The sequence below is a fragment of the Cibotium barometz genome, chromosome 49 (assembly GCF_041138505.1).
Source record: "Cibotium barometz isolate CiBa-2024 chromosome 49, ASM4113850v1, whole genome shotgun sequence".
NCBI classification, from domain to species: domain Eukaryota; kingdom Viridiplantae; phylum Streptophyta; class Polypodiopsida; order Cyatheales; family Cibotiaceae; genus Cibotium; species Cibotium barometz.
In genome coordinates, this window is record NC_141094.1 from 13198899 (window position 1) to 13343077 (window position 144179).

The window sequence follows — 144179 nt, forward strand, 5'->3', positions numbered from 1 at the left end:
GTGATGGCGTATGTGATGTATGGTGAATACATGTGAGCTTGGTGTTCAATTCACAATACAAGAGTGTTGTTAGAGCTTAATAAGCATTTGGAATTCATATGTATTGTTGTTTTGAAGAGGGAACACAACCACATAGTAAGCACCTTTGCCCAAATTGAATGTATGGTTGCTCATGTGTTAGCATTGATTTTGTAAATGCCATTGGTGGTTGTAGTATTATTTTAGCACTTGGAAGAATATTTTAGGCATGATTTGAAAAGTTCATTTTATTGTGGAAAATCACTAAGGTGAGTTCAAGAGAAGCGGTCTTGTGTTGACTACTCATTGTTGGTGTTCTACATAATGTTGTGAGAAACCATGACAGAGTCAAGTCTATCTCAAATAACATGTGAGAAACTTGACAAAAATAACTTCCATGCACAAAAATTATATCTATAGAGCTTTCTAATGGGAAAAAGCATACATGTGAGGCTTTTTTTGTTACAAGTAATGAGAAAGAGCTGAGAGAGAAGGCTCACGTGGATGAGTACAAGGCATGGGAAGAAAGAGCATACATGTGAGGCTTTTTTTGTTACAAGTAATGAGAAAGAGATGAGAGAGAAGGCTCACGTGGATGAGTACAAGGCATGGGAAGAAAAGAGCACACTAGGTGCTACATTGGGTATCTGTTGAGTATTTAGTGACCATATTGTTGTGTATATACATGCTGTACGTACTCCAAAAGAAGCATAATTGTGTATGTATGGAGTCTAAAATAAGCATGATTGTGTATTTATGGACTCTAAAAGAAGCTTGAGACATTCTTATGGGTCTCTATGAGATAAACACAAAAGCCAAGAAGATGCAACTCAAGGAGTTGCTAGCATGAAGAAGGGTACCATGTCTATCTCATAGTATGTGCAAAAGGTGAAAGGTGTTTATAGATGCATTGGGTACTATTTTTTCACTCATTAATGATGATGATCCTGTTGCAACCATATTAAATGGTCTTGGAAATGATTATAAGCCATTTGAGACTTACATTAGTGTTTGTGAGACTATCTAGGTTTTGCTAAGCTGGTACCTCTTCTTGTAAGTGGGGAGGTAGAGTACGAGGACCTATTAGTCATGCAAGTGGAGGTGAACATGTATTCTACACTAATAAAGGTAGAGGAATCAAGGGGGAGGATCCTCTTATATATGTGGTATAGGTACAAGTAGAGGTTGAGGCTAATGGCAAGGCCAATCACACAACAACAACAACCCCAATAGCAGCATGACAACAACAAAACAACAGTCTTCATGAGGTGGTAGAGATGGCAGAAGTGGATATGGATTTAGAGGTAGGGGTATCTCTAGAGGAAGAATTTCTTGGAATAACCAACCAAGAAATCAAAATTCTTGATGCTTTTATTATGTGGGAAGAAGCAAGGCCACATGTAGAAGCAAGAGGATGCCGAAAATGGCAAAGTGCAAGGTAGCAATACATCTAACTAGCAAGGATGATGAATGTGAACATTTGTCTATAAAGCATAGCATGGGCTCGACCATTATTGATGAGGCACATGACGATGTATGATATGTGGCCTATGGTGCTTCAAACCATATGATTGGGCATGGTGAATGGTTTTATGAGATGAAACTTACGACTATTAGAGGCTTTGTATCTATACTAGTGATGACACTCCTCACTCAATTATGCATGTTAGGAAAATAACCTTGAAGTTGCAGGATGGAAAGGTGCATTTGAGTGATATGCTTCATGTTCCTACTGTTACAAAACATCTTATGTTAGAGGGACAAAGTTGACCAAGGGTTGCGGGTGTGATTTAATGAGAATGGATGTTTTGTGGAAGATTTTAGAAACAAGTGCAGGCTTATCAAAAAAGGTGAGAAGAATGGTTTGTTTACATTGGATGTTAGTATGCCAGAATTAAAAGCTACTTTATTTATAGATGGCACAAAAGGATTGGCCATGTGAACATTAAGAGTCTGAAGATCATGCAAGCAAAAGGCATAAGGGTTGCACAAAAGGATTGGTCATTTCTAACATGGAGATGTGGCGCAAAAGGATTGGTCATGTGAACATTAAGAGGATAAAGACCATGCAAGCAAAAGGCACAGTGAAAGGGTTGCACAAGTTTACAATTGATGGTACACATGGTGTACATTGTGGGGCTTGCTAAGTAAGGAACAAAAATCAAGGTTAGTTGCATAAGGGTTTGCACAAAATTATGGGATTTGACTATGAAGAATCATTTAGTCCTATTACAAAGATAGCAATAGTGAGATGTGTGATTGCTTTAGTGGAATCTAGAGGGTGGACATTACACCAAATGAATGTCAAGAATATGTTCTTGAATGGTGAATTTTAAGAAAAAGTGTATATGGTAACCCAAACACCAAGATTATGTTTACAAGTTGAAAAAACCTTTATATGGGTTAAAGAAGACACCACATGCATGGACATACATGATTAGCCACTATCTTGTCTCTATTAGGTTAAAGCAGACACCACATGCATGGACATACATGATTAGTCATTATCTTGTCTCTATTGGGTTTAGTATTCCCAATGTGGACCATTCTTTATTGTGAGAAAGATAGATTTTGGACTCACAAAATCACCCTGATTTATGTGGATGATGGAGACAATGGTGATGAGGTTGCACATGTAAAGCAACAATTAATGGGAAAGTTTAAAATGAAAGATTTGGGAGAGTTGAGATATTTCTTTGGATTGAAGTCTTTAAGACTAAGACAAATATTCTTACAAGGATTCTAGACATCCTGCAATGTTTTGGGAGTAAGTTATTCCTTGTGTTGGGCCACTTCTCATTTTATCTTCTTTGCCTCTTCTTGTAAAGGATTCCTTTTATTTTCACACATGCTGCAATGCTTTATTGCTCTAGCAGTAGGTTGTTTCCTTCTCTCTTAGGTTGGATTACAGACTTTGGATCTCTCTTGGTCCTTCTATCATGCACTTTTGTTAATAGGTTATTGCTTCTTGGGCCCAGTCCATGTCAATGGTGTCTAGGAAATCTTGCTACCCCTTGGATTGTTAGGTTTGGGATGGGTGTCAATGGTATGGGATGTGGTAGTGGAAGTTATACTTGTCCCTCTAGCTTCATACCTCCACTCCATACCTACACTTGGCTTTATGCCTCTAGTTACGAGCATCCTAGCACCATCATTGATTCCTCTCTTTGTTTCTCCAAACTCAAAGCTTCTTTTCTTCCCTTGTTGGAGTTGGCAGAGAGAATGCTCGTTCAAGAATCTTCTTAGGCCAAAGGGACAAAGGTAGCACAGCCACTACCTTGGCCATTTTTTTCTCTTCCTATTCTTTTATGCTTTGCATTTTCTATTGGCCTCTTATGTAGGCTCCTCCTTGAAATAATGCCTTTAAGGGTTAATTTATTTAGCGAGCATTTTTTTGGCGAGCTTCAGTTCCATGGGTTTTTCTTATGTGGACTACCTTGATGATGTGGCACTTTAGGTACCCATTGATCTTGTCTTGTTGTTGGGCTTGGATAGTTTGATTATGTTTTCCTTAAGGTTGTAGTATAAGATCCTTTCCCATGTAATCTTTGTACCCGCTTCTTCAGTATCGGGTACCATACTATAATATTTCCTTGACATGTAGTATGGTTTGTGGGTCAGCAGATTTATCATTTCTATTGTAAACTTCGTCTGTTTTTTTTCAAGACAAGGTTTCCAATGATCTCCTGTTTCCTTTGACTTTCCCTCTAGAGGAGCAAACTAGATGATGATGTCTTCTTCATCCAATTTGATTTATGCTTCTCCTTCTGTGGGTTGCTTGAACACTGGAGCTCTTCAAGTGCTCCAACTGCTCTTCTACTATGAAATTATGTTGTTTGAAGCTCATCCCATAGGACTTCTATAAACTTCTTAAGCTTGACTTTGCTGAGCCACTCTGTGTGCTTCCTTGTGGAGGGTCGAGGTGAGGTACTCAAACTCCACCATCCTACTTGAAGCTAGAGTTAGGTGAGAGAGATCATGAAATGCAAGAGAGTTGTATGTAAAAGATAAGAGATTTAGAAGAAACATGTTGTTTCACATATTGGAGCTTACCAATACACCCAAACCATTCATATTTTTAACACGTGCATGTTTTCGGGTGGTACGGCCATGTGAATTCTCAACCTCTCCATGATTTTGAGAAATCATGGAGAGGTTGACTTAGCTCCTTAGCTTTGAAAGCACACATCAGGAGAGAGATAATGATGGCCTAGGGGTATGAAAAGATAGTCATGACCCTTTTTCCCTTGCCCGCCTAGGGGTTGCTATTTTTAGTTTAGATGGTACTAGGGTCCTAATGCTAGATGGCTTTTCTTTTGCCTTGCATGCTCACACCATGCACATACACACTTTTCTAGAACCCTTTGTTCTTCATCATTTTCTAGAACCAACTCATGTGTTTGGTCATTCTACATCCTATATAGGATTCTACTATATATGGCTTCAGGCACCGCATCTGCTTCTTGAACTTTGAGTTCCTATCCACCTAAAGCTTCCTTCTCTTTTGAACCACTTTAGATGTCCATGCACTCTGACAACCCTCCTTTCATTCAGCTTCAAGAGATGTTCTATCCTATGCTTCTCAGATCTTCTAGAGTTGGCCTTTCTACTACCACAATCTTGAGACTTGGCACTAGAAATTCTATGGGCACTATTGGTTCCAACCCAAAGACCATACTAAAGGGTGTCATTCCTATGATGTTCTTGTAGGCACTATGCCCAAGAAATACAACAGCTCACCCAAATCCTTCATCTCAAACTTCTACTTGAAAAGCCTCCTGACATCATGTATGTCAGCATCACTATCACCACATTGATAATTAAGTCCTCCACATAGATGACTAATAGCATGATCCCTCTATCTCTCTTTCACATAAACTGAAAAACCTACATTGGATATCTGAAATCCAATGGTAACAAGATACTCCCCAATCTTGTTTGACCATGCTCAGGGTACCTACTTCAAGCCATACAAGGCTTTGCATAACCTGCACACAAAATTTGGGTGTGCATCACTCTCATAACCTGGTGGCTGCATCATGTATACTTCTTCTTGCAAATCATCTTACAAGAAGGAATTTTTTACATCTATTTAATGTTAAGACCAACCCTTTGTTGCAACCATAGTAATGACAACACTCACAATTGCCATTCTTGCAACCAAGCTGAATGTCTCCTCATAGTCAATGCTATAAGTCTGCGCATAGCCCTTTGCCAACAACCAATCTTGCCTTATACATGCTCACTGAACCTTCAACATTATGCTTGACTTTATGCACCCACTTACATCCAATTGCCTTCTTTTCCCTAGGCAAAGGCACTAACTCCCATGTTGCATTTGCATTTGCATCCACCAATGTTGTCATCTCCTCATTCATAACATCTTCCCATTTCTTATTTCCAAGTTCTTGCTTAAAATAAGTGGGCTCCAACTCCTGTATTGCTTTAACCATGTAAGCATATCTCAACCTATCCAACAAGGTACCTAACCCTTGTAGACTTGCGTATACTTGAATCACCGCCAAGTGTCCTCAAAACAACCCCCGGTTCTCCTTACACCAAGAGTAACCATAGAAGGAATGACAATCTCCTCATCAAGGCTCTGCACAAAGCCGCTAGCTAGAATCACCATCCACATATGAGTGACTTGTTGATAGATCACACACAAAAGGTTGATCTACCTTTTCCTCCCCTTTGCATCTTCCCTTTGCATCATACATGTGTACCTACATTTGTCCTCAACATGTCTGACCATGGACTAACATTCGATCCACTGCTAGAGTACTCTCCAAGTCCACTAATCACATGTGATTGCTGCTCTATATGTGGTACCCCCGCTGGTGCATACCAGCTACTCATCTTGTCAAAGATAACATCTCTGCTTACTTGCATCTCACGTCGAGTGGTAGGGTTATAACATCTATAACCTTTTTACTCCATAGAATAACCAATACAGATGCATTTATCTGCCTTTGGATCCAACTTTGTTCTTACTTCATCATGAACATGCACATATGCAATATACCCAAACACTTTCAAGTGAGACACATTCGGTCTTATGCACGTAAACTTCTATTCAGGCATCATACCATGAACAGTTGTAGTGGGTGTCTTGTTCATAATGTACAGAGCAATTGCCACTTCTTCTATCTAGAAATAATGTGGCATATTCTTTTTAGCCACATCAAGGCATGTTCCACTTCTACAATGTGTCTATTTTTTCTTTCTACAACACCACTCTGTTGCGGAGTGTACATGTATGTAAACTATCTCTTGATTCCCTGTTTTCTCAAGAAATCACTAAACTCATTGGAGAAATATTCTCCCCCACCATCTAATCTCATGCATTTTATTTGCATGCCTTTTTCCTTCTCAACCAAGGCTTTAAATCTTTGAAAGTGAGCAAACATCTCACTTTTCTCTTTCATGAAGTAAACCCACACTTTCCTAGTGTGGTCATCAATGAATGTAACATAATACATGCAACTTGCAATAGTTATAATCTTGGTCGGTCCCCATACACCTGAATGTATAACATCTAATGGCCTTGCACTAACATGCTTTTCATGTGAGAAAGCATGTTTGGCATGCTTACCAAGCTAGCATGCTTCACATAATTTATACATACCATCAACCTTAAACTTTGGCAAACCTGCGACAATAATTTGGGCTTGTATAGACTTCATTCATTGTATGTTCACACGGCCAATGTGCTAGTGCCTATGTCAATATCTACGATGATACATGTTCCATGCGCAAACATGGATGCCTTTACCTCAGGCATGTTCACATCCAAAGTAAACATCCTGCCATTTCTGATACCCTTTGTAACCAAGCGACACTAATTTTGGAAGTCTTCCACAAAACATCCTTCAGGATTAAACCTCACTTGCAGGCCCTGCTCAACCATCTGTCCAGGTTCTTTGTAATATTTGGAACATGAAGTACATCTTCCAAATACTTCATTTTACCATTCTGCATAGATAATGACACTCTTTCAACATGCACAATGGGATGTGCAGTATCATCACATGTTTCTACATAACTCGGGTTTTCCATTTTCTACATGTCTCTAAAGCACTCACCATGGTTGGTCATGTGGTTAGAGGCGCCAGAATCCACATACCATATATCTTGAGATCTTGACACATCTTCTACTATGGAACTAAGCATGTGCTGCATCATAAACAACTGTTCACTTATGTCATCACCACCCTATTTACTAGATGATGCATGGTTGCCTTACTGTAACTTTTCACTTTTAATCACAAACAACTGCTCACTTCTATCATCACCACCCTATTTACTAGATGATGCATGGTTGCCTTACTGTAACTTTCCACTTTTAATCACAAACAACTGCTCACTTCTATCATCACCACCCTATTTACTAGATGATGCATAGTTGCCTTATTGCAACTTTCCACTTTTAATGTCATTCTACTTTTTATAGCAGTCCTTTGCCATGTGTCCTGGTTTGCCACAATAATAGCACTCTACGCTATTTGCAATCTGATTTCTTTGCCAACCATCTATGAGGATGCTCTTACCCATGTACCACTTCCTTGCTTGCTTTTTCTTGCCTCTTGCTTGCATCCTTAGCTCTTACACGAACCATAGCTCTAATACCATAAAGAGAATGCAAGGGAGAGGGAGAGCTTGAGTTCCTTGCAACACACACACAAGAGAGAGACATATGGCTGATTTTTCTTCTATCTTCTTCTCTTCTCGACAATCATATACTGAAAGATAAGAGTAAATACATAAAGGAAAAGTACTCTCCTACAATAACATATAATGGTCGGTCCATAGTGTGAATCCGACTATATGAGCTGGCACTATAACTATGCCATAACTCTAGTACTCCAAAGTGGTTGTCACACTGCCTGTCATCCACATCAACCACCATAATCTCACCAACTATGCTAGTGGCATAAGTGTGGAAGCTATTACCTAGGTAGGACATCAATGTCTGCCGCCCCATAGCAATAGTTGAGCTTGATATCTCAACACTTTGGACACCACACAGATAGTCTAGATCCATTCTGTAAAGACCATACATGATATACATAGTTATACTTTGGACACCACATAGATAGTCTAGATCCATTCAATAAAGACCACAATACATTCTTATAATACTTATCTCTTATTAAATTATTGGCAACATGCCTAATGCTCAGTACATTAATCTCTCTCTAATTTCTCTCGACCCTGTAATGTCAATCTCTCTTCTAACTCTCATAAACTAGAGTAAAAAGCCCATTCTTCTATCCTATGAACTACCTCTTTATTGTACTCTACTCATCCAGGTACCATTGCAATAGGTTGTTACAATGAAAGATTGTCGACTCATGATGCATCCATTAGGTGAGGCCACTATGGATCCATTGGTAATGAACTATGAGGTTGTTCAACCTTCCTAACAACTAGTTTAAATTATTTTCTAATTCCTCTATTGAGAAGTTTTCTCATCCACCACCAGTCTAGTGCTAGCTTTAATGTAGCATTTTTTTAAAAAGTTAGCTTGACAATGTAATCAAGGGGCTACTTTAAGTCTAGGACTAACCACTTTAAGCCAAGATTGTTGTAACCTACTTGGCGATCATGAATCCAAACCAATTCTTACCTCACCCCCTTGAGTATCAAGAGGATGTCTAAATGGATTGGAGCTTCCCAAAGAAATTATGAGAGTAAGGCTAAAACTATTCCAAGTCCAAGTCACATGAGTTCCCACTATTGAAGAGGTATCTTCGAAATGAATCAACTTTTAGACCATCTACATTTTTGAATTCTGATGGGAAATGCATCAAATGATTTTGGCTAAACACTAAAGAAACAAAATAAAGAAGAGAGTCATGGATAGGGGGTCCCTTTACAAATCAAGATATTTCTAGGTAAGGTTTGTTACTACCAAAATCTATATCATGAATCGAAAGAAGCAAATAAGGAAGAAGACACATACAACTGTATAGGGCCATAGGGAGGGTAATTTACATGATTTTTATGAAAGATACAAATATTTTTGGAGTAAAACATTAGGACTCACAATAACCCTTGCTCATTTTTTTGCCCTAGCAAAATAATCCTCATAATAACCCTCACAAATTGTGAGGGTAAGGCATATTATTAGAATTATAGCAAGGCTTATTTCGATGAAAATAGTGAGGCCTTGCAACTATGTGGATTACAAGGCTTTTTCTAAAGAGTTAAATGTTAATGTTTCTTGTTTTATTTGATGCTATATATCTATTTAAGATGAAGAAATTCCTTTTTTTTTTCATTATTCATACCTAATACTTATGAAAATATTAATATTTAAAATATAAATGACTAATAAATGAAGAGAATATATTAAAGTGCAAAAGATGTTTATTTTATATATCATGATAACATAACAAATTAAATGAGAAAATGCTATCTTCATGGTAGATCATCCATGGATCAACATCAACATCTTGCACTAGATCTCGGGAGCTCATAATATCTATATGTAGATCTATAGTTATAAATAGACCTATAATGGACATACGAGACCCCCTGTTGGTAAGTCATCATATAAATGATTCTCAATATCATTTTCATAGTCCTCATTCTAATACAAATTGCTCGTTATCAAGGTCTTTCATGGATTCATCTTGCTTTCCCTCAATATCATTTTCATAGTCCTCTTTCCAATGCAAATTTCTTGTCATCAAGGTCTTTCATGGCTTCATCTTGCTTTTCATGTTCATGTCAATGGAACATAGATGATTCATTATATAAACGATCATCAATATCATTTTCATAGTCCTCTTTCTAATGCAAATTGCTCATCATCAAAGTCTTGCATGCCTTAATCTTGCTTTTTATGTTCCATGTCAATGGAACATAGATGATTGGTGTTGACTTGATCGATGTTAACATCTTCATTGTCCATAGCCACCGATTTCCCCATATGACATACTCCTCAACTTCTAATTGTTGGAATATTTGTTTACTCCTTGGAGTAGTATAAATAACATACCACCATCTTGGATATTTGTAATCAAACAACCTAGCACACACACAATACAAATACCATATGCAACAAATTAGTACACACACAATACAAACACTCAAAGTTTATAAATTGATATTAGTATAAGGATCCATTATGTACGTACTCATATTGTTTTAGATTAACATATGTCACTTGGTGTCCACATCCTCATAGAGTCAACTACAAAAAACCCTTTTGTGTCATTTCTAATAGCGCCTATAGTGCCTGTGCATTGTACATTGAGCCAGCTATAACATAAAATAACAATACAATAAACTCTCAAAATTTCACCTCAATGATATCTTATATTGTTCCGTTAGTTAAGTATTATAAGATTGGGATCTCTAGTGTGCTAGTGCTTAAATCTTGTAGAAAAGAGGCCATGACACCATAAAAGCTTGTTTTTGCACATATATATTTGCTTTGCATAAAAATCGCCCTTGAGGAGTATTTTTTGAAAAACAAAACAAGTAATACGTATAAATATAAGATGATTTAATAACGTAAATATGAGCTAATCATGCAAGAGGATTGTTGCTTACATGAAAATGAAACCTTTTTGTACTTCCACTCCCTATTTTGTTGTTGATATCCCTTCCTTTTGTCTCTATTTGTGAGAGCATTTGCTAACCACTACATTGTCATATTTTTTGGTAGTGGGAAATTCTTGGTTTCCATGCCTTCTCTTGCAATCCTTGATCTTTGTCTTACAAATCCTTTAAGGGTTTTCATGAACCTCTTAAAATAAAACATCCATCTTGAATAAACCATTCTAGCTAGAACCACTTCATCAATCAAGTGCACGATAAGGCGCACTTGAGTGCTTACAGTACTACAGGGGGCTCAAAAATACACACTACTTTAATGAAGTTAATATTTGTTTTCTCAATGGAAGCTTGCATAATATCCTTGAAAGAAATCTATCTACATGTCCATTGCAACATTTACATGGATTAAAATAGTCTCTTAGCACTCATTTTATAGTTTATGAGTGTAAAGAATGATTGGTTGAATGATAAAAAAGATAAGAGATATTGTCACCATACTAAAATATCATCTTATAGTTTATGAGTGTAAAGAATGATTGGTTGAATGATAACAAGGATAAGAAGATATCGTTACCTTACTAAAATATTCATCTTATAGATAGCTCCTCTAATCTCCTTGGTCAAGCAATAATTAATGTTAATAGGACGTACTATATGTGTCATTCGTGATCATGAAATGAAAGGAAGAAAGTGTAAGAATTAATATGAATGGTTTTAGAAATAATAATACATTATCCACCTTTGAGGGGTTGGAACAAAGGTAGGATCCTCTTTGGAAGAGATACTTGGAAAGGTTCTTCTTGGGTAAGGGATTGGACATTATTTCCACCGGTTGTGGAACTCGAGGGATCCTTTTCCTTGATTTCCTAACTCTGCCCATCATCAAGGGTGACTGCCACACCACTTTGACTAGTTCCACCAAGTTGGTACTTATCTCGAGCTTTGGATTGCCTTCCTTTGATGCTTCCACCATCGATGTTGAAGCACTATGATAATCCTTAGCTGTATGACCTTCTCCTTTGCATCTTCCATATAAAGGGCTTATACCCTTACACAGACCACTGCCAACAATTTGTACAAGGGTGCACATCCACCATAGTCAACGAGGGACCTCTATGATAGCACTCATCCTCTTCTACCAACTAAACTATTGCCATGGTTGTGAAGTTTTCCTAGCCTCTTTCTTGTGCACATGCCCTTGCATTGAGTTTGACATAGTAAGAGATTAGGGTTTTTTAATCTCTATTATGTTTTGGGTTTCTTTTTGGTATTAGAGTAAACAAGCTTCCTTTCAAGCACACAAGCAAAGATGGTAAGTTTTCATGGTGTACAACTCAGGAAGAAAAATATTTTACACTCACCTTTGTCTTCCTTCTTTTTCCATAGCTCCTTCTTTCTATTGTTGATAGCTTCTTATTTCTATTGTTGTTTAGGAAATAACCTTATCTTTTCTCTTTTTGTTTATTATGCTCGCCCCGCTCTGACTACATAATCAAAAGTGGTCAATGAATGCAACGATCATTATTACTATACTATTCTAATACCAAGGTTTGAGCCCGAAGGATTATCTTAATGATGATTTTGGATTGGCAATTATATCAACTTATCCACTATTTAGGTAGCTAGATTAGTCAAGTACCATAGACCAATGAAAATTAATTCTACCAATCTTTGAGTTTATATCAACCTTTGCATATGAGGCTTAGTAGTACTAGGTTATAAATCTTGGAGATGCTTTATGCATCTCAATTGTAGACTTCTTGGCGGGCTCTTAGTAGAACTAGGCTATAAATCTTAGAGATGCTTTATGCATTGGACCTTCTTGGTGGGCTAGATTAGTCAAATAAGATAGACCAATGAAAATTAATTCTACCAATCTTTGAGTTTATATCAACCTTTGAGTTTATACCAATCTTTGAGTTTATATCAACCTTTGCAAGGAGGCGTAGAAGTTATAAATCTTGGATCTTAACACATTGTACCTTCTGGTGGGCTAGATGCTTTATGCACATGAGGCTTAAATCTTGGTAGTACTAGGTTATAAATCTTGGAGATGCTTTATGCATCTCAATGCACATTCTTGGCAGGCTAGATTAATTCTACCGATCTTTGAGTTTATATCTTTGCATAGGAGGCTTATAAATTAGTAGTACTAGGTTATAAATCTTGGAGATGCTTTTTGTGTACCTTATCAATTTTGCAAAGACTACAATTTAAAGGCGTACCTTCTCAATTTCGCAAACGCCTTCTTGGCAGGCTCTTAGGGCCTTTTACGCTTGTGTGGTGGAACCATGTTTTTAAAGGGAAAAGTGCATGGAATCCCTAAAATTGGGGGAGCTCTTACCCACCCATGTTTTAAAGGGAAAAGTGCATAGAATCCCTAAAATTGGGGGAGATCTTACCTGCCCATGCTTGCGAGCCTCCCAAGGAGTCTCCTTCGTCCATCTCCCCACCCACCTATTTTTCCCACTGCTTTAAATGGAAAAGTGCATGGAATCCCTAAAATAGGGGAAAATCTTACCCGCCCATGTTCATAAGGAGTCTCGACGGCTAGAGGGGGCCCACCAAATAAGGTTTCAAAAAAAGGCTTGGCGGGCTCTCCCCCCTTACACACTGCTAAGTTGAATACTAGACTTCAATCTTAGTTAGCTGCCACCTTTGCCTAACTTTTTCAAAATCGTGTGGACAGCCACTTGAGGCTGTCCAACCAATCAAAACTTTCCCTTTTGTTTTTTTTGTGAAACAACACTTTTTCATGGGCAGGTATGAGTGTGTAACATGGGTGCCCATGTGTATTTTTGCATGCCCATGCTTTAGGCACTCCACTCGGGTGCCCCTCGAGTGTGTAACGGGCCTCCCTTGTCCATCTCCCCGCCCACCTGTTTTTCCCACTGCAAGCCGGCCCTGATGCCCAGGCAGTCAGCAGGCTACGGGTGGGACGTTGTGCACAGGTTCACACGTGACATTCACACGTTTTAGTACAAAACTGTTCGGTTCCAAGTTCCCCAACTTCCAAGAATCCAAGGGGATCCATGGGCGCTACACACAGCCGGGACGATGTTCTAGAAGATTCGGAAGAAGAAGACGAGGAGGAGGAAAAGGGAGCACAGGAACAAGAATTCCATTCGCCCACTTCTTTATCGAAATCCGGTGCAAGCTCAAGCTCCAAAGATGCATCCGAAGCCCTCGATTCCAAGCTGGGCTCTCTGTCCCTGCGCAGCAAAAGAGGAGCTCAAGGGCCTCAGAAGGCCAAATTCTATCGCCATCTTGGAGGTAACTCTACAAAATCCCAATGGATTGTTGCTGATAAAAATGTTTCTTGGGAGTTTGTCAGAGAGGGGGATGATGCCTCTGATGGTGAAGAGAGCGATAGTGAAGATGATAAGGGCTGGAAAGCCTGGTTTCTGCTTGTGGGCACCAAAATCCGGGCCCCTGTTGGTGACAAGCTGCAGATGAAGCTCTTCCAGGAGCAGCTCCGTGTTGATTTTGTGCATCTTGGCGTCTGGGCGCTCAAATTCCCATCCATCTCTGTGTACACAGACTTCAACACAGAGTTTCGGAACTGCTTGTTTGAAAATACTTACATGCTTGAAGCCACCGAAGAAAACAAAATTAAAGTGTTTGGTAAAGATTTCATGGGTTGGGCCAATCCGGAAGTGGCAGATGAATCCATATGGGAAGATGCTGAAGATAGCTTCAAGCCTCTGTTAGCGCCTAAGCATAGCTTAAAAGAAGATTATGTTGAACCCATCCCAGGGGGCATACAGAGCCTCACCATGGGTGCATTAGACCATAGCTTTCTTGTCAGTGTTAAAGGCATAGAAGCAGTCCGAAACCTGCCATCTGGCATACACGGAAAGGGTGTCTCTGTCACGTTTGGCAAGGAATTCGGCGTGGTGCAAGATGACTCATCATCCTTGACTACCCCCAAAAAGGCCATGCTTATAAAAGGTGAAAGCAGTTTGATGGTCATGAGCCCATCTAGCTACAATAAGGGCACACCTCATGCCACAGGTGTGCATCAGCTTGATGTCAGCACTGGCAAAGTTGTCACACAGTGGAAATTTGAGAAGGATGGAACCCCCATAACCATGAGAGATGTCACAAATGAAGGCAAAGGTGCCCAGCTTGACTCTACAGGGTCCACTTTTCTCGGGCTGGATGATAACAGGCTGTGCCGGTGGGACATGCGGGATCGCCATGGCATTGTACAGCAGTTGTCGAGTCCCGTGCTTGACTGGGCAGAAGGTCATCAGTTCTCCCGGGGGACAAATTTTCAGTGCTTTGCAACCACTGGAGATGGGTGTATTGCTGTGGGTTCAAAAGATGGTAAAATACGCCTCTATGGAACCACCTCCATGAGAGTGGCTAAGACTGCCTTCCCAGGTTTGGGATCTCCTATCACACATGTTGATGTCACCTATGATGGGAAATGGATTTTGGGAACCAGTGATTCCTACTTGATTCTCATCAGCACAATCTTTAAAGACAAGGATGGACGGACAAAGACGGGCTTTACTGGCCGAATGGGCAACCAGATTGCTGCTCCAAGGCTATTGAAATTGAGTCCACTTGATGCACATCTTGCAGGAAAGAACTACAAGTTTCATGGCGGGCAGTTTTCTTGGGTAAGTGTGGAACTTCAGAATGCCATCATTGACTGGAAGTATTGATTTTTTGTTATTGAGGATTTCATCATATCTGGCATTCTGTTCCATTTGGGGGATGTACTGGCTGCAAGCTTGGATTAAATGGCATATTATGAATTTGTATGCAATATAAACAATGAGCTTCTCGGTCAAAGCATTATTTTGGATCCTAAGAGGTGATGGAGGTTGATGCAGGTAACTGAGAGTGGTAAACAGGAGCGTAATCTGGTAGCAACGGTGGGCAACTTCACAGTTGTATGGAATTTTGGGAGAGTGAAGGATAGCACTCATGAGTGCTATGGCAACACGCAGGGATTGAAAAGCTGCTATTGCTACAGAGTCATTCCAAAAGAAGAGTCCATAGTGGACAGCAAGTTTATGCACGATAACTACTCTTTAAACTCACCAGATGCACCTCTGGTTGTTGCTACACCTCAAAATGTCAGCTCCTTCAATGTGGCAAGAGAGTAGATTTGTGGCACCCCTTTATGACAGGTTGTTATCATCTCTTTGTACTTTATTTGACATTTATGCTCTTATTTCGTTTAATGTTGCGTATTGGCACTTTGTTTGTATAGCCAACAGATGTTGAGGATATAAATAGAAATTAGTGTCATGGATGTGTGTGTATGCATGGAACAAGGCTGGCCAATTAGCAAGCAGGTAAGGACAGAGAGAACATAGTCACAAGGGACGGGGACGGGATGGGGGACGGCCATAAGTAGGGAACGGGGACGGGGGAGGGAACGGCACTCAAAAAATACTTTTTTTAAAAGTTTTTCTACTCTACACTTATTCTACTTTAGAAGTACATCAAAATGAGCACAAATTTACACTAAAATGGTAAGCTTTTGAGTCATATTAACAAAATATGCTGATCAAAGAGTGAAGGCATTGACGGTTGATTGTATTAATAATTAAGTAGATACAAAATGAGTCATGACTCAAGAGTTAGGACTAAGCCTTAAGGAGGCACAATACATGGAAGGACTCAAATGAATCAATGACAAAAAGTGCTAAAGCCTAGAGGCTAGAGCTAAGTAGTAAGGTCCATGAATCATGATCCATGAATGATCATCCATGTGAAGTGCTCGCCTCATGGTTATGGGTAGCTTGTGTCAAAGGAGCATCAAGCTCATCCTTACTCTCATCTTCATTGGCATGCTGCTACTGCACCTCATCCTCTTGTTGCTCTTCTTGTTGACTCATCTCCCACTCGGTGAAGGGATCTGCCTTCTTAGTCACGCTCTTGCAAAGCATTCACAAGTTCGCGTTGACGAAGACAAGGTCATTGGCACGCTGTACCCCGAGTCGGTTCCTCTTCCTAGAGGCAATGTGGCTGTAGGTGCTCCAAAGTTGCTCCAAGTAAGAGGAGCTGACGCCTTGGCTAAGTATGCAGATGGCCAGCTGTTGTAGCTCCGGTTCATCCGAACCAAAGTCCTCCCACCATAGAGCAACACCAACTTTGGAGTGGTTGATTTGTGCATCATGACAACCATAGGAGCCATGAAATGACCTGTACATGGAAAGGTGGTCCCTAGTCTTGCGCCTAACCGATGCATCAGGCACAAGACGGTGACGGTCCAAGGTGATCCTCCATCCAGCGCTCACCTCCCGGTCGCTCTCTTGCTTGTTGCCTTGGAATTCTGGGTCCACCACATAAGCTGCTGCATGCAATGGAGAGTAGTAGGAATTTCACCTTCCTAGACACAAGGCATGGATCTCCTCGTATTTGTCTTCGTCAGGCACAAAGTCTTTCAACTTCTCTATCATGCGATCCATGGCCTTGTAGACCTTGCCTATGCATGGTTGCATAGCGTCTACAATCCTCAATAGGTGGACTATGGGCCTCACCATAGCATCCGTGGTCTTCACACTCTCCCACCAAGAGGCGTCATCCGTCCGTAACCTACACTCTTGGCCGGTGTTTGTACGGGACTCTTGCATGTTGACAAACTTGTCGCTAAGGAAAAGCCTCCTCAAAGCACCGCTACAATCCATTAACCGACCCAACATGAGGAAGTTGTAGGCAAACCGGGTGTTGGAATATTTGAGGGGAGAGAGAGAGGACCTCTTGTTGAACTCATGCCGAAGTCTTTGGTGGTTGAGGACAAAGGAGACCATGGTGTTGGCCTCCTCAATGATGGGGCTGATCCATGGCAAGGCCCCTATGTTCTTGAGGAGGTTGTTTAGGCAATGAGCCATACAAAAGGACACCGTGACATGTCCATACATACCTTGGAGGATAGCTCCCGTTGCCCTATTGGAAGGCTCTCCATCCGCAACAGAGTTGTCACGTAGGCTGTAACGCCTGTGACCGACGGCAGACCGGATGGCCAGACGGGGCTTTAGCGTCAACGCCTCGGCCGAAGCGCCGAGGACGTGGCCATCCTGGGTTCAGTGGGAGAGGACGCCCATGCGGAGTCATGGGCGCTAGTGTGGACGGGAGGCCACACACTATATAGCCTAGGGGATGAGAGGCAATCCTCATTCTTCCTCTGTGGCTGGGTGGTGAGCCAGAGGCCGTCCCCTCCTGTGGTAGCGTCCCTAGTGGTGCTACGGTGATCTAACATTGGTATCAGAGCTTGGCGTCGGGATCGCGAGTGGCGTGCGAAGCGGACCGAGCCGTTTAATGATTGGCTCTCAATCAAATTTGGGGGGATAACCTTATCCCAAAGGTCCTACAGCAAGAAGTCGTGGAGGAGAAGAGGTTGGCCATAGCTGGAAGGAAGGTTCCCTCTATTCTCTCTCTCTCTCTCTCTCTCTCTCTCTCTCTCTCTCTCTCTCTCCGTCGCACACACCCAAGCGGAAAATTGCAGTTAAGCAATTTCTGTTTTTTGCTTTGGAGCTTGTTAATTTGTGTTTAATTCTCTGTAAGAGAAGTCGATTGTGTGTGTCTGGAGCTGTGGGGAGTTGAGGGTCGACTGTGTGTGTCTGGTGCTGTCGACTCTATGGAGCGAACCTTGTAAAGGAACTGGCGGCCTGCCCAGCGGGCGGCCTGCCTGGTGCTGCTGGCGGCTAGCCAGGCCAGCGCCGGCGGTGGCCAGCACACAGGCGGCCAGCTAGCCCACAGGCAGCCAGCCAGGCCAACGCCGGCGGCCAGCCCATAGGCTGCCAGCCATGCCAACGCAACCGGCGGCCAGCCAAACTAGTGCCGGCGGCCAGCCCACAGGCGGCCAGCCAGGAATTTTTATTTTTATTTATTTATTTTTGGTAAAAAAATAAAAAAATAATAAAAAAATCAAACGAACACCTCTCTCCCGGCAGTGGAGGGATAATCCCAAAAGTAAAGGGATACTCCAGGGTGGTTCAAGCACAGGTTCTCGCGGGGAATAATTTTTTTATGAGTTGCAGGAACCTTTCTCTCGGATCGGAGCATCCCGGAGTAGAGACACTTGTAGAGGCTCGCAGCGCAACACTAATCGGTAGTCGACGATAGTCGTCGGCGACCGTAAGGGGGGTGACTATTCTCTCTTCACTGCTCATTTTATTAGCGTTTTTTTTTGTAATTTCCGAGTTCTGGTATTTTTATTTGTGTAAGAATTAAAATATGTCTGCTAGGCGTAGTGTTTCCCCACCGCCTTCTACTTCTCTAGGGTTTTCAAGTCTCTTGTCCTCACTCGCGGGTTTGATCCCGACCGAATTGTCAGGCCGTATACGCCCGACCATTGTCCGGTCCAGAGTGCGCTCGTCGATCACGCGTGATCCGCCAGCGCCCTCCTCATTTGTTGACCCCACCTTAGGACCCAGCGAGCCCGCAGCGGCCGTAGTAGCAAATGATCCCTTTCTGGCCGATGAGCCAAATGACATGAACACCGACGTCGTCGAGGGGACCGAGGAGGACCTCTTGGAATATGACGACGACGATTATGACCTATTGGACCCTGCCGACGTTTTGACAGAGACGGAGCTCTCTAGTGGACTTTTTAAATATCTTAATGCAAAACTGAACAATATGGGTAAAGTCCAGGCTGACTTAGTCACGATACTACAGAGCATCTCCACACGGTTAGACGCACTGACAGCCGCCTCGGCTAGTACTCCGACTCCTCGTGATAGACGAGCTCCCCTGGCACGGGTGAGCGTAGCCTCGCCAGTGGTTGCAGGAGTACAGGCCGATGCGCCTGTGGAGCTGTCCGTAGAGACAGCTTCGTTGTTATTGAAAGACTTGAAGCCGCCTAGTTTTGGTGGCGAGGAGAAGGAGAGAAACAAGGACTCGGTCAACATGTTTCTAGCGAAGTGGTCAGACTTGCACGCGCTGCGATAGCAGCCTAGCCGGGTGTAGCCCGTAGAGGCTAGCCTCTCATTAACCGGCAAAGCGTACAAGTGGTGGATGAGTTTGACAACTCGTCCTGCCACTTGGACGGAGTTTGAAACAATGTTTCGAAAAGAGTTTTTGCCTGTTAATGAGGTGAAGAGAAGCTGGGAGTTATGGGACAAGTGCTCGATGGAGAATAAATCCCTGACTCAGTACATCTTAGATTATAGGGAGATAGTACTCAAGCTAAAGGGGATCGATGAATTCCAGACATTGCGAGGCTTTTAAAGAGGCCTCAAAGATGATTACCTTGAGTACGTAGAGCCCTTACAGCCTAAAGACTTAGCAGAGGCAATTAAGTATGCGCAGATATTCGATGACATCAAGCGCCGTAGTGCGCGTGGTGGTTCGAGCAGGGCCGAGGGTAGTGAGAAAAGGAGGTCAGGCCTTAAAAGAAAAGGGTTCCGCAACGATAAGCAGGGGGATAGGATGGACCAGGGAGGACAGGGTGGTCATTGGTCTAAAAAACCGCGACCATCCAGGAAGAAAAGAGACAGTGAATTCCAAAAAAAAGAGGAGTATATTAAAGCGCGAAAGAAAAATCGCTGCTTTAATTGCAACGATGTAGGGCACACGAAGGCTGAGTGTCCAAAGCTTAAAGCCAGCACGAGCGGCAACGAGCCCAAAAGAGATGGTAAATCCTCTAGGCAGTTGCATACAGTGCAGAGACTCCCTCTGAGTTCCGCAGAGTTCAGAGAGGTGACAGTGTGTCATTGTGATGAGCATCATGCTTGTTTGGTGACACCAGCGATGTGGCAGCCTATTGTAGGTCCGCATGACATGGTGCGCATGTATGGCACCATAGGTGGCCGTAGAGTCACAGTTTTTATCGATGATGGAGCTAGCCACAACTTCTTGAACTACTCATTAGTCAAGAAGTTGGGGTTGACTGAGACCCAGAGCGATCATGAGTATACTGTTGGCCTAGCCAACGGGTATGACAAAACGGTATGGAATACCGTAATATTGGGGGTCCCATTATCTATGCAGGACTCTGAGACTCCGCTTGACTTTCAGGTCATGCACTTAGCCAGAGCAGACGTATATCTAGGTAGGGAGTGGTTGTATGGCTTGGGCCCTAGTCTAGCTCGGAGTTACCTACATATTATGCTACGTTTTGAGTATGGAGGTAGAGTCATTACCCTGCAGGGCGACGGTACAGTCCCCGCCACACCACTTATTTTCTCCATGGAGCTGTGCACAGCGGTCCGCAGAGACCAGATAGCAGAGGTATATGCTTGTTACCCTCTTTTAAATTCTGTTTCCGTAGATGAAACTGTAGATGATGTTTGCGTAGACAAACAAGGTAAACAAAATAGCCTTGGACGAGACCCACTGTTTGAAAACCCTGTTTGGCATGCATGCGATTCAAACAAGAAAAAATCCAAGGCAAAAGAGACACTAAAGAAAAAGTACATAGATACTTTTTTGAATTTATTAGAGGAATTTCAGGATGTTTTTCCTGATGATTTGCCAGATGGCTTACCACCATCTAGAGAAGTAGACCATGGCATCGAAGTTATGCCAGGATCAAAACCTATAAGCAAACCTGCTTATAGATTAAGCCACTCTGAGGCACAGGCGGTGGAAAAACAATTGACGGAATATTTGAACAAAGGCTTCATTCGGCCTAGTTCAAGTCCGTGGGCATCGCCTATTCTTCTGGTAAAGAAGAAAGACGGATCTATGCGGATGTGCATAGACTATAGGGCTCTTAATCAGGTAACGATTAAGAACAAGTATCCGATGCCACACATGGATGAGTTGTTTGATCAACTCTATGGATCGAGATACTTTACAAAAGTAGACCTGAGATCAGAGTATCATCAGGTTAAAATTAAAGTAGAAGATGTTGCGAAGACAGCATTTAGGATCCGTTTCGGGCATTTTGAGTTTTTGGTTATGCCATTTGGGCTAACCAATGCTCCAGCGACATTTATGATGCTGATGGACAGCATTTTACGTCCATATATGGGAAAATTCGTAGTAGTTTTCCTAGATGACATTCTTGTGTACAGTAAGACACAAAAAGAACACATAGAGCATTTGCGTCTAGTGTTCGAGTTGTTGCGAGAGCACAAACTATTTGCAAAGAAGAGCAAATGTGAATTTTTTGAAATAGAAATTCACTACCTTGGTCATATTATATCCGCTGATGGTACGCGGATGGAGCCAGAAAAAGTAGAGGCTATTCTTAAATTGCCAGCACCGAAGAATCTCGAGGAACTGTAGATTTTTCTTGGCATGTCGGGGTTCTACCGACAGTATGTGAAGGACTACGCGAAGATCGCAGTCCCGTTGACTAACCAGTTATTACGGTCAAAAACTAAAAACATTAGTTGGGGGGAAGCCCAACAAAAGAGCTTTGATAAGCTCAAGGTGACTGTAGCAGCTGCACCTGTTTTGACTATCGTCGATCCAAATGAGCCGTTTGTCTTGGAAACAGACGCTAGTAATGAGGCCATTGGGGCCGTACTTGTGCAAAGGGGACGCCCAATTGCATTTGAGAGTAAAAAGTTAGATCGTGCGCAGCGTAACTACTCGGCTTACGAGCGAGAGTTACTAGCGATAGTTCATGCATTGAAAAAGTGGAGACACTATTTATATGGTGCTTCTTTTGAGGTCCGGACGGACCATGAAAGTCTGAAATGGCTTTCAAGTCAAAGTGAACTGAAGGGTAGAAAAGCTTGGTGGACGGAGATTCTACAGGAGTTTGACCTTCAGATACGTTACCAGAAAGGTAAGTATAACGTGCTGGCAGATGCACTTAGTCGCATGCCACAGATTAATGAACTTAGTTTCACAGTCTTCCAGAATGATTTCTTGGAGTCACTACGTGGTTTATGTGAGCACGATCCATCTTTTACAGAGGTCTGGTGCGCTGTACGCGTACGCACTTCTTCACAGACGCGACCACCTCCCTCGTTTTGGCACGGATTGCTAGTTCGGAGAGACTGGCTGAAGGTGCAACGGGAAGGGAAGCGAGAGTTAGTCCGGAGAGACTAGCCGAGGGAATGACTCGGTGTGGGTGGTAGTGGACAGGTTAACTAAAATGGCAAAGTTTATCGCCACGAAGAAAACTGTTAAAACGCCAGAGTTGGCAAAACTCTTTATTGAACATCTCTACAAGCTATATGGCGTGCCCGCAGATATAGTGTCGGATAGAGATAGAAAGTTCAACAGTCATTTTTGGAGGGAAGTCTTCAAAAAATTGGATACTACTCTGAGTATGAGTACGACAGATCATCCGGAGTCTGATGGTCAAACTGAAAGAGTTAACCAAATTCTAGAGGATACGTTGCGTTCTTATGTTGGTAAGAAGCAATCTAATTGGGAAGAGTACTTGCCCTTATTGGAGTTTGCGTATAACAGCTCCAAACACTCAGCGACGACTGGATTTACACCATTCATGTTAATGTATGGATTCCAGCCGAGATCTCCGATGGCTGTAGGCCTAGAAAAGGAGAAGATTCAATGTGTCAAGGATTTCCTTGAAGATATGAATGATATGCTCAGAGCCGTACGTGAGAGCATTCGTAGCGCTCAGGATCGCGCTAAAATTTATGCGGATAAAGGACGTAGAAAGGTGACCTTTGCAGAAGGTGACTTTGTATTCCTCAAGGTTCCTGCGCAGTCAGAAACCATGAAAACGGGAAAGTGTGATAAACTTTCTCCGAGATATTGTGGTCCTTTTAAAATCCTTAAGAAGATTGGGGACGTAGCATATAAACTTGAGTTACCGGAGAGTTCTCAAGTCCATCCTGTCTTCCATGTCTGTAAACTGAAGAAATCAGTTCACGGGTTAGAGAACGCAGTTTCTCTAGAGATTTTGGTGGACTTGATAGAGCCACCAAAGATACCACATGAACCTGAAAAGATTCTAGGGTATCGTGATAGACAAACCCGACATAAAGTGTACCAGGAGGTACTTGTTAAATGGACAGACAGGGATGAGGAGGCCGCTACTTGGGAACGCCGTAGTGCAATCTCCAAGAGGTTCCCCAGTTTGTTTTCGAGGACGAAAACTCTTCTTAAGGGGGGAGTAATGTCACGTAGGCTGTAACGCCTGTGACCGATGGTAGACCGGATGGCCAGACGGGGCTTTAGTGTCAACGCCTCGGCCGAAGCACCGAGGATGTGGCCATCCGGGGTTCAGTGGGAGAGGACGCCCATGCGGAGTCATGGGCGGCCAGGCGGAGTCATGGGAGAGGACGCCCATGCGGAGTCATGGGCGGCCAGGCTAGTGTGGACGGCAGGCCCCACACTATATAGCATGGGGGATGAGGGGCAATCCTCATTCTTCCTCTGTGGCTGGGTGGTGAGCCAGAGGCTGTCCCCTCCTGTGGTAGCGTCTGTAGTGGTGCTACAGTGATCTAACAAGAGTCCACTACATGCTCGGGGCCAATGATCTCCATGGTGGTAGCCCACTCTGTTGCAAGCACATCCATGCTCTTCCCGGTGCCGGATGCATCATGAGATGAGATGAAGTACATCTATCCGCGGGAATATGCAACCACGCCATGAATACTCCTCTTGTGGGTGTCGCTCCATCCAGAAGGTGTGTGTGCACTTGTTCTTATATAGATAGGCAAGAGAGAGAGGCAAGGGCCAAGCCTCAAAGGCCAAGGCAAGAGGGCCAAGGCAAGTGCCAAGGCCCAAGAGGAGAAGGTGTCCCCAAACGGTCACGTAAACAGTCGAAAAACGGCTAGAAAACAGACCGTTGTGCAGGGCGCAACAGCTCTCTGCCGCCCCCCCATAGGGCTTCCCCCCACAATGTCCCCGGCCAGTAACCGTCCCCATCCCCCATCCCTTGTGAGGGACGCCTCCAGGGGGACATCCGTCCGTCCCCTTTCGTCCCCGTTTGCTGCCGCGTCCCGGGAGGGCGTCTCCCCGTCCCCTGTGACTATGAGAGAGAAGCATAGACAGTTGTGCACACAATGATGATGAAGCTACCTCAATGAGCCAGCTAGCAGTGCGCTGCCTTAACAAACATGCAACTCGTTTTAAGCAACAATGGGCATGTAGTAGTGTTAACCACTCCGTTGGTTACCACCCGACCTGCCGTAAGGTGCTTTGTTATCTTACTCGCTCAAATGGGCACTTATTTTTTATAAGACGGTGCTCGAACATATAAAGCGGCCTTAACTTGACCTTAATGTCAAACAAGGAAAGTCTAAGGACTTCGTGTACATACTTGCTTAAGACTAGTAATTGAGGCTGGACCATTTCCGGCCTAGTGTGAAAACTAAGCATTTTTGACACTAAGCAGCAATACACAATCTTTCCCTTGCAATAGAATATTTGGAACTCCCCTTCTTCTCTATTCTTGCTTGTATGTATGCTATTGAATCTTGTTTGCTTGATGCACGCATGCTAGATAGGTGTATTTATAGGTTTCTCTCTTGCATTAGCTTCTTCTTTTTCCCTCACCTTTTTGTTACAGATAACCATCGTGGAGACTACTATTTTTGCCTCTCTCTAGGCATAGAGAGCTCCACCTTTACCCCATTGGCAAAAGAGCATTCTAGTGTGACAACAGAGTGAGGATTGGAGTAAAAGTGTCTTGCCCCCAATCGGGAATAGGCTCATACTGACAGAACCACTGAATTCCTAAGATCATGTCACACCCCAACAGAGGTGAGACGATGAAATCTCGTTGAAACGAGGCCTTCTGAACTTCAAAGGCAAATTGCTGTGCCTTCTGGGAAATATGGGTGCGAAGACCAAGTGTAAATCTGTCCACAATCCTTCTTACCATGCCCTATAATATGATAGAAAAAATATCTATTTTGTGACTGGTACTTCCTTTGCTCCTCAGGAGGAAGATAACCTCCAATAATGCCTGCTTTAGCCTTTTCATCAGGGGTTTTCTTAGGTTTATTATCTTTCTTACCCCCTGAACTGGAGCTATTATTGCCGTCCTTCTTAGCATCTTTAGAAGAAGCATTACCTTTCCCTGTTTGTGCAGCTGATTGCTGCTGTTGGGGTTTGGTACTGGACGGAGATGACTGCTTGGGCTTGCCCCCGTTCAGCTTCATTTCTTCATTCTGAGCGAGAGTCAGAGCCCGGTCATATGTACTTGGTTCAAAGTTACGAACTGTGAACCGAATGTTAGAGTCCAATCCACGAATGAATTGCTCCATCTTAGCCTATGCAGATAGCCCTAATTGTTGTGCTAAAGTAATAACCTTTCCGGAAAACTGAAGCACTGGGGATCCGTTCTGTCTGAGTCCATAGAACTCATCTTTCAGACCGGTCATGTACTGGGGTGGGAGAAATTTGGTCTTCAGGTCATGGACAAAGATGTCCCAATCAAAGGCTGTGACACCTGTGGCCTGGTCTGTATGAATACTAGACCAATGCTGCCACCAAGTGACTGCCTCACCAGTGCGATGGGGAGCCGCTAAGTGGACTTTATCTTGGGGGTCTGTGATCCCAGCTAATGGAAAATGAGCATTAAACTGATGAATAAATTGATTAACTGATGAATAATCACACTTACCATCATACTTATTGAAGTTTGGTTGACTGCGAATGATGGTGGTTGATGCTGCTGCGGACTGCTGGCTGGTGACACCTATGACTAGGGAGATTGAGGAGAGCTGTTGATACCTCAAGTGATGGCCTCCTTTTCTCGTTGATGCTCGAGTAACATATGTTCTCGATCAAGCTCAGGTTGGTGTTCTCGAGTGGCGAGTTCAGCCTGACGCCGGTCTTCATCGATCCTACGTTGGGCTTCCTCATAGTCCCGTCTTTCTGCTTTTTCTTCTTTCCTTCGGGCCTCATCCTCTCGCCTTTGTTGTTCCATCTGAAAGAAGAGGGAGATGTAGTCAGGTGCTGCTGGAGGCGGAGAAGGACGTGCTGTTGCTGCCTCCAAGAGTTGGAGACGCTCCATGAGCAGCTGGTTTTGAGCTCTTAGAAGAGCTATGGTGTCTGCTATAGGCAGAAGAACATGGTCTCCTTCGGGGGAGACGTCTTCCGGCTGATGAGTACTCTCTTCTGTAGACATGATGCTGAAGTCGGTGGTCGCGCCGGAACGCAATCTAACCATCCAAGGATGCCCCCACGCTAGGATACGGTGTGTGTGGACAATCTAAATCTGATACCAATGTAATATGCAGCGGAAGTCTTTGTATTGGAAGATCCTATCACACAAATGCTCACACCGTCTTCTGTATCCTGAGTTTCGTGAGTTTAGCAATCCACTTTAATACTTCAAACTTTAAAGAGATGAGAGAGAGATATATGAGAACTGTACACCAGATTGGGTCCCAAATTACCCACTGAAGGGCCCCCTATCCCAATAACGAGATAGTATTTGCTTTATTACTTTAGAGAGAATGACTGTGGACTGTAGATAAGCCAAACGCAAGATCTCGGAGGATCGGAAGCCTGGCTGAACTGTACACGGCTGTAGAAACACCTCAATGAACTGATCTCGAGCCTATGCACTCTTCCCAAGGACATGAGGAAGGGCTGCACACTTGAGGCTGAGAAAGGACTGCGGTGGACTGTTCTAAGCTATGTAACTATGCTGAAAATGCTTATGAATGATATGTTACCTTCACCAGATGGCTGGAGCATGTGTGGATGATGCATAGAAGGATGTAGACTGCTGTAGGACTGAAAATGCAGACCTGGACTGCTGTAGGACTGAAAACGCAGAGCTGTAGTGAACTGTACACAGGCCGGCTGTGATATATGCTGCGTTGGAGAACCAGGGTTGGCTGAAGCAAAACGCAAGTACTCCAAGGGCTAGATGAAAGTATGGCTGCAGGCGGGGATGCTCCTAGGGCTGAGGATATGAGGCGCCTGGATTCCGAGGGCTGAGTGCTCTTCTAAGCACTGAGCAAGCCTATTTATACTAGTTAGGGATTGGTGAAGTTGGCTGGTCATAACTTTAATAAACTTTATGTTTATAAATGACATTAAAATATGGAAAAAATACCAAATAAATCCTAGTAAATTCCCTAAGGCTTCTGGGATGTTCTAAATGATGCACAGGCATATGAATGCATATTATGCAAAATGCAGAGTGCTTTCTGATGCAAACCCTAAGGCTTCTACTGACTCTACATGCATGAATGATTCTCTCCAAGTGGGTTAAGGGGCTTGACTGACTGACTGACCCGCTAAGGCTGAGGAATGACCTACGTAGCTCGTGCTTGACTTATCCTGGACTGAGGATGTACAATGGGGTCACGGCATACGACAAATATCATTCTATTGGGTTCTAATAATGTACAAATATTGCACTGTTGATGAGCCAGTTTGTCACCATACTGTCACCATGCACTGAGTGCAAAGTGCATGTGACAAGAAGTATTAGCAGGGTTTCCATAGGTAGGTGGGGGAAAAGAAGAAGAAGAATCACGGTATGGCTGAAAATTTGGGTAGATGGGAGCCGAATGTTGAGGCTTAGCTTTCTTCTCATACTCCTGCTTCCGTGGTTTAGAATCAGCTTTGAAGTTTTGTGGAAAACGTGAATCCTTTGCGAGTTCCATTAATCCCTCCATCAAGCTCTGCATCTTTGCTTCATAGGTGGCATCATCATCTTCAAATTTTGGCATTTCGGGAGGTATTTCTTGCTCGCTTTCCTCATCTTCTTCAAAGTAGTCGTCCTCTTCTGAAGATAAATCCTTCATCTTCGCACTAGTTCTAGCCATAGTATTAAATGTGTCGACCACAGGCTCGCCCTCATGAAAAAGTTGACGATGGATCCCGACAATGGAACCTTGAAACCGGCCTTCAGAAACTTTACGGGCGGTGAGCACACTTAATCACACTTAAAACTCTTTATGAACTGGAATAATGAACTTGGAAGAAGAAGAAAAAGAAGTGGAGCTAGAGTGCTCTTGCACAAAAGACCAATTGGCCCCAAAGCATGGCGCCCCCGTAGGTATTTATTTATCACTTGAAGTCGGCGTAGCCCTTGTACAGTTCCCAAGAAGAAGTCCCCTTTCTCCACGTAGAGGAGATCTCCTTGAAGCTTTCACCCAATTTGTGTTGTGGGATACAAGAGCCTTGGCCCCTTTTTTATACAAGTTTGGGGGTGAAAAGCATAGCTTTTCCCCCTAAGAAAATAAACTACTACAAGTGCTTTTATCCTTAAAAAAAAAAGACTCTTCAAAAGCTTTTCTCTTTCTTCTTTTAAAAAATAAAAATAAAATAAAATAACACGGCGTAGTGTTTTTCGAATTCCACACTGCTTTCTTCTTCGCGTTTTTGGCTGCCCGAGGTTTCTCTTGCACTTTTGTTGCCCGACACCTTTTCCTTGCGTTTAGCTATTGCCCGGCGTTTCTCTTCAGTGCTTTTTCTTGCGCTGAGTGCGCCTGCTGGACTGCTAGCCAGCGTCTGCTTCTGACACGTGGCAGCACCTGTGCCACGTCAGCTGACTGTGTAGTCAGCCGCCACATCACCTACAGTCTAGCCACACGTGCGCTTGTGCCCTGTCATCGCCTGCAGCCCAGCCTGCAGTCTGCCACATTAGCGCCTGCATCAGTCGTGTGTGCCACGTGTCAGCTGCCTGTGCCACGTCACCTGCTGTTGACTAGCTGCGCTTGCAGGACTGCCCCATAGGTTGCCTCAGCTGCTACTCCTGCAACAAGGTAAGAGAAATACCCAAAAACACATATACATGCACATGAACAAACATATGAGCATGCACACACATGTACACACACACACATGAACAAACATATGAGCATGCACACACATGTACACACACACACACACACACCAAACATGTATCTGCATCCACACACGTGTATAAACTTACACATGCACATACAAAATAAAACATGATCAGTGAATGCTAAACATGTATAAACATAATCATAATGCTTAAGAAAAGAGGTAAAATACTCAGTCCTGTAACACGTAAAGGGATTGGAAGCTGCAGGAGCTGATAAAAATTTCGAACCTATGTTTGCAATTAGGTATCTTTGACAAGGACAAGAAAGGGCAATTCCTTTATGGCCTTGACATGCAAATCTAGTGGAAATGCATATGTTTCGGCCAGCCACCTTCAAGGATGCACTCTCGCTTGCGCAAAGTGCAGAAATGAAGTACAATGGTAGAAAGCCCAAGACTTCCCAACCTTCCACTCCCAAGCACTCGCCTCGAGGGGAAAAGGCCAAAACTAGATGGGGTCTTCACTAGGACAGAGTACGGGAGTCTCTGGCTCCAAGAACTCAACCAATGCGCCTAAGCTTACTCCAAATCAGAAAGCAAAGATTCAAACAAAAATACAAAAATATATATATATTTTTAATATATAATGTACAATAGTACAAGAAATAAATGTTTAGGTCTTACTACTTAGCCTATTTATTTCAGCAGCCAGAATACTTGAAAAATGTGACTCATAAGAAAACACATTGGATTCATTATTATTCAATGTAAACAATGATTCAATGCTAGAAAACAACACCCATATTCATCTCTCTACAATCCACATTCCATACATGGTACTCGGCAGCCAAGAGTCTTGTACTTCACATAACACAATGATAAAAAACATCATAATAAAGATAAATCATGATGACTCCCAAGAGTCATGACAATCACACAATGTCTCACGGTCCACCAAATCCAAAAAAAGTACATAGATAAATGACTCAAGGCTCATCCTCTTGCCCATCATCCTCATCATCCTCTCCATCACGCTTATCCTCACTCTCACTACTAATACCACTAGCTGAGTCCTCCTCAAATGCCTCATCCTCATGATCTGCTGGTGTCGCACTGGTAATAGCAACTGCTTGGGATCGTGTACCATGAGATGTAGATGTAATCTCCTCATACAACATGGAATAGATATCTCTGTCCTCCTGAGGGATGTCGGGGATCTCCTTGCACTGTGATATCAAGCTTGTCAGGATTGACTTGGCGAGGCTCGATGGGGTTCCCTTTCTGCTCTATCAATAGCAGGTTGCAAATGACAGAACACAAGCCTCTCCAATTGTGCAGGTGAGAGCCTATTTCTCTTCTTGGTGTGGAAAAGTGCCCATGTACTCCAGTTTCTCTCACAAGGTCCTGAACTATAATCTTGTGAGAGAACTCTCATGGCAATGCGTCTCTGCAAATAAAAATCAACAATTCTTAGACAAGCTATACTTAGTAACTTGTTACTTACCAAATCTGGAGTATCAATGTCATATTTCTTCCACCAAGACGCAGGCTCCAACTGTGTGTCCCTCAGTTGTGCTGTTGGCCGTCCAAACATATGGCTACTGTTCCGATTTCTGAGAAGCTCATCCTCCAGCTTTCTCATAAGGTGCACGTCACCACCCACTAGCCTGGAAATGTAAGAGCTCCATCGTGCCTCTAGCTCTTCACTCAAGTACTGCTCCTCACTTCTCCAAAGAGGATGCAAGATGTGTGCAACTGCGTGGATTGGCCTATGAAACCAATCCCAGTGTTGGTTCCATATCTCCCTAATATCTTGAACTTTGCATATGAGTTCAAAGTTGCAAGTGGAAAAACAAAAAGTAAGCAATGAGCATATGCTTCAATCTTCTAAGTTCTATGATCTATCTAACTTCAAGAGAAAGAATAAGAGTGATACCTCTCAGGAGACAATAAAACGACCCCACGAGCGTTGGAGGCGTTCAAGAACCTCAAGGTGGCTTTGTCAGAATCTCCTTGTCTAGTGCTTATCTCGTGGGATGAGCCGTTTCAAGTGATCACTGATGCGAGTAACATTGCGATTGGAGCTGTGTTACAACAGAATGGCCATCTAGTAGCTTACATGTCTCGTAAGTTACTGTCCGCAGAAAAGAATTACTCGGTCTACGATCGAGGGTCGCACTGACCATCAGGCATTGCACTGGATTCAGACAATGTGAAGTGCACAGTGGAGTGACCATCAGCACCGTTGGAACTAAATTTTTCAGCAATATCGAATACCTTCTAGATAAGGCCAACCTAGTGGCCGATGTTGAGTAGAAAGGGAACAATGACCCTGATTCAGAACTCTAGACTCGACCTTGTTGGTACGGGATGAGATGACATGAAGCACACGTACGCGGATTCCGAGGAATTTGGTACACAGTGGGAGCAGGCATTGGATGCCATAGAACCATGCCACTTTTTGATATGAGATGGTTCGCTTTTCTATAAAGGCCGACTTTGTGTCATGAAGTGGTTCAGGATAGCTTTTCTTCATGACGCCCATGTCGCCATTACTGGTGGTCACATGGGTATAAATTCGACTGTGGAGAAGTTAGAAAGGTAATATTATTGGCCAAGAGATGTGTTCACTCATGTGTAACACTATGACGTTTGTCAGAAAGTGAAAGCTTCTCGTGGGCAGAAGATAGGGTTGTTACAACCTTTACCCATTCCCGAAGGACCTTTCCAAGATATATCGCTGGATTTTGTCACAAATCTATCTCCCAATTGGGTAAGCGTAATATGCAGTGCTTGACTATTGTTGATAGATTTAGCAAATTTGTTATGCTTATTCCATGCAGGGTCAATGTGACCGCCGAAGATGTTGCCCATTTGTTCATTCGGCATTGATTGGTATTCGATTAGCGGGATTCCTTGGATCATAGTGTCAAACCGAAATGCCAAGTTTACCAGTCATTTTTGGAGGGCATTGTTTGATAATTTTGGTTCTAAACTCAAATTTTCCAGTGTGTTTCACCCACAGACTGATGGCTAGACAGAAATCTACAACTAGTTGGCCTTTGATGTGCTGAAGTGTTATGTCCACGATCGGCAAGGTAAGTGGGAATCATATTTGCCTTTAGCTCAAGCAGTTTTGAATGATTCATTTTCTTCAGCTATTGGCAGGACTCCTTATGAAGCAGTGTTTGGAAGACCATTCTAAATGCTATTGACTAGAGCCTCGTCTTCAGTACCTGAAGCGAACAGATTGACGGAGTCTTACCAAGAGATTTTGGAATCAGTTAAAGACAGGTTGGCTAAAGCGCAGGAGGCCTACACTCAATAGACCAATAAAGACCCAAGCGATGTGATGTTGCATGCGCGGAAGCCTTGCTGTATTGATCCACAGCCCTAAGCATACTTAAGAACATGATGCTTGTGATGCTTCTGATGATGATGAGGATGCTTATCCTATTGCTGCACTAATCAGGGATTTAGATAGTTCATGCCGAAGATTAGCCATGGCACGGGCGTGCACGTGACATTCCCATCTGCTAAACTTGATGACGGGGTGGAGACTTTGTCATTCTTCCTCCCTGGACTTCTACTGAACTGCTATTGCTTACTGACTTTGACCTCTATTGACTTTGACTTTAATTGACTGATGTTTTTGGTCTGAACACCTTCACTCCTGACTTTGACCTCACGGGCGTGCACGTGACATTCCCATCTGCTAAACTTGATGACGGGGTGGAGACTGTCATTCTTCCTCCCTGGACTTCTACTGAACTGCTATTGCTTATTGACTTTGACCTCTATTGACTTTGACTTTAATTGATTGATGTTTTTGGATTGAACACCTTCACTCCTGATCTCCACTTTCCAAGTCTTTGATGAAGAACTGAGCATTTGTTCAGTGTTGTCCCCATGCCTACTTTCCCTTAACCTTGACACAGCAGTGGGTCACCTGCCGGAACTGATCATGCCTGTTGCTAGGCCTTTGGAAATGATATGAGGGCTTACTAAGGTACTGGGTTTGCGCACCTACCCTCAGGGATTGCTTCCTCTAGCTTCGCCTGTTGCAGGCCACTCCATCTGCTACCCTGCTACACCCTTCCTGCTGGAACTGTGCACCTTCCTTGGGACATAGCTTAGTGGGCTGAGCCTGAATGCTCTGATACCAATGTTGCATGCTCGGAAGCCTTGCTATACTGATTCACAACCCTAAGCATACTTAAGAACATTGATGCTAATTAACTTAGATTAAGATGGGGATAGAAGAAGAGAGAGATTAGGTGTCTGGTTTTCTGTATTACTATGGTACAAAAAGGTAATTGATGAGAAAGGGGACGAAACTGGATGCGCTGCTGAAGTGACGTGAACCTGCGTTGCTGCCCCTGCCTGCCCTCTGTTGCCTCCACCTGCTTCTTTGCTGCTCCCGCCTGCCTCTGCTGCCTTCGCCTGCCCAACTGCTGCCTTCGCAACCCCCCTTCGCCTGCCCAACTTCTGCCCTTCGCTAGCCTTTCAGCCCCCGCCTGCCCTTCAGCTGCCCCCGCCTGCCCCTCTGCTGCCCCCCGCCTGCCTTCGCCTGCCCCTTTTGCTGCCCCCGCCAGCCCCCCTGTTGCTGCCCCGCCTGCCCTTCAGCTGCCCCCGTCAGCCCCTCTGCTGCCCCCCACCTGCCTCCGCCTGCCCCCTTTTGCTGCCCCTGCCAGCCCCCCTTTTGCTGCCCCGCCTGCCCCTCTGCTGCCCCCGCCTGCCCCTTTGCCCTTGCTTCCCCAGCTGCTCCCCGCCTTTGCCCCCCTTCCTCTGCTCCCGTTTTCCCAGCAGCTATTTTATCTGGATTCAAGTTGGCCTCCCACTTTTCTTGATTTGTCTTGTGGCTTTTTCTACTGCAGCCAATCTCTCATTACTCCCATTGGCCGGGAGAATCATCAATTTTTCACAAGACGAGCTCACCTCTCTTCAGCACGACATTGACCTTGAGGTCTAGACTACCCTTGTTGCGAGAGTTTATGGTTCCCACCCCTCTCGTTCACAGGCCCGTTTACTTGGTCGAGGCTTCTTCTTGGTGGACTTTCATTCTTCAGAAGCTACTTCTCAGGCTATGGCTAGCAGCCCCTTTCCTCTTGGTCCTAAGAAGATTTTCTTCTTTCAGTACCTGGTGGGCTTTGATCCAGTGGTGGAGGATCAGCGCCTTACCTCAGTCTCACTACGGTTCCCTGCTCTTCCTTGGTCCTATTGGAAGCTTTTAGCTTCCGTAGGGGCATCCTTTGGCCAGGTTCTAGAGGTACCAATCCTCCCGAGCTCTCCCGGCTCAGCTTCCGCAGCCGTTACCGCCACTTTTGATGGTGTACCCTGGGTCCTTGTGCTTGTTCCTGATCCATCGATTATTGATGATCATGTTATGCTTCAGAGACCTGACGGATCTCATTTCCGCCAGAGGATGGAGATTGCAAGCAGACCTGACCAGTGTCGGATTTGTCGTCAACGACAGGGTCACATTGCGAGAGATTGCCCCAGATCGAGGGGCCATGCCAGGAGGCGGCGTGGTCCTGCCCATCAGAGGCCTTCTGCAGATGCTGAGACTCCAGCTGCTCCTTTGCCACAGTAGACCACACAACGTTGGGTTGTGGTTAGGATGGCAGGCACCCTCGGACCCCCGTACCTGCCCCTTCACCCACACCCCCTGTGGAGCACCCTAACCCCTATGCAGCTCTTGCCTCACAGGATGTTGATCCTTTTTTGGAGGATGAGGCCTTGCAGGCACATGATCTGGATCCCTCACAGGAGGATGTTGCATTACAGTTACAGGATGATTGCACCCTTGAGGATGATGTGCACATTCGCATTGTCATGGTACCTCTCCAGTTCGGAGGACTAGCCCTGGCTTTTCCCCGGAGTGGGAGAGAGAGGTAAGGTTTACATCGTCAGATTTTCCCTCCCTTACCTATGCGAGACGTACTTCCGCCTCTAAAGGGGGTCCTTCGTCGACCACGAGAGCTGGTCGTTCCTACTCTGAGTCTTTATGAGGATTGTCTCTTACATTCAGGGTCTTGGGGGTTTTTTTCCGTGTCGACGGAAACAAAGTGTAAAAACCTAGCTTCATTGTGCACTCACAGGTGGACCTATGGATATATTGCTCTTGCAAGAGGATAAACTGGATGCTAGTCAGTGTGGGAGATCAGGCAAGCTTCTCTCGGGACACACCTTTTGGTCACCTGCTGCTAGTACCAAGGGTGGTGTTTGTATCTCTGTTTCAGCTTTGATCTTGCCTTGCATCATTGGACATGGTGTCATTTTGCTTGCAAGAGCGCAGTGGATCCTTCTTATGCAGGGTACTACACGCATTGGTATTCTCAACCTCTATGCTCCTAACCATAGAGGTGAGAGGATTGCCTTTTGGAAATCTCTCACTACATTGATGCCTCTTGCCGACCATTGGATTATTGGTGGGGATTTTAACATGGTTGAGATGCCAACGGATAAAAGAGGTGGACATGAGGGCTTGGTGCATCCTCTTGAAAGAGCGTCTTGGGAGAGGTTCATACTCTCCATTCATGGTAGAGATTGTTGGCATGAGAATGACATTTTGAGAAGTCCATCCACTCTTCTTTATTCATGGTCTAACAGGAGAAGAGATATAGGATGTATCTATGCACGGTTAGACAGATTTTATGTGGATGATTGGGTGCTTGACAGAGGTGGACATACTTTGATTGCTACTGGCACCTCCAAATTGGATCATTGCCCAGTGGTTTTATGCATTAGAGATCCAAATTGCCATGGATCAGCACCCCATGTACGCATCCCTGATCATTTGTTTTCAGATGCAGAACTATCGCGTCGTATGCTTGATATTTGGAGATCTCATGACTTCTTACAGGCCTCTCAAAGCCTGGTCTCTGCTCTCTGTGATATTAGTGACTTTTATCACACACGTGCCCTGTTTAAGAGGCAGGAGGCCTTGGACTTAGAAAGGGCTATTAGACGTAGATTGGCTGCCTTGCAGAAAGAGCACGAGAAACATCCTCATGCTCGATGGGTTGCAAATTCTTTATGTACTGTTAGAGAAAAACTTCGTCACTCTCTTGAGCAGCGCGCGGAGTACCGTTTCCATGCCCAGGAATCCTTTTGGACATAGATGGGTGGCAGATGTAACACATTTCTTTGCTTCTCACGGCCCATCTCACGCTAGAGATAGTGTCAGGCAGTTGCAGGATTCACATGGCACTCTTCACTTAGAGATCCTCTTATGGTTAGATAGATTGCCACCGATTTCTATTGCTAGCTTCTTAGTGCTGAGCCGAATTCTGATTTGAGACATAGGGCACAGAGGAAGGTTTGGAATGCATTGCCACATTTGATCACCGAGGAGATGTGTGCCGCTCTGGATGCCCCTTTTTCTATGCAGGAGTTTAGTCATGCTCTTCATGCCTTACCTCATGGTAAGTGTCCAGGGGAGGATGGTATCTCCCCTGTTTTTTTCACTTCTTTTTGGGATGAGATTGGGGCTGAGATAACATCGGCTTTGCAGGAGATGTGGGACACAGGTTCTATGCCTTCTTCTCTTACTGAGGGGCTTATTTATCTTATTCCTAAGAGCGGGGAAAAGACATTGATTGGCTAGTGGAGACCTATCACCTTACTTGGGACTGTCTATAAGATTCTTGCTAAGGCAGTGAGCATCAGGTTGCAGCCAATTTTGGAGGATGTTATTCATGATACCCAGAATGGATTCTTACACGGCAGGAGCATCTTTGATAACATTTTCTCGCCTAGCATGGTTTATTGCAGGATGTTTCTCACTCTGATTATACACCCCCTAGACAGAGGATTGACACCAGTTGGGAGATTATTGCCAGTATTACAACATGGCAGATCTGGAGAGCTAGATGCACGGAGGCTATTGAGGGTGTCCAGATTTTTGGGTCTCAGTGCATTAGTACTATATAGGGTGATATCATCCACACTCTTATGGCTACTTGGGCTCGCATTCAAGGGTCCTCTCGTTCTGCGCAGGCGAAGCGTGTGATATTTATGTGGGAATGGGACCATGGCATCTTCTTTTCCTCTAGTACCACAGGTCTTACATGGCATCATGATGCTCCTATGTGGTTGAAATCACCTTACATATTGGGGTGATTCTATTCTCTTCCGGCTTATAGCTGTGATTGTTGTATGTTTTTCTCATACTTAATAGAAGTCTCTTTCTGAAAAAAAAAAAAGGTAATTGATTTGCTTGTACATGAATTAGGGCTTTGGTCAGCCCCAAGGGGTTGACCCCGGCCCTTCTACATATCTTCTACGGAATGCTATGAATGATATAATGATTATGAACTGATCTGTCCTGAATATTGAATGGTGCTTATATATGAGCTTGAGGATGCAGTTGGCCAGTAATACTGCTATTGGCCTATTTTGGGTGGACAAACAAATGTTGCTTTTCCTCTTTTATTGCTGCGCTTCACTGTTGCTGTCCACACCCTGTGCCTTGCTAATGGTCCTTTTGCTGCCTGTAATTGCTGTGGCTGCCGACAGGCCCCTCATGCTCCTTGATAACTTATGTGCTGCTACTGAAGCTGCTGATGTTGATGATGATGGTGCTGATGCTGATGCTGATGCTCCTAATGATGCTTCTGATGATGATGAGGATGTTTATCCTATTGCTACACTAATCAGGGATTTAGACAGTTCATGCTGAAGATTAGCCATGGCACGGGCGTGCACGTGACATGTGAAGTTCTCGGAAGGAGATCTGGTTATCTTCAGATTATGATGTTGCTGTCCACACCCCATGCCTTGCTAATGGCCCTTTTGCTCCTGTAACCTGGATAGCATTGCTGGCTGCCGACAGCGTGCCCTAGGCCCCTCATGCCCCTTGATAACTTATGTGCTGCTGCTGATGTTGACGATGATGGTGTGGGTGATGGTGCTGATGCTGATGCTCATGATGCTACTGATGATGATGAGGATGCTTATCCTATTGTTGCACTAATCAGCGATTCAGACAGTTCATGCCATAGATTAGCCATGGCACGGGCGTGTACGTGACATGTGAAGGTCTCAGAAGGAGATTGGGTTATCTTCAGATTATGAAGCAAAGATGGAAACAGGTGGGCAAGCGATGCCAAGGTTATCATTCAGGAGCTTCGGACCTTTTCCTATCTGGAGAAAGATCAACGATGTGACATGTGGGGGATTGATCGTAGTAAAACAACCTTAGGCTAAACTAAACTTCACTTAATTATACTTAAGAGATAGACAATGGTGTCAATGCAATGCAATGTAGCTATATTAAATGGATGAGTTACAATGGAGTTCTATAAATAGATCTATGCTGTTCCTTGATGAGTACCTATCTTGGTAAGAGAGAGATAAACTGAATGCTGAGGATGAATGACTGTAGGAGGTAGGAGATGATGACTGATTGCTGAATATGCTGAATATGCTGAACTGTTGAATTGTGGTCTCCCCTTGCTCCCTAGGAAGGAAACGCTGAGAAGAGGCCAGATGTTGAGATCATAGACTGATTGAATAACGCTGACATGATGCGATTCTATTTGTATGATTGCTATGCTGCTGGTCGGGTACTATATACAGCAGTTGGCTAGATGCCTGGGCCTTCACGACTGCATTAAATGCCCAAATACTATTGTTGGCTGGTAATAACAGGTTCCGACCTGATGTTTACATGCCCTAAATGCTCATGAATGTCTTATCTACTTGTTGTTGGTGCTATAAATGCTCCCAAACACATGCTCATCCTGTGATATATGCTATAAATGTCGTGGATAATATTTGATGATCATGAATGCTATTTGATAAATGCTTATATATGCCATGTCACTTGTACACCTTCTGGGTGTGCACGTGACATTGCCCTCTGCTAGACTGTTGCTGGGTGGTGCACCTGGCAACCTTTTGTTCCTCTGCTGATCCTCCTCCATTGAAACCATTGCCCTCTTCTAACTGCTTCTGTTGGGATTGAGGTCGACTGCAGGAGTTGAATCCTTTGAGCCAAAGACGACTTCACTGCGGGAACTGAATGGCAAATGCTGCTAAATCTTCTTGGAAATACTTGAGTCACCACTGACCTGTCTGTGGAATCCTCTCACACACCATCTTCGTCGTTCGTGAACCTCTGAACGTCCTGAGGTGATGTTGGAGCAAACTTCCGTCTTCTTATGTGGAAGAGAACCCCCTGTTGCCAGTTGAAGCCCAAAACTCCATTTACTCCTTTGATGATGGATGTCATTCTTCCCCAGAAAACTCATGGGTAAAACCTGTATGCCTTGTTGAAGCAAGATGCTAGACTGACTGCTAGGATGACTACTATGCTGATGCAAGCCATGTGCAACCCTATATGCTTTGCAAGAATGGAGATGGATGGGTTACTGATGGCCTGCAAGATCTTGAGAACTGGATTTAATGAGCGGAAGCAACTAACATATTGGTTTATTGAATCACTTGAGGAATGAACATGAACTGAGGCTCTTACCCTGTAAAGCTTTGATACCAATGTGACATGTAGGGGATTGATCGTAGTAAAACAACCTTACGCTAAACTTCACTTCACTTAATTATACTTAAGAGATAGACAATGGTGTCAATGCAATGCAATGCAGCTATATTAAATGGATGAGTTACAATGGAGATCTATAAATAGATCTATGCTGTTTCTAGATGAGTATCTATCTCGGAAAGAGAGAGAAACTGAATGCTGAGGATGAATGACTGTTCCCTTCTCCAATGTTGAGGTCCACCCTTGGAATGCTGGTTTTCCTCTATGTAGGAGGTAGGAGATGATGATTGAATACTGAATATGCTGAATTCTTGAAATGTGGTCTCCCCTTGCTCCCTAGGAAGGAAACACTGAGAAGAGGCCAGATGCTAAGATCATAGACTGACTGAATAATGCTGAAACGATGCAATTCTATTTATATGATTGCTATGCTGCTGGTCGGGTACTGAACAGCAGCAGTCGGCCAGATGCCTGGGCCTTCACGATTGCATTAAATGCCCAAATACTACTGTTGGCTGCTGATAGATGCTGTCGGCTGGTAATAACAGGTCCCGACTTGATGTTTACATGCCCTAAATGCTCATGAATGTCTTATCTACCTGATGGTGTTGTGTGGAGTGCGTGTGTGTGTGTGTGGAGTGCATGTGTGAGCGTATCTTGATACCGAGTTCTACACCCACTATTGGGCATTGATGACGTTAGTGGGGATGTTGTAGTATCTAGTCCATACTATGCATAATGGAGTTGATAGGTATATAGTCTTGTGGGTTGACTACCATGAGTATATAACATGCACGTTCCTAAAAGGTGAATTTGGGCATGTTCTTGGATTCATCTAGGTATATATATATGTTTTTTTTTCCGAGAAAAGATCCTTTCATTAGTTATATAAAAAACGCCCGTAGGGCTACAAAAAATATCTCCTGCTCATAAGAGAAAAGGAGCAGGGAATACAGCATGGCAGCTCGGGAGACTCTCCCTAGGTGCTGCAAAATACAAGCATTAGCACAATGGACTGAGAGGCTAAATCATACAATAGGGGGGGGGAAGAGCCAAACAGGTGGCCTGTAGTGCCAACGGGGGGATCCCGTGTGTAAGGTGTAGAAGGGGCCACAACGCCAAGTGGTGTGAAAAGCCTGGCGCCGCAAGATCGCCTCATCCGAGTCTCCCCGGATGCGGTCGTACTGTCCTCGCAGGGTGTGGATCAACTCCTGCCAAATCCCCCGTACAGTCTCTGCTGGTGGCTCCAATCTCCCCTCAAAGGCCGTGAAGCACCGGGCCCTCCAGGTGAACCAGATGGTGAGGCTGCTGAGGAGCTCCCATCGTAAATCCCTCTCCTGTGTCCAGCTGGCGGACGAGAAATCCGGTGCCGGAACCAGGCGAGGCTGGCCCCTAATAAATCTGATGGCCTGACTGCCCTGCTCCGTCTCATAGCGCATCGCAAGCCCTGACGAGGTCGACCAAGCAGCGGCACCCCACCTAAACATACCCTCTGGAGAGAGGGGAGCCAGAATACGCAGCATCCGCAGCCAAATCTGCTGCGCCTGAGGGCAATCCCAAAGGCAATGTCTCTGTGTCTCCATAGGGTGGCCGCATCGGACGCAGGCCGCCGGAAGACCGCTGTAAACAAGCCAAGTGCCAACTGCTGAGCCCCTATGGGCGACTAGCCACTGAAAAGTCGAGATCCTGCGGGCCTGTCGACTAGCCCAGAGCCGAGCCCAAAAATCCTCCAGGAACTCCTGTGAGAGTCCCTGCAGCCGCCAATGCCCCGCTGCCGCTGGAGAGACCGTCCTCCTCGCCGTCAAAATATGCCGCCCCAGCCGAACTGTATACTGGAAAAAGGTAATCTCTGTGGCCTCAAGGGATGCATAAGGATCATGCCACTCGTACTCCCCGGGGTCCCACTGTAGCTGGGCCAAAGGGCGCGCTGCATATGCCCATATGCACCAATCCGGGAGCACATCTGTAGGGTCGGGGTCAATATGCCACTTCCGAGAAGCGGCGGCCACTACCCGAATCCTCTGAAAGGTGCACTCTGCAACCAAAGGCGACTCCCTCTCCACTCTCTGGAGTCTGCCCTCATCCTGAATCTCATAGTAGAGGCAACCGCCATCCTCAGTGCAAGCTCTGACTGCAATCAGGATCTCCAACTGTGTAAAGGCTCCCATCCACCGTGGGGCCACTGGCTCAAGAGGCGTGAACCACTCCTCTGTGAGTGCCTCCTGAATATCATCCCTCATAATCAATCCCCCTCTGAAGTGACTCAGCCTCTCCACCTGGATCTCCTCTGGGAGACTGCAGAAGGTCTGCCAGTCTCCAAAACTACGAGCTGGGCCTGCCGCTAGAGGTCCCCAGGCTAGACGAGGCCGAGAACCCAGCATATGACCTTGCTCCGTGCGAACCGCTGGGTTCCAGATGAGCGGCTGTTTGGCCCGCTCCTCAACACAAGAAGGAGGACGCTGAGAGAGCCCAGGTCTCAGCAGCTCCCAAGCTCTCAGGATACTCAAAGCAAATTTGTCCTCCCATCCTCTACTGAGGCCTGTCCTCCTCATCTCTATGAAGATCCAGCGAATCTCTGGTGCCCAAGTACCCCCTGCTGGGGGCGCCCGAGCCTGCAGCCGCTGCAAGAGGAGCTCTTTCCAAGGCTCAGCGCCTGGAAGCAGCCCCCGAACAATAAGCTTCCCCAATAAGGCTCTACTCTGATCGACTGGATCTATAATGCCCAAACCTCCCTGAGCCAACGGAAGTGTAATAACTGCCCATGCAACCTTTGCTCGAGCTGGCTGACCGTCCCGCCCAGACCACAGAAAGTTCCTGATCAGCCTCTGTACTTGGCTGATGCAAGAGCTCGAGAAAATCCAGCAAGACGTAATGTACCACATGGTCGCTAACAGCACCTGATTTGCCACCACCACCCTTTCGGCCAAGGATAGTCGAGCTGTACTCCAATACAAAAGCTTCTTCCGAATGCTCAAAAGAAGCGGGGCAATTTGCTGCTCAGGTGACAAATCTAGGCCAATCTGGCATCCCAAATACCGCACTGCTGTGCCTGGAGGAATCCATCTAAAACCGGGGTCCGGGCTCCATGCCGGAGTGGGAGCACTACTGATCCAAAAGGCCACTGTCTTGCGCCAATTGATCAATGCTCCCGAAGCTGCACTAAAAACCTGGAGCGACTTCTCTGCCCGAAGAAGATTGGCCTCTTGGCCATGCAAAAATAAGCCCGTGTCATCTGCAAACTCAGCATCAAGCAGGTCCTCCCCCCGGACTGGGAGCTGCAGTCCTCTCAAACCAACCTCCTCTGCTGTCAAATACATGCCCATAGCCTCCGCAAAGAAGAGAAAAAGGAAAGGAGCAAGGGGACACCCCTGACGGACTGATCTGGTCAGCTCAAAACTCGGCCCCCGTCCTCCTGCAATCAGCACCTGGCTGCGAGCTGTGGAATATAGAGCCGCCACCCCTCTGATCCATCCTGGCTCAAAGCCCAGGCGAAGCATAGTGCCCTCTAAGAAACCCCAATCAACTCTATCATATGCCTTCTCAAAATCGAGAAGCATCACGACCAAGTCCTCGCCAAGAAATCTAGCTCGGGCCGTCGCCTCCCAGAAAGTAAAGATGTTGTCAAGGATACTGCGCTCCTTGACAAATCCTGTCTGAGTAGCATGAATCAACTCCCCCAGGAAGGGCTGGATCCTCAAACTCAAGGCCTTTGCCAAGACCTTGTAGACAGTATTGAGGATCGTAATAGGCCTCCAATGCCGAATATCATCTGATACTCCCTCCCCCTTGGGGATAAGATAGATCAAGCCCTCTGAAAAGCTCTGCGGCATCACCCCAGTGTCCAAAACATGCTGAAAGCCCCTGCGGAGGCCTGGCCCCAAAAGGTCCCAATAGCGCATAAAAAAGGCCGGCGTCAGTCCGTCCTCCCCTGGGCAACTATGTCGCGGCAGGACCCTCAAGGCCTCGGCAAGCTCAATCTCTGACAGAGGCGCACCTAGAACTGTACGCATCCGGTCTGTGACCCTCCTCTGCACATGGACCCACACAGTCTGTCTGCATACATCTCGATCCTCAGTGGCTGGCTCTGCTGAAAGCAGGTCTCTATAAAATGCAGTGGCAATGGCTCTAATCTCCCCAAGCTCAGTAGCTACCGATCCATCCGGTCTACCAAGCTGGCGGATTCCTGCTCGCGCATGACGGGGTCCAGTGATCTCAAAAAACTCTCTAGTCACTCTATCACCAAGCTGCGTCCACTGAGAGGCCTGACGACGATAGTAAAAATCGTGTCTCTGCTCCTCTACCTCTCTAACCTCCTGGCGTGCCTGGCGCAGCTGGGACGCCACCCACTCACATGCAGGCTGCTGCTCCTGAAGGCGCTGTAGCCAAGCTAGGCTGCGTCTCAGCCGATGCTCCCGCTCGCGAATCTCTCCCAGCCGTGTCAAAGCTGCAGCGTGAAGAAAAGAGCTAAGATCGGTGAGTCCTTGAGCACACTGGCCCGCTGCATCCTGGTCAGAGCACTGACTATCATGCCAGATCCTCTCAATGTCCTCAGCGAGACTGGGATCTGTAAGTATCCTCTCTGGGATCCTCAACTGCAAGCTGGGCTCCCGTGTCCCCTCCTCCAATGTCAATATAACTGGCGCATGATCTGAAAATGAGGTGCTAGCTAGAATGCCGACGGAGCCCCCACGCTCCCCTAACCAGTCGCCCACATAAAAGCGATCAATCCGTGATAAATTAGTGCCTCCCTGCCGGCGATCCGACCGAGAGAAACTAAGACTGTCCTGAGACCGGGAGAAAGCCCCATGCTGCCATGCATCAGTGATCCTCAGTGACATGCATAACCGATCCCAAGCTGCAAGCTCCGTGCCGTGCACTGTAACATGAGGTATATATATATGTTGTAAATGTCTTGGATAATATTTGATGATCATGAATGCTATCTGATAAATGCTTATGGATGCCATGTCACTTGTACACCTTCTGGGCGTGCACATGACAAACGAGGTGTCAATGAAGTTGAAGCTACAACCAAGGTGGGCTCTGCACAATGTGTTCCATGTTAGTTGGCTGAAACCATATGCAGGTCCAATCCCTTCAGAAGTTAAAGACAAAGTGGAACTAGACATAGTTGATGAAGCTGAAGTGATGGTTCCGAACAGATCGTTTGCACGGCTTCAAGCATGGCTTAAGCCGGAGACAACGACAGTTCCTCACGAAGTTTCAAGACCGAGGGACTCATGAAGCGGTTTGGCTTGACAAAGACTTCTCCGAAGACTATCCACATTTGTTGACGGACTATTTGGAGGCTATGTAGCTTCCGTCAAGTTAAGCAGAAGAAAATGTGACGTGTAGCCCACACTTGGATGCCATGTGGATATATCTGAACAAGGAGGTGGAGGACTTGGAGTGGAAACTGGTCCCATGTGAGCCCAATCCGGGACGAGTCAGCCAGGGTTCCACTCTAAGCGTCCAAGGTTAGGTGTGCATTGTTCTGCACATGAAGCAGTGTTGGTACGTATTGCGAGTCTCCCTTTGAAATGATGCTAGATGACCCGAGTGTGTGGTTTGCAATCAGAGCTAGGCATGTGTAGGAAGCATGTAGTTTTGCATGTAGGATGGGCCTAGCCCTTAGGGCTACCCTAGAATGGGATGCTGCACCCCTTGAATGGGCAAGGGGTAGGCCTTGTGTCACCCCAAGGGCATTGAGAGCTCTATGCGTGCTCTATACATGCATATGGACCAAGTCGTGGAGAAAAATAGAAACAGGCCAACTGATAAATCAGCCAGCCGACCATCATAATCAAGACCTATAAATAGGTAAGGCATAGATCCAGTCTAGCATCTCATAATTCATAACGGGTTGCTGAATTCCAAGGGCTACGATAGCCAAGAGGAACTCTCAGCCAAGGTGGAGTGCAGGTCAAGAACCAGATTTTATTTGTAGATTTGCATCATTCTAATAAATCAAATAAACCATTCGTGGTGGGTGCCCTACAAAGGGTATTCCGTAAAACCAAGGTAATGGTCTTCAATACCTCTCGCCGGTCACATCCAGACTGAGCTTCACATATAGAGGGGATCTTGTGGAGATTGTCTTATCCTATGTCTACCTTGGTGTCACTTTCAGTGGCCCACGCTTTACCATGCTTCCCGCAGCACATGCCAGAGTGACCCGAGGATATGCAGCCTTGAGCTTACTTGAGTGGTAGTGCTTTTCCAGGAGCCCAGGACGAAGGGTTGGCTTTTTGACACCCTCGTCACACCAGTCTTGATGTATGGAGCAGCTTTTCTGGGGCGAGATTTATCCGATGAGGATTGGTAGCGAGTTGAGAGGCCCCAGGTCATGATGTTCTCCTGTATGATCCGCAACAAACCATCAGTCCCACACCAGATTATCCAGGCAGAGTTTGCTGTAGCCCCGATGGTAGTGGAGGCACTCTCCCAGACAGTCACATACCTCCATCGCATCAGTCACATGGATCCCCACAGGTACCCGAGGCTTGCCATGGAGTCCTCCAAACAACTAGAACTTGAGGGGCACTCTCGAGTATGGTATGCACTAGTTTCTACTTGGTTCTCAGTATATGGGCTCTGCATGGACCGCCTAATCCCCTTCAGTACAGTTCGGACTTCCCTTTTTTCCGGCTGTCTCACGAGGATACCAACCAGGTTATCCGGTCAGATCTTCTTAGCCACTACACACATTGCACATGGATCACACCCTCGGAGCTCCCCACAAAGATGCACTTTTACAGAGACCACTTCCTCACACTCACTGAGGATGGATTCATCCAGCAGTCGGGCTACTTGAGTGTTCACATGTCCCATGCCATGCGGATTGCGATTGGCCAGATACGGGCTTCTTCCCACCGCCTCAGAGTGGAGACAAGTAGAGCTGAGCGCATCTTCAGAGCCGGGAAGCTCGTACGGACACCCAGAGAGGAGAGGATCTGTCGACTATGCCACACAGAGGTTGAGACGGAGGAGCATTACATATGTCGCTGCCCAGTATACTATGAGATCTGTGGGAGGTTTCACTGTCTATTTCGTGAGGGATTCGGTCCACTCTCTAGGATCATTGACTTCCAGGACCAACGTTGCCTGGGCCTCTTCTTGCTTGAGCGCCGCATACACAGGGACACCTTCTTGAGACACAGGCCCCAGCCACCCGCCTCTTCCCTGGGCAGCCAACCATCACCAGTTTCTTCCGGACCCAGGAGGTGGAGCACACCGACATAGTGGATCTTGTGGACCCTCCACGAGCTGCTGTGGACCTACCTCGCCCGAGAGGAGTTACCTCGGACCAAGCCTCTGCACTCCAGTGTGCCCGACGCCCTCCCCCCCCCTCGTCGCCCACGATCACCTCATTAGCTCCAGATCCAAGACATGCTCCACCGCCATTGAGCTATCTTTCCACACGACATAGCTGAGGGAGACCCCTCTGCCATACTTGTGAGCCCCATGCTTGACATTTTGGAGAGTGGTATACCATCTACTCGGAGCTGATGTTGCTCTCGTGTTTTTTATGTTCTTAGTATTCCATGACGAGTTTCCATGGACAGTTTTGTATCACCCCAGTGAGATAGCTATATTTATGTTTTCTTTCTGTTTTTTTTCCATTCCATGATGAGATATACCATGGACATTATTGTATCACTTTGGTCTCATAGGCCCATTGGGTCTTTAGTAGACGCTTAATATCTTTCTCTCTCTCTCTCTCTCTCTCTCTCTCTCTCTCTCTCTCTCTCTCTCTATGTGCACATCTCTCTCTATGTTGTGCGTTGTCTTTGTCACGAACGATTGCTGAATTTTTGAACATTGAAGTTACCGATCTTGTGCGTTATCTTCGTCACGGACGATTGCTGAATTTCTGAACATTGAAGTATCCACTGAGCTTTCGCATGTTACACACGTGGTAGGATCCATCGCGTAGACCTTCCTCAAATCAGCATGTTCTTTTTGTAGCCTCTTCTTCGGTCCCACCACCCATTGAGCCGTTGCCATGCCTCAATAATCTAATAATCTTGACTCCCCAAGAAAAGGGATGTCGAAGCAAGCAACAAAGAGAGTCGAAGAAAGCAGTTGAGTTGACTGTTGGAGAAATCTTCAAATTGGAGGAGTACACATAGAGGCACACCTTTCTGTCCATTGCCCATGCACGTCACCTTCAAATTTTACCACGGGTTTACATTTCGCGTCTCACGGCACACATACATTTGCAAGTAAGCTTGTCAATGCTAACCCTCCAGGTGCATCCCTGGACGGGGAGACCGTGGCAGGCACAGGCCTAGCCCATGGTATGACCCATGGCTTGGAGAACCCTCGATCTTGCAGGTACCTCCAAGAGCTTCAATACATGTAATCTCTAAAGAGCTTCAACTCCAACACCACCTCGCCTTGGACGATGTATTCACTACAAAGAAGCCTAATCTCTAAGCATCACACTCGAAGATCGGGGCATAATATTCTGTTGTACTAAGACGTTCCAAGGTGGTCTTGGCGCTCATTCCGCCAATCACAAGATGCGAACTACTTCTATCAACTACCTAATTTTGAAGGGTCGCCGCTATTTTCACAACAGAAGGAGGCTTCGCATGAAGAACTTATACATCACCTATACCTTTCCACCGACCTCGACAAGCTACCTACCATCGGGGCTACCCAAGACTCATTGTGAAGCTTTTATAGCTTTATTAACATGATTAAGACTTAATTAATAAACATAAGACAAATGCTGCAAGAAAGACTGAGTTGTTTGCATTGAGACTGTAAGATTCCTCCCCAGCCTTCGAGGTATACAGGAGTAAGAATCTCCCTTTCTGATCTTATAATTATTCCCTCTCTAAAATAAAAGAAAGTTTCTGTTTAAAAAAGGAAGACCCTTTCCCTAGAATACTTCTCAGGAGTCACGCTTGTTTTAAGGATTCAGAACAATGAATTCAGAAGTAAAAATCGGTGTTTTGGATACCAAGGTTTTGGTTTTCATTCGAGTACGACCCAAAAGAAGTTCTTTATCTCTTGGGGAGTATAAGAAGTTATCCCCCAGATATTGTGGGCCTTATATCTGAATTCAATGAAAGTAGGTGACTTAACCTACAAGCTTCTTTTACCTCCTCATCTCAAAGTTCTTAATGTATTTCATAGAAATATGTGCCAAACCCAAATCAAGGAAAGACGGTAAAACTTCAGTGGCAAGATACCGTTGGCTTCTAAGTTACGCTAGCTCCTTCCTTTATATAAGTCGTAACTTTTAACTGTCGCTCACAGTAATCTTACTTCCATCGATCTCCCTTCTTCTTAATCTCCTTCATGGCTTGGCAACAGGAATTAGTTTTATCCATGATGATTTCTCACCTTCAAGACGCAAGAGAGTCTGTGAAGAAAGATTTTATAGAACAGTATGAGCGCTCACTTTTCCCTCACTTGGGAACTTCTGTAGCGCAGACCAAATGGCGGACCTATCAAAACATAACTAGGATAACACCCTGGGATCAGCAACACTTTCGTAACAATGTCCGCTTGGCCATGGTTATTGAAGCTTTGGGTTTGGGTCCCCGATACTACTACGTCATGAGATCAAGGCATCTTGGGTTTTCTGAGCGGGTCTTCTTACTGGCGTGTTTTCTTCCTCATGAGAAGATATGCCTTTATCCCATTTTTGGCTTGCCTCTCAGAGGTCCTTTTGTTAGATCACCTCATATCACTGAGATAGGTGCGGCAATAACCAGCAGAATCATTCCCATAGACGAGTTACCCTATACTTGTGCAGCTTGTGCGTGCTACTTTTGTGACCATATGATGGAGGGGCTTATGGAAGTGTAAAGAGATCTTCTATCTTTACTGTATAAGTTCCGAGAATGAATAAAGTTTAAATCTTGTTCTTATTTTGAATCTTGCTCTCTTTAAGAGTTTTCTTGGTGGTTAATCTTGATTAAAATTTTTCTCTAAGTCTCATATTCGTGCATCTTGCGAAATTATCCCAGTTTGCGAGATGAGGACATCTCGCATTTTTTAAGTGGGGTAGAATGTAAGATTCCTCTCCCAACTCCTTTTTTGATGTCTAGTATTTTTCCTTGTAATCAATCCATCTTCATAAATATAAAGACCTTGTTTCTAACTGTTTTAGTCTAGAGAGAGAAAATTATTCTAGAGAGAGAATATTCAGATTTTTAATATTTTTGGATAGAAAATTATCTCATCTTTTTAAAATAAGTTCCCCTGAAACAGAAATTCAAAAAGAATTTTTCAATGTGCAATTGGAATTAATTGGAAATGGGTATAAAGGACCTTAGTCTAAGGGTCTAGATTTTCAAAAATTTTTGGATTATGGTCCAATTAAGGTTCATATGGACCAATAGCATCAATCCATATGTAGGGCGGAGATAAATCCAATTTGTAAAAGAAGATACCCAAAAATGAGTAAATGCTCACATAAGATGAAGAGTTGAAAATGTACAAGGTTTATTAGTAAAAAACTATGAGTAATATTAAAAATATGAGATAATTTGGGTATCCAAAAATGAGTAAATGCTCACATAAGATGAAGAGTTGAAAATGTACAAGGTTTATTAGTAAAAAACTATGATCAATATTATAAATATGAGATAATTTGGGTATCCAAAAATGAGTAAATGCTCACATAAGATGAAGAGTTGAAAATGTAGAAGGTTTATTAGTAAAAAACTATGAGCAATATTAAAAATATGAGATATTTTGGATATAATCATTCTATTTTGACACATATGTAAGGAAGGGGAGTTCTTTAAAGGAGGTGCATATTTCACATGCTTGAATGAGTTTTAAACTAAAAAGTAATGTGATATTTTTATCTCTTATCTCTCTTGAACAAAACGCAATCAAAATGGAACCAAACCGAATCAAAAAGTAACCAAACTAGGTTCAAATCAAATCCAAATTTAACCAAACTGACTTGAAAAATTTTAGAATCAGTTTGTTTGGTTAGGAGCTCAATTTTTCCTATAAATAGAAGCCTTCCCTTGTTGAAAATAATATAGTGTCTTATGCATTGTTACTCTACTCCACCTAAGCCAAGAACTGTGAATTCTTTAATAATTCACTAGTTTTTGACACTTCTCTCTTTCTTAAATCCCCATTGGTGGCTCCATCAACATACTAAACCAATTGATTGGTTGGGGGCCTCTACCGTGAATAAAGAATCAAGCAAATTATAAGGTAAGTATAGTGAATTTTGATCTTTTCTATAATTTCTCAATGATTCTCTCTTCTCAATCCCTCTCAAGCTTCAGAAGCTTAATTGGTATGGTTTTTGAAATGCTATTGAAGTTAATTAATTAATGATAGTAAAGAATTACATAAATTTTTATTTATGTTTAATTCTAATGGTTTTTTCTCTCTCACTGAAGAAAAGGTCATACTCATGACCCATTCTCAATCCAAATGAAGCTTTTCATAAAGCTTTTTCTTAATCCAAGATTAATCTATGCTCGAGAATAAATTAATAGTTTTTTTATCTATGCTTTTAGTTTATGATTATTTTTTATTTAATCCATTAAGGGTCAATGATCCAATTAGGGATCATTCTAATCATTCCCTTAAAGATAACCTATCTTTTAAAATAATTGAGATTTATTAGTTATAGTAGCGGAGCTATGGCAAAACTTTATAAGAATATACACATAAAATAATTTCATTCAAAGCATGAAAAGAGGATTTCCTACCATATTCTAGGAACTATCATCCTAGATTAATTAAAAGAATTTTATTATATAGGGAGATGTGGATGTTTGCATGTAGATGTAGATGTATGGATGTGAGTGTGAAGGTGGATGTGGATGTATGCATGGAGATGTGGATGTTTGTATGTAGATGTAGATGTATGGATGTGAATGTGAATGTGGAGGTGGATGTATGCATGGAGATGTGGATGTATGCATGTAGATGTAGATGTATAGATGTGGATGTGATTGGAGATGTGGATGTATGCATGTAGATGTAGATGTATAGATGTGGATGTGAATGGAGATGTGGATGTATGCATGTAGATATAGATGTATAGATGTGGATGTGAATGTGGAGGTGGATGTATGCATGTAGACGTAGATGTATGGATGTGAATGTGAATGTGGATGTGGATGTATGCATGGAGATGTGGATGTATGCATGTAGATGTGGATGTATGGATGTGAGTGTGAAGGTGGATGTGGATGTATGCATAGAGATGTGGATGTATGCATGTAGATGTGAATGTGCACATATAGATGTGGATGTATGAATGTGAATGTGCATGTAGATGTGAATGTAGGGATAAGGATGCATGAATGTGCATGTAGATGTGGATGTGAAAATAGATGTATGGATGTAGATGTGGATGTATGGATGTGAATGTGCATGTGCATGTGGATGTGGATATATGTATGGATGTGAATATATGATATGTGATGTGAAGGAATCTGAAGTGATGAGATGGAAAATGATGTGATGGGATGAGTACACATATAAATGGAATGTGGAATAAGTAATGTGGATTGATGAGGGATAATGTGAAAAAATGAGAGTTAATATAGAAACTGTATTTGTAAACTGTTTGTAAATGTTGTTTGTAAATGACTGTTTTATGTCAAGAATGCTGGGAAAGCATTTTGACCGTCTTGTGATTAAGGTCGTGGAGACCTAACTGATAAAGTTGCAACTGCTGACGGAGAGTCAATGAAGGACGTCTCGCGTAGCAAGGTCGGCCGAGGTCTTGACCAGCCTCGGTGCGATTAAAATGGTGAGCTTCCGGTACGGTGGATGAGGGGCCAAGGAAGCGGCCTATGAGTGAAGCGCTAGGTCACCTGCGAAGGATCCTAGAGGGTGCTGACCATACGGTGCTCGGGCTCTGGGTCGCCTAGGATACCCACGCGTGCGTCGAGGAAGATATTGGAACAAGGAGTAAGAGTTGTTTTCTAAAATCGGGCATGGATCTGGTTGATTGACCTTGCTGGTCCTCAACGGATGAGTCCATGGCTCTTTATATGGATCTGTTGGTTGATCTTGCTGATCTTCAACGAGAGTCCATCTTGATAAGTGATTATATTGCCGAGTATTATGGGCTAGGAACTAGGAAACGGCCCCTGAGTGGATAGGTGGTGAGCGTCCTAGTTGCCAATGATGCCATAGATACTCTGATGAAGGAATGACAGGAAAATTAAGAATCAACCAGATAAATTGGAAGATGGTGATCAGTGATACTATGGTTTTATTAAAGGATTGTTTTAAAACTGGTTGAATATGTGAAAAGGTAATTTCATATTGTGTAAGATCCCTGTTCCCACCGAGCAACAGATTCGGGATACTAGCAGCGGAAGTAGCACTTCTCGCACGGGACAGGGGTCCCACATTCGGGGCCTCACCCACGGATATCCGGATAAGAGACTAATCCGTCGGTTGTTCTAAAACCGAACGCGGAAAAACTTCCTTTACCGGAAAGAACGGGCGATTCCACCAGGATAACGTTTTACTCTAACGTAGTCAAGATCATTTCTGATCGAGCTGATCCAATTACATCTATAAGATACTTGGTCAGATCAAGGGAGAAACTTGCACTTGGATCATTGGGATCAACGCTTTTTTCCCGATTCAAGAGGCACAGCCATTGATTCCTATCCATAGAACAGTTACTGTCCGGGATTTATTTTATCTATCGTAAAAATAAAAGTTTGAGTCTCGATTTACGGATCCATCAGTCCAGCCTAACCCCATCCAGTCCCATGGGTTAGCCAACCGCCCAACCACTGTAGTGATGGGATCCAATTAAGAATTTGGTTAGGTTTTGTCCCGGGTACCAAGGAAAAGAGTTCCAAGGTCCCCTAGCCGGATGTTCATGCAAAAATAAAACTAGTCACACCACTCACACACCCAATATGAAATTGCCTTTTCACAGATTCAACCAGTTTAAAACAATCCTTTAATAAAATCATAGTATCACTGATCACAATCTTTCAATTTATCCAGTTGATTCTTAATTTTCCCATCATTCCTTCATCAGAGTATCTATGGCATCATTGGCAACTAGGACGCTCACCACCTGTCCACACAGGGGCCGTTTCCTAATCCCTAGCCCATAATACTCGGCAATATAATCTCTTATCAAGATGGACTCTCGTTGAAGATCAGCAAGTGTTGGGTAAAGGCATTATGCCCACCCTTATAGTGTGTACAAGCCCATAAGTTATAGTACATAGTACACTTAGTACTTTTAATGTACTAAGTGCACTATGTGTACTAGTGCAATATACATGTGTGATAGGGGAGTCACACACTCATGCCTCATGAGTTGACTTATCCCCACAACTCTCTCTCTCTCCCTTGCTTCTCTGTGTATGTCTCCCATGAATGAACTCTAACCCTAATTCAGATGTCTCCCATGAATGAACTCTAACCCTAATTGCTGTTTCTCCCCCATCAACTGGTATCAGAGCTTTGGTCCCTCCCTCTGGTTTGATGCAGCCTCTGATACCAGTTGATGGGGGAGAAACAACAATTAGGGTTAGAGTTCATTCATGGGAGACATCTGAATTAGGGTTAGAGTTCATTCATGGGAGACATACACAGAGAAGCAAGGGAGAGAGAGAAAGACCTCCTTTGGTTTTTTGGAATCTCTTGAGGCTCTGCAGAAAAGGGGAAACCAGGAGTTTTGTCACCCAGCCGTCCCTACCTGCACAGCTGCAGGAGCATCAACATCAGTACCAAATTCGCCTGCAAATTGAAGAAAAATAAAAAATTATAAGGTATTTTCCTCAATTTTTTTTGGGACTTGCAATTGAGCAGGTGCAATCATTAATTGAGCAGATACAGGCGCTGAATTGCTCAATTTTGAGCAAAATTGGCAAAATTGGGTGACATTGGTCACAATCAGGATAAATTTGCAGGAAATTGGATGTCGAAATTTGGGGCTTTTGATGTAATTGTGCAATTAAGCACTCATACATGCTGTATGATGTGAAAAATCGCACATTTGGGCAAAATTGCAGCAAATTGCAGTGCAAATCAAGGGGCTTTTGTGCCGATTTGGTTGATTTGCATGCAGGCAATCGCATTTGATGCTGTGGATAATGTGTTGATGCCTTACAAGCACTCAATGTGCCTGTAAATCAAGGGGCTTTCATGTATTGGATGTATATGTGGCCAGGGGGAAGCATCGTGAACACTCTGGATGCCTTCATGTGCGTCAATGTACCATGTATGATCAGAAATTGATCTCAAATCAAGGGGCTTTTCAAGTTTTTATGCTTGTTGAGCTTGGCAAAGCAGCAGGCAAGACATTTATGCCTTGAATCCTCAAAAATCAGCTTGCAGTCAAGGGGCTTTTGCCCAATTTCTGTTCGGGACTGTTGTATGCAGTGTTCGGGACTGTAAAAGTCTGATTTTCACTCATTTGGACAGCCAAAAGAGCATTTATTGCTATTGTACCTGTTGGTACAGATTTGGCACAGCTTTGTGCATGTTTTGGCATGGCTGTACACTGCTTTGAGTGACCAAAAGGTTCAATTTCAGCTGCGGAACTTGCCGGGACAGGTTTGGTACATTACAGGTGAGCACTTAGTACTGCTGTACAGTACTTTGGAAGGGCAAAAGAGCACATTTAAGGTGCTGTCCAAAATCTGCAGCAACCAGATTTTGGTGTTTTCATCACATAAAGTGGGAGAAAAGTTGCATTCTTGCTTCTGCAGTGTGAGATAAACTTTGGGAGAAAAATTGTGAGCACTTTGTGTGCTTTTGGTGCAGTGTTTGCACATTTTTGCAGGGAGTCAGGTATTGACAGGTTGCATTTTGCTATGGCAACCACAGGTGAAAGCTCTTCATTGCTTCACATCAAGAAGCTTGAAGGCTCGCATAATTATGATATTTGGCAAACCCAGTGCTACAATGTGTTGCTCCAGAAAAAGCAGCACAAGCCTATCAAAGAAAGGGGTGTGATGCCCGCTTCTCTTACTGCTGAAGAGTGGGAAGATATGGATGAGCTGGCAAGATCTACTATCATGTTGTCTGTGTCAGACTCATTACTTTTCAGCATTCGTGAAGAGAAGACAGCTTGGGGAATGTGGCAGAGATTGCAGGACTTGTATGCCCAGCAAAGTGCCTCAAGCAAAGTGTATTGGTTGAAGAAACTCATAGGCCTTCAGATGAAGGAAGGGGCTTCTATGACAGCCCATCTAAATGAGTTTAATGGTATTGTCAGCCAGGTCATTAATCAAAAGTTGGCAATGGACGATGAGTTCAAAGCCACTTTTTTGTTATGCACTTTGCCAGAGAGTTGGGACACATTCAGGACAGCCACTAGCAATTCGCATGCTATGCTGTCATATGCAGATGTTGAGGGTGCTCTTCTTCAAGAAGAGATGAACAGGAAAAACAACTCTGTTGGAAAGTCCAATGCAATGAATGCACGTGGGAGATCCCAGCAAAGGGGGAAAAGCCAAGAAAGGGGAAGGAGCAAGTCTCGCTCCAAAAAGGATTTGGAATGCCATTATTGTGGCAAGAAGGGACACATTAAAAAGCAATGCTACAAATGGAAAAATGATCAAAAAGAAAAGGGAAAAGACAAAGACAAAGAGAAGGATGAAGCCAAAGATGTAAAGCCAAAGGGCAAAAGTGGAGTCAAGATTGAAGAAATCAATGTGTCACATGCAGGTGGCAGTGAGGATGAGGTCCTATTTACTTCTTCACTTGATGCCCATTCACTTCTTACAGGTGGTCATGGTATGCACTCATGGATCATTGATTCAGGTGCCTCCTTTCATGTCACAGGTTGCAGAGACTTGTTTGTCAGGTATACTGCTGGCAATGAAGGAGTGGTTTATTTGGGTGATAACCATGCATGCAAGATTCTTGGCAGAGGTGATGTAAGGCTTGTATTTTCAGATGGCTCACAGCTTATGCTCCATGATGTCAGGCATGTGCCTGAGATCAAGAAGAATCTGCTTTCTACTGGACAGCTTGATGATGCTGATTATGTTACCACATTTGGTAGTGGAAAGTGGAAAATTAGTAAGGGCTCAATGGTTGTTGCCAGATGCTCTAAGGTGGACACTCTTTACTTCATGCATGCAGGTGTTTGTCACCATGCTAATGTAAATGCAACCGAGCTGCCGGAAATTTCTATGTGGCATAGCCGGTTGGGACACATGAGTGTCAAAGGAATGGAGCAATTGTCTCGTTTGGGTTACTTGCCTTCTCTAAAGTTTTCAAGTTTTCAGTTTTGTGAGCATTGTATATATGGTAGGCAACTACAGTGCCCCCACAAGAAAGCTCTTGGACAGAAAGATGCTCAGTTAGAGCTTGTGCATACAGATGTATGTGAGATGCCTCAGCTTTCTTTGGGAGGGGCAAAATATTTTGTGTCTTTCATTGATGATGCCACACGCAAGGTGTGGGTCTATCCTCTTCGTTTGAAGAGTGAGTGTTTCAGAAGTTTGTTGCTCTTGTTGAGAATCAAACTGGAAAAACACTGAAGGCTTTGCGTTCCGACAATGGTGGAGAGTACATGTCCAAACAGTTTCAGGACTTTTGTGATGCTAAAGGCATCAAGAGGGAGCTCTCTACTCCTTATGATCCTCCACAAAACGGGACAGTAGAGAGGATGAACAGGACCATACAGGAGAAGGTCCGTTCTATGTTGTCACATGCTGCATTACCTCATGGTTTTTGGGCTGAAGCTGTTATGACAGCCGTTCACCTTATAAACAGGTCACCTAACACGAGGCTTGGTGGGAAAGTGCCAGAAGAGGTATGGACTGGAAAGCCTCCGTCATACAAGCACTTGAGAGTGTTTGGTTGCATTGCGTACGTGCACATACGCAGGGAAATGCGCACCAAACTTGATCCTAAGTCTCACAAATGCATATTCCTAGGATATGGTGACAGAGGTGAAATGGGGTATAGACTTTGGGATCCCATGAATAGAAAGATCATACGCAGCAATGATGTCATTTTTGATGAAACATGCATGTATAAGGAGCCTGCAAGGCAACAGGAGCCTGGCAGAGTCATCTTTGATGATGATGGACATCATGGACAACAACAAAGGGCTGTAAATCAGCCATTACAGCAGGAAAACCAGCCCTTAAATGGTGCTGAAAATGGTCCAAATGGACAGCCAGATATGGCAGAAGATATCCCTATGGATATACCACAGTTAGAGGAGATACCGGGCATGATTTTTCAGCCTTATGGCATGGAACAGGAGCCACCAATGGGTGATATGCAGGCTGGACAGCAACCTGCAAATGATGGTCATTGGGTACGGAGGTCCACTAGACCCTCCAGAGCCCCTGACAGGTTTGTTCCAGGGGTTGACTACTTGATGCTTACTGACTGTGGGGAGCCCTCATGTTACAAGGAGGCTTTACAGAGGGCAGACAAGGCTCTATGGGAGCGTGCCATGAAGTCAGAGATGGATTCTCTGCATAAAAATGAAACATGGAAGTTGGTGCATTTGCCTGCAGGCAAGAAGGTTTTGCCATGCAAGTGGGTATACAGGCTTAAAGTTGCACCAGATGCAAAGCCAAGATACAAAGCCAGGTTAGTGGCTAAGGGCTTTAAGCAGGAATATGGTGTGGACTTTGAGGAGATCTTCTCTCCAGTGGTCAAAATGACCACACTTAGAGCTGTGTTGGCTTTGGTTGCACATGATGATCTGGACTTGATTCAGATGGATGTGAAGACTGCTTTTCTTCACGGTGATCTCCATGAGGAGATATATATGCAGCAGCCAGAGGGTTATGCAGTGAGTGGAAAGGAGAAGCTTGTATGCAAGCTGAAAAAGAGTCTTTATGGGCTCAAACAGGCACCAAGGGAATGGTATCATAAATTTGATACATTCATGAAATCTCAGAAATTCAGGAGAAGTGACATAGATCACTGCTTGTACACCAAGAAAGCTTTGGATGGCAGTCTCTTGATTCTCATTTTGTATGTTGATGATATGTTGATTGCCGGGAAATCTCGTAAAGAGATGGATGCATTGAAAAAGAGGCTGCATGAAACCTTTGATATGAAGGATTTGGGTGATGCAAATCACATTTTGGGTATGCGGATACTTCGGGACAGAAATCAGCATGTGTTGTATTTGTCTCAGAAGGAATACATTGGCAAAGTTTTGCAGAGGTTCAATATGGACGGGGGGAAGAAGACTAGTACATCCACCTCCACATTCATATCTACATCTATACATCTACATCTACATGCATACATCCACATCTCCATTCACATCTACATCTGTACATCTACATCTACATGCATCCATCCACCTCCACATCCACATCTACATCTATACATCTACATCTACATGCATCCATCCACATCTCCATTTACATCCTCATCTATACATCTACTTCTACATGCATACATCCACATCTCCATGCATACATCCACCTCCACATTCACACTCACATCCATACATCTACATCTACATGCAAACATCCACATCTCCATGCATAATAAAATTCTTTTAATTAATCTAGGATGATAGTTCCTAGAATATGGTAGCAAGTCCTCTTTTTATGCTTAGAATGAAATTATTTTATGCGTAATTTCTATAAAAATTTTGCCATAGCTCCGCTACTATGACTGATAAATCTCAATTTTTTCTAAGAGATAAGGCTTATCATTAAGAAAATAATTAGAATGGTCTCTAATTGAATCATCAATCCATAATGGATTGAATCAGCGATATACATAAACTAAAAGCATAGAAAAAAGCCATTAATTTGGCCTGAAGCATAGCTTAATCTTGGATTAAGGAAAAGCCTTATGAAAAGCTTCATTTGGATTGAAAAGGGTCATGAGTAGGACTCGTCCCATTCCCCCTCATTGTGGTTTCATTATATTTCAACTAATTTTTAAAAATCAATATTTTTCAATCAGCATTTTCAATCAGAATCCAAATCAATTCATCCATTCTCAAACAGAATTAAAAATCATATCAATCACATTCGAAATCATCATTTGGATAGCATTAACGCTTATAATTTCAAGTCTTAGATTTACTTGTATATACTGTCAGTAAAGAGCTGTAGTATACTCTCGGTATATACGGGTAGTCACGGCCCTTGGAATTATAAGGTAAATACTATCATGTCTAGGCCTCAAGCAAGTCAGGGATTCTATATAATTGCGGCACTTCCATCTGAAGACCCAATTACTAAATTACGAATTTCAGTTTGAATATCAAATTGTATAAATTATCTAACACAATTATAACCTTTTTGTGTTTCTTGATAAATTTTTGACATATTTGGTTTCTCAGTTGATCTTTATTAACCAAATGCGCTGATACCAACTGTAAGATCCCTGTTCCCACCGAGCAACAGATTCGGGATACTAGCAGCGGAAGTAGCACTTCTCGCACGTGACAGGGGTCCCACATTCGGGGCCTCACCCACGGATATCCGGATAAGAGACTAATCCGTCCGTTGTTCTAAAACCGAACCCGGAAAAACTTCCTTTACCGGAAAGCACGGGCGATTCCACTAGGATAACTTTTTACTCTAGCATAGTCAAGATCATTTCTGATCGAGCTGATCCAATTACATCTATAAGATACTTGGTCAGATCAAGGGAGAAACTTGCACTTGGATCATTGGGATCAACGCTTTTTTCCCCATTCAAGAGGCACAGCCGTTGATTCCTATCCATAGAACAGTTACTGTCCGAGATTTATTTTACCTATCGTAAAAACAAAAGTTTGAGTCTCGATTTACGGATCCATCAGTCCAGCCTAACCCCATCCAGTCCCATGGGTTAGCCAACCGCCCAACCACTGTAGTGATGGGATCCAATTAAGAATTTGGTTAGGTTTTGTCCCGGGTACCAAGGAAAAGAGTTCCAAGGCTCCCTAGCCGGATGTTCATGCAAAAATAAAACTAGTCACACCACTCACACACCCAATATGAAATTGCCTTTTCACAGATTCAACCAGTTTAAAACAATCCTTTAATAAAACCATAGTATCACTGATCACAATCTTCCAATTTATCCAGTTGATTCTTAATTTTCCCATCATTCCTTCATCAGAGTATCTATGGCATCATTGGCAACTAGGACGCTCACCACCTGTCCACACAGGGGCCGTTTCCTAATCCCTAGCCCATAATACTCGGCAATATAATCTCTTATCAAGATGGACTCTCGTTGAAGATCAGCAAGATCAACCAACAGATCCATATAAAGAGCCATGGACTCATCCATTAAAGACCAGCAAGGTCAATCAACCAGATCCATGCCCGATTTTAGAAAACAACTCCTACTCTTGTTCCAATATCTTCCTCGACGCACGCGTGGGTATCCTAGGCGACCCAGAGCCCGAGCACCGTATGGTCAGCACCCTCTAGAGGATCCTTCGCAGGTGACCTAGCGCTTCACTCATAGGCCATTTCCTTGGCCCCTCATCCACCGTACCGGAAGCTCACCATTTTAATCGCATCGAGGCTGGTCAAGACCTCGGCCGACCTTGCTACGCGAGACGTCCTTCATTGACTCTCCGTCAGCAGTTGCAACTTTATCATCTCACGACCTTAATCACAAGACGGCCAAAATGCTCCCCCCAGCATTCTTGACATAAAACAATCATTTACAAACAGCATTTACAAACAGTTTACAAATACAGTTTCTATATTAACTCTCATTTTTTCACATTATCCCTCATCAACCCACCTTACTTATTCCACATTCCATATCCACATTCACATCCATACATCCACATCTACATGCATACATTCATATCTACATGCATACATCCACAACTCCATGCATACATCCACATCCACATTTACCTCCACATCTATAGATCTACATGCATACATCCACATCTCCATTCACATCCCCATCTATACATCTACATCTCCATGCATACATCTACATCTACATGCATACATCTACATCTCCAATCACATCTACATCTATACATCTACATCTACATGCATCCATCCACATCTCCATTTACATCCTCATCTATACATCTATCTCTACATGCATACATCCACATCCCCATGCATACATCTACCTCCACATTCACACTCACATCTATACATCTACATCTACATGCATACATCCTCCTCCACATCTACATCCACATCCACATCTACATACATACATCCACCTCCACATTCATATCTACATCTATACATCTACATCTACATGCAGACATCCACATCTCCATTCACATCTACATCTGTACATCTACATCTACATGCATCCATCCACCTCCACATCCACATCTACATCTATACATCTACATCTACATGCATCCATCCACATCTCCATTTACATCCTCATCTATACATCTACTTCTACATGCATACATCCACATCTCCATGCATACATCCACCTCCACATTCACACTCACATCCATACATCTACATCTACATGCAAACATCCACATCTCCATGCATAATAAAATTCTTTTAATTAATCTAGGATGATAGTTCCTAGAATATGGTAGGAAGTCCTCTTTTTATGCTTTGAATGAAATTATTTTATGCGTAATTTCTATAAAAATTTTACCATAGCTCCGCTACTATGACTGATAAATCTCAATTTTTTCTAAGGGATAAGGCTTATCATTAAGGAAATAATTAGAATGGTCTCTAATTGGATCATCAATCCATAATGGATTGAATCATCGATATACATAAACTAACAGCATAGAAAAAGCCATTAATTTGGCCTGAAGCATAGCTTAATCTTGGATTAAGGAAAAGCCTTATGAAAAGCTTCATTTGGATTGAAAAGGGTCATGAGTATGACCATTTCTTAAGTCAGAGAGAGAAAGACCATTAGAATTAAATATAAATAGAATTTTATGTAATTCTTTACTATCATTAATTAATTAACTTCAATAACATTTCAAAAACCATATCAATTAAGCTTCTCAAGCTTGAGAGGGGTTGAGAAGAGAGAATCATTGAGAAATTATAGAAAAGATCAAAATTCACTATACTTATCTTATAATTTGCTTGATTCTTTGATCACGGTAGAGGTCCCCAACCAATCAATTGGTTTAGTATGTTGATGGAGCCACCAATGGGGATTGAAGAAAGAGAGAAGTACCAAAAACTAGTGAATTATTAAAGAATTCACAGTTCTTGGCTTAGGTAGAGTAGAGTAACAATGCATAAGACACTATATCTTTTTCAACAAGGGAAGGCTTCTATTTATAGGAAAAATTGAGCTCCTAACCAAACAAACTGATTCTAGAATTTTTCAAGTCAGTTTGGTTGAATTTGGACTAGATTTGGACCTAGTTTGGTTATTTTTTGATTTCGGTTTGGTTCCATTTTGATTTGGTTTGGTTCAAGAGATATGAGAGATAAAAATATCACATTATTTTTGAGTTTAAAACTCATTCAAGCATGTGAAATATGCACCTCCTTTAAAGAACTCCCCTTCCTTACATATGTGTCAAAATTCTATTGCTCATAGGTTTTTTACTAATAAATCTTGTACATTTTCAACTCTTCATCTTATGTGAAATATGCACCTTCTTTAAAGAACTCCCCTTCCTTACATATGTGTCAAAATTTTATTGCTCATAGTTTTTTACTAATAAACCTTGTACATTTTCAACTCATCTTATGTGAAATATGCACCTTCTTTAAAGAACTCCCCTTCCTTACATATGTGTCAAAATTTTATTGCTCATAGTTTTTTACTAATAAACCTTGTACATTTTCAACTCTTCATCTTATGTGAAATATGCACCTTCTTTAAAGAACTCTCCTTCCTTACATATGTGTCAAAATTTTATTGCTCATAGTTTTTTACTAATAAACCTTGTACATTTTCAACTCTTCATCTTATGTGAGCATTTACTCATTTTTAGGTATCTTCTTTTACAATTTGGATTTATCTCCTCCCTACACATGGATTGATGTTATTGGCCCATAGAAACCTTAATTGGACCATAATCCAAAAATTTCTGAAAATCTAGACCCTTAGACTAAGGTTCTTTATACCTATTTCCAATTAATTCCAATTGCACATTGGAAAATTCTTTTTAAATTTCTGTTTCAGGGGAACTTATTTTAATAAGATGAGTTATTTTTCTATCCAAAAATATTCATAATCTGAATATTCTCTCTCTAGAATAATTTTCTCTCTCTAGGCTAAAACAGTTAGAAGCAAGGTCTTTATATTTCTGAAGAGGGATTGATTACAGGGGAAGATACTAGACATCAAAAAGGGGTTGGGGGAGGAATCTTACATTCTATCCCACTTAAAAAATGCGAGATGTCCTCATCTCGCAAACTGGGATAATTTCGCAAGATGCACGAATATGAGACTTAGAGAAAAATTTTAATCAAGATTAACCACCAAGAAAAGTCTTAAAGAGAGCAAGATTCAAAATAAGAACAAGCTTTAAACTTTATTCATTCTCGGAACTTATACAGTAAAGATAGAACAACTCTTTACACTTCCATAAGCCCGCCCATCATATGGTCACAAAAGCAGCACTCACAAGCTGCACAAGTATAGGGTAACTCATCTATGGGAATGATTCTGCTGGTTATTGCCACACCTATCTCAGTGGTATGAGGTGATCTAACAAAAGGACCTCTGAGAGGCAAGCCAAAAATGGGATAAAGGCATATCTTCTCATGAGGAAGAAAACACGCCAGTAAGAAGACCCGCTCAGAAAACCCAAGATGCCTTGATCTCATGACGTAGTAGTATCGGGGACCCAAACCCAAAGCTTCAATAACCATGGCCAAGCGGACATTGTTACGAAAGTGCTGCTGACCCCAGGGTGTTACGCTGGTTATGTTTTGATAGGTCCTCCATTTGGTCTGAGCTACAGAAGTTTCTAGGTGAGGAAAAAGTGAGCGCTCATACTGTTCTATAAAGTCTTTCTTCACAGACTCTCTTGCGTCTTGAAGGTGAGAAATCATCAGGGATAAAACTAATTCCTGTTGCTAATAAACCTTGTACATTTTCAACTCTTCATCTTATGTGAAATATGCACCTTCTTTAAAGAACTCTCCTTCCTTACATATGTGTCAAAATTTTATTGCTCATAGTTTTTTACTAATAAACCTTGTACATTTTCAACTCTTCATCTTATGTGAGCATTTACTCATTTTTGGGTATCTTCTTTTACAATTTGGATTTATCTCCTCCCTACACATGGATTGATGCTATTGGCCCATAAAGACCTTAATTGGACCATAATCCAAAAATTTCTGAAAATCTAGACCCTTAGACTAAGGTTCTTTATACCTATTTTCAATTAATTTCAATTGCACATTGGAAAATTCTTTTTGAATTTCTGTTTCAGGGAAACTTATTTTAATAAGATGAGTTATTTTTCTATCCAAAAATATTCATAATCTGAATATTCTCTCTCTAGAATAATTTTCTCTCTCTAGGCTAAAACAGTTAGAAGCAAGGTCTTTATATTTCTGAAGAGGGATTGATTACAGGGTAAGATACTAGACATCAAAAAGGGGTTGGGGGAGGAATCTTACATATTGGGTGTGTAAGTGGTGTGACTAGTTTTATTTTTGCATGAACTTCTGGCTAGGGGGCCTTGGAACTCTTTTCCTTGGTACCCGGGACAAAACCTAACCTAATTCTTAATTGGATCCCATCACTACAGTGGTTGGGCGGTTGGCTAACCCATGGGATCGGATGGGGTTAGGCTGGACTGATGGATCTGTAAATCGAGACTCAAAAATTCTGTTATTACGATAGATAAAGTAAATCCAGGACAGTAATTGTTCTATGGATAGGAATCAACGGCTGTGCCTCTTGAATGGGAAAAAGAGCGTTGATCCCAATGATCCAAGTGCAAGTTTCTTCCTTGATCTGACCAAGTATCTTATAGATGCAATTGGATCAGCTCGATCAGAAATGATCTTGACTACGTTAGAGTAAAAAGTTATCCTGGTGGAATTGCCCATGCTTTCCGGTAAAGGAAGTTTTTCCGGGTTCGGTTTTGGAACAACCGATGGATTAGTCTCTTATCAGGATATCCGTGGGTGAGGCCCCGAGTGTGGGACCCCTGTCCCGCGCGAGAAGTGCTACTTCCGCTGCTAGTACCCGAATCCGTTGCTCGGTGGGAACAGGGGAATCTTACAGTTGGTATCAGAGCATTTGGCTAATAAAGATCAACTGAGAAACCAAATATGTCAAAAATTTATCAAGAAACACAAAAAGGTTGTAATTGTGTGATATAATTTCTACAATTTGATATTCAAACTGAAATTCGTAATTTCGTAATTGGGTCTTCAGATGGAAATACCGCAATTATATAGAATCCCTGACTTGCTTGAGGCCTAGACATGATGGTATTTACCTTATAACTCCAAGGGTCGTGACTACCCGTATATACCGAGAGTATAACTGCAGCTCTTTACTGACAGTATATACGAGTAAATCTAAGACTTGAAATTATAAGCGTTAATGCTATCCAGATGATGATTTCGAATGTGGTTGATATGATTTTTAATTCTGTTTGAGAATTGATGAATTGATTTGGATTCTGATTGAAAATTCTGATTGAAAAATGATGATTTTTGAAATTTAGTTGAAATATAATGAATCCACAATGATGAGGAATGGGACGAGTCCCTGTGATGATATTCATAACTAGAATGATGATAATGAATTCAGCAAATCACTATGAGATTAGTGGGTTGTGCTGTCAGATTGCTACTGTTAATACTTGACCGGTAGATCAAGTTAAGGGATGTCAAATTGAGAACTTGCTTAACTGAAATTTCTGTGGAGAAATGTTCCGAAGGAAACTTTCGGTCTAATGGACCATTATCATGTTAAAGATATGAATGATATGATCTGAATGAATTGTTATTTAATGATGAGTTCTATATAAGGGATATTTATCCCAGTGTTCTGTTGGGTTGACCAGAATATAAGGAACCCCAGAATAAATTTGGATCTTAAGAAAAAGAGCTGTCCTCTACCTTGCGAGATGAGGACATCTCGCACTTTTTTAAGTGGGGTAGAATGTAAGATTCCTCCCCAGCCTTCGAGGTATACAGGAGTAAGAATCTCCCTTTCTGATCTTATAATTATTCCCTCTCTAAAATAAAAGAAAGTTTCTGTTTAAAAAAGGAAGACCCTTTTCCTAGAATACTTCTCAGGAGTCACGCTTGTTTTAAGGATTCAGAACAATGAATTCAGAAGTAAAAATCGGTGTTTTGGATACCAAGGTTTTGGTTTTCATTCGAGTACGACCCAAAAGAAGTTCTTTATCTCTTGGGGAGTATAAGAAGTTATCCCCCAGATATTGTGGGCCTTATATCTGAATTCAATGAAAGTAGGTGACTTAACCTACAAGCTTCTTTTACCTCCTCATCTCAAAGTTCTTAATGTATTTCATAGAAATATGTGCCAAACCCAAATCAAGGAAAGACGGTAAAACTTCAGTGGCAAGATACCGTTGGCTTCTAAGTTACGCTAGCTCCTTCCTTTATATAAGTCGTAACTTTTAACTGTCGCTCACAGTAATCTTACTTCCATCGATCTCCCTTCTTCTTAATCTCCTTCATGGCTTGGCAACAGGAATTAGTTTTATCCATGATGATTTCTCACCTTCAAGACGCAAGAGAGTCTGTGAAGAAAGATTTTATAGAACAGTATAAGCGCTTTCTTTTCCCTGACTTGGGAACTTCTATAGCGCAGACCAAATAGCGGATCTATGAAAACATAACTAGGATAACACCCTGGGATCAGCAACACTTTCGTAACAATGTCCGCTTGGCCATGGTTATTGAAGCTTTGGGTTTGGGTCCCCGATACTACTACGTCATGAGATCAAGGCATCTTGGGTTTTCTGAGCGGGTCTTCTTACTGGCGTGTTTTCTTCCTCATGAGAAAATATGCCTTTACCCCATTTTTGGCTTGCCTCTCAGAGGTCCTTTTGTTAGATCACCTCATACCACTGAGATAGGTGCGGCAATAGCCAGCAGAATCATTCCCATAGACGAGTTACCCTATACTTGTGCAGCTTGTGAGTGCTGCTTTTGTGACCATATGATGGAGGGGCTTATGGAAGTGTAAAGAGTTGTTCTATCTTTACTGTATAAGTTCCGAGAATGAATAAAGTTTAAATCTTGTTCTTATTTTGAATCTTGCTCTCTTTAAGACTTTTCTTGGTGGTTAATCTTGATTAAATTTTTTCTCTAAGTCTCATATTCGTGCATCTTGCGAAATTATCCCAGTCTGCGAGATGAGGACATCTCGCATTTTTTAAGTGGGGTAGAATGTAAGATTCCTCCCCCAACCCCTTTTTTGATGTCTAGTATCTTCTCCTGTAATCAATCCCTCTTCATAAATATAAAGACCTTGTTTCTAACTGTTTTAGCCTAGAGAGAGAAAATTATTCTAGAGAGAGAATATTCAGATTTTTAATATTTTTGGATAGAAAATTATCTCATCTTATTAAAATAAGTTTCTCTGAAACAGAAATTCAAAAAGAATTTTCTAATGTGCAATTGGAATTTTAATGGAAATGGGTAAAAAGGACCTTAGTCTAAGGGTCTAGATTTTCAAAATTTTTTGGATTATGGTCCAATTAAGGTTCCTATGGACCAATAGCATCAATCCATGTATAGGGAGGAGATAAATTCAATTTGTAAAAGAAGATACCAAAAAATGAGTAAATGCTCACATAAGATGAAGAGTTGAAAATGTACAAGGTTTATTAGTAAAAAACTATGAGCAATATTAAAAATATGAGATAATTTGGGTATCCAAAAATGAGTAAATGCTCACATAAGATGAAGAGTTGAAAATGTACAAGGTTTATTAGTAAAAAACTATGATCAATATTACAAATATGAGATAATTTGGGTATCCAAAAATGAGTAAATGCTCACATAAGATGAAGAGTTGAAAATGTAGAAGGTTTATTAGTAAAAAACTATGAGCAATATTAAAAATATGAGATATTTTGGGTATAATCATTTCATTTTGACACATATGTAAGGAAGGGGAGTTCTTTAAAGGAGGTGCATATTTCACATGCTTGAATGAGTTTTAAACTCAAAAATAATGTGATATTTTTATCTCTTATCTCTCTTGAACCAAACCAAATCAAAATGGAACCAAACCGAATCAAAAAGTAACCAAACTAGGTCCAAATCAAATCCAAATTCAACCAAACTGACTTGGAAAATTTTAGAATCAGTTTGTTTGGTTAGGAGCTCAATTTTTCCTATAAATAGAAGCCTTCCCTTGTTGAAAATAATATAGTGTCTTATGCATTGTTACTCTACTCCACCTAAGCCAAGAACTGTGAATTCTTTAATAATTCACTAGTTTTTGACACTTCTCTCTTTCTTAAATCCCCATTGGTGGCTCCATCAACATACTAAACCAATTGATTGGTTGGGGGCCTCTACCGTGAATAAAGAATCAAGCAAATTATAAGGTAAGTATAGTGAATTTTGATCTTTTCTATAATTTCTCAATGATTCTCTCTTCTCAATCTCTCTCAAGCTTGAGAAGCTTAATTGGTATGGTTTTTGAAATGCTATTGAAGTTAATTAATTAATCATAGTAAAGAATTACATAAATTTTCATTTATGTTTAATTCTAATGGTTTTTTCTCTCTCACTGAAGAAAAGGTCATACTCATGACCCATTCTCAATCCAAATGAAGCTTTTCATAAAGCTTTTTCTTAATCCAAGATTAATCTATGCTCGAGAATAAATTAATAGTTTTTTTTATCTATGCTTTTATTTTATGATTATTTTTTATTTAATCCAATAAGGGTCAATGATCCAATTAGGGATCATTCTAATCATTCCCTTAAAGATAACCTATCTTTTAAAATAATTGAGGTTTATTAGTTATAGTAGCGGAGCTATTGCAAAACTTTATAAGAATATACACATAAAATAATTTCATTCAAAGCATGAAAAGAGGATTTCCTACCATATTCTAGGAACTATCATCCTAGATTAATTAAAAGAATTTTATTATGTAGGGAGATGTGGATGTTTGCATGTAGATGTAGATGTATGGATGTGAGTGTGAAGGTGGATGTGGATATATGCATGGAGATGTGGATGTATGCATGTAGATGTAGATGTATGGATGTGAATGTGAATGTGGAGGTGGATGTATGCATGGAGATGTGGATGTATGCATGTAGATGTAGATGTATAGATGTGGAGCATGTGGATGTGGATGTGGATATATGTATGGATGTGAATATATGATATGTGATGTGAAGGAATCTGAAGTGATGAGATGGAAAATGATGTGATGGGATGAGTACACATATAAATGGAATGTGGAATAAGTAATGTGGATTGATGAGGGATAATGTGGAAAAATGAGAGTTAATATAGAAACTGTATTTGTAATCTGTTTGTAAATGCTGTTTGTAAATGACTGTTATATGTCAAGAATGCTGGGAAAGCATTTTGACCGTCTTGTGATTAAGGTCGTGGAGACCTAACTGATAAAGTTGCAACTGCTGACGGAGAGTCAATGGAGGACGTCTCGCGTAGCAAGGTCGGCCGAGGTCTTGACCAGCCTCGGTGCGATTAAAATGGTGAGCTTCCGGTACGGTGGATGAGGGGCCAAGGAAGCGGCCTATGAGTGAAGCGCTAGGTCACCTGCGAAGGATCCTAGAGGGTGCTGACCATACGGTGATCGGGCTCTGGGTCGCCTAGGATACCCACGCGTGCGTCGAGGAAGATATTGGAACAAGGAGTAAGAGTTGTTTTCTAAAACCGAGCATGGATCTGGTTGATTGACCTTGCTGGTCCTCAACGAATGAGTCCATGGCTCTTTATATGGATCTGTTGGTTGATCTTGCTGATCTTCAACGAGAGTCCATCTTGATAAGTGATTATATTACCGAGTATTATGGGCTAGGAACTAGGAAACGGCCCCTGAGTGGACAGGTGGTGAGCGTCTTAGTTGCCAATGATGCCATAGATACTCTGATGAAGGAATGACGGGAAAATTAGGAATCAACCAGATAAATTGGAAGATGGTGATCAGTGATACTATGGTTTTATTAAAGGATTGTTTTAAAACTGGTTGAATCTGTGTGAAAAGGCAATTTCATATTGGGTGTGTAAGTGGTGTGACTAGTTTTATTTTTGCATGAACTTCTGGCTAGGCGGCCTTGGAACTCTTTTCCTTGGTACCCGTGACAAAACCTAACCAAATTCTTAATTGGATCCCATCACTACAGTGGTTGGGCGGTTGGCTAACCCATGGGATCGGATGGGGTTAGGCTGGACTGATGGATCCGTAAATCGAGACTCAAAAATTCTGTTATTACGATAGATAAAGTAAATCCAAGACAGTAATTGTTCTATGGATAGGAATCAACGGCTGTGCCTCTTGAATGGGGAAAAAAGCGTTGATCCCAATGATCCAAGTGCAAGTTTCTTTCTTGATCTGACCAAGTATCTTATAGATGCAATTGGATCAGCTCGATCAGAAATGATCTTGACTACGTTAGAGTAAAAAGTTATCCTGGTGGAATCGCCCATGCTTTCCGGTAAAGGAAGTTTTTCCGGGTTTGGTTTTTGAACAACCGACGGATTAGTCTCTTATCCGGATATCCGTGGGTGAGGCCCCAAGTGTGGGACCCCTGTCCCGCGCGAGAAGTGCTACTTCCGTTGCTAGTACCCGAATCCGTTGCTCGGTGGGAACAGGGGGATCTTACAGAGACAGGGGCCTTTCTTAAATAGAGGTTGAAAGGGTACAAGTGAAGAGACACATCCCTGGGAAGGGGTGTGGCTCTTGAATTAACGGTTATGTCCTTTGGACTTAGGAGTGTGTCTTTTAATGAATAGACATGTCCTTTGATAGAGACCCATGTGTAAGGGTGTGACCCTTTCTCACAAACCCCTATATTCTAGGGACATGCGGATGCGTGTCAGGCCTACAAACATGCGGATGCATGTATGTATTATACCTGGGCATGTGTATGGATCATATGAGTGGATGCATATGAGTCCAAGGACATGGCAGGACATTTGTGGACTTTCGGGCGGTGCCCGTGTGGATTCCGGCCATGCACACATGGTGTGTTATGATGGGAGGCGGAATATTTTCAAGTGCAAGAATGATGATAGGTGGTTCTCCAAGTTTACATGTGCACAATGCATAAATGATGCATGCCATAACTTTATTTTACTTTGTGTGACATTGTCTTGCTGCCTGGACAATGCTTGTTATTTTGGCTTGTGAAGTCCGAGGGACCGGGGACGCCCGGGCACCTTGTGGACACGTGTGTGCACTCCTGTTTGGGCCTAAAACTGTGGGCTTATGGGTTTTGCAGGTGGTAAGTGCGTCCACACTCAATTTACAGCTTACTTCATTTACTACTAAGGTTTATTGGTTTGCAGGTCCACACTCATTAATAAGTGGCTGGACAACCTATAATGCGTTCGCATTTGGTTGGACCAAAATTAATGAAGTCCGGACAGCTTATGGCCATTTCCCATTTGGTTGGACCTAAACTTATAGAAACAGGACAAATGGAGCACTATGGGCTGGACACCTACCTGGACACCTTATGGGGACACATGTCAGCCAGCATGTGTACCCACCAGGCCCTTGAGGTGGCACCTGAAAAAGGCGCCTCCCTCAAGAGGCCCTTTTGGGCTGTTCTACTCATTATTCAACATATTGGAGAGCTGGTTGGAGCTTTGGGAGTTGCTACAGGGCTGGTTGCTTGCTTCCCGGACTCACACAAGCTTGGACAACAATCCCCACACTCTTCTAAAGGGCTGGTTGGTAAATTTCAGACCTGCAATTTCTCGTTATTGCGAGTTTTGGGCTGGTTACAGGTGTCCAAAGTCAACTTGGACAGTACAGGACAGCTCTAGGGACCTCCACAGGGCTGTAGGACCCTTTACAGGTGGATTTCTCGCGACAGAAAGTTGCTGTTTTGGACTGGTTATTGCACAAAACAGGTCGGACAGCAATGGAATATGTGAGCATGGATGTGTCTCAAGGATTCATGGTATAGCAGGTGCTTAGGGCAAGCATTGGGGACACTTGCTCGAGGAGAACACAGGTTTTTGGATCAGTTTCTCGCGTGGAAACAGGGCCTAAAGATCCATTTACATCTTGTGCAGGGCGGAGTACCTGTGAGGATTGTGATACTCTTGTGCAGGGCGGATGTACCTGTGAAAAGGCTTGTGCAGGGCGGATGTACCTGTGTGTAGGGTGGATGTACCTACAGATTCTCTTGTTTGAAATGTATTCATTCATAATGTATTTGGAAGAATCAGGTGCAGGCTGGTGGTGAATCCCCAGGCACCCGTAATCTTGTACTTTGCAGACTCTTTTGGTAATATAACCTAAAGGGGAGGGGTGAGCCTATCATCGGCCCCTTTATGTGGTGTATTGTCATTTTCAGCTTTGTGGTTGTAATGCTCAAGTGTTAAGTGCTTAAAATCTTGTTCACATTTATACGATTCCAATACACGTGTCCGCTTCCCGTTACATTGGTATCAGAGCTCAGTTTTTTTCTCCTCATTGGAAAACGGTCTAAGGCTTGGAATCATAACTGGTGACCTGATTTGAGTGTCATGGACAGCCACATTTCTGACAGTGTGGAGAACACACAGGACCGTGAATTTCATGGTAGAAGGGATGCAAGAGATGCTGCAGGCAATGATGTCTATGGAGATGCAGGTACTCATGACACTATGCATTGTGATTTGGAATCTTTGAGGCGTCAAGTGCGACGCTATAGGGCTGAAACCGAAGAGCTCAGGTTGTTGAAAAATGACCCGGATGTACAAAGGGTGTTGGCTGCGAAGGCAAAGGCTTCGGTCCATGAAGTCACTTTTGAAGCAATTGCAAAGGAAATGGATGTTGAGAAACCCCGAGAGCTTGCACTTGCATACCTAATGGTTAAGGGTGATGTATACACCGAAGCAGATGGTAGATTGGCTTTCAAGAAGCCACCCCTCATGGCTGCCCGTGGTGGTGCACATGATGCACAACAAGCAGGAAGAGCACAGCAAGTGCCAAATGCTGAAAGGACCCTGGTGCTAGGCTTGATGCAGGTCAAGAGAAGAGTAAGGATGAGGGATCCTCTACTCATTCCCGCTTTGCTCCAAGAAGACATATCCGTTCTCGTGTTGAGCTTTCCACTCATTCGGAGAGTGTGGCTCAAGAGAGAACGAAGAGGGATCGTGAATCTTCATCGTGGCATCATCACCATGGAGATGAACAAGATGTACATAGGGATGCACATAGAAGGAAGAAGCCTCGAGAGTTCAAGTCCGATGACAAGGATGTAAAGTTTGAAAACTTTCAGGGAGACGGATGGACTCTACCAAAGCACTTGCTTTCATTAGACAGTTTGAGATAGCTTTTTGCAATGAAGACTTTTCGGAAAAGTCTATGCTCAGGCATGTGGGAATGCATCTCAAGGATACGGCAAGTGATTGGTGGCTTGCAAAAATACTTGATGGAAGTGCTGCCCCAACTTGGTCTTCTTTCAAAATTCAGTTTTATGATCAATTCTTACCACCAAACTTTGCAAAGGATGTACGCAAGGAGTGGGATTGGCTGTCCCAAGATGAGGGAGAGTCCGTTACTTCATACATAGCAAAGTTTTGGAAAGTCCTTCTCAAGGTTACTCCCTTAATGAAGATTGGAGGTTCATGCTATTACAGTTGCATGCCATGAGGACTTATCGGATATGCGTAATACTTATCAGCTGGATGAGGATTTTGCACATGTATGGGCTGATTTGCAAGAGGGTATTGCTGTCCCATCTTATGTCATAAGAGATGGATATCTCATGAATCATGATGCAAAATCGTATGTGTGTGGTGAAGAACCTTCGCCATAAGGTTATGGATGAGTGCCATGCTTCTCCATATGCAGGTCATAGAGGCATTTTGGCCACAGCACAAGCTTTGGAGAGGTATTTCTTTTGGCCAGATATTCGCAAGGATATTGAAGCATATGGTATGTCAAAAGGTCAAGTTTGACCGACATAAAGCACCTGGATTGCTTCAACCTTTGCCTATACCAAATGAACCATGGGAAAGCATTGCTATGGATTTGCCAAGGACGCCACAGGGAAATGATGCTATTTGGACCATCATTGACAGGTTTAGCAAGCAGGCACATTTCATTCCCGTGCGCAAGACAATAAAGCCAGATCATATGGCTAGGATGTTTTTGGCACAGATATTCAAACACCATGGCATGCCTAAATCTATTGTGGGGGATAGAGATCCTAGAACCACAAGCTTATTTTGGTGCGCATTGTTTGACAATATGGGTACAAAGCTGAACTTCTCATCAGCTTACCATCCACAGACAGACGGGCAAAGTGAAATAGCAAATTCAGCCGTCCTCGACTTGCTGAAATCTTATGTATCCGACCGCAAATCGGATTGGGAGAAGTATTTACCACTTGTGGAGTTTGCCTACAACAATACGGTACATACTTCTACGGGCAAGGCGCCCTTTGAGATTATCTATGGCAAGGTGGTACTACCACCCATCCTTCGTACAAAGGATGAGATTTTTGCAGCAGATGAGTATGTCAGAGACTTGGATACTGCATTTGCACAGGTACGGACAGCCATAGAGAGGTCTCAAACCAAGAATAAAAAGGCAGCTGATAAGCATAGAAGGGATGTACAATTCAAACAAGGTGATTGGGTCTTGCCGAAATTTGAAAAGGCACGCCTTCGGAAGAGGCCAGGGAAAGAGGAAAAGTACCCTAAACTTTCCAACAGGTACTATGGACCTTTTCAGATCTTGGAGAAGATCAATGATGTTGCATTTCGGCTTGTACTCCCAGATCATTGGAACATGCATAATGCTTTTCATGTGAGCCTATTGAGGCCTTATGTGGGACCCACACCGTTTGAGCCGGTTTTGGAAGACCCACCCGAGGTGGATGAGCTGGAAGAGATTCTTCAACCTGAACAGATTGTTTTTCACAAGGAACGAAAACTTGCCGGAGGCAAACTTGTTCGTAGGTACCTTGTGAAGTTCAAGAATTATTCAGCTTTGGATGCGAAATGGATGGATGAGGCCTACTTCGAGGATTACCCAGATCTTTTGAAGGCCTATCTGGAGGCTTCTCAGTTGCGGTCAACTGATTAGAAGCCGGGGGAAATGTCACAAACCCCTATATTCTAGGGACATGCGGATGCGTGTCAGGCCTAGAAACATGCGGATGCATGTATGTATTATACCTGCGCATGTGTATGGATCATATGAGTGGATGCATATGAGTCCAAGGACATGGCAGGACATTTGTGGACTTTCGGGCGGTGCCCGTGTGGATTCCGGCCATGCACACATGGTGTGTTATGATGCGAGGCGGAATATTTTCAAGTGCAAGAATGATGATAGGTGGTTCTCCAAGTTTACATGTGCACAATGCATAAATGATGCATGCCATAACTTCATTTTACTTTGTGTGACATTGTCTTGCTGCCTGTGGACAATGCTTGTTATTTTGGCTTGTGAAGTTCGAGGGACCGGGGACGCCCGGGCACCTTGTGGACACGTGTGTGCACTCCTGTTTGGGCCTAAAACTGTGGGCTTATGGGTTTTGCAGGTGGTAAGTGCGTCCACACTCAATTTACAGCTTACTTCATTTACTACTAAGGTTTATTGGTTTGCAGGTCCACACTCATTAATAAGTGGCTGGACAACCTATAATGCGTTCGCATTTGGTTGGACCAAAATTAATGAAGTCCGGACAGCTTATGGCCATTTCCCATTTGGTTGGACCTAAACTTATAGAAACAGGACAAATGGAGCACTATGGGCTGGACACCTACCTGGACACCTTATGGGGACACATGTCAGCCAGCATGTGTACCCACCAGGCCCCTGAGGTGGCACCTGAAAAAGGCGCCTCCCTCGAGGCCCTTTTGGGCTGTTCTACTCATTATTCAACATATTGGAGAGCTGGTTGGAGCTTTGGGAGTTGCTACAGGGCTGGTTGCTTGCTTCCCGGACTCACACAAGCTTGGACAACAATCCCCACACTCTTCTAAAGGGCTGGTTGGTAAATTTCAGACCTGCAATTTCTAGTTATTGCGAGTTTTGGGCTGGTTACAGGTGTCCAAAGTCAACTTGGACAGTACAGGACAGCTCTAGGGACCTCCACAGGGCTGTAGGACCCTTTACAGGTGGATTTCTCGCGACAGAAAGTTGCTGTTTTGGACTGGTTATTGCACAAAACAGGCCGGACAGCAATGGAATATGTGAGCATGGATGTGTCTCAAGGATTCATGGTATAGCAGGTGCTTAGGGCAAGCATTGGGGACACTTGCTCGAGGAGAACACAGGTTTTTGGATCAGTTTCTTGCGTGGAAATAGGGCCTAAAGATCCATTTACATCTTGTGCAGGGCGGAGTACCTGTGAGGATTGTGATACTCTTGTGCAGGGCGGATGTACCTGTGTGTAGGGTGGATGTACCTACAGATTCTCTTGTTTGAAATGTATTCATTCATAATGTATTTGGAAGAATCAGGCAGGCTGGTGGTGAATCCCCAGGCACCCGTAATCTTGTACTTTGCAGACTCTTTTGGTAATATAACCTAAAGGGGGGGGGGTCAGCCTATCATCGGCCCCTTTATGTGGTGTACTGTCATTTTTAGCTTTGTGGTTGTAATGCTCAAGTGTTAAGTGCTCAGAATCTTGTTCACATTTATACGATTCCAATACACGTGTCCGCTTCCCGTTACACCCTTCATAGGTGTCCTTTCATTACGGAGAGATTAAGAGAGTTAGTCACAATCGTGACATTCCCTCCCATTTAAAATAAAACCCAGGGGTAGTTGTAGAAACTCCGGGAGAAGGGAAATGTATTTCTGTAGTGCTTCTACATCCAAAGCTCTAACTGTTAAGTCCCATGTCATGGCACTATTATTGACCGTGACAATCTTGCATATGCCAAACTGAATATTGACATCATCTGGAATTTGTCTCATCTTTGTCGACAGTATGAATATCACATCTGCAACTCGATTAGTGCTTTTGTCAAAGTCATTTGTGACTTCGAGGTTTGTCCAAGAAAAGATTGAATCTTTATCTGCTTGAAGTGAAACTATTGGTAAATTATCTGATTGTGTTGCCAGGCTTTCCTGCTGAGAGGCGACAACCACCTGTTGGATGTCTGAAAGGGATTCCACTGATTTTTCTGGAACACAAAAGTCTTCAAGTGTTGTCGTAGGTTGAGAAGAAATATCTTCCATATGGTTTTCTTTTGCACCACTGAAGGTAAGGACTGGAGTCTTCATTTTTGAAGAAGAATCATCATTCACCACGGCGTCAGGTATCTGGTCAAAGACAAAGACTCCGTTTTGCACGGGCGGTGACGAGGCTATCGCTGCTGCCTGGGTCACGGCAAGAAAAGGAGTTGTGGACATTGTATTTGTCACACATGTACCAGAATCTTCTGAATCTTCAGCTTTCTCAGCAGGTATTAAGGCTTCCAATGTAGAAGGGGGAGGTTGAGGTTGTTTGTGCCTCTTAGACCTCTCAAGGATCCTCTTGCACAACGTGAGAATGAGTAAGTCTTCAACACTACCACCAAGAGCTTGCAAGGACTTGAATGTAGGGCATTGCTCGCGAGGGGAAACTTGTCCAACGTCGTGGCGTTCACGATCGAGTACTCGACTAGGGTCGGCGGACACACGTGCCACTAAGTAAGCCCATCTTGATATGGCTGATTTCTTTCCAAGATGTGATCCTTTGGAAGCTTCATGTTGCTGCTTCTGTTGCTGATGATTCCAATAAGAAGTTGGTTGCTTAGAACCGTAACATTTCCAAGAATATCCATGCTGAGGCTTGCGTTGCTCGCACGAAGATACTTTGTGTCTAGTTGTCTCTGAAGAACCATGCTTAGGGTGAGAATTTTTGTTGAGAAACATGTTGAAGCTCATCGATACGAGCTTTTGGTTGTTGATGGAACATGGCTTGAAAGCGCTGGAATGCAGCTTGTTGCTGTGCATTTTGCTACTCCAAGGATTTGCTTATAGCCATCAATATGGAGGCCATCTCTTGATCATAACATTGTTCACCGCATCTACCCGGCACTCAGATAATCCTGTGGCAAATGTGATGCCTGTGGTGCAGGACTTGGAACTGGTGCTGTAGGAACTGGAAGTGGTGCGAGAACTGGTTCGGGCGCCGGAGTAGGTTTTGGGACGGGTATTGCCTCTGGAATAGATTCGGGCTCTGGGGTCGGGGAATCGGGAATAATGATCACCTCTGGCTCAGACATGGGTGAATCCGGGATGACAATAATCTCCTGTGAAGGGAGAGGATTCGCTGGCAGTTCGTCTTTGGGAACCTCGTCTACATACGAGAGATACGGAACGGGCACATCGAAAACTTCGTCTGCCATTGCGCGCGCAAGATGGTGCTTGCAGATGGGCCAGCGCTGGAGGAGAGAGAGCGAACCTGGAAAGTGGCTGGCAGAATTCGCAGATGAAGCCACACGCTGCCGTTGGCCATTTTTTAAATAATTTTTTTTAAGTTATCTCACCGAGGGTGCCACACTTAATAAATTTGGGGCGGTAGGGCCAAATTTGGGCTGGCCGGCCACTTTGTTTAAGTGGCTTGGGCTTAGTTTTTTTTAATAATTTACGTTGGCAATTTGGCTACGTAATAACCCAGCGAAGAGTTACTCAGCATCGCTAGAGGCAGCCAGCGCAAGTGTTTCCAACAGCCAGCGCTAGGGAAAAGGCACAAGCCATCTCCATGTCTCTTGGGGAAGGAGAACCGCCAAGGTGAAGGGGACCTGCCGGGCTGATTTGATGACCGTTCGTGTGAAGGGATGCGAACCCATGCACGAAAGGGCACAATCCGATGAAGAGGCACACGAAGGGCTACCAGCAGGAAATCTCTGCACACTCACTGGGTACGCCACGCACACATCTGTGCATCTGTCTTCTATATGCAAATTGAGAAAGAAGGTTTAGGTTACCTCATACTCGTAGATGTGTATGTACCATCTTTCTTTTGCGTCCATGTAACTTTGGGAGAGGTTAAGAGTGTAGCGGGGAGGGCGAGAGACTCACAACCGTCGGGTCCCGAGAAAAAATTTGGCTCTGATACCACTGTGAAGCTTTTATAGCTTTATTAACATGATTAAGACTTAATTAATAAACATAAGACAAATGCTGCAGGAAAGAGTGAGTTGTTTGCATTGAGACAGGGGCCTTTCTTAAATAGAGGCCGAAAGGGTACAAGTGAAGAGACACATCCCTGGGAAGGGGTGTGGCTCTTGAATTAACGGTTATGTCCTTTGGACTTAGGGGTGTGTCTTTTATGAATAGACATGTCCTTTGATAGTGACCCATGTGTAAGGGTGTGACCCTTCACAGGTGTCCTTTCAGTTAATAAGGGATTAAGGAGAGATTAAGAGAGTTAGTCACAATCGTGACACTCATCACCAAGAGAGTTAGTCACAGTCGTATTGGTCCGCAAACCATACGACTTAACCTCGCACGTTCTTTTCACGTCGTATCTTGGATCATCCACACCTTTCCACCCCGGCAACAACTTTACCACCGACTTGGGTGACGCGAGGATACGATCATCATTAGGAAGGAGGGGTATATTAACCAATTTAACATGGTGTCAACTGCCCAACCTACCGTAAGACGCTTTGCTATCTTATCTTCTAGAACGGACACTAATCTTTTGTAAGACGGTGCTTGAATATATAAAGCGGCCTAACCTTGAGCTTAATGTCAAATAGAGAAAGCCTAAGGACTTCGTGTACATACTTGCTTAAGACTAGTAATAGAGGTCGAACCATTTTGAAGTTTCGCCGGCCTAGTGTGAAAACTAGCCATTTTTGACACCAAGCAATATATAATCATTCCCTTGCAATAGAATACTTGTGAACTCTCCTTGTTCTCTATTCTTTCTTACATGTATGCTATTGAATCTTGCTTGCTTGATGGATAGATTGGTGTGTTTGTAGGTTTCCCTCTTGCATTAGCTTCTTCCTTTTCCCCCGCCTTTTGTGTGAGATAACCGTCGCAAAGACTCTCTCTTTTTGCCTCCATCTCGGCATAGAGAGCTCTATCTTCACCCCATTGGCAAAGGAGCATTTTGGTGTGACAATGGAGCGAGAACGCAATGGGCGAGCTAGCGCACCACATTGAGAAGTTGCAATTGCAACTCTAAGGCAAGGCCCAATGATACGTGCTTTGGCAAGGCTAAGGTAAGCTCTTAACTTGAACAGGCAACTTTCGGCATTTTTTGGCCGCCCAACATGTGGACAGCTGGCCTCTATTAGTAGCTGAGGAGAAGCTGGTTGAGCCCTAGCCTGCAAACCAGCCCCCTTCATTTCTCCCCACTAGTACTCCTAGTCGGGCATGTGCAGCACCAATCAGTGAATGCCATGTCACAAGGCCCTTGATATGTGATCCAAGTGCAGAAAAATAGACACTGATGGGCCATGTGCCCTTCTGGAGCTAAAGGGTTGACCGGCCTTATGGTCTGTTTGTTGCAGCTTAGACAGTTCAGCCCTGTCTGGTGCACTTATGTTCTTTTAATGACCATCATCAGCCTGTGGCAATGCTATTTCTAGATTCCAAGCGCCGACACTTGGATCCTACGTGCTTCCCACACCTGCTCCAAAGCTGACCGACAAGGTGGAGGCTGGATACAAGGTAAGTGGGAATCCAATCATATATCTTACATGGCCACACTTGGATCCTACGTGCTTCCCACTCCTGATCCAAAGCTGACCGTCAAGGTGGAGGCTGGATACAAGGTAAGTAGGAAGCCAATCATATATCTTGATGTCAAGGAATCTTATACACCCTCATTTTTATGAGGTGCAACTTGGTTTATGGGTGGCTGCTCTTTACTTCCCGGCACACAGCTCGGTTCTCATCCAGGGGTTCAAGGGGATTGCTTTGTGACATTTTAGTAGTGTTTTGCAGGGATACTCCTTTTCTCCTTAGCTTTTCCTTTTCATGGCAAAGACAGCAAGTATGCTCTCTTTTAGGATCATAATGCAACTTTAAAAGCTTCTGCTTCATGCTTTGTTGTTTGATGTTGGTTGGCCATCGGTGGCTTGCTTTTACTCCTTTTGCTAGTCTGCCTCGAGCTTCCATGGCCGTAGTGAGGAACATTGTCTTGGCTGAGGGTGCATCCCATAGCCTTGCAATTTTCCATCCTTTCTGCTTTGTGGATTAGGTTCTACATGGTGGGCCTAGTAATGTCAAGGCATGCTAGCAAATAGTGGATGCATAGAGTCTTTGAGAAGACCCCAAGGGCACGCTTGTCTTTGCTGACTGGCATCTTGGAAGTTGGTGCACTTGCTTGGCTTTATTGGTGTTATTTATCTGAGCCTTTTGCTAAAGAAAAGTGTTGGTTGTTCTCCTCACGTGTTATTATAACAAATTTCTGAATTTGGTCCTCTCTTTTGAGTGGAGCTGAACTTCCATTTAATCCTTTTTTATGTGAATTTCTTTGTAATGCGGGGTTTGGTTTTGAGGTGATATTTAGTGTGGATGCAGGTAACATGATCAGAATTAAGCAGCGGCAGGTAGCAAGCTCACAGATTCATGGACTTGTGCCTGAATAGTTGCTATTTGGTGCAGAGATAATAGTTTTTCCACTCTCATGGACAGCACGTCCATATGCCTCAAGACTTGCCTGATGCACTAAAGTAGGGATTGTTTTTTGATTGCAACAAACTGACTACAGTTGTAGCTTACACTTTTTTGGACTAACACGCCCATTTTACTGCTACAAGTTATAAAGGAAGCAAAGCATTATTGCCTTGGATAAAAGATCATCTTTGAAGATTGATGGGGACAAATCGAGTATGAGGGCTACTTGCATCCAAAAATATGGATCAACCGTTGTTTAAGTCATTTGCAAATTGTCTTGCTTATCTACATAGGCATGTCTAATGGTCAATCATGTGATCTTTTTCTTGGTGAGGTGTGCTCAATAGCATTCCTACTATTCTTGCAAGATGTTGCATGGGATGCATTTTTATCTTGGCATGATTGCTACTCAGACAACTGCACACTGATATCATTGGACGTATGGATGCCTTCTTTTTGAGAGAGAGAGAGAGAGAGAGAGAGAGAGAGAGAGAACATATATTACGTCTATGGAAGGCCAGATTGGCCTATGAGACAAATCTGTATACAACAAGTCCATGTCTTGAGTATCATGGAAAGAAAAACTGAAATGAAAAGCTAATCCTAGTCATATGCAGCTCACCATACTGGTTCTAATAGCCACATGGGCAAGGACCTACCAATGGGCACACCTATTTTTATAAGTTCAAAGTACTAATGATAAGGGTTGTATGATGTGGTATGATAGCTACTTTGGCAAGGGCCTGCCAATAGGGATGCCCATTCATGGATGAGGTAACTCTGCTACATCGCTTCCTATGAAAGCTTAATCCACCTTTGGATCGCTTGGTCAAGTCTTTTTTCATTTTGGAAGTAGTAATTATGATAGAGGATTTTGCCAAGGCTTTTCCTAGACGCTCTGCTTTAGGGAATACAAACAACCTCTAGAACTAAAAAGAATTGTGGACCCAATTAAATCCAAAGTCAAGGTCCTAGGGGTTTGTATGAGGAGGAAGACCCTTCCCTCAATCAATGGGGTAAGGATCTAGACTTTTGAAGATATGATGGAGACAAATCTTCTGGACAAGCTACAAAGCTTTTCATCGCTTCTCCCAATGCCCCATTCGCGGTACGATTTCGTCTGCACCTACTCCCTCTACTACCGTCTTTGGGATTTCTTACCAGTTCCAAGGACAGACCCGAATTAGGGAGGGGGGTATGTTAACCACAATGACTAACCTACCATTTTTTATCGAAGCGTGGTTGCACTTCATGTTATTTATTCTTATGTAAAACCGTGCCTAGCGCTTCATGTAAAAAGATATGGGATGATCGAGCTTATAACATGTGTAATGCCGGCCATGAGCTACAAAGCCTAGGTGTACATAGAGGTAGAGAACCAGTTTTGGACTCCCAATTGTTAATGGGCGGACGGCCATTGTAGCTCATGTATATAAGTGACTTAATGAAATATGAAAAGAATACACTCCCATTATCACAATTCTTCTCCTCTCTTGCTCTTTTGTGTCTATGGTAGTGAGCTTGTGTGTTGATGCATGCTTGTTGGCTTGATTGTGCGTGTGTGCTTGTAGGTGATGCTTCCTACCTTCTCTCCATCTTCTTCTTCTTTTTCCTTCTCTCTCTCTTCCTCTCTTCTTGCACACATGAAGGCATTGAGATAGGAGTTGAGCTTTCCATAGCTCCTTCTCTTATTGCTCTCTATCTAGCTCATGGAAAGCTCCACTTGGGTGACAAGTGGTGGTGGAGTGAGCCCCTAGCGGCTTCACATCGAGAAGTTAACTCTCCTAGGATTAGCTAAGTGAATGTTCCCGAATCAACCCTTGCATCTTTTGATGCTTTGCTAGATGATAGGAGTGGACACGACCCCCCTCTCCCCCTTTGGAGATAGGAGTGGACATGACCCCCCTCTCCCCCTTTGGAGATACATGGAGGGCAGACCAGGATATGACACAAGAGCAGCCCCTCATCATTAGATTCCCTGATGCCACCGGCAGGCATGCCTTCTTAGACAGACGGGCTGCCCTCAAGGGCACATAGGTGTACATGGGAGATGATCTCACCCCTGCACAGGTGGCACACCAACGTGCGGCGATGGTGACAGTTCATGAGGCTCGTAGAGCAGGCAAGTGAGCTATCTACAGATATGGTAGGGTCATTATCACTGAGCGCCGTCCCAAATAGGGATGCAGAGTCTATGAGACCAAACACCTAAGGTTAGCAGTATGGAACTGCAATGGCATTCGGTGGTCGAATCCAGGAGGTATGAGTGAGATTCTGATAGGCAGGGGTGTCATTTTCTATACAGAGACTCATCAGAGCCCTGAGAGGGGCTTACCATACATAGCCGAGTATGAGTGGGAGTCAGCTTTCCGAGGTGAGACTTGCACATCAAGAGGAGAGCGTGGCTCTAGAGGGATAGCTGCCCTTTTTAGATCCCATCTTCGACAGATTCTCAACATCGTCTCGAAAGGACGAGGAGGCACGGTATCTTTGGGTGCGGCTACAACTTAGCAGTGACAGAGTCATCCACATTGCTGTGTGTTATTTTGCACCACGTCACTTCCCTAATGGAGTTCTCACAATTGGGGGAAGTCCTCCTACACGGGGACTTCAACGCCAGGGCATGAAGTCAACAGGTCTCACTACTTGATCTGGACGACCCTATCAGACTATAGGAGTTGGACATCATTGACACGGGGCTATAGAGATCATGACAGGACTGTGAGGAGGTCACAGTATATGGGAGATATTTCTTAGAGTTGGGAGTTATACATGGTCTCGTTATCTATAACGAGATGTCTCAATGGCTCTCCTCCGACGCCCTCACATCCTTACCTCACTCAGGAGGTACTAGCACTGTGGACTACCTTATGGGATCTCCGGCTTTGGCACACCTCCCCGACTTCTCCATCCCGCCACCCCTCTATGAAGCTAACCATGCTACCTCTCTTTCACTCTCACCTGCGCGCCACCCATCCCTCCGCCACCACCCCCCATCTCACATTACACCCAGGTCCATTTTGATCACGAGCTTGACCTTGTTTACTCCAACCATATCTACAGGCAACTCCATGATGTGGAACCTACTGTCCCCCTACCCACCCTCACATCACATGTCACCACCGTACTCCACACATCCGCCACAATTTCTTTCATCTGCACGCGGCGGTCTACTGCCAAGCCACCTTGCAGTTCCATGCCCCAAAATTGTTGGTATGATGATGATGAATGCCGAGCCACACGTTCCCATCTTAAGCATGAGGTACAGATTGGGCAAATCACGAAGCGCCAAGTGCAACAGATTTCTCAACAGCTCACCAAACGCAAGAAACAGGAGTTCTATGCCTGGAAAGAGGATGAGTTATACCGACTTTTCTTATGGCCGAACTGCAAAGAGGCCTGGAGGAAACTCTGAGAACATTTCCCCCCAACGCCTATCACATATTCGGACACATGGCACTCCTATGCACACTCCCTCTATCATATCCCCTATTAGCCACCCCTACCCCCCACCACCTCCACCTTCTTCACAAAGGGCATGGTCCTAGAGGCCATTCGTAGACTACATGATGGGTGAGCCCAAGATCATGAGGCACTCACTGCCGCGTACATCTTACATGCTGATGATACCTTGGCGCCCCTACTAGCCTGCATGTTCAATAGAGCCCTTTGTGAAGGATTTCCACCCTCTTGGTCCACCAACACCAACACCACCACCCCCATCCTCAAAGCTGGAGATCCACTTGCTCCTAATAATTACAGGACGATCATGATTGGTCACACATTGGCCAAACTGTATGGATCGATGCTAGAGGCGGAGCTCAATTCATTTGCAGAGAGACAGGGATGCAGAGCCTTAGGACAGGTAGGCTTTCGGAGGAGGTACTCTACCCTTGACCACATTTTCACCCTTCGTGGCATCATCAAGGAGGGTAGAGCACGACATCAAAGGATTTAATGCTGCTTTGTGGATTTCCGCAAAGCTTTTGATACTATACCCCGAGCCCGCCTCCTACAACAGGAGAGAGAAGTCCCATTTGACATGGTTTGAAGCATCATCACCCTCTATCAGTCCGTCACCGGGCGGTGAGAGCCCCAGGAGGTACATTGCAGGAGATTTCTAGGACTATTGGGGTGAAACAGGGTTGCCCTCTTATCACCCACTCTTTTTGGCCTCCACATTGATGAGATCTTGAGCTTCATTGACAGATTAGGCGGGGCTGGTCCAACACTAACAGACATATTGATCCCCATCCTACTTTATGGAGATGACATCGTCCTCCTCTCAGATTCAGCCGAGGGGCTTTAGAGACAGTTGGATGCCTTATGGGACTTCTGCACTCACCTGGGCCTCTTTGTTAACCATTACCTTGGTAAAACCAAGGTAATGGTCTTCAATACTTCTCGCCCCTTCACATCTAGATTGAGCTTCACATATAGAGGGGATCCTGGAGAGATTCTCATCCTATGTCTACCTTGGTGTCACTTTCAGTGGCCCATGCTTCACCATGCTTCCCACAGCACATGCCAGAGAGTGACACAAGGATATGCAGCCTTGAGCTTACTTGAGCGGCAGTGCTTCCAGGCACATCTCCACGTGCCCAGGATGAAGGGTTGACCTTTTGACACCCTTGTCACACTAGCCTTGATGTATGGAGCAGCCTTTTGGGGGCTGGATTTATCCGATGAGGATTGGCAGCGAGTTGAGAGACCCCAGGTCATGATGTTCTCCCATATGATCCGCAGTAAACCATCAGTCCCACACCAGATTATCCAGGCTGAGTTTGTTGCAACCCTGATGGTAGTGGATGCACTCTGCCAGACATTTACATACCTCTATTGCATCAGTCACATGGATCCGCACAGGTACCCGAGGCTTGGCCTAGAGTCCTCCAGACAGCTAGCACTTGATGGCCACTCTGGAATATGGTATGCATTAGTTTCCACTTGGTTCTCAGTATATGGGCTCTGCATGGACCGCCTACTACTCCTTCAGTAGAGTTTGGACTCCCCATTTCTCCGGATCTCTCATGAGGATACCAACTGGGTTATCCGGTTAGATCTTCTCAGCCTCTACACCCATTGCACATAGATCACACCTTCGGACTCTGAGAACATTGCCCCCCAATGCCTATCACATGTTCGAACACATGGCACTCCTATGCACGCTCCCTCTATCATATCCCCTATTAACCACCCCTACCCCAACCACTAAATCCCTGCCTCACCACGTCCACCTTCTTCACAAAGGGCATGGTCCTGGAGGCCATTTGTAGACTACATGATGGGCGAGCCCAAGAGATCCACTTGATCCTAATAATTACAGGGCGATCATGATTGGTCAAACATTGGCCAAACTGTATGGATCGGTGCTAGAGGCGGAGCTTAGTTTATTTGCAGAGAGACAGGGATGCAGAGCCTTAGGACAGGCAGGCTTTCGGAGGCGCTACTCTACCCTTGAACACATTTTCACCCTTCGTGCCATCATCAAGGAGGGTAGAGCATGACATCAGAGGATTTAATGCCGCTTTTTGGATTTCCGCAAAGCTTTTGATACTGTACCCCACCATCCGTCGGTGACGGACTCATAGAGGCTGATGATGCTCCAAACCATGTCAAATGGGACTCCTCTCTCCTGTTGTAGGAGGGGGGCTCAAGAGGTACATTGTAGGAGATTTCCAGGACTATTGGGGTGAAACAGGGTTGCCCTCTATCACCCACTCTTTTTGGCCTCTACATTGATGAGATCTTGAGCTTCATTGACCGATTAGGTGGGGCTGGTCCCACACTAGCAGACATTGATCCCCATCCTACTTTATGCAGATGACATGGTCCTCCTCTGTGAGATTCAGCCGAGGGGCTTTAGAGACAGTTGGATGCCTTACGATACTTCTGCACTCAGTTGGACCTCTTTGGTTAACCTTGGTAAAACCAAGGTAATGGTCTTCAACACTTCTCGCCCCTTCACATCTAGATTGAGCTTCACATATAGAGGGGATCCTGTAGAGATTTTCTCATCCTATGTCTACCTTGGTGTCACTTTCAGTGGCCCATGCTTCACCATGCTTCATGTGGCACATAACAAAGTGACACGGGGATATGCAGCCTTGAGCAGCTTACTTGAGCGGTAGTGCTTCGAGGCACATTTCCAGGAGCCCAGGACGAAGGGTTGGCTTTTTGACACCCTTGTCACACTAGCCTTGATGTATGGAGTAGCCTTTTGGGGGCTGGATTTATCCGATGAGGATTGGCAGCGAGTTGAGAGGCCCCAAGTCATGTTCTCCCTTATGATCCACAACAAATCATCAGTACCACACCAGATTATCTAGGCTGAGTTTGTTGCAACCCCGATGGTAGTGGATGCACTCTTCCAGACATTTACATACCTCCATCGCATCAGTCTCACATGGATCCCCACAGGTACCCGAGGCTTGGCCTAGAGTCCTCGAGACAGCCAGCACTTGAGGGCCACTCTGGAATATGGTATGCGTTAGTTTCCACTTCGTTCTCTCAGTATATGGGCTTCGCATGGACCGCCTACCACTCCTTCAGTAGAGTTTGGACTCCCCTTTTCTCTAGATCTCTCACGAGGATACCAACCGGGTTATCCGGTTAGATCTTCTCAGCCTCTACACCCCTTGCATATGGATCACACCTTCGGAGCTCCCAACGAAGATGCACTTCTACATAGATCACTTCCTCATGCTCACTAAGGATGGATTCATCCAGCAGTCGGGCTACGTGAGTGTTCACATGTCCCATGCCATGCGGATTTCTATTGGCCAGATACGGAGACATGTAGAGCTGAGCGCATCTGCAGAATAGGGAAGCTTATACGGAGACCTAGAGGAGAGGATTTGCCGATTATGCCACACAAAGGTTGAGATGGAGGAGCATTACATGTGTCACTACCCAGTATACTATGAGATCAATGGGAGGTTTCACTGTCTGTTTCGTAAGGGATTTGGTCCACTCTCCAGGATCATTGACTTCCCGGACCAGTGTTGCTTGGGCCTCTTCCTGCTTGAGCTCCACAAACACAGGGACACTTTCTTGAGAGAGCTTCGGCCCCAGCCACCCCGCCCCCTCCCTCGCCAGCCAACCATCACTAGTTTCTTTCAGACCCAGGAGGTGGACACCGATATAGTGGATCTTGTGGACCCACCTTGAGCTACTCCGGACCCACGTCGCACGGCAAGAGGAGTTAACTCGGACCAGGCCTACGCCTTCCAACGTGCCTGACGCCCCGGGCCCCCTGGCCATCGGCCACGATTCCCTCATCAACTTTAGATCGAGGACATGCTCCACTGCCATCAAGCTACCTTTCCACATGACATCGGTAAGGGAGATCTCTCGGCCATACTCATTAGCCCCATGCTTGATATTTTGGAGAGAGTGGTATACCATCTACTGGGGCTGATGCTGCTCTCATGTTTCTATGTTCCTAGCATTCCATGATGAGCTTCCATGGACAGTGAGATAGATATGTTTATGTTTTGTTTCTATTTTATTTTCCATTCCATGCTTGATATTTTGGAGAGTGGTATACCATCTACTGGGGCTGATGCTGCTCTCATGTTTCTATGTTCCTAGCATTCCATGATGAGCTTCCATGGACAATGAGATAGATATGTTTATGTTTTGTTTCTATTTTATTTTCCATTCCATGGTGAGACATGCCATGGACATTATTGTATCACTTTGGTCTCATAGGCCCATAGTAGACGCTTAGTATATCTATCTATCTATCTTTCTTTGTCTTCTCTTCTCTTCTTCCTCCCTCATGCAAGGAGAATGCTCATTTCGATGAACCGTGAGTCCTGTAATATTTCTTGGGTTTGTTCTCACATTGGTGATCAATCAAATGATTCACAGGTGATGGAGGTATGATTACCTTTTTTGGAGGTGCATGCCAACCTTTGTGTTAAACATTTTGGACATTAAGTCAGGTTCCAAATCTCTTTATTTAGGGAGTTCTAAGATTTACCTTAGTTTATCAAGTGGTTTCATAAGCTTTCCTAGGTTGGTAACCCATTTCTAACTTTGAGTTCAGCTTCAATTTCTTCTTAGGAAAATCATGTAATAAGCTTGTAGCTTTTTCCAATCATGTAATAAGTTTGTAGCCATCTTCCAATCATGTCATAAGTTTGTAGCTTCAAATTTTTCTTAGTAATCATGTAATAAGTTTGTAGCTTCTTCTAATCATGTAATAAGTTTGTAGCTTATTTCAATCAACTCATCACATTTTTGGATCAAGATGATCTCCTCTTTCCCTCTCGAACTTTAGTTTGAGCTTCTTTTGCTGTGGCCATATGCTTTACCTTTATTGAAGTCTATTTTTAACATTTGTTCAGCAATGGTATTTTGGGTTAACAAGACGCCTGTCATACATGAAAGAGGAATAAGTGTCATGAAAAGGCACTATAGTAGTAATATTTATGAGAAAGTTGAACACACCCAAGGCTAGTTGTATAAAGGCACAATAGTAGTTGTAATATTTATGAGAAAGTTGGCCACACACCCAAGGCTAGTTGTATAAAGGAATTATCTTATTATGAATTGACACAATCCTCCTTTTTGCTAAATGAGTTTCCAAGTCTTTTACTTGGAATATAATAAGTGGACACAAGCCTCCTTTGTGCTAAACAAGTTTCCAATTTGATCTTTTACCTTTTGCTATGTACATGAGAGAGAGAGAGAGAGAGAGATTCATGTTTCTATCTACGCGGTAGTGAGAGGTGTGTGAGCCCTTGCAAGAAGGTGAAGTAGCTTCCTTTGTGATAGAAATGAAGAGAAAGCTTGAAGGAGAAGAGCTATAGCAACCTATGGCTTCAACAGACCCAAGCTTGGAAGCAAGGTAAGTTCCCCATGATTGTTGTTGCTTGTTTGTGTTCTTTGTTTGTGAATGTGGGAGTTCTAGAGAGAGCTAAAACGTGCCACAACATTTTTGGTTCCATATCAGCGGGGGAGGCAATCTTGGTGCAGCGTTGTGCTACCAAGGAGGAAATCTTGTTTCCTTTACTCTTTTTAAAGCCTCCACTCCCTTATGCAAGTGCCTTTTAGCCATTATTTTCTGAGAAGTGTTGTGTAGGTTGAGAAGAAGTTAAGGTTGTGTATTTTGTGTCACTAGCAGAATACCGGGGGAAGAACTTCAAAATGCATGGATGTTCACAAAAATTGCATCCCCAAGATTAATGAACTTTTGGACCGATTGCATGGTACATAGATGTTCACAAAAATTGACCTAAAGTCAAGACATGAGTTTACAATAATGCCTTTTGGGTTAACAAATTCTCCTGCTAATTTTAATCAATTGGTACAAGAAATCTTTAAAGATTTTTTTCTTTGTCTTTTATGACAATATCTTGATTTATTGTAACTTTGCAATTGATCATGAGAAGCATGAATGCAAAGTCTTGGAGATTCTCAAAGAAGCATAAGCTCTTTGTAAGAGTAAATGTACCTTCTTCACTGATCGCATTAGATATTTGTACTTTATTGTTTCCAAGGATGGAATATCAGCCAACCCAGCCAAGGTTCAAGCTGTCATGGATTAGTTTGAGCCAAAGGCGGTGAAGGAAGCTAGATGATACTTAGGGGGATAACGGGATGGTATCGGATTTTCATACCCAAGTATATGCCAAGATAGTTGTGGCTACTTATAATACTCATTGTTTAACTTTGACTTACAAGATTACTCACTTTCTTCTCATGGTTCTTCAATCGAAACCTGATTGATCTCTTGTCAGCTTCTTCTGTGGAGGTGGTTGTGGTGGTATGATTGGTGGGCACTCTACATATACCCCTTAGGTAGTTTTCACATTTTGTTGTACATGGCTAGTAGTCATGTTATGTACCCCTTAGGTAGTTTGGCACATTTTGTTATATAGGGCCAGTAGCCGCATTAGCATGTGGTGTAGGTAAAGATAAAGGTTACCTTGGTGCAAGAAATTAAGCTATTGGTTGTAGTCAATATGGTGGTATCCTGATTCCCTAAACGCATGTAATAGGCACATTAAAGCATTCGTCTAGGTTGTAGATATGTGGGCACTCAGTGATCGTGTGATTCTATCTGTATATTGATTTAATACTAGATTAGCTCTCTTTGTGGGTAGAGATGGGTGTTACGTTGTAACTCTCTTATCTCTTTTAATCGTAGCATCTTGGTTTCTCTAATGAAGGGCCGTCCTAGGATGCAATCATAGGAAACCAGCTGGCCAAAGTTCATCAGCACAGAGGTGTGTTGGAAACTAGTTTCGAGATCTTAATCTTCAATTTCCACAAAAGATCTATAGGCTTTGTGGTGGTGGCTCCATCAGCTGGTTTCACAATCAATGCAATGTCATCCATAAGAGGTTTGCCATTTTTCCTTCAAAATACTACCCTAGCTTATTCACCCGTACCATAGATACACCTATGATTCCATCTGGTTCTATAAATCCTTCGTCATCAGACTCATTGGGACTCCCGAGTTCCACTTGCTTCTCCATTCTTACTCCAAGCCTTCCTTCCATCCAATTCTTCAAATCCTTGTGTAAACTCAGGCTACCTTGAAGTAAGGTGCCAATGGGAATTTGGACTTGCAAAGATGGAAAGAAAGAGAGACCAGCAATGTCTCTTGGAATGGGGATGGGCTCGTGAGCTTGGTGATCTCTCTTCATCTTTACGCTTCCCAAGGTGTATGGTATAGGGATATGAACATCAGTGTGAGATTGTCCCCTCAGATTCTTAAGATAAGCAGCAACAGGATCCACCTGATGAGGAATTGTTACTGGTTCTGGTTCAGCCTCTTGAAGGGAGATAAGACCTATGTTTAGCTCATGGGTTTCATCAATCAGTTTTATGTTAGGCATCAAGGAACTTCCTGTAGCCTGAACTGCTTGATGTTTCTCCTCCAATTGAGCTTGACATCTTGACTAACTCTTGAGCAGCTTTCACTACCTTTCTCCTTAAGTGGGTTTGGATATTCAACCAACTTCCTGGGTAGACAGTTGGGGTCTATTTGCTCCCTTGTTGTTGGAGGAGCACATGGCAATATCTTCTCTTCATCAGATGAGCAACACATGTTTGTAGTTGTTCCCTCGTCGAATCGACTTTTTCTGGTAACATGGCTATCTCCCTATGCTAATCTTTGTGGCCTTTTTCTTTCGAGTGCGCTTAGTTGCTCATGCTTTCTCAGGAACTTCCATTGAAGATAAGATCCTTGCTTGTCTTGGGGTCCCCTGATTTTGCAAAGTAGATGCTTCAGTAGAGCAGCGGCATGAGCCATGGCTCTCCTCTTACTTTGCATTTGTGTGACTACTGAGAGAGGCACCGTGTGGATGAAGCCATCCCACATGCTCAACAAGTTAATGTTGTATTTAATTTTCCAAGTACACCCATTCTCAATGGGAAATCCTTATATATGTAGTCTATCCCACAACCTGTGTATAAGGAGGCAGGGGTACTCACAGGAGTACTAGCCATCCCTTTCTTGACCAGACATTTAGCTATTTGGTGAGGGCCAACACAATGATAACATTTCATAGGTGGTCGTTTAGACATACTATTCAACTCTCGCCCTTGTGATGTTGCAGCTACTAGGTAGACGAGGTACACGTGCTCACCCTCCATCACATAATAACTCAGGATTTGTGGAGGTGGGCTACTTGGTTCAGCGAGCTCGAAGGCAATGTTTTTAATCACCTGTCCCTCTTCATCTTCTTCAAAAATTTCCATCAAGGTCAATTGTTGAAATGGGGTCACTTGAGGTAACAGAGGTTGTGGTGGAAAGATTGGAGGTGGCAAGGGTACATCGGGTACCTTGAGGATTCCTCACTAGGCTATTTCATGGCCATGTTGAGGTGCATTATGTTGTGCTCATGCTAGAAAAATGAACGGTTGCCTCAGATTATGTAGTAACGCCTGTGGTAGAGGCCTGGCTTGAGCAACACTTTGGTGGTAGGAATTTGATGTTTCATGATTTTTCCATCTCTTGAAATAAGTGTAGTAGAGAGTGAATACTCCGTTCTAATGTGGTTTGCTTAGTAGATCGGGCACCAAACTAGTTCTCTCTTGGGGGATAAAGATGAGGTTGACCAGCTTAGTCACGACCTTGACCTATTCTCCATTGTTGGGTCATTTGTTACATCATCTCTACTAGTGTAGCACAATAGGCTTACAGTCTCAGTTGGTTCATATGGAGGGGTGATTCTTGGGTTACTTACACCTGGCAAACATGTGTGTAGCTATGGTTTGTATGCCTATAGAATATTTTTTTCACCAATTTATTGTTGGTTATTTTATAGGTGAAGAGGATTCCGAGGATTAAAGAGAAGTTGCATAAATTTATTACTTGGCACACCATTTTTGGAAACAAGCTTTGTATATACATGTGCTAGCTTGTGCACATTTTGATTTATTTGTAAAGCCTTAGTTTATCAAGCATAGACTTAATCTTTAATATTTTTGTAAAACGTGTCAATATGCTTTAAACCCAAGCCTCAAATTATGGACACTCTATTTTTAAAGATAAGAGAGTGTCGTGCAAGAAAAGCACCTTTTTGTATTTTTGGAGGCTATGGCCTAAATTGGAATAAAGTATCTCGTAAATACTTAGGTGTGGGGGAAATACCACACACACATGAGGGAGGATGATTGCACCCATATCTTGAAGTCGTGCTTTGTGAGCTAAGTATTTTTATTTGTTTTTCTCTCAATTATTGAATATGTCGAGCATGTGGTGTTTGATGAATTATTTGAATTAAATCAATTCTTGCAAGTTTCTTTAAATTCTATCTCCCTAGAAAATTAGATCTGTGACAATGGTATCAGAGCTAGATCTAGGAGAATGGAGACAAGAAATTAAAAGCTAAAAATCTTAATTTAAAGATTTTTGAAAGGGTTGTGTCTATTATCCAAGGGAAAAAGACCAAAGGATAAGAGAAGGGTGGCAAACTACTCTGTGGAAAAACCACAAAATCACTTTCTCTATGAAAAACGGTTTTTTCAAATTCTTAGCCTCTTCTTGATATATCCATATGGATGAAGCCTACAATTAAAGGAAAATTTGGCTTAGCTTTTGGATTGCTAAACCACTGCTAGAGAGAGAAACCTATAATGGAGGGTGCCCATGAATCAATTTATGGAGATGATTAATTTAAATCCTTTGTTACAGTTAATTTTTTTTCTTGTTAATTAAAAGCTTGAATTTTCTTCTCTGCAAGATCAAATAAGCCTCTACTTCAATCCCTTGTAATTATTCTATGTTTCTGAATACAAGAAAATATCATTTTTTCTTGTTTTGTCTAGTGAGATAAAAAAATTCTAAAGAGTGGTAAAATTGGGATATTTTTGGATAAATAAATTCTTCAAATATCAAAAAAATGTTTCCTTGAAACAGAAAATCAAAATAGATTTTTTCAAGGTGCAATTGGAATTAATTAAAATTGATTCAGAAGACCTTAGCCTAAGGGTCCAGATTTTTGAAAAAAATTTGATTATGGTCCAATTAAGGTTCCTATGAATCAATAAGATTAATCCAAGTGTTGGGACAATAAGGTTCCTATGGACCAATCAGATTAATCCAAGTGTTGGGACAAGATAAATCCAAAGAATGAAAGAAAATACCCAAGAATGAGTAAATACCCACATAAGATGAAGAGTTGACCAAGTACTAGGTTTATTAGTTAAAAATTATGAAGTATTAATAAAAAAATGAGATATTTTGGAGTAATCATTCATTTTTGACACGTGTAAGGAAAAGGGAGACCTTCAAGGAGGTGCCTACTTCACATGCTTGGATGAGTTTAAAACTAAAAAATAATAGGATATTTTTATCTCTCCTCTCTCCTAAATCAAACCAAATAAAAAAGAGAGCCAAACTAGTCCAAATCTTATCCAAATTCAACCAAACTGAAGCTAGAAAATTCTAGAACTCAATTAGACTCAGTTAGTGGCCTCCCTCTCCTATAAATAGACCCTCATTCCTTTGTATTATTATCTGTGAACTAAACTATGTCGATATTACTCTAAACTAAGCTTAATTTCTATTATCCTCTAAAAACCTCTACAAAATTGAAGAGATTGGAGCTTTTCTCTCTCTTCAATCTTCCTTGGTGACTCTTACAACATACCAAACCAATTGATTGGTTGGGGGCCTCTACTATGATCAAAGAATCAAGTAAATTAGAAGGTAAAGTATGGATTATTATCTTTTTCTTATTAAAACTCCAAATGCTTCTCTTCTCAACTTCTCTCAAGCTTGAGAAGCTTTAATTTGAATGGCTTTTGATTACTATTGAAGTTCTTTTATGAATTGTAATAAAGAAACACATAAATTTTTATTTATGCTTAATTTTAATAATTTTTAAGCATTTGTCTCTCTCCCCCCAAAGAAAGGTCATTCCTATGACCTATTCTCAATCCAAATGAAGCTTCTCATGAATCATTTCTCTAATCCAAAAGTAATTTCTATGCTTGTCTAATTGGAGGCCAAAATAATAGCTTTTTAATGCTTTTATGATATTTATTTCATAGAGAAATTATGAATCAATCCATAATTGGATAATGATCCAATTAGTGGTCATTCTAATCATATCAATAATATTAAACTTCATTCTTTCAATTAAATTGAGAATTATCAGTAATAGCAGCGGAGCTATGGCAAAATTTTTGTAAAATAAACACATAAAATATTTTCATTCATAATATGAAAAGAGGACTTCCTACCATATTTTAGGAATTATCATCCTAGATTAATTGAATGATTCTAATTGTAATCATGGAGAAATTAATTTTTATGTTTATACATAATTAGTAAATTTAAAAAAAAAAGAGAAATTTCTAGTAATTTATTTTTATGTTAAAAGAGTAATCCCCATGACTTTGGAAATCCATGTATTCCAATGATTTAGAGAAAAAAATTAGAATGCTAAAATAATTTATATTTTATGAAAGATTTTAGTTAAATTTATCTTTTTATATAGATAAATTTTTATGATGAAAGAGGAATTTTCACCATATTGAAATTCAAATATTTAAATAAAAAAAGTATGATTTTTAGTGCAAAGAAATTAATGAAGATTTTTATTTAATTTTTAAGAGAAAATATAGTTAAATTTATCTTTTTGTATAGATAAATTTTTATGATGAAAGAGGAAATCCCACCATATTGGAATCCAATTAATTAAATGAAGAAAGTGTAATTCCTAGTGCAAAGCAATTAATGGAGATTTTTATTTAAAATTTTAAGAGAAAAAATTTTACTTAAAATTTTAAGAGAAAAAATTTTACTTAAAATTTTAAGATAAAAATTTAGTTAAATTTATCTTTTTGCATAGATAAGTTTAAATGATAAAAGAGGAATTTTCACTATATTGAAATTCAAATGTTTAGATGAGAAAAGTTAAATTTTTAGCTTAAAGGAATTAATGGTTATTTTTATGTAATTTTAAGAAGAATTTTATTAGATTTAATTTATGAAAAAGAGAAATTTCCATGATAATTGGATTGCACTCATTGAAATGAGAAAAAGAAGGATTTCAATTTTATTCAAAAAATAGGTATTGATATTTTAGTTAAAAGATGAATTTTCATGATATTTGAGAAAAGATGGATTTGAATTAAATTCTAATGTCAAAAGATGAATTTTCATCATAATTCTACTTAATGAATTAAGGTTGAGAATTTATGTGGGAAAAAAAATATCTTGGATATTTGAATTTGTAAAATCACTTAATGGATATATACCCAAAAACTAGATGTTTAGTTGAAAGGAATCCTGGTAGAACTAAACTGAATGAATTTAGTTAGACTACGTAAGGTCGGACAGTAAACCTAATTGTCCTTCTCTCGAACTGAATCAGACAAAAACTTCGTGACCAATTCCACTTACTAAATCCAAACAATAGACTACCGGAACTAATCTAGTTTTTCCCTGACCAATCTCACCACCAATCTCACCAAGAATCTCACCACCAATCTCACCAAGAATCTAGTTGGATAAATGGATAAAATGACGGGTAGATTACCCTCATGAGAGATCAAGGATCCTTATTATGAAACTTGGAATTATTGAAAAAAGGGTCTTTGGAACCGATCTCAAACTGGAATCTCACTTGCATTGGAAACTTTGTTTTTCATTCAAAGGACTGTTTTACGCTAGAATGCTGGCCAGAATGCTGGAGGAAGCATTTGGCTTATGTTTTTCTAAGAGGAGGTTCGTTGGAACAGCTGGCGGGGCGGGGAGTCGTCATGGGACGTCGCCCGCGGCAAAGCCTACCGAGGTCTTGACCAGTCTTGGTATGGTTAAAATGGTGCGCTTTCAGTACGATGGGCGAGGACCGACGAAGCGGTCCCTGAGTGAAGTGCTAGGACACCTAAGGAGGATTCTAGAGGGTTCTGACCATGCGATGCACGGGCTCGCGGTTGCTAGGACACCCATTGTAAGATTCCTCCCCCAACCCCCTTTTGATGTCTAGTATCTTCCCCTGTAATCAATCCCTCTTCAGAAATATAAAGACCTTGTTTCTAACTGTTTTAACCTAGAGAGAGAAAATATTCTAGAGAGAGAATATTCAGATTTTTAATATTTTTGGATAGAAAATTATCTCATCTTATTAAAATAAGTTCCCCTGAAACAGAAATTCAAAAAAGAACTTTCCAATGTGCAATTAGAATTTATTGGAAATGGGTGTAAAGGACCTTAGTCTAAGGGTCTAGATTTTCAAAATTTTTTGGATTATGGTCCAATTAAGGTTCCTATGGGCCAATAGCATCAATCCATGTGTAGGGAGGAGATAAATCCAATTTGTAAAAGAAGATACCCAAAAATGAGTAAATGCTCACATAAGATGAAGAGTTGAAAATGTACAAGGTTTATTAGTAAAAAAACTATGAGCAATATTAAAAATATGAGATATTTTGGGTATCCAAAAATGAGTAAATGCTCACATAAGATGAAGAGTTGAAAATGTATAAGGTTTATTAGTAAAAAACTATGAGCAATATTAAAATGATTCCATTATGACACATATGTAAGGAAGGGGAGTTCTTTAAAGGAGGTGCATATTTCACATAAGATGAAGAGTTGAAAATGTACAAGGTTTTATTAGTAAAAAACTATGAGCAATATTAAAATGATTCCATTATGACACATATGTAAGGAAGGGGAGTTCTTTAAAGGAGGTGCATATTTCACATAAGATAAAGAGTTGAAAATGTACAAGGTTTATTAGTAAAAAACTATGAGCAATATTAAAAATATGAGATATTTTGGGTATAATGATTCCATTATGACACATATGTAAGGAAGGGGAGTTCTTTAAAGGAGGTGCGTATTTCACATGCTTGAATGAGTTTTAAACTCATAAAAATTGAGATATTTCATCTCTCCTCTCTCCTCATTCAAGTGTAGTTCCAAAAAGTTAGCTTAACTGACCTAAAAATGGTCAAAAATTGACCAAATTGATTTAGAAAATTCTAGAATCAGTTTGTTTGGTTAGGAGCTCAATTTTTCCTATAAATAGAAGCCTCCCCCTTGTTGAAAAATAGATAGTGTTTATGCATCGTTACTCTACTCCACCTAAGCCAAGAACTGTGAATTCATTTAATAATTCACTAGTTTTTGGAGCTTTCCTCTTTCTTCAATCTCCATTAGTGGCTCCATCAACATACTTAACCAATTGATTGGTTGGGGGCCTCTATCGTGAACAAAGAATCAAGCAATTTGTAAGGTAATTAGTGAATATTGATCTTTTCTATAATTTCTCAATGTTTCTCTCTTCTCAACCCCTCTCAAGCTTGAGAAGTTTAATTGGTATGGTTTTCTAAATGCTATTGAAGTTAATTGGTGAATAGTAGTGAAGAGTTACATAATTTAATAAATGCTATTGAAGTTAATTTTCATTTATGTTTAAATTCTAATGGTTTTTATGTAATTTCTCTCTCTCACTCAAGAAATGGTCATACTCATGACCCATTCTCAATCCAAATGAAGCTTTTCATAAAGCTTTTCTTTAATCCAAGATTAAGCTATGCTTGAGGCCAAATTAATGGCTTTTTTCTATGCTTTTAGTTTATGCATATTGATGATTCAATCCATTATGGATTGATGATCCAATTAGAGACCATTCTAATTATTTCCTTAATGATAAGCTTTATCCCTTAGAAAAATTGAGATTTATCAGTCATAGCAGCGGAGCTATGGTAAAATTTTTATAAAAATTACGCATAAAATAATTTCATTCAAAGCATAAAAAGAGGACTTCCTACCATATTCTAGGAATTATCATCCTAGATTAATTGAAAGAATTTCATTATAATCATGGAGAAATTGAATTTTTATATTATGCATAAAGAATAAGTTTTTATATCAAAAGTGTTACTTTTATCAATTTTTATTTACATGCATAGAAGTATGCATAATGGATAAATTTTTATATCAAAAGTGTTACTTTTATCATTTTATTTACATGCATAGAAGTATGCATAATGGATAAATTTTTATATCAAAAGTGTTACTTTTATCATTTTTATTTTCATGCATAGAAGTATGCATAATGGATAAATTTTTATATCAAAAGTGTTACTTTTAGCATATTGAATTTCATGCATAGGGATATGAAAAAAAAATGATTATTTTATTATAAAAATGTTTTTTTAAATGATTATTTTATTGTAAAAGTGTTACTTTTATCACATTTGAAATTCTTGCATAGAGGTATGCATAAAAGATGATTATTATATTGTAAAAATGTTACTTTTATCATAATTAGATTTCATGCATAGAGTTATGCATAAAAGATATTTTTATATTAAAAGTGTGATTTTCATCATAAATAGATTTTATGCATAAATTAGATGCATAAGAGAAATTCTTTTATTCTAAAAGTGTAATTCCTACTAAATTGAATTTATGCATAAGAAGATGCTTAAAAGATTGATTTTAATTCAAAAGTGTCATTCTCATCTAAATTGAATTTATGCATAAGAAGATGCATAAAAGATTGATTTTAATTCAAAAGTGTCATTCTCATCTAAATTGAATTTATGTATCAGAAGATGCATTCAAAAGTGTCATTCTCATCTAAAATGAATTTATGCATAGGAAGATGCATAAAAGATTGAATTTTAATTCAAAGTGTCATTCTCATTTAAAATGAATTTATGAATAGGAAGATGCATAAAAGATTGATTTTTATTTCGAAAGTGTTAGTATCCTTAAATGGAATTTATGCATAAGAAGATGCTTAAAAGATTGATTTTAATTCAAAAGTGTCATTCTCATCTAAATTGAATTTATGCATAAGAAGATGCATAAAAGATTGATTTTAATTCAAAAGTGTCATTCTCATCTAAATTGAATTTATGTATCAGAAGATGCATTCAAAAGTGTCATTCTCATCTAAAATGAATTTATGCATAGGAAGATGCATAAAAGATTGAATTTTAATTCAAAGTGTCATTCTCATTTAAAATGAATTTATGAATAGGAAGATGCATAAAAGATTGATTTTTATTTCGAAAGTGTTAGTATCCTTAAATGGAATTTATGCATAATTAGATGCGTAAAGAAATTTTATATCAAATATAAGAATTTCCTTATATTCTATAAATAGATATGGGAAGGGATAGGATGCGATAAGAGATGTATGTATGTGGATGTGTGGATGTGGAGATGGGAGTGTGGATGTATGAATGTGAAAATGGATGTATGCATGAAGATGAGTGTGGATATACGAATGTGAAAAAGGATGTATACATGAAGATGTATATGCATAGATGTGAATGTGAATGTAGATGTGGCTGTATAGATGTGAATGTGGAATGTGGATGTGGATGTATGTATGTATGTGGATGTAGATGTGGATGTATAGATGTGAATGGGAATGTGGAGGTGGATGTATGTGAATGTGGATATAGATGTGGATGTATGTATGTGGATGTAGATGTGGATGTATAGATGTGAATGGGAATGTGGATATAGATGTATGTATGTATGTGGATGTAGATGTGGATGTATAGATGTGAATGGGAATGTGGATGTGGATGTATGTGAATGTGGATGTAGATGTGGATGTATGTATGTATGTGGATGTGGATGTATGAATGAGGACATGATAGTGAATGTATGCATGTGGATGTATGGATGTGGATGTCTATGTATGGATGTGGATATGGATGTGTATGTATGAATGTGGATATAGGATATGGATGTATAAATGAGGATGTGAAAATGGAGGTAAGCATGTAGATGTGGATGTATGGATATGAATGTGGATATGGATATGGATGTATAAATGAGGATGTGAAAATGGAGGTAAGCATGTAGATGTGGATGTATGGATGTGAATGTGGATGTGGATGTGGATGTGGATGTGGATGTATGGATGTGAATATATGATATGTGATGTGAAGGAATCTGAAGTAATGAGATGGAAAATGATGTGATTGGATGAGTACACATATAAATGGAATGTGGAATAAGTAATGTGGATTATATGAGGGATAATGTGGAAAAATGAGAGTTAATATAGAAATTGTATTTGTAAACTGTTTGTAAATGCTGTTTGTAAATGGTTGTTTTATGTCAAGAATGCTGGAAAAGCATTTTGACCGTCTTGTGATTAAGGTCGTGGAGACCTAACTGATAAAGTTGCAACTGCTGACGGAGAGTCAATGGAGGACGTCTCGCGTAGCAAGGTCGGCCGAGGTCTTGACCAGCCTCGGTTCGATTAAAATGGTGAGCTTCCGGTACGGTGGATGAGGGACCAAGGAAGCGGCCTATGAGTGAAGCGCTAGGTCACCTTCGAAGGATCCTAGAGGGTGCTGACCATACGGTGCTCGGGCTCTGGGTCGCCCAGGATACCCACGCGTGCGTCGAGGAAGATATTGGAACAAGGAGTAAGAGTTGTTTTGTGAAAACGGGCATGGATCTGGTTGATTGACCTTGCTGGTCTTCAATGGATGAGTCCATGGCTCTTTATATGGATCTATTGGTTGATCTTGCTGATCTTCAACAATGAGAGTCCATCTTGATTTTTATAAGTGATTATATTGCCGAGTATTATGGGCTAGGAACTATTGAAAAGGCCCCTGTGTGGACAGGTGGTGAGCGTTCTAGTTGCCAATGATGCCATAGATACTCTGATGAAGGAATGATGGGAAATTATGAATCAACCGGATAAATTGGAAGATTGTGATCAGTGGTACTATGGTTTCATTAAAGGATTGTTTTAAAGTTAGCCGATGCTAAGAAAAAGGCAATTTCATATTGGGTGTGTAAGTGGTGTGGCTAGTTTTATGTTTGCATGAACTTCCGGCTAGGGGGCCTTGGAACTCTTTTCCTTGGTACCCGGGACAAAACCTAACCAAATTCCAAATTGGATCCCATCACTACAGTGGTTGGGCGGTTGGCTAACCCATGGGATCGGATGGGGTTAGGCTGGACTGATGGATCCGTAAATCGAGATTTAATTTCTATTATTACGATAGATGAAGTAAATCCTGGATAGAAATTATTCTATGGATAGGAATCAACGGCTGTGCCTCTTGATGGGGGAAAAAGCGTTGATCCCAATGATCCAAGTGCAAGTTTCTTCCTTGATTTGACCAAGTACCATTAAAGGTGCAGTCAGATCAGTTGATCCCTAATGATCTTGACTACGTTAGAGTAAGGAGTTATCCTAGTGGAATCGCCCATGCTTTCCGGGTAAAGAAAGTTTTTCCGGTTTCCGTTTTGGACAAACCGACGGATTAGTCTCTTGTCCGGATATCCGTGGGCGAGGCCCCGAGTGTGAGACCCCTACCCACGCATGATGTGCTACTTCCGCTGCTAGTACTCCAAATCCGTTGCATGGTGGGGACATGGATCTCACAGTTGGTATCAGAGCTTTTTGGTTAATAAGGATCAACCGAGAAGCCAAATATATCAAAAATTTATCAAGAATCAAAAAGGTTGTAATTGTGTGATATAATTCATACAAATCGATATTCAATCTGAAAATTCATAAATTAGTAATTGGGTCTTCAAATGGAAGTACCGCAATTATATAGAATCCTGACTTGCTTGAGGCCTAGACATGATGGTATTTACCTTATAATTCCAAGGGCCGTGACTACCCGTATATACCGAGAGTATACTGCAGCTCTTTACTGACAGTATATACGAGTAAATCTAAGACTTGAAATTATAAGCATTAATGCTATCCAGATAATGAATTCGAATGTGGTTGATATGATTTTTAATTCTATTTGAGAACTGATGAAATTGATTTGGATTCTGATTGGAAAATGATGATTTCCGAAATTTAGTTGAAATGTAATAAGCTGAGCAAAACCACAATGAGGATGAATGGGACGAGTCCCAGTGATGATATTCATAACTGGAATGATGATAATGATTTCAGCAAATCACTATGAGATTAGTGGGTTGTGCTGTCAGATTGCTACTGTTAACACTTGACCGGTAGATCAAGTTAAGGGATGACAAATTGAGAACTTGCTTAACTAAAATTTCCCGTGGAGGAATGTTCAGAAGGTATTCTGTTGGGTCGACCAGAATGTAAGGAACCTCAGAATAATTTGGGTCGTAAGAAAAAGAGTTGTTCTCTTCCTACGAGATGAGGACATCTCGCGCTTTTTTTTAAGTGGGATAGAATGTAAGAATTCTCCCCAGTTTTTGAGGTATTCAAAAATAAGAATCTCCTCTCTAATCTTATAACTATTCTCTCTCTAATATATAAATTTTTGACAGAATCATGAGACGAGGAAATCGTAGCCGTCAACAGCCAGACCCTGTTCACTGAAGATAACGAACTTGATCCTGATGTTCGCAAGGCTCTTCATAGGACTCAACCAGGACCCTTCAAAGGAGAAGGGGAGAACCTGGGTGAGATTGTGGAGAAATGGGTGGAAGCCATGGAAGAGTATTTTGACATCACAGGTTATAATGAGCTGAGCAAAATAGCTCTTGGCCGGTTGAAAATAGTGGAAACAGCCAGGGTAGCATGGAGGAACCACTGTGACACCAACCGTCTGAACAGAAATACTCAATCCTGGAACGACCTAAAAACCTATTTGAGAAAGAGATTTTGTCCCCCTGGATTTTTGGAAACCAAAATGAACGAATTTTTAGAGCTAAAGCAGGAGAACAAAACCATTGAAGAATATCACCAGGCCTTTGCTCTTCTACTCAAATACTCACCACCTCTAGATGAAGAACAGCTCATGGCCAGGTTCATTCGGGCAATGAACGAACCTTTGGACACACTGGTCAAAAATGCCAAACCCGTGTCCATGGCTGATGCAGTAAAAATGGCAAAGGATTTTGCCAAAGCCTTTGTAGTAAAGGTCCCGCCAAAGCCTGCACCCTCTAACTTTAAAAGATTCCAAGCCCAGGAAGGTACTTCAAACTTTCCACCCCCAAAGAGACAGCAAGGACCGATTCAGAATCAAGGTAGCCCAGAAGTGAGAACCGGTGTTTTAGATGCCAAGGTTTTGGTCATCAGTTAAAAGACTGCCCAACTCCTGCCATGTCAAGGGAACAGGGAAGTCTAGGGCCCCGAATTCAGAGACCAATTCCTTCATACCAGTCTAATCAGGGTCCGTCTCACCCAAGCCGCCAGGGTAACCCCAGAAGAACTCCAAATCAACCGTCTGCCTCTACCCAGAGTAACCTCAGAACTCCTTTCCAGAACAGGGGCAACCAAAGAGAAAGAATTCCACCTCAGACTGTAGCAACCAGAGCAGTCACAATTTCAGAAGAAGTAGAAGAGGAAAGAAGGGCAGATCTTTACTGCAATTGAAAAACCAAGGGCTTAACCGACAGTTCTCAAGTCATCCATACTCCAGCAGAATACCAGGGAAAAATCGACCGTTCACTTCCAAAGCGTAAAGTTGAATGTGATTGAAGAAGAAGAAGATGATGAAAGAAATCATACTCCAACTGCGAGATGAGGACATCTCGCGTTTTTTAAGTGGGGTAGAATGTAAGACTCCTCCCCCACCCCCTTTTGATGTCTAGTATCTTCCCCTGTAATCAATCCCTCTTCAGAAATATAAAGACCTTGTTTCTAACTGTTTTAACCTAGAGAGAGAAAATATTCTAGAGAGAGAATATTCAGATTTTTAATATTTTTGGATAGAAAATTATCTCATCTTATTAAAATAAGTTCCCCTGAAACAGAAATTCAAAAAAGAACTTTCCAATGTGCAATTAGAATTTATTGGAAATGGGTGTAAAGGACCTTAGTCTAAGGGTCTAGATTTTCAAAAAAATTTGGATTATGGTCCAATTAAGGTTCATATGGGCCAATAGCATCAATCCATGTGTAGGGAGGAGATAAATCCAATTTGTAAAAGAAGATACCCAAAAATGAGTAAATGCTCACATAAGATGAAGAGTTGAAAATATACAAGGTTTATTAGTAAAAAAACTATGAGCAATATTAAAAATATGAGATATTTTGGGTATCCAAAAATGAGTAAATGCTCACATAAGATGAAGAGTTGAAAATGTACAAGGTTTATTAGTAAAAAACTATGAGCAATATTAAAATGATTCCATTATGACACATATGTAAGGAAGGGGAGTTCTTTAAAGGAGGTGCATATTTCACATAAGATGAAGAGTTGAAAATGTACAAGGTTTTATTAGTAAAAAACTATGAGCAATATTAAAATGATTCCATTATGACACATATGTAAGGAAGGGGAGTTCTTTAAAGGAGGTGCATATTTCACATAAGATGAAGAGTTGAAAATGTACAAGGTTTATTAGTAAAAAACTATGAGCAATATTAAAAATATGAGATATTTTGGATATAATGATTCCATTATGACACATATGTAAGGAAGGGGAGTTCTTTAAAGGAGGTGCATATTTCACATGCTTGAATGAGTTTTAAACTCATAAAAATTGAGATATTTCATCTCTCCTCTCTCCTCATTCAAGTGTAGTTCCAAAAAGTTAGCTTAACTGACCTAAAAATGGTCAAAAATTGACCAAACTGATTTAGAAAATTCTAGAATCAGTTTGTTTGGTTAGGAGCTCAATTTTTCCTATAAATAGAAGCCTCCCCCTTGTTGAAAAATAGATAGTGTTTATGCATCGTTACTCTACTCCACCTAAGCCAAGAACTGTGAATTCATTTAATAATTCACTAGTTTTTGGAGCTTTCCTCTTTCTTCAATCTCCATTAGTGGCTCCATCAACATACTTAACCAATTGATTGGTTGGGGGCCTCTATCGTGAACAAAGAATCAAGCAATTTGTAAGGTAATTAGTGAATATTGACCTTTTCTATAATTTCTCAATGTTTCTCTCTTCTCAACCCCTCTCAAGCTTGAGAAGCTTAATTGGTATGGTTTTTTAAATGCTATTGAAGTTGATTGGTGAATAGTAGTGAAGAGTTACATAATTTAATAAATGCTATTGAAGTTAATTTTCATTTATGTTTAAATTCTAATGGTTTTTATGTAATTTCTCTCTCTCACTCAAGAAATGGTCATACTCATGACCCATTCTCAATCCAAATGAAGCTTTTCATAAAGCTTTTCTTTAATCCAAGATTAAGCTATGCTTGAGGCCAAATTAATGGCTTTTTTCTATGCTTTTAGTTTATGCATATTGATGATTCAATCCATTATGGATTGATGATCCAATTAGAGACCATTCTAATTATTTCCTTAATGATAAGCTTTATCCCTTAGAAAAATTGAGATTTATCAGTCATAGCAGCGGAGCTATGGTAAAATTTTTATAAAAATTACGCATAAAATAATTTCATTCAAAGCATAAAAAGAGGACTTCCTACCATATTCTAGGAATTATCATCCTAGATTAATTGAAAGAATTTCATTATAATCATGGAGAAATTGAATTTTTATATTATGCATAAAGAATAAGTTTTTATATCAAAAGTGTTACTTTTATCAATTTTTATTTACATGCATAGAAGTATGCATAATGGATAAATTTTTATATCAAAAGTGTTACTTTTATCATTTTATTTACATGCATAGAAGTATGCATAATGGATAAATTTTTATATCAAAAGTGTTACTTTTATCATTTTTATTTTCATGCATAGAAGTATGCATAATGGATAAATTTTTATATCAAAAGTGTTACTTTTAGCATATTGAATTTCATGCATAGGGATATGAAAAAAAATGATTATTTTATTATAAAAATGTTTTTTTAATGATTATTTTATTGTAAAAGTGTTACTTTTATCACATTTGAAATTCTTGCATAGAGGTATGCATAAAAGATGATTATTATATTGTAAAAATATTACTTTTATCATAATTGGATTTCATGCATAGAGTTATGCATAAAAGATATTTTTATACTAAAAGTGTGATTTTCATCATAAATAGATTTTATGCATAAATTAGATGCATAAGAGAAATTCTTTTATTCTAAAAGTGTAATTCCTACTAAATTGAATTTATGCATAAGAAGATGCTTAAAAGATTGATTTTAATTCAAAAGTGTCATTCTCATCTAAATTGAATTTATGCATAAGAAGATGCATAAAAGATTAATTTTAATTCAAAAGTGTCATTCTCATCTAAATTGAATTTATGTATCAGAAGATGCATTCAAAAGTGTCATTCTCATCTAAAATGAATTTATGCATAGGAAGATGCATAAAAGATTGAATTTTAATTCAAAGTGTCATTCTCATTTAAAATGAATTTATGAATAGGAAGATGCATAAAAGATTGATTTTTATTTCGAAAGTGTTAGTATCCTTAAATGGAATTTATGCATAATTAGATGCGTAAAGAAATTTTATATCAAATATAAGAATTTTCTTATATTCTATAAATAGATATGGGAAGGGATAGGATGCGATAAGAGATGTATGTATGTGGATGTGTGGATGTGGAGATGGGAGTGTGGATGTATGAATGTGAAAATGGATGTATGCATGAAGATGAGTGTGGATATACGAATGTGAAAATGGATGTATACATGAAGATGTATATGCATAGATGTGAATGTGAATGTAGATGTGGCTGCATAGATGTGAATGTGAATGTAGATGTGGCTGTATAGATGTGAATGTGGAATGTGGATGTGGATGTATGTATGTATGTGGATGTAGATGTGGATGTATAGATGTGAATGGGAATGTGGAGGTGGATGTATGTGAATGTGGATATAGATGTGGATGTATGTATGTGGATGTAGATGTGGATGTATAGATGTGAATGGGAATGTGGATATAGATGTATGTATGTATGTGGATGTAGATGTGGATGTATAGATGTGAATGGGAATGTGGATGTGGATGTATGTGAATGTGGATGTAGATGTGGATGTATGTATGTATGTGGATGTGGATGTATGAATGAGGAGAGGTAAGCATGTAGATGTGGATGTATGGATATGAATGTGGATATGGATATGGATGTATAAATGAGGATGTGAAAATGGAGGTAAGCATGTAGATGTGGATGTATGGATGTGAATGTGGATGTGGATGTGGATGTGGATGTGGATGTATGGATGTGAATATATGATATGTGATGTGAAGGAATCTGAAGTGAAGAGATGGAAAATGATGTGATTGGATGAGTACACATATAAATGGAATGTGGAATAAGTAATGTGGATTATATGAGGGATAATGTGGAAAAATGAGAGTTAATATAGAAATTGTATTTGTAAACTGTTTGTAAATGCTGTTTGTAAATGGCTGTTTTATGTCAAGAATGCTGGAAAAGCATTTTGACCGTCTTGTGATTAAGGTCGTGGAGACCTAACTGATAAAGTTGCAACTGCTGACGGAGAGTCAATGGAGGATGTCTCGCGTAGCAAGGTCGGCCGAGGTCTTGACCAGCCTCGGTTCGATTAAAATGGTGAGCTTCCGGTACGGTGGATGAGGGACCAAGGAAGCGGCCTATGAGTGAAGCGCTAGGTCACCTGCGAAGGATCCTAGAGGGTGCAGACCATACGGTGCTCGGGCTCTGGGTCGCCCAGGATACCCACGCGTGCATCGAGGAAGATATTGGAACAAGGAGTAAGAGTTGTTTTGTGAAAACGGGCATGGATCTGGTTGATTGACCTTGCTGGTCTTCAATGGATGAGTCCTTGGCTCTTTATATGGATCTATTGGTTGATCTTGCTGATCTTCAACAATGAGAGTCCATCTTGATTTTTATAAGTGATTATATTGCCGAGTATTATGGGCTAGGAACTATTGAAAAGGCCCCTGTGTGGACAGGTGGTGAGCGTTCTAGTTGCCAATGATGCCATAGATACTCTGATGAAGGAATGATGGGAAATTATGAATCAACCGGATAAATTGGAAGATTGTGATCAGTGGTACTATGGTTTCATTAAAGGATTGTTTTAAAGTTAGCCGATGCTAAGAAAAAGGCAATTTTATATTGGGTGTGTAAGTGGTGTGGCTAGTTTTATGTTTGCATGAACTTCCGGCTAGGGGGCCTTGGAACTCTTTTCCTTGGTACCCGGGACAAAACCTAACCAAATTCCAAATTGGATCCCATCACTACAGTGGTTGGGCGGTTGGCTAACCCATGGGATCGGATGGGGTTAGGCTGGACTGATGGATCCGTAAATCGAGATTTAATTTCTATTATTACGATAGATGAAGTAAATCCTGGATAGAAATTGTTCTATGGATAGGAATCAACGGCTGTGCCTCTTGATGGGGAAAAAAGCGTTGATCCCAATGATCCAAGTGCAAGTTTCTTCCTTGATTTGACCAAGTACCATTAAAGGTGCAGTCAGATCAGTTGATCCGTAATGATCTTGACTACGTTAGAGTAAAGAGTTATCCTGGTGGAATCGCCCATGCTTTCCGGGTAAAGAAAGTTTTTCCGGTTTCCGTTTTGGACAAACCGACGGATTAGTCTCTTGTCCGGATATCCGTGGTGGGCGAGGCCCCGAGTGTGAGACCCCTACCCACGCATGATGTGCTACTTCCGCTGCTAGTACTCCGAATCCGTTGCATGGTGGGGACATGGATCTCACAGTTGGTATCAGAGCTTTTTGGTTAATAAGGATCAACCGAGAAGCCAAATATATCAAAAATTTATCAAGAATCAAAAAGGTTATAATTGTGTGATATAATTCATACAAATTGATATTCAATCTGAAAATTCATAAATTAGTAATTGGGTCTTCAAATGGAAGTACCGCAATTATATAGAATCCTGACTTGCTTGAGGCCTAGACATGATGGTATTTACCTTATAATTCCAAGGGCCGTGACTACCCGTATATACCGAGAGTATACTGCAGCTCTTTACTGACAGTATATACGAGTAAATCTAAGACTTGAAATTATAAGCATTAATGCTATCCAGATAATGAATTCGAATGTGGTTGATATGATTTTTAATTCTGTTTGAGAACTGATGAAATTGATTTGGATTCTGATTGGAAAATGATGATTTCTGAAATTTAGTTGAAATGTAATAAGCTGAGCGAAACCACAATGAGGATGAATGGGACAAGTCCCAGTGATGATATTCATAACTGGAATGATGATAATGATTTCAGCAAATCACTATGAGATTAGTGGGTTGTGCTGTCAGATTGCTACTGTTAACACTTGACCGGTAGATCAAGTTAAGGGATGACAAATTGAGAACTTGCTTAACTAAAATTTCCCGTGGAGGAATGTTCAGAAGGTATTCTGTTGGGTCGACCAGAATGTAAGGAACCTCAGAATAATTTGGGTCGTAAGAAAAAGAGTTGTTCTCTTCCTACGAGATGAGGACATCTCGCGCTTTTTTTTTAAGTGGGGTAGAATGTAAGAATTCTCCCCAGTTTTTGAGGTATTCAAAAATAAGAATCTCCTCTCTAATCTTATAACTATTCTCTCTCTAATATATAAATTTTTGACAGAATCATGAGACGAGGAAATCGTAGCCGTCAGCAGCCAGACCCTGTTCACTGAAGATAACGAACTTGATCCTGATGTTCGCAAGGCTCTTCATAGGACTCAACCAGGACCCTTCAAAGGAGAAGGGGAGAACCTGGGTGAGACTGTGGAGAAATGGGTGGAAGCCATGGAAGAGTATTTTGACGTCACAGGTTATAATGAGCTGAGCAAAATAGCTCTTGGCCGGTTGAAAATAGTGGAAACAGCCAGGGTAGCATGGAGGAACCACTGTGACACCAACCGTCTGAACAGAAATACTCAATCCTGGAACGACCTAAAAACCTATTTGAGAAAGAGATTTTGTCCCCCTGGATTTTTGGAAACCAAAATGAACGAATTTTTAGAGCTAAAGCAGGAGAACAAAACCATTGAAGAATATCACTAGGCCTTTGCTCTTCTACTCAAATACTCACCACCTCTAGATGAAGAACAGCTCATGGCCAGGTTCATTCGGGCAATGAACGAACCTTTGGACACACTGGTCAAAAATGCCAAACCCGTGTCCATGGCTGATGCAGTAAAAATGGCAAAGGATTTTGCCAAAGCCTTTGTAGTAAAGGTCCCGCCAAAGCCTGCACCCTCTAACTTTAAAAGATTCCAAGCCCAGGAAGGTACTTCAAACTTTCCACCCCCAAAGAGACAACAAGGACCGATTCAGAATCAAGGTGCAGGAAGATTCCAAAGTGAAGGAAGATCCTTCCCCCAGAATACTTTCTCAGAGGACCATCTATTTTAAGGATGCAAAACAATGAGCCCAGAAGTGAGAACCGGTGTTTTAGATGCCAAGGTTTTGGTCATCAGTTAAAAGACTGCCCAACTCCTGCCATGTCAAGGGAACAGGGAAGTCTAGGGCCCCGAATTCAGAGACCAATTCCTTCATACCAGTCTAATCAGGGTCCGTCTCACCCAAGCCGCCAGGGTAACCCCAGAAGAACTCCAAATCAACCGTCTGCCTCTACCCAGAGTAACCTCAGAACTCCTTTCCAGAACAGGGGCAACCAAAGAGAAAGAATTCCACCTCAGACTGTAGCAGCCAGAGCAGTCACAATTTCAGAAGAAGTAGAAGAGAAAAGAAGGGCAGATCTTTACTGCAATTGAAAAACCAAGGGCTTAACCGACAGTTCTCAAGTCATCCATACTCCAGCAGAATACCAGGGAAAAATCGACCGTTCACTTCCAAAGCGTAAAGTTGAATGTGATTGAAGAAGAAGAAGATGATGAAAGAAATCATACTCCAACTGCGAGATGAGGACATCTCGCGTTTTTTAAGTGGGGTAGAATGTAAGATTCCTCCCCCACCCCCTTTTGATGTCTAGTATCTTCCCCTGTAATCAATCCCTCTTCAGAAATATAAAGACCTTGTTTCTAACTGTTTTAACCTAGAGAGAGAAAATATTCTAGAGAGAGAATATTCAGATTTTTAATATTTTTGGATAGAAAATTATCTCATCTTATTAAAATAAGTTCCCCTGAAACAGAAATTCAAAAAAGAACTTTCCAATGTGCAATTAGAATTTATTGGAAATGGGTGTAAAGGACCTTAGTCTAAGGGTCTAGATTTTCAAAAAAATTTGGATTATGGTCCAATTAAGGTTCATATGGGCCAATAGCATCAATCCATGTGTAGGGAGGAGATAAATCCAATTTGTAAAAGAAGATACCCAAAAATGAGTAAATGCTCACATAAGATGAAGAGTTGAAAATGTACAAGGTTTATTAGTAAAAAAACTATGAGCAATATTAAAAATATGAGATATTTTGGGTATCCAAAAATGAGTAAATGCTCACATAAGATGAAGAGTTGAAAATGTACAAGGTTTATTAGTAAAAAACTATGAGCAATATTAAAATGATTCCATTATGACACATATGTAAGGAAGGGGAGTTCTTTAAAGGAGGTGCATATTTCACATAAGATGAAGAGTTGAAAATGTACAAGGTTTTATTAGTAAAAAACTATGAGCAATATTAAAATGATTCCATTATGACACATATGTAAGGAAGGGGAGTTCTTTAAAGGAGGTGCATATTTCACATAAGATGAAGAGTTGAAAATGTACAAGGTTTATTAGTAAAAAACTATGAGCAATATTAAAAATATGAGATATTTTGGGTATAATGATTCCATTATGACACATATGTAAGGAAGGGGAGTTCTTTAAAGGAGGTGCATATTTCACATGCTTGAATGAGTTTTAAACTCATAAAAATTGAGATATTTCATCTCCCCTCTCTGCTCATTCAAGTGTAGTTCCAAAAAGTTAGCTTAACTAACCTAAAAATGGTCAAAAATTGTTGGATTTGCCTTAGGCGGTGCTCTAATGCAGGAAGGTCATGCAGTGGCCTATGAATCCTGAAAAACTCAGAACACATGACTTGGAGTTACTCTCAGTAGTGTATGCTATGAAGTTATGGAGACATTATCTTTTGGGACAAAGGTTCACCATGATGTGACAGATCATCAAAGTCTGAAGTGGATCTTCACCCAAAGGGATCTCAACATGCGTCAAAGGAGATGGATGCAAACCCTGCAGGAATTTGATTTTGAAATAAAGTATCAGCCGAGGAAAGAAAATGTGGTTGCAGATGTGCTTAGCAGAAAAGCCTTCTTGCTTGCAATTACAGTGGTGTCAAATCCATTGATCAATGAAGCAAAGGAGAAAATCATGCAGGACAAATTCTTTGCCCCTATTGCTACCCTTCTGATATAGGAAAGCAAGACTCCTCAGGAAATGAGTCAAGTTTTTGGATACAAACTGGATGAAGGATGCATGTATTTTAATAATCAGCTATGTATCCCCAATGATGCGGGAATAAAGGGAAGAATTCTGAGAGAAGCCCATGATAGCGTGATAGCGGGACATCCAGGGTTTATAAAAACTTATATGTCTGTGAAGAAAAGCTTCTTCTGGCTAGGACTCAAAAAGGATGTACTTGATCATGTAAGGAAATGCTTGATGTGCCAAAGAGTCAAGGCAGAGAGAGTCAAGATGCCAGGGAAACTATAGCCTCTAGACATTCCACAGATGAAGTGGGAATGCATCAGTATGGACTTTGTCACTAGATTACCTTCAGTGCAATCAGGTTACAACTCCATTTTTGTGGTAGTTGACAGGCTAACCAAAGTTGCCCATCTGATTCCAGTGAAAGAAACATACTCTACAGTGGTTTACCCAGGAGAATAGTAAGTGACCGAGATCCCAAATTCACATCAAAATTTTCGACTACGTTCTTTGAAGCAGTAGGAACTTTCTTGGATCTCAGCACAGCCTATCACCCCGAAATAGATGGCCAGATGGAAAGGGTGAATCAAGTACTTGAAGGTATCCTTCGGTCATGCTGCAAACAGGGAACCCAAGAAGTGGTTAAGTCATTTGCATCTGGTCGAATTTGCTTACAATGCTTCTTATCATCGGAGCATTGGGATGAGTCCTTTCAAAGCTTTGTATAGACAAGATTGCCTTACACCGTTGACTTAGTCTGACCCATTTATCAGAGTTGAAATGTCCAGACAAATGCTTGATGACATGGACTAGCAGATGCAATCAATCCGTAAAGATATAAAGGCAGCCCAAGACAAGCAAAAGCAGTATGCAGATAAAAAGAGATCTGAGAGAGAGTTTGAAGAATCAGATATGGACAAGATTACCTTACACCCTTGACTTGGTTTGACCCATTGATCAGATATGGACAAGATTACCTTACACCCTTGACTTGGTCTGACCCATTGATCAGAGTCGAAATGTCCAGACAAATGCTTGATGACATGGACCAGCAAATGCAATCAATCCGTAAATTAGAAGGTAAAGTGTGGATTATTGTCCTTTTCTTATTAAAACTCCAAATGCCTCTCTTCTCAATCCCTCTCAAGCTTGAGAAGCTTTAATTTGAATGACTTTCGATTACTATTGAAGTTCTTTTATGAATTGTAATAAAGAAACACATAAATTTTTATTTATGCTTAATTTTAATGGTTTTTAAGCATTTCTCTCTCTCCCCCCAAAGAAAGGTCATTCCTATGACCTATTCTCAATCCAAATGAAGCTTCTCATGAAGCATTTCTCTAATCCAAAAGTAATTTCTATGCTTGTCTAATAGGAGACCAAAATAATAGCTTTTTAATGCTTTTATGATATTTATTTCATAGAGAAATTATGAATCAATCCATAATTGGATAATGATCCAATTAGTGGTCATTCTAATCATATCAATAATATTAAACTTCATTCTTTCAATTAAATTGAGAATTATCAGTAATAGTAGCAAAGCTATGGTAAAATTTTTGTAAAATAAACACATAAAACATTTTCATTCATAATATGAAAAGAGGACTTCCTACCATATTCTAGGAATTATCATCTTAGATTAATTGAATGATTCTCATTGTAATCATGGAGAAATTGATTTTTATGTTTATGCATAATTAGTAAATTAGAAAAAAGAGAAATTTCTAGTAATTTATTTTTATGTTAAAAGAGTAATCCTCATGACTTTGGAAATCCATGTATTCCAAAGATTTAGAGAAAAAAATTGAAATGCTAAAATAATTTATATTTTATGAAAGATTTTAGTTAAATTTACCATTTTATATAGATAAATTTTTATGATGAAAGAGGAATTCCCACCATATTGAAATTTAAATATTTAAATAAGAAAAGTATAATTCCTAGTGCAAGGAATTAATGAAGATTTTTATTTAATTTTTAAGAGAAAATATAGTTAAATTTATCTTTTTGTATAGATAAATTTTTATGATGAAAGATGAATTCCCACTATATTGGAATCCAATTAATTAAATGAAGAAAGTGTAATTCCTAGTGCAAAGGAATTAATGGAGATTTTTATGTAAAATTTTAAGAGAAAAATTTAGTTAAATTTATCTTTTTGCATAGATAAGTTTAAATGATAAAAGAGGAATTCGCACTATATTGAAATTCAAATGTTTAGATGAGAAAAGTAGAATTTTTAGCTTAAAGGAATTAATGGTTATTTTTATATAATTTTAAGAAGAATTTTAATAGATTTAATTTATGGAAAAGAGTAATTCCCATGATAATTGGATTGCACTCATTGAAATGAGGAAAAAAAGGATTTCAAGTTTATTCAAAAAAATAGGTATTGATATTTTAGTTAAAAGATGATTAATTAAAAGCTTAAATTTTCTTCTCTCCCTTCTCTTCAATCGAGCATGGTAGCAAAACCTTTTCTTTCTTTCCTCTTTCCCCACCACGACGGTGGTAGCGTTGATTCCACTAAATTCTCTCTCTCCCCCACAGCTGCACTACGCAGGATTCAAGCTCGTTTTACTTTTATTTCAAAGCTTTATAAAGCTTTGCTAATAAATCTTTAACCAAGGTTTTTTTTTAAATTAAAAGCTATATAAGCTTTAAAATCTTTATAGCATAGAGCTTTGAATATATATATATCCCTTCTCCCTTTTGTGGCACATCCCGACTGAAGTAAAACTGCTCTTTTATTATTTTTCAAGGACTTTAAAAGCTTTGATAAGAAGGACTCAATCTCATATATTATGACCTTTGAAAATAAGCTTTATAGTATAAGCTTATCAAATCTTATATAAGGTTAAGGGCTTACCTTCAATTCATTCAAGAGAACTCTCTACTCTCCACAAAGGTAACATTTCAGAAAATTCAAAAAAAATCTGCAAATAAGCCCACTTCTTTGAAAAGCCTCTTGCTCTTAAATTTTTCGGCATCAAGAAAATATTTCTTTTCTCAAAATTATTAAGGATGGTATCTTGCCAACCATTTCACAACGAATTCAAGAGCTAAATTCTCCATCTTCATTTATTTGCAATGGCTACTTTACCCGTACCCCCATGGTGCAAGAATAAATATCAGCACTTCAAGAACAAATTGCCAGTAAACGAGAACTCCGACGCAAATTAGAGTGTCAATTGAAGTGTTCCAAACGCAAACATGATTCTTCCAACTGTTCCGACTCAGATGGTTAGGAAAGTGATCATGTTAGACGTAGTGTTAAAGCCACCTTGCGTGCTCAAAATTCTCAGAAAGACTCACGAATCAGCCAAAAGGCATTCACTTTCCAAAATTATGATGGCAAAAAGGATTCTTAAGTTCTCATTGCATGGATTAGCCAACTAGATGACTATTTCTCTGCCAAAAATTTCTCAAAACAGAATAAAATTAAATGTGCTTGTAATCACTTGATTGAAAGTGCTGTCTTATGGTGGAACATGATCAAACAAGGTAACCATAAACCTTCGACATGGAAAGAGTTCTAAAAACTCTTAAAGAAACATTTTCTACCATCACAGTACAAAGCTAAAGCACGTCAATGATGGGACACTCTACGCCATATTGAGAAAGAGAACGTTCAAGCTTATATTGACAAATTTTGGGATATTCTTTTACAAGTTCAAGGGCTGACGTTAACATGTTTCATCCACATGACCTTAGCACTGCTATGGACCTTGCATTAAATTCAGAACGTAAAGCATCTATATCCAGAGATTTCAGGATGCAAGATAAATCTTTTACAAAGTCTACTAAACCTTCTTTCCCTTCTAGTACTTTTGATAAATCCAAGATGAAAAAGGGTAAATATGTAACTAAAGTAGATGCTTCGAAGGACAACAACAACAAACCTTTGAATGGTCAACCAAAGAATCGAATCTTTAGATGTTACAAATGTCACAAGGAAGGACACCTCGCGCAAGACTGCCTTGACAAAAAGAAGAATTTCGCATCGATAGCTTGACTCAACGTTATTGAAGAAGACGATAAAGATTGTTCCAAACAAGATGGTAACTCTAATCCTGACTATTCAGATAAAGATTGTTCCAAACAAGATGGTAACTCTAATCCCGACTATTCAGATAAAGATAAGTTTTCCATTCATGCTTTATTGAGAATTCAAGGAAAAATAAAAGGAAAATTCATTTTTATATTACATGATGATAGTAGTTCGCATGATTTCATTTCTGAAAAAGCATTGAAATCATTTAACTTAGATACATCGTACTCTAGTTACAAAGTAAAAGGTACATTTCAAGGTACTAAGTACAACTACACAAAGGAGGTTAAGGATTTAGAATTACAAACAGGTTCACTAAAAGAAAAGAGAACATTCCTAGTGGCACCTCTGCAAGGTGTGGATGTCATCTTAGGTATGCCATGGAGACATGAGCATAATTCCCCCTAGATTGACTATGATATCCATACCATGTGGTTAATAAAAGGTGACCAAGAAATTTATCTTCAATGTCAGACCAAAGGTGAATTAGGCCCATTCTTGACTCATACTCAAGCAAAAAAGAGCTATACACAAAAAAAGAGAAGATATTTTTTATTTTTGTCAACCAACTTACTGCTCAGGATGACTCCAAATCAAGTGTGCCTCATGACCCTTTCATCTCTAAGTTCTCTAATTGCTTCATAGATGATTTACCACCTAGCTTACCAAGGCCTCGTCCAGAAGACCATATAATTGAGATAATTCGTGGTAGCTCACCATGCCATGTAAAGCTCCTTATATAGAGTCAACATGCTTGAGTAGAAGGAGATCCAAAGACAAGTCAAGCCTCTCAAAATGTCCAGCATCTTTCTCTGTAATCAAATCCCTCTTCAGAAATATAAAAGATCTTGTTTTTACCTGTTTTGGCCTAGAGAGAGAAAACTTTCTAGAGAGAGGTTATTCAGATTTTGAATTATTTTGGATAGAAAAATATCTCTTCTTATTAAAATAAGTTTCCCCAAAACAGAAGTTCAAAAAGATTTTCAGAAGGTGCATTAGAAATCAAGTATAATCTGTTCAGGAGGCCTTACCCTAGGGGTCCAGATTTTTGAAAAATTTTAAATTAAGGTTTTGAGGAGCCAATCAGATTCATCCAAATGTGTGGAGAAGATAAATAGAAGAAATAAAGAAAATCCCCCCACCAAAGATGAGTAAATGCTCACATAAGATGAAGAGTGGACTAAGGACCAAAGGAATTCTAAAAAAATGGATTTTGACACCTCACAATAGGGATTCCCCCCTCATGAATGAGGCGCCTACTTCACATGTGTGGTGGAGTTTTAAATCATAAAAAATTGAGATATTTCATCTCTCTTCTCTCCTAATTCAAGTCTAGTTCTAAAAAGTAAGCTAAACTGACCTAAAAATGGTCAAAAATTGACCAAACTACACTAAAAAATTTTAGAATCAGTTTGCTTGGTTAGAAGCTCACTTTTTCCTACAAATAGAAGCCTCCCCCTTTGTTGAAGCTTAATAGTGTTTTATGCACTATTACTCTACTCCTCCCAAGAGCCAAGAACTGTGAATTTCTTAATAATTCACTAGTTTTTGACCATTCTCTTCTAAAGATTTGGTGGCCACTCTTGTTGCAAACAAGAGTAGAACCCTTAAACCATCAAGCCAAAGGAAAGCTCCCAGAATTCATATAAGTTAAAAATCTTATATTTTTCTTTACTCTTTTAATGGTTTTCTAATTTTTGTTTTGTTGAAATGATAATCTGATACCATGCCTTCTTGGAAAGGCTTTCCCCCTCTCTCATTCTTAAAATCAGCCCTTCTTTATCCTAGTTAAGTGATCTAATAATTGAAATTAAACTTTTCATATTATTTCTCTCTTAAAAGTGAAAATTGATTAGTTTAGAATGCTTTAAACTAATTGGGGATAATTCCTAAGTAGATTAAGATTAGAAAATTTGAAAAATGGTCAGCCATACAAAGGAGATTATGGTAAAATTTTCTAAAAATTTATGAAATAAAGTTCATCTTTTATTAATCAAAAAGAGTAATCCCCATTGTTTGTGTATTCTAAAAGTGTCATTTTCATTCATGCATAGAAAGATGCATATTAATTATTTTTATTATTATAAAAGATTAATTTTTAATAGAATTAAATTCTATGCATAGAAAGATGCATATTGATTATTATTTTTTATAAAAGAGTGATTTTCATTAGATTTAATATCTATGCATAGAAAGATGCATATTGATTTTTTTTTATTTTAAAAGAGTGACTTTCATCAATATTGATTTTTATGCATAAATAGATGCATAAAAGAATATTTAATTATAAAAGTGTTACTTTCATCAATATTAATTTTTATGCATAAATAGATGCATAAGAGTATATTTTTTTATTACAAAAGTGTTGCTTTCACCAATATTGATTTTTATGTATAACATAATGCATAAAAGAATATTTTTTTAAATAAAAGTGTTAATTTTATCATTATTGATTTTTATGCATAAAATAATGCATAAAAGAATATATTTTTATTATAAAAGTGTTACTTTCATCATTATTGATTTTTATGCATAAAAGGATGCATAAAAGAATTTTTTTATTTATAAAAGTGTTACTTTCATCAAAATGGATTTTTATGCATAAATAGATGCATAAAAGAATAATTTTTTTATTATATAAGTGTTACTTTCATCAATATTTATTTTTATGCATAAATAGATGCATAAAAGAATATTTTTTATTACAAAAGTGTTGCTTTCACCAATATTGATTTTTATGCATAAAATGATTTTTTTAAATAAAAGTGTAAATTTTATCAAAATGAATTTTTTATGCATAAATTGATGCATAAAAAGATTTTTTTTAATTATAAAAGTATTACTTTCATCATTATTGATTTTTATGCATAAAATAATACATAAAAGAATATATTTTTATTATAAAAGTATTACTTTCATCATTATTGATTTTTATGCATAAAAGGATGCATAAAAGAATTTTTATAATTATAAAAGGATGCATAAAAGAAAATTTTTAATTATGTATAAAAGGATACATAAAAGAATTTTTTTAATTGTAAAAGTGTTACTTTCATTAAAATGGTTTTTTATGCTTAAATAGATACATAAAAGAATAAATTTTTAATTATAAAAGTGTTACTTTCATCATTATTGATTTTTATGCATAAAAGAACTTTTTAGTTATAAAAGTGTTACTTTCATCATTATTGATTTTTATGCATAAAATAATGCATAAAAGAATTTTTTTAATTGTAAAAGTGTTACTTTCACTAATATTGATTTTTATACATAAAATGATGCATAAAAGAATTTTTTTTATCAAAATAAGAGTTCACTTTAATCCTATGTTTAAATCCCATGAATATTGGAAAAATGAATAAGTAAATACTCAGTGAAGGAAAATTATACCGTTTCATATTCTCTAGGATGGTAATGAGAAAATTCAGAAAAACTATCGAAATCGGAATTTAGATAAATGACTAACTTATTCCTCATAGAAATTCGTGTTTAGTTTTGAATTCAGTAAAGTAGTAATTGAAATATTACCTTTGAGAAAGATAGTTCAGGGAGAACCTTTCCAGACTCAAACCCTGAATCAGACTATGACCAAGACGTAACTCCTTCGTCAGTTTCAAGAAATAACGATGTGACCAATTCAGTAATCTACAATCAAATCACCCACCGAATCTGAAACTAAGTTGAGACCTTTGATTTTGATCTGAGGATCAAGAATTCAGAATTCGAGGAATTCTGCTTAGGGATCCAGACCTATGATCTAGAATTCTTGGGATACGGAATTAACATATACTCATTGTATTCAAAAGAAAATCAAAACTGAAAACTTGCATAGAAACCCTGTTTTCTTAAAGGACTGTCAAGGACTGTCTTACGCCATAATGCTGGAGGGAGCATTTGGTATATGTGTGTTCTAAGGGAAGTTCGGTTGCAACAGTTGGCGAGGAGTGTTCAAAGGAGGACAGCTCACGCAACAAAGCCTCCCTAGGTCTTGACCAGCCTCGGTATGGTTAAAATGGTGCGCTTCCACCGGTACGATGGACGAGGGCCAACGAAGCGGTCTCCCTGAGTGAAGTGCCAGGATACCTAAGGAGGATCCTGGAGGGTTCTAACCAGGCGATGCACGGGCTCGCGGTGCCGAGGACACCCATGCGTATGTTGTGGAAGATACATATATATGATGACGAGAAACTTATTGTAATATGTTATTAATGGATCTTATTGTTGACCTGCTGGTCTCAACGGAGAGTCTAGAGTGATACTGTTTTGTGAGAAACAAGGATTGAATGGAAATTTTGAGTTATGACATCTGTAACCAGTAATTGTTTGAGAATGGATTGTTTTATAAATTAAAGTTTAAAGAGGAGTGTGTGAGTATTTATATTCTAAAGCAAAAGTTAAGAAAGGCATTCAATTATGGGTGGGTGAGTACTTGTTTGGTTCTACCAATTCCAGTGGTTGGGTGGTGGCTAACCCATGGGACGGATGGGGTTAGGCTAGAAATATATGAAATAATTATCTGTTTAAAGAATAAATCACAAAAATTAAATAATTATAAATCTGTTGTCAAAGTTAAGTTGACAAAAATCTCGTTTTGTCAGAATCATGAGGCGCACAGCCCGTGCAAGGCAACCAGATCCTCTAAGCGATGACGAAGAGTTAGATCCGGATGTTCGAAAAGCCTTGCATCCCAACTTGGTCCCTTCAAGGGTGAAGGGGAACAGTTAGGTGAAGTAGTGGAAAAGTGGATTGAGGCAATGGAGGAATACTTTGATGTAACTGGCTATAATGATAGAAGCAAGATGGCTCTCGCCAGGTTAAAGATTGTGGAAACGGCCAGGGTCGCTTGGAGGAATCACTGCAAGACTAACCGTCTTGACCGGAATACCCAGACCTGGACCGATCTTAAAGCTTATCTCAGAAAGAGGTTTTGTCCTCCGGGCTTCCTTGAAACTAAAATGAATGAATTCTTGGAATTAAAGCAGGATAGCCGGACAATTGAAGAGTACCATCAAGCTTTTGTCCTTCTTCTCAAATATTCCCCTCAGTTGGATGAAGAGCAGCTAATGGCCAGGTTCATTTGAGGAATGAATGAGCCATTGGACACCTTAGTAAAGAATGCCAAACCTATCTCAATGGCCGAAGCAGTAAGAATGGCAAAGGACTTTGCCAAAGCCTTTGTGTTAAGGTCCCGCCAAAACCTGCACCCTCTAACTTTAAAAGATTCCAGACCCCAGGAAGTACTTCAAACATTCCTCCCCCAAAGAGGCAGCAAGGCCCAATTCAAAATCAGGATGCGGGAAGATTCAGAAGTGAAGGAAGACCCTTCCCCCAAAACACTTTCTCAGGAGCCCCACCTATTTCAAGGATTCAGAGGGATGAGCTCAGAAGTGAGAACTGGTGTTTTGGATGCCAGGGTTTTGGTCACCAGCTGAAAGACTGCCCAACTCCTGCCATGTCTAGGGGACAGGGAAGTCAAGGACTGAGAGTGCAAAGATTGAGAGTGCAAAGACCATCTCGCCCAAATCAGGGAAATCCCAAGAGAACTCCAGCTCAACCGTCTGCCTCTTCCAGAGTAGCCTCAGAACTCCTTCCCAGAACTGGGGTAACCAAAGAGAAAGAGTTCCGCCTCAGACTATAGTAGCCAGTGCAATCACAATTGTAGAAGTAGTGGAAGAAGAAAGAGGACAGATTTATGCTGCAATTGAAAACCAAGGGCCAAACCGTCAATTTTATGTCATCCATACTCCAGCTGAGTATCAGGGTAAGCCTTTTAAACTTTTGATTGATTCAGGCAGTACTCATTCTTTCATTTCCCGTGGATGCTTGCGTAAGCTAGTCTTAGATCAGAAATCAGGGAAACCTATGCAAGTTGAATTGGCAAGTGGAAAGATTCTTTTCACTCACCTTGAGAGAAAGGGTAAACCAAGTAATCGAAGATATACTTTGGTCATGCTGTGGCAGGGAACCCAAGAAGTGGCTAAGTTATCTGCACCTAGTCGAGTTCGCCTATAATGCTTCTTATCACATAAGTATCGAGATGAGCCCTTTCAAAGCTTTGTATGGACAAGATTGCTTAACTCCGTTAACTTGGTTTGACCCATTGATTAGGGTCGAGATGTCCAAACAGATGCTTGATGACATGGAGCAGCAGATGTTGTCAATTCGCAAAGATATAAAAGCTACCCACGATAGACAGAAGCAATATGCAGATAAGAAGAGGACAGACAAAGAATTCGAAAAAGCAGATATAGTCTTCATTCAAGTACGCCCTAAAAGAATTTCTCTATCTCTGGGGAAGTACAAGAAGCTATCCCCCAGATATTGTGGGCCATATCTGATTACAAAGAAAGCAGGTGACTTAGCCTACGAGCTTCTTCTGCCTCCTCATCTCAAAGTACATAATCTATTTCATGTCAGCCTTCTTAAAAAGTATGTACCAAGCCCGAATCATGTGCTTGTTGATGATGATGAAATCTTAACTTCTTCAACCCAAGGGCAGATGGAACTCCAACCTGAAGAAATCCTTGATGTTTGAGAAACGATTCTCATGAACATAATTTTGAGAGAATTATTGGTCAAATGGAAGTTCTATCCTTTTGAAGATGTCACTTGGGAGAAAGAAGCCGAATTGTTACAGGATTACCCCTAGTTTGCGAGATGAGAACATCTCACGTTTTTTAAGTGGGAGAGAATGTAAGATTCCTCCCCAACCTCTCAAGATGTCCAGCATCTTCTCCTGTAATCAAATCCCTCTTCAGAAATATAAAAGATCTTGTTTTTCCCTGTTTTGGCCTAGAGAGAGAAAACTTTCTAGAGAGAGATTATTCAGATTTTGAATATTTTTGGATAGAAAAATATATCTTCTTATTAAAATAAGTTCCTCCAAAATAGAAGTTCAAAAAGATTTTCAGAAGGTGCATTAGAAATCAAGTATAATCTGTTCATGAGGCCTTACCCTAGAGGTCCAGATTTTTGAAAATTTTTAAATTAAGGTTTTAAGGGGCCAATCCGATTCATCCAAATGTGTGGAGAAGATAAATAGAAGAAATAAAGAAAATCTCCCCAAAGATGAGAAAATGCTCACATAAGATGAAGAGTGGACTAAGGACCAAAGGAATGCTAAAAAAATGGATTTTGACACCTCACAATAGGGATTCCCCCCCTCATGAATGAGACGCCTACTTCACATGTGTGGTGGAGTTTTAAATCATAAAAAATTGAGATATTTCATCTCTCTTCTCTCCTAATAGTTCTAAAAAGTAAGCTAAACTGACCTAAAAATGGTCAAAAATTGACCAAACTGAACTAGAAAATTCTAGAATTACTTTGCTTGGTTAGGAGCTCACTTTTTCCTACAAATAGAAGCCTCCACCTTTGTTGAAGCTTAATAGTGTTTTATGCACTATTACTCTACTTCTCCCAAGAGCTAAGAACTGTGAATTTTTTAATAATTCATTGGTTTTTGACCATTCCCTCTTCTAAAGATTTGGTGGCCACTCTTGTTGCAAACAAGAGTAGAACCCTCAAACCATCAAGCCAAAGGAAAGCTCCCAGAATTCATGTAAGTTAGAAATCTTATATTTTTCTTTACTCTTTTAATGGTTTTCTAATTTTTGTTTTGTTGAAATGATAATCTGATACTATCCCTTCTTGGAAAGGGTTTTCCCCTCTCTCATTCTTAAAATTAGCCCTTCTTTATCCTAGTTAAGTGATCTAATAATTAGAATTAAACTTTTTATATTATTTCTCTCTTAAAAGTAGAAATTGATTAGTTTAGAATACTTTAAATCAATTGGGGATAATAAGTAGATTAAAATTAGAAAAATTAAAAAATGGTCAGCCATACAAAGGAGGTTATGGCAAATTTTTAAAAAAATTTGTGAAATAAATTTAATCTTTTATTAATCAAAAAGAGCAATCCCCATCGTTTGTGTATTCTAAAAGTGTCATTTTCATTCATGCATAGGTAGATTAATTATTTTTTTATTATAAAAGATTGATTTTTAATAGAATTAAATTCTATGCATAGAAAGATGCATATTGATTATTTTTTTTATAAAAGAGTGATTTTCATTAGATTTAATATCTATGCATAGAAAGATGCATATTGATTATTTTTTTATTTTAAAAGAGTGACTTTCATCAGTATTGATTTTTATGCATAAATAGATGCATAAAAGATTTTTTTTAATTATAAAAGTGTTACTTTCATCAATATTGATTTTTATGCATAAATAGATGCATAAAAGAATATTTTTTATTACAAAAGTGTTGCTTTCACCAATATTGATTTTTATGCATAAAATGATGCATAAAAGATTTTTTTTATAAAAGTATTAATTTCATCATTATTGATTTTTATGCATAAAATAATGCATAAAAGAATATAATTTTATTATAAAAGTGTTACTTTCATCATTATTGATTTTTATGCATAAAAGGATGCATAAAAGAATTTTTTTAATTATAAAAGTGTTACTTTCATCAAAATGGATTTTTATGCATAAATAGATGCATAAAAGAATAAATTTTTTAATTATAAAAGTGTTACTTTCATCAATATTGATTTTTATGCATAAATAGATGCATAAAAGAATATTTTTTATTACAAAAGTGTTGCTTTCACCAATATTGATTTTTATGCATAAAATGATGCATAAAAGAATAATTTTGTTTATAAAAGTGTTAATTTCATCAAAATGGATTTTTATGCCTAAATAGATGCATAAAAGAATACTTTTTAATTATAGAAGTGTTACTTTCATCATTATTGATTTTTATGCATCAAATAATGCATAAAAGAATATATTTTTATCATAAAAGTGTTACTTTCATCATTATTGATTTTTATGCATAAAAGGATGCATAAAAGAATTTTTTTAATTATAAAAGTGCATCAAAATAGATTTTTATGCATAAATAGATACATAAAAGAATAAATTTTTAATTATAAAAGTGTTATTTTCATCATTATTGATTTTTATGCATAAAAGAATTTTTTTAATTATAAAAGTGTTACTTTCATTATTATTGATTTTTATGCATAAAAGAAAATTTTTTATTATAAAAGTGTTACTTTCACTAATATTGATTTTTATACATAAAATGATGCATAAAAGAAATTTTTTTATCAAAATAAGAGTTCACTTTAATCCTATGTTTAAATCCCATGAATATTGGAAAAATGAATAAGTAAATACTCAGTGAAGGAAAATTATACCGTTTCATATTCTCTAGGATGATAATGAGAAAATTCAAAAAAAAACTGTCGAAATCAGAATTTAGATAAATGACTAATTTATTTCTCATAGGAATTCGTGTTTAGTTTTGAATTCAGTAAAGTAGTAATTGAAATATTACCTTTGAGAAAGATAGTTCAGGAAGAATCTTTCTAGACTCAAACCCTGAATCAAACTATGACCAAGACGTAACTCCTTCGTCAATTTCAAGAAATAACGATGTGACCAGTTCAGTAATCTACATTCAAATCACCCATCGAATTAGAAGTCTTGGGATACGGAATTAAGATATACTCATTGTATTCAAAAGAAAATCAAAACTGAAAACTTGCATAGAAATCCTGTTTTCTTAAAGGGCTGTCTTATGCCAGAATGCTGGAGGGAGCATTTGGTATATGTGTGTTCTAAGGGAAGTTCAGTTGCAACAACTAGCGCGGGGAGTGTTCAAAGGACAACTCATGCGTCAGTATGGTTAAAATGGTGCGCTTTCGGTACGATGGATGAGGGCCGACGAAGCGGTCCCTGAGTGAAGTGCCAGGACACTTAAGGACGATCCTGGAGGGTTCTAACCAAGCGATGCACGGGCTCGCGGTGCCGAGGACACCCATGCGTATGTCATGGAAGATACATATGTATGATGACGAGAAACTTATTGTAATCTGTTACTGGATCTTGTTGTTGACCTGTTGGTCTCAACAACGGAGAGTCCAGAGTGATACTGTTTTGTGAGAAACAAGGATTGAATGGAAATTTTGAGTTATGACATCTGTAACCAGTAATTGTTTGACATTGGATTGTTTTATAAATTAAAGTTTAAAGAGGAGTGTGTGAGTATCTGTATTCTAAAGCAAAAGTTAAGAAAGGCATTCAATTATGGGTGGGTGAGTACTTGTTTGGTTCTACCAATTCCAGTGGTTGGGTGGTGGCTAACCCATGGGCCGGATGGGGTTAGGCTGGAATCTGTAGAGTTTTAATAATAAAATTGATAAATAGGAATACGTTTAGAACTCGAATAGTTAAATAGTAACCTGAAGACTTCTCTGATGAATAGATCAACGACTGTGCCTGATTCAATCAGGAAAAAAGCGTTGATTCCTTCAAGTTAATTCTGTAATAGTTTCCCTTCTATTTGGCTTAATCAGATGAAGGTTAATTCAATATCTTGACCTCATTTAGAAAGATTCGTTAAGTAATTCAAAATGGTGGAATCGTCCCTGCTTCCCGGGCGGCATGGGAATTTTCCCGATTTTTATTTTCAAAATGACCACCAGCTTAGTCTCATGCCCAGACATTCGAGGGCGAGGCCCCGAGTGAGAAACCTTGCCTCGCGCAAGAGGAAGCCACTTTCGCTGCTACCATCTAGGAATCCGCCGTGCGCAGAGGGGGCAGTGGAATCTCACAAATTAGAACCAGTAGTTCTCCATTTGGTGCTCCAGTTCTTCTCGTTAAAAAAAAGAATGGAACATATCGATTATCATGCACTAAACAAGATTACTGCTAAGAATCGATATCTGATACCTCAAGTGGATGACTTGCTAGATAAGCTTAAGAGAGCCCAAGTCTTTAGCAAGATTGACCTAAAGTCTAGTTCTCATCAGATTTAAATGGACAAAGGAGATATCTTCAAGACTGCCTTCGGAACCCAAATTTGTCATTATGAGTTTTTAGTTATGCCATTCGAATTGATTAGTCCTCCGACTACTTTCAACATAATGATAAATAGAATATTCTTGAAATATAAAATTTTGTTGTTGTGTTTTTTGATGATATCTTAGTTTTTAGTAAGAATTACCAAGAGCACGAACAACATTTAGAGAAGTGTTCTCACTTCTTCAAGAGAATCAGTTTATGTCAATCCTCAAGAGCAAATTCTTTCAAGAAGAAATTGAATATCTAGGACACATAGTTTTTGCTAGTGGTATTCAAGTGGATCCCAAAAAGATTGAAAGCATTGCTAATTGGCCTAGACCACGTGATATTCATAAACTCCAATCTTTTCTTGGACTATGTAGCTACTACAAGTACATTGCACATCCTTTGGCTGAACTTCTTAAGAAAGCAAGACATTTTGATTGGACAAGCAGACATGATCATTCCTTTGTTGAACTTAAGAAAGCATTGACCCATGCACTAGTTCTTACGCTACCAGATTTTCAATGACCATTCTTCATTGTAATTTATTGATGCAAGTGGGCAAGACTTTGGTGCTGTTCTTATGCAATATGGACATCCCATTTCCTATGAAAGTTGTAAGCTTAAGCTAGTAGAAAGAAATTATAGTACATATTGGTTGCATTTGTTCATGCTTTAAGACTTTAGAAACATTATTTAATGGGATATAAATTCTTAAGACAGACTAGCAAATCATTCCTCATTTGTTGACCCAACCATTGATCTCTGATTGACATGTCAAATGGGATTCATTTATCCAAAGGTTTTCAACCCATGATTCAATATCAACCACACAAAGAAAATATTATGGCAGATGCTTTAAGTAGACTTCCTATTGTTCTCAATATTTCTGTTATTTAAAGTCAACCATTGAGTACTATGAGAGAACCCTATGATACAAATCCAAATTTTACTGAAGTTTGGACTAAACTTAGAGACAATAATTGGAACCCTACTGGTAATTATCCATGCCATGATGGTTATCTTTTCTTCCAAAAGAGATTGTGTATTACACAACCTTTCAAACAATTCATACTGGAGGAAATTCATCAACCACCATATATGGGTCATCAAGGTGTTTCAGCTACTCTACAATTGGTCTCTAGAGAATTCTTTTGGCCTCATCTTAAACAAGATGTAGCAAAATTTGTGGCTACATGTCAGAAAAAAATTTCATGTTAGCTTGTTAAAACCTTTCAAAGAACCACTTCCCACTCATCCAGTATATGAAGAACCACCTCTTATTTGAAGGTTAGGAAAAAGTTTTACTCCTAGACACTATCATTGATCATCAAATTACATCAACTCAAACTGGAAACCAATATAGCAAATATTTAGTAGCTTTTTAGAATCATCCCTGTGAAGATGCAAGATGGGTGCCTGAGAAATATTTTCATGCTTTCCCTGAGATCCTCCGTTCTTTTCAACAAACCCGCAATTGAGGGAAATTGCAAACTCATGCAAGAGGGAATGTTATGGGAATATATTTTAAGCCCTCTTAAAAATATTATTCTACCCTCTTAGATAGTTTGGGGACGCTTGGATTATCTTTGCGTCAAGCCAAATTATGTTAATATCATGGGTAGTGCCATTATGAATATTAATATGTTTGGTAGATATTGATGTACATGTTTGTGGTCTCCTATGTTTATTTTAGTTGGTTCGTATATGGAGGGGTGATTCTCAAGTTACTTACGCTTGTGCTGACAAGTGTGTGGTTATGATTTGTATGCTTATGGAATATTTGTCTCACCAATTTACTGTTGGTTATTTTATAGGTGAAGAGGATTCCTAGGATTAAAGGGAAGTTGCACAAATTTATTACTTGGCACACCATTTTTGTAAACAAGATATACATGTGCTAGCTTGTGCACATTTTGATTTGTTTGGAAAGCTTTAGTTTATTAAGCATAGACTTGATTTTTAATATTTTTGTAAAGCATGATATACTTTTAAACCCAAGCCTCAAATTATGGACACTCTATTTTTGAAGATAAGAGAGTGTCATCCAAGAAAAGCACCTTTTTTGTATTTTTGGTGGCTACGGCCTAAATTGGAATAAAGTATCTTGTAAATACTCATGTGTGGGGGAAATAGGCCATACACACATGAGGGGGGATAATTGCACCCAATCTTGGAGCCGTGCTTTGTGAGAGCTAAGTATTTTTATTTGTTTTTCTCTCAATTATTGAATATGTTGAGCATGTGGTGTTTGATGAATTATTTGAATTAAATCAATTCTTGCAAGTTTCTTTAAATTCTATCTCCCTAGAAAATTAGATCCATGACACTAATGATATAGTCTCGGATGGTTTCACCATCCCTTTGTCTAACATTGTGCAACTTCTCCATCGGAATCCATCTAGTACCTTGGTGAGAATATCCTACCTTGAAGGCCTCTTTCAAGGCTTCAAAGGTCATCTTGTCCTCAACCTTCAAGGACCTTAACCATTGACCCGATTTACCGTTGAGGGTGAGGCCAAAGGCACTCACCTTAACTTAATCTTCTACGTGGCCAAAGGCTTAAAAATTTGATTAAACATCTCCAAATGTGGAATGGGATCTCCAGTCACATTAAACTTAGTGATAAGCTTTGAGATATTGATGGGTTTGTTTCGCTCTAACCCGGGTGCAGGTTTAGGTTGCATTGGTGTTGGGAACATGATGCCTGCAACCACCCCCTCCCTATTTCCATGGCTAATCTTAACATTTATGGGGTTAGCCCAACCATGGTTGGTGAGCGGGTGTAGGTTGAGGAATGTTTGGAGGAGGATCAGAGCTAGGAGGGTAATATAGCATGGGAGGCCCTTGTCTTATAGGTGGGTTAAATTGTGCCCCTTGTGGTCCTATGTGGTACCCAAGCTATGCTCCCTATGGTGGGTACTATTGATATATAGGCGGACTGGGCTAATGTGAAAGGCCTTGGTAGACCCTTTCTCGCTAATATAACATTTTTGTTCCTTGAGAAGATGGACCTGGCCCTATGTTTTGTATAGGTCTTTGGGCCCTGTTAGAATCCGCTACACCTAAAACTGGCATGGCTCTCCAAACTGACGGTTCAGTTTGGGTCTGATGGCTTTTGCACTCTGCCTTGTTTCCACTCTAGGATCTGTGTGTTTCCCAAGATAAAATTGAGGAACCTCAAAGAAAGACTTCTCTGCGAAATTGTGGGAGAGGTAGGAGCTTGCTCTTGGACAAGTGGTCTATCCATGCACCTCATGAGGTTTAGGCTCTCCTATCTCGAGGTCAAGAGTTTCAAGATGGTCTCCGCTTTTGCTAGTGCTTTCAAAGACAAGCACCATTTGGCTCCACATGGTATTGATCGATGGGTCTGACCTTATAAGCGAGGGAGCTTTAGGAGAGTTCACGTCGTCCAAAAGAGGGTTGCTTTGCACCAATTTACCTAAGCGTAGGTGCATGGAAATGTGGAGCTGTGGAACTGTTATGCAGGCCCCCTATGAAAAGTCATTTTTTTGGGAATGGTACGGCCATACACTTTGGGATGGTACAAGCGTATTCTTTCTAGTGCTGAAGGGAACAGGCATACGCTTCTCAGAGAGGAGATGACTCGGAAGTTCACTTTCTGAAGGACATGGGTGTGGCTTCACAAAGGAATGGGCGTGTGCTTTAAAATGGAGAAGGTACGGGCATGTTAGATGAATGGTACACAGGCATGGTAGGTTTTCCTCGGGCGTATGCTTCAAGCAAAAAAAATTGGTACGACCATTCTCTTTAGACAGGACAAGTGGTATGGGCGTGTCACAAGTGGAGAGACAGTACACTTTCTGAAGCTGATGCGAAAGAGAATGGCACGAGCATGGAAAAACTGACACGGCCATGGCAAACATAATGAATGTTTTGGAATAGGCGTACCCTTTAGGAAGGAACACCGTGGCACAGAAGGAACGGCCGTGGAAAATGTGGAACAGCTGTGGCATTGTTAGACTCAGAGATTGTTCTAGCTTTTTTAGGGGATTTAAGGGAATTTAAGACTGTAGGTTTGACAACCACTCACTATATTCCCTGACAATTCCATTGTACCTACTTGGTTGAATGCAATTAAATGCTCTTTATGTCTACTTAATGCAATTATTCTATTTTCGATGCAAACTACCACATTTAAGGCTCGATATCTTTTCAGATTTGCCTAGTGAGGACGGAACAAGCGTCGCACAAGCTAGAGATCTTCCCAAATTTGGCGAGTGAGAAAAGAACGGGCGTGGCACAAGTGCCATGACTATGGCCCATGAATGGAACGGCCGTTCGCTTCTCAGAATTGCCTGTGCAAAATGTGATTTTTGCCTGGTTTTTCCCTTAGATTCTTGCTAATTCAAGTATCTTCCGACCAATCTTTTGGGTTTTTGATTCAATAGAGAGCTAGAGATAATCTCAAGCTATCTATTGATGCCTACAATGTGTAATGAAGCCTAACTAATTAAGATTAATTTATTGATTAAGCTAAGGTGCAAACTTGAAGAAAAAAGAATAAAAAATCAAAGAGTTGCATGAATGTCAAGGGCAATGTTTGAGCACTTACTTGCTTCGCAATATTAAAAATATGAGATATTTTGGGTATAATGATTCCATTTTGACACATATGTAAGGAAGGGGAGTCCATTAAAGGAGGTGCATATTTCACATGCTTGAATGAGTTTTAAACTCATAAAATTTGTGATATTTTTATCTCTCCTCTCTCTTGAATCAAACCAAATCAAAATGGAACCAAACCGAATAAAAAAGGAATCAAACTAGATCCAAATCTAGTCCAAATTCAACCAATCTGAATCTGGAAAATTCTAGAATTCAGTTAGCTTTGGTTAGAGCTTCCCTCTCCTATAAATAGAACATGAGTCCTTTGAAAAAAAGGAGGAGAATTTTACTATACTAAAGTTATGATGAAATAATGCTAATTTCTACTATTCTCTAAAATTCTCTCCAAATTGAAGAAATTGGAGCTTCCCTCTTTCTTCAATCCCCATTGGTGACTCCATCAACATGCTAAACCAATTGATTGGTTAGGGGCCTCTACCGTGAACAAAGAATCAAGCAATTTGTAAGGTAATTAGTGAATTTTGATCATTTTCTATAATTTCTCAATGTTTCTCTCTTCTCAACCCCTCAAGCTTGAGAAGCTTAATTGGAATGGTTTTTGAATGCTATTGAAGTTAATTGATGAATGGTAGTACTTGAATTACATAAATTGATGAATGTTATTGAAGTTAATTGATGAAAGATAGTAAAGAATTACATAAATTTTTATTTATGCTTAATTCTAATGGTTTTTATGTAATTTCTCTCTCACTCAAAGAATGGTCATTCTCATGACCTATTCTCAATCCAAGTGAAGCTTTTCATAAAGCTTTTCCCTAATTTAAGATTAATCTATGCTTGAGGCCAAATTAATGGCTTTTTTCTATGCTTTTAGTTTATGTATTTCTTGAATATTGATGATTCAATCCATTATGGGTTAATGATCCAATTAGGGATCATTCTAATCATTCCCTTAATGATAAGCTTTATCCTTTAAAATAATTTGAGATTTATCAGTCATAGTAGCGGAGCTATGGCAAAATTTTTATAAAAATTACACATAAAATAATTTCATTCAAAGCATGAAAAGAGGACTTCCTACCATATTCTAGGAATTATCATCCTAGATTAATTGAAAGATATTCATTGTAATCATAGAGAAATTGATTTTTATATTATGCTTAATTGGATTTCATGCATAGAGGTATGCATAAAAGATTGTTATTTTAATGTAAAAATAATTGGAGTGGTAGGCATAAAAGATTATTATTTTAATGTAAAAGTGTTACTTTTATCATAATTGGATTTCATGCATAGAGGTATGCATAAAAGATTATTATTTTAATGTAAAAGTGTTACTTTTATCATATTTGAATTTCATGCATAGAGGTATGCATAAAAGTTGATTATTTTATTTTTATAAAAGTGTTACTTTTATCATATTTGAATTTCATGCATAGACGTATGCATAAAAGTTGATTATTTTAATGTAAAAGTGTTACTTTTATCATATTTGAATTTCATGCATAGAGGTATGCATAAAAGTTGATTATTTTATTATAAAAGTGTTACTTTTATCATATTTGAATTTCATGCATAGAGGTATGCATAAAAGTTGATTATTTTATTATAAAAGTGTTACTTTTATCATATTGAATTTCATGCATAAAGGTATGCATAAAAGTTGATTATTTTATTATAAAAGTGTTACGTTTATCACAATTGAATTTCATGCATAGAAGTATGTATAAAAGTTGATTGTTTTATTATAAAAGTGTTACTTTTATCATATTTGGATTTCATGCATAGAGGTATGCATAAAAGATATTCTTTTTATACTAAAAGTGTGATTTTCATCGTAAATGGATTTTATTGATAACTTAGATGCATAAGAGAAATTCTTTTATTCTAAAAGTGTAATTCCTACCAAATTGAATTTATGCATAAAAAGATGCATAAAAGATTGATTTTTAATTCAAAAGTATCATTCTCATCTACATTGAATTTATGCATAGGAAGATGCATAAAAGATTGAAATTTAATTCAAAAGTGTCATTTTCATTTAAAATGAATTTATGCATAGGAAGATGCATAAAAGATTGATTTTTACTTCGAAAGTATTAATCTCCTTAAATAGAATTTATGCATAAATAAATTTGTAAAGAAATCTTATATCAAATATAATAATTCTCTTGTATTCTATAAATAGATATGAGATGTGATAGGATGTGATAAGAGGTGTATAAGATGTGATAAGAGGTGATAAGATGCTTATGAAATAAGTTAGGAGATGATAAGATGAATTAAGATGTGATAAGATGTGTATGGGATGAGGTAAGAAGTGTATGTGATAGGATAAGATATATATGGGTTGTGATAGGGCGAGAATGGATGTGATATAAAAGATTAGATGTGAAGGCATATGGGGTTATATGAATGGGAATGTGGAAATGGATGTATGTATGTGGATGTGTGGATGTGGAGATGGGAGTGTGGATGTATGAATGTAAAAATAGATGTATGCATGAAGATGTTTATGCATAGATATGAATGTGGATGTAGATGTGGATGTATAAATATGAATGGGAATGTGGATGTGGATGTATGTGAATGTGGATGTAGATGTGGATGTATAGATGTGAATGTGGAATGTGGATATGGATGTATGTATGAATGTGGATGTGGATGTATAGATGTGAATGTGGAATGTGGATGTGAATGTATGTATGTATGTGGATGTAGATGTGGATATATAGATGTGAATGTATGTATGTATGTGGATGTAGATGTGGATATATAGATGTGAATGGGAATGTGGATGTGGATGTATGTGAATGTGGATGTAGATGTGGATGTATAGATGTGAATGTGGAATGTGGATGTGGATGTATGTATGTATGTGGATGTAGATGTGGATGTATAGATGTGAATGGGAATGTGGATGTGGATGTATGTATGTATGTGGATGTGGATGTATGAATGAGGACGTGATAGTGGATGTATGCATGTGGATGTGGATGTATGCATGTGGATATGGATGTGTATGTATGAATGTGGATATGGGATGTGGATATACAAATGAGGATGTGAAAATGGAGGTAAGCATGTAGATGTGGATGTATGGATGTGAATGTGGATATGGATGTGTATGTATGAATGTGGATATGGGATGTGTATGTATAAATGAGGATGTAAAAATGGATGTATGCATGTAGATGTGGATGTATGGATGTGAATGTGAATGTGTATGTGAATTAATGTGTCGTCGATATGAGGAAATGGATGAGAATGAGTACACATTGAATGGAATGTGGAATAAGTAATGTGGACTAAGGAGGGATAATGTGGAAAGACGAGAGTTCGATTTAGAAACGGTATTTTGTGACTGTTTGTAAATGACTGTTTTATGTCAAGAATGCTGGGGAAGCATTTTGACCGTCTTGTGGATTAAGGTCATGAAGACCTAATTGTTAAAGTTGCAACTGCTCTGACGGAGAGTCAATGGAGGACGTCTCGCGTGGTCGACCGAGGTCTTGACCAGCCTCGGTTCGATTTAAATGGTGAGCTTCCAGTACGGTGGATGAGGGACCAAGGAAGCGGCCTATGAGTGAAGCGCTAGGTCACCTGGGAAGGATCCTAGAGGGTGCTGACCATATGGTACTCGGGCTCTGGGTCGCCGAAGATACCCACACGTGCGTTGTGGAAGATATTGGAACAAGGAATAAGAGTTGTTTTCTGAAATCGGGCATGGATCTGGTTGATTGACCTTGCTGGTCCTCAACGGATGAGTCCATGGCTCTTTTATATGGATCTGTGGGTTGATCTTGCTGATCTTCCACGGAGATTCCATTCTGTTATATGAATATACTGCCGGTTACTATGAGCTAGGAACTATGGAAAAGGCCCCTGAGTGAACAGGTGGTGAGCGTTCTGGTTGCCAATGATGCCATAAGTATACCAATGAATGAATGACTGGAAATAAGGATACCATAAGTATACCAATGATGCCATAAGTATACCAATGAATGACTGGAAATAAGGATTCAACTAGAGACTATGAGGATTGTCATCAGTGACATATTGGTTTCATTAAAGGATTGTTTTAAAGTTAGCTGATGCTAAGAAAAAGGCAATTTCATATTGGGTGTGTAAGTGGTGTGACTAGTTTTATGTTTGCATGAACTTCTGGCTAGGAGGCCTTGGAACTCTTTTCCTTGGTACCCGGGACAAAACCTAACCAAATTCTTAATTGGATCCCATCACTACAGTGGTTAGGTGGTTGGCTAACCCATGGGACTGGATGGGGTTAGGCTGGACTGATGGATTCGTAAATCGAGACTCAATTTCTGTTATTACGATAGATAAAGTAAATCCCGGATAGTAATTGTTCTATGGATACAAATCAACGACTGTGCCTCTTGATGGGAAAAAAAGCGTTGATCCCAATGATCCAAGTGCAAGTTTCTTCCTTGATCTGATCGAGTATCTTATAGTTGCGGTCGGATCAGCTTGATCAGTAATGGTCTTGACTACGTTAGAGTAAAAAGTTATCCTGGTGGAATCGCTCGTGCTTTCCGGATAAGGGAAGTTTTTCCAGGATTTGGTTTTGGAAAAACCGACGGATTAGTCTCTTGTCCAGATATCCGTGGGCGAGGCCCCGAGTGTGGGACCCTGCCTCGCGCAAGAGTAAAAAGTTATCCTGGTGGAATCGCTCGTGCTTTCCGGATAAGGAAAGTTTTTCCAGGATTTGGTTTTGGAAAAACCGACGGATTAGTCTCTTGTCCAGATATCCGTGGGCGAGGCCCCGAGTGTGGGACCCTGCCTCGCGCAAGAAGTGCTACTTCTGCTACTTGCGCGGTGGGGACAGGGATCTCACAGTTGGTATCAGAGCGAATTGGTTTAATAAAGATCAACTGAGAAGCCAAATATGTCAAAATTTTATCAAGAAGCACAAAAAGGTTGTAATTGTGTGATACAATTCATACAATTTGATATTCAAACTAGAAATTCATAAATTAGTAATTGGGTCTTCAAATGGAAGTACCGCAATTATATGGAACCCTGACTTGCTTGAGGCCTAGACATGATGGTATTTACCTTATAGTTCCAAGTAGCATGACTACCCATATATACCGAGGGTATAACTGCAGCTCTTTACCAGCAGTATATACAAGTAAATCTAAGACTTGAAATTATAAGCATTAATGCTATCCAGTTGATGAATTCGAATGTGGTTGATATGATTTTTAATTCTGTTTGGGAACTGATGAATTGATTTGGATTCTGATTGAAAAATGATGATCCTTGAAAATGGGTTGAAATGTAATAAGCTGAGCGAAACCACAATGGACGAGTCCCTATGATGATAAATGATGATAATGATTTCAGCAAATCACTATGAGATTAGTAGATTGTGCTGTCAAATTGCTATTGTTAACACTTGACACGGTAGATCAAGTTAAGGGATGACAAATTGAGAACTTACCTAACTGAAATTCCCATGGAGGAATGTTCAGAAGGAAATTTTTCGGTCTAATGGACCATTATCGTGTTAAAGATATAAATGATATGATCTGAATGAATTGTTATTTAATGATGAGTTCTATATAAGGGATATTTATCCCAGTATTCTATTGGGTTGACCAGAATATAAGGAACCCCTGAATAAATTGGATCTTAAGAAAAAGAGTTGTCCTCTACCTTGCGAGATGAGGACACCTCGCACTTTTTAAGTGGGGTAGAATATAAGATTCCTCCCCAGCCTTTGAGGTATGCAGGAGTAAGAACCTCCCTTTCTGATCTTATAATTATTCCCTCTCTAAATAAAAGAAAGATTCTGTTTAAAAAAGGAAGACCCTTTTCCCAGAATACTTCTCAAAAGTCCCACCTGTTTTGGTTGCCAAGGTTTTGGTCATCAACAATTAAAAGACTTCCCAGGATCGACAGAAGCAGTATGCAGATAAAAAGAGGGCAGTCAGAGAATTCAAAGAAGCAGATATGGTCTTCATTCGAGTACGGCCCAAAAGAAGTTATTTATCTCTTAGGAAGTATAAGAAGTTATCCCCCAGATATTGTGGGCCATATCGGATTTCAATGAAAGTAGGTGACTTAGCCTACGAGCTTTTTCTACCCCATCATCTCATAGTTCATAATGTATTTCATGTGAACCTTCTATAGAAATATGTGCCAAACCCAAATCATGGAAAGACAGTAAAACTTCAGTGACAAGATACCGTTGGCTTCTAAGTTACGCTAGCTCCTTCCTTTATATAAGTCGTAACTTTTACTTGCCGCTCGCAGTAATCTTACTTCCATCGATCTCCTTTCTTTCTTAATCTCCTTCATGGCTTGGCAGTAGGAATTGGTTTTATCCATGATGATTTCTCACCTTCAAGATGCAAGCGAGTCTGTGAAGAAGGATTTTATAGAACTGTATGAGCACTCACTTTTCCCTCACTTGGGAACTTCTGTAGCTCAGACCAAATGGTGGACCTATCAAGACATAACTAGGGTAACACCGTGGGGTCAGCAGCACTTTCGTAATAATGTCCGCCTGAAGCTTTGGGTTTGGGTCCCCGATACTATTGCATGATGAGATCAAGGCATATTGGGTTTTCTGAGCGGGTCTTCTTACTGGCGTGTTTTCTTCCTCATCATCAGAAGATATGCCTTTACCCCGTTTTTGGCTTGTCTCTCAGAGGTCCTTTTGTTAGATCACCTCATACCACTGAGGTAGGTGCGGCAATAACCAACCGAATTATTCCCATAGATGAGTTACCTTATACGTGCGCAGCTTGTGAGTGCTGCTTTTGTGACCATATGATGGATGGGCTTATGGAAGTGTAAAGAGTTCTTCTATCTTTATTATATATGTTCCAAGAATGAATAAAGTTGAAATCTTATTCTTGTCTTGAATTTTGCTCTCTTTGAGACTTTTCTTGGTGGTTAATCTTAATTAAATTTTTTCTCTAAGTCTCATATTCGTGCATCTTGTGAAATTATCCCAAATTTGCGAGATGAGGACATCTCACGTTTTTCGAGTGGGAGAGAATGTAAGATTCCTCCCCAGCCTCTCAAAATATCCAGCATATTCCCCTGTAATCAATTCCCTCTTCAGAAATGTAAGAGATCTTGTCTCTGGCTATTTTGACATAGAGAGAGAGAAAATATTCTAGAGAGAGAATATTCAGATTTTGAATATTTTTAGATAGAAAAATTTCTCATATTATTAAAATGAATTCCCCTGAAACAAAATTCAAAAAGAACTTTCCAATGTGCAATTGGAATTTATTGGAAATGGGTATAAAGGACCTTAGCCTAAGGGTCTAGATTTTCAGAAATTTTTGGATTATGGTCCAATTAAGGTTCCTATGGGCCAATAGCATCAATCCATGTGTAGGGAGGAGATAAATCCAATTTGTAAAACAAGATACCCAAAAATGAGTAAAAGCTCACATAAGATGAAGAGTTGACTATGTACAAGGTCTATTAGTAAGAAACTATGAGTAATATCAAAAATATGAGATATTTTGGGTATCCAAAAATGAGTAAATGCTCACATAAGATGAAGAGTTGAAAATGTACAAGGTTTATTAGTAAAAAACTATGAGCAATATTAAAAATATGAGATATTTTGGGTATAATGATTCCATTTTGACACATATGTAAGGAAGGGGAGTCCATTAAAGGAGGTGCATATTTCACATGCTTGAATGAGTTTTAAACTCATAAAATTTGTGATATTTTTATCTCTCCTCTCTCTTGAATCAAACCAAATCAAAATGGAACCAAACCGAATAAAAAAGGAACCAAACTAGATCTAAATCTAGTCCAAATTCAACCAAACTGAATCTGGAAAATTCTAGAATTCAGTTAGCTTTGGTTAGAGCTTCCTTCTCCTATAAATAGAACATGAGTCCTTTGAAAAAAAGGAGGAGAATTTTACTATACTAAAGTTATGCTGTGAAATAATGCTAATTTCTACTATTCTCTAAAATTCTCTCCAAATTGAAGAAATTGGAGCTTCCCTCTTTCTTCAATCCCCATTGGTGACTCCATCAACATGTTAAACCAATTGATTGGTTGGGGGCCTCTACGGTGAACAAAGAATCAAGCAATTTGTAAGGTAATTAGTGAATTTTGATCATTTTCTATAATTTCTCAATGTTTCCTTGGTACCCGGGACAAAACCTAACCAAATTCTTAATTGGATCCCATCACTACAGTGGTTGGGCGGTTAGCTAACCCATGGGACCCTACCATATAAATGGCTACATTTGGTTGGGGTTTATGGGTGATGCTCCATTTCCTAATAGTGGGGTTGGTGTGGCCATGGGAGTGTGTGTGTGTGTGTGTGTAGCCATGGCCAACTCTTTCTTCTTCTCCTTCTCTAGTATTTTTTGACATTCATCACTAATATAATGGCCTAGCTTCTGACAATAGTTACATTGTGACTTTCTTCTTATGCTTGCCCCCCCACCTTCTTGGCATCCTTATCAGAAGACTAGGATAATTCCACCTTCTTTGACTTATATCTGCCCTAAGAAAAGGCTTTGCCTTTGCCTTTTTTACTGGCACAACAAATGTATGATCTCCCACACGTATACTAGTTCGGTTTTGCCAGGATTGTTGTTCTTGCAAAAGCACTTTTACCAAATCAACTGCAAGGGCATTGGGGTTACCCTTCATCCTCATGAGCTGAAGTGTGGATGGTATGAATCTCATAAAGGTGTGAGAATAGTAGTTTCGAATAAACTATCTGGATAGGCTTGAAAGGAGTGATGCTAAGGTAGCTCTAGGCTATAGAGGCCTTCACAAAAGCATCAGATACATGCAAGCTACTCCTTGAGATCTTTGATCCTTTTGAGGAACTCATCCATTAAATCTCCCTCATTCATATACTCAGACTCTAACTAGTTATGTAAGTAGGCCACTCATGCCTCATTATGTACTTGGTAAAGCATAGCAAGCATATCCCAAGCATGCTTGGTAGTCTACATGAGAAAATATGAGGAATAATGCTCCTTTTTATAGAATGTGCCACCAATGTGTGTGCCCATATATCCCTGCTATCCCACCCGGCTTGTTCCTTTTTTATAGAAAATGCCACCAATGCATGTGTCCATATATCCCTACTATCCCACTTGGCTTGTTTCCCACTGTGGGAGGTGTGGAGGCAGATGCCATAGTTATATTTAAACTATTATCATCATCTAAAGTACTAAAGGACCTCTATTATCTTGTGTTCACAAGAGAGGACATGCCTCATTGCCAATAACAACATTCTAAAGCCCTTTGGCAATCAATACATGACCTATCATATGGACCAGAATGGGTAGTTGGTCCCGTCAAGCTTATCCTCAAATGAAAGCGTCCTCAATACATCACTAACTGCCATTTTAGCCTGTAATAATAAATCTTTTTTGACACAAAATACAAATATCATGTACGTATATATTGTTGACACCAGTAAATGCAATTGAAATGCCTCTGCCAATAGATCCCTAATAATGAAGTACTTGCAAAGTATATGAAAAATGGTAGACTGTAGAAAAGTTACTAGAAGGAATGTAGGGATCGATGGACAATGATGATGTTATTGTCACAAAATTATAGAGTATAGAGTGTAAAGTGTAGTGCGGAGTGTAGAAATGTTGCTAGCGCGCAAATGCAAAAATTGATGAACAATGTTGATGATGCTACAAAGTTGATGAGATGAGATCTGTCGACACACTAAATACTATTGCAGTGCATAAAACCCA

At 40.6% G+C, this 144179-nt stretch overlaps 1 protein-coding gene across 6 annotated transcripts; it reads left to right on the top strand.

Annotated features, from left to right (window-relative positions):
- The first annotated feature begins 13420 nt into the window (after nt 1-13420).
- Nucleotides 13421-82472, top strand: LOC147610310 (protein CYPRO4-like). Of its 6 annotated transcripts, none has more exons than XR_015264002.1 (4): nt 13421-15215; nt 15432-15731; nt 82175-82225; nt 82265-82472. XR_015264002.1 is itself a non-coding variant. In XM_086785987.1 (3 exons), exons 1-2 carry the CDS (start codon nt 13620-13622, stop codon nt 15705-15707), a joined length of 1872 nt encoding a protein of 623 aa, XP_086642113.1. In that variant the 5' UTR covers nt 13421-13619; the 3' UTR covers nt 15708-15731; nt 82175-82472. The 6 variants fall into 6 exon arrangements, 3 of the variants coding, with proteins under 3 accessions (XP_086642113.1, XP_086642112.1, XP_086642111.1); XR_015264004.1 differs by having other exon boundaries at nt 82186-82225; XR_015264003.1 differs by having other exon boundaries at nt 82197-82225.
- The last annotated feature ends 61707 nt before the right edge of the window (nt 82473-144179 follow it).

Coding starts and splice junctions, on each gene's coding strand:
- LOC147610310 (XM_086785987.1), top strand. CDS start 13,620: ATGGGCGCTACACACAGCCGGGACGATGTTCTAGAAGATTCGGAAGAA. Junction 15,216..15,431: donor ATGGCGGGCAGTTTTCTTGG/GTAAGTGTGGAA, acceptor AGGTTGATGCAG/GTAACTGAGAGTGGTAAACA.